This window comes from Rhipicephalus microplus, chromosome 8 (genome assembly GCF_043290135.1).
Source record: "Rhipicephalus microplus isolate Deutch F79 chromosome 8, USDA_Rmic, whole genome shotgun sequence".
Classification (NCBI taxonomy): domain Eukaryota; kingdom Metazoa; phylum Arthropoda; class Arachnida; order Ixodida; family Ixodidae; genus Rhipicephalus; species Rhipicephalus microplus.
Genome location: NC_134707.1, coordinates 69,379,222 through 69,523,400, shown reverse-complemented (window position 1 = coordinate 69,523,400; position 144,179 = coordinate 69,379,222). Strand labels below are relative to the sequence as shown.

Sequence of the window (144,179 nt, the reverse complement as noted above, 5' to 3'; positions counted from 1 at the left end):
AGCAGAAATGTAATGTGCCTGGATTGCGATTTTAATACAGTGCTTAAGTGAGAATTTCGTAGTTATAAGTGATTGTTGTTTATAAGTGTGTTCTTCATAGGGAATGGGGAACCACAGTGCCAAGGAAGACGGCGAGTTGTTTGACGCGACACAAGCAGCAGTTTCAGCGAAAAGACATCACATCTGCTGCGCAGTATTGCAAGTGTTGTGTAGTATTTGATACTAAAAATAATTAGAATTGACGTTGCCGGGGCCCTGTAACACTTTTTGAGCATAATCAGGAAGCGCTGCTGATCAGTATAAGGGGCTCTCGAGACACGCAAGCTAAATAAAATGTCAGCACGTGCATTGCAATTCAAAATAAATTACCAAAGTCGTCTAGAAATTGCCTTGTCGCCTCTTGATAAATGACGGGAGGCGCTCCAAAATCACTCGTAGAAGGCCATCTAACAGCCATTGGCTGATTTGAACATGACGTGCCCGGTCGTTACAGGGATCGCCGCGGGAGGCCGCGAGTTGTCGACGCGCGCGATCATACTGAAAAAGCCATGCATTCTCAGAAAAAAAAAGGAAAGAATGCTGGAATTCACAAAGCGCCCATGACGGTTTTTTTTTTACTCCTGCCATTTATCTTAGTTTAGCTTCCAGTGTTTTTGTCGGGACAAAAAAAAGAGAGAAAGCGTTTGTAGCGTGCGACGAATCTTCGTAACTCCGCTCGTACTAGATGGATTCTCGAAATTTTTGCGGCGTTGATTTTATGAGGCGATAAGTTTTCGTAGTGAATCCATTCCGTGGTTACTTGAAAAAAGTGTTTCAGGACCCCTAAATAAATCATGTTGAAAATAGCCTGGTGTATTTCTACACCCCAATCTGAATTACGTTTTTTGCGTCATATCATAGAAATTTAGGAACTCTCGTTTCAGTGATTAAGAATGACTGTTCGGATGCACTGTTACATAGTATGCAATCTGCAGATATCTCACTATATTTCAGCCTCTAGAAATGCCACCATTGCTGCTCTACGTTTCCGCACAAGTGGTGTGGCGTTCGTTTTACATGATTATACTATAGGGATGACCTCGTGTGCTTCATCACTGCATCCATTTAACTTACCCATGAGTTTGGTACTGACATCACATCATTAGTTTCCTTCACGTAGCAGTATTTTCGAAAGCTTTATGTTGATATCAGTTGCAGTATGCACTGTTTCGAACATTCGAACACTTTGGCATATCTACTTATATCTGAGTTGCAGTAGAATCCGACTTGGATTTCCATGCAGACGTTCATGTTGGAAAGTCGTGTACCCTTTTATTAATGATGATATATTTGTTACATCTATTGGTACCCGCACTGCTGAGAGCTTTTTGTGTCATTGCCCCTAAAAAAAGCCGGAAAGTTGATGCTTTAAAGTGAACAATATTTATTATATTTATCCTGCTGTATCGGCGAAAACGACACTGCTTGTCTCGTATTTCCCTTCCCAATACTGGTCGTATGATCGTAGTCTTCATTGAAGAATTACTGTGAATCTTCTCCGACGGATAAAAAGTTTGTAATGGTTATGGCTGCCACCTCAATTTTATGAGCAGTTTAGTGCATGGCCAGAAGTAGTTGCAAAATGTAGTTCAGGATTGTGAAACATATATTTCATAACAGGCTGAAACAGCGATCTTGATAATTTGGCCTATGAACAGAAATGCACAAATCACATGTTCAACAATAAAAAGAGCAAAACTGAGGATTCAGAGCGCCAAAACAACGTTTAAAGAGAAAGAATCTCGCTAAGTTATTTTGCTCCAACGTTATAGCGTTCTGGTTAGCAGTTTGCAGTCACTTTTTTTTCTCTACCAGGTGTGGGCATCTTAGCAGTGGTAATATTTTAGTGTCGGGTACACGTGTCATCCAGGTGCGATACGGGTACGTTGCGCACGTGCGAGTGACTCAAAGTAAGCCACCATAGCGACATTGCGCGAATTCGGCAGGTGAGACCTTTGTGTGCTCTGTGTGTTTATAAGTGCTTTGAAGTGCGCACACTTTCTTGTTTCAGTGCAGACCTAACTTTCTGTTTCTTATCGCCTGATGCACCTCTAAGTATAGTGCTTTTTTTTAATGTGTTTAGGTTATGTTGGCAGTGGACTCTTATTGGAAAAATATTGCGTACACTACACATTTGCAGAGTCCACACCCTGCTTTGCGGTTAGTGTTATTGAACTAATGGTTCACTACTTAAATATATCACAATCATAACGCACATGCACATATTGTAAAATTTTATTTTGATTATCAAAAAGCGCGTTTGGAACTGCCATCATTTCACTTTAAAACGCTGCTTCCGCTGATATCGCATTTGACGAATACGTACTGAGCACCTGCTGTAAAATACTTAGTGGCAATGATACTCCGTTTTATACGTGATTGTGAAGAACGGCTAATTACTTTTCAGCCGGGCTTGTTACCTCTGGAAACAACAGCCAAACGCTAGGGTCCCAGCGAAAGCGTGGTCGATTTATACCCATCGTCTCGTGTAGTTCTATTGCATTCGCACCACCTTGTGTAATTTTTCACAAGCCTTGTTGGGCTGCTATTCAAATCAGAAAGCAGGCATACCCGTGTCCGATTACGTCACTTTGTACAAGGAATCGCGAGTGGGATAGACTAGTGTTGGAGAGGTTACAGCACTGCGGCGTCCTGAATCAATGTGTTCTTGTACGTGAGATAACGTTATTGTAGCGCATATCGAATTCCTTTCGAAGGTCGACAGGAAAGCCGACGGCTTGCCGGAAGAAGACGTTTCCGGGGCTTTTCTTTGTCACTTGCCCTCTTTATGCAACGGATGTGAAAAAAAAATGTTGGGTGTCTTTTGAAAGATAATAAAACATACACGACTTATCCTGACAAATGTCTCTGTTTTGAGTTTTGTAAAACCTCGCAGTCGCTTCACTCAAGACTTCACGGTGTCGCATGTTACGCATACTGTTTGCGGTTATTAGAGAGAAGGAGAGAAGAAATGGTGCAAAAACTGGTACAGAAAAAAAGGTAAGTAGATTAAACAATCCAGAATAACGGGTGTCCTACCCTACACGTGGGTCGGCTGCTAACGTTGTTGTAAGGAACTAATGTGCATAATTTATAGATAACACTTCTATTGTGAGAAGCTTGCTTTGCATGTTGTGCAATATTGAAACAACATAATATTCACATAATGCACTTAAGGTACGCAAAGCTTCTTACTGAACATTTGTCGTATTTCTTTTCTTCTTAAGTGTTCGCGAAATGTTCCCAACGTGCACTACGTACAGTGTTTTTCGATGCTAAAAAAGCGCATGAAAAACGAAATCGCGCTGGCTTCCAGGAAAGTTACTGACAATAAAAAAGAGAGCAAGATAGAATTCTTCGATAAAGTAGCTAATCCCCCGACGAGCTTTCGAAGTTGTCCGAGAATAGATAAGGCATGGGCAAACAAGGAGTGACTGATAATTCAGAATGAAGAAACATCCCGACGCAATCGCGCTGGCGACGGGTCGGCAAGCCGTTAACCGCCATATTTTAAAGGTCGAGTGGAACTGATAAGAGCTTTATTGACGGTGGCCCGAAAGTGGGTCACGTCTGCATTGTGAGATACTTGTTGCTAAGAATTGGGTGTGTGCGCTGCTGTATAGTGATGCTTGTCGACGTGGAGAGTGGATTACGTAACCTAGGTAAGTTCAAGGCCATATAAGGAAAATGTCCGTTCTGAAGAATCGGGACACTTTTTGCGAATTGGTTTAGAAGAGCTACGGAAGAAATCAAGGAAATGTGGCTGTACTATGGTGCGTCGTAGCTGAGAAAAGTTTGGAAATGACTCGGCGAATTCATCTGTCTCCAGTCACCGTATGCACGCCAAATAGTGTGACAGCCTTTCCCGCCTTGTTTTGAAACGGGTGATCCAGTGCGCGGAACGCAGTACGCAGCGACTACAAATGAACGCAAAGAAATAGCGGATGTCGGAAAGCCTGCAGTGATTCGGAGAGTTCGTGGGCGTGCATTCTTTTCCCAGGAAATAGCAACGACGATAGTCTATCTAAAACTGTTAAAGAGAAGTGCTAGCTGTGGGTATCCTTCGTAATCATTGTAAATGGTATGTATAATTGCGTATGCTACCACGCCTAAAAACAAAGACAAAAAAGACAAAAAAATCACGAAAATACACATCACCATCATGTTCATAGATATAGATGAACATAGAAGTTACTTCTGCGTCCATATTTCTGTAGGCCTTGTTTTTGTGTCCGCTGTCACAAACTATCATGTATCGAGTAGCCCGTTCACGAGTGGGTCTGAAAGGGGCACCAAAAAGGAAGAATGACTTGGTTTAGATTGACAAACTGCACTCTGTGAACTGTGTTGCCATATATTTATATTCATGTCTTCATTTTATGTATCCATGTCTTCAGTGTTCATTCATTTTTCGATTTTCCCCCTTCTGCATATTTTTTCTGTAGAACTGTATTTTACTTTGGTTACCACTTTCATTATATCATAACAATGTTTTGATTTGCAAATTTATTGTACAACTAAAAGCCCCCTATGTAATGCCAGAATGGGTTTTTAGGGTGTATATGAATAGGTTCGTTATCAGCAGAGAAATTCAAAATATAAAATTGATTTCAGATTTCGCGCCAAAATCTCCACGCGTGAAATCAGAAGCTTCAAAAGTATTTATGTTGTTTTCGTGACATTTACTTCACGAAATTTATTGCCAACTTTGTATGCTGCGTCTCTGACACCTACAGAAAACAATGCAGTTCATTTTTATCGAATAAAAACTACGTATACGACCCAGTAAAAGCCTTCACAAGTCTTTGCGTAACGGCCGAGTAGTGCGGGAATCTCAAGCTGGCGTGTGCGCCCGCCTTTTCTTTAAGTGTTTTATCTCACTTACAAAGCCTCGTTACGCGGTAAAGGTGGTACTCATTGTTTGCTCCTTAGTGTCCCTTTGAGTTTGCTATGCTCGCCTCGATTTTAGATACAACAAGCTACAATATGATCTCAAATCAAGCTGTAGTAAAGACCAGGTTGCATTCCCGTGGTTCCTTAACGCCAACCAAAATCTACGCATGTGAGCGTTATTTGTATTTTGCCCCCATCTAAATGCTGCTGCCGTGTATATCCTAAGGCTTTCTGCATTTAAAGTATCTTTATATTGCGCGTAATACTTATTTCCCATTTGAACCAACTTCGCAGCTCTACTCTGCATAGGGAGTAGGATCTCTTAAAACTGAGCATTATTGGGCGCTCTTATCAGTAAATGGCTTTCACGACCATAATAGTAAAGTAAAATCACATGTTTTGAATAAATGATGCACGTCCCGATCATTTAGCGTGGTAGGCTTTAACATGCATTTGTGAGTTTGCCCTACCTTTTGCATCTCTGAACTTTTCCGTCAACTCTGGTTTCGATGCCTTTTCTCGGAATGCGTACAGCGTACACAAAGCAAAGTAATAAAAGCTTTGGCTTGGTGGTGAGGTACTGAAAACTGCTAGCGGACACTCATAGTGAGTAAGATTGTGTGCTCTATCTTTTTTGACCTCGATACGATTGTGTGCTGGTAGCTTGTAGTACATAAAGCAAAGTACCATTTTCCACATTCCCGGTTAAACCGAGTGCCTGGAGTTCATCCAAGCCGGCAGCTCCCAACGCGTACGCTTTCTTTTCTCGATGCGTGGTGTCTCTGGACTCGTCGCGTGGTCGGCCATTTCGTTGTTATGCTTTGCATGGCTTACCGTGCTGCCGCCTCATTCTCCCCAATCCCATCCTCTTTTCTCCCAGTCTCCCGAGCTGTCCTCTGACATGCCGCAGGGCGCTATGCCGACGCGGCCGCGTTCGCTCCGCATAGTTTCCGTTCTCTAAAGCGTGAGCGTTGCGTTAGAAGGCTGTGGTTTACTTATGTATATTTCATTTTTTTCTCTGCCCAGTCCGATCTCTTCTCGGTGGAAGCGTTATTGAATTTCATGTCACGTTCTCGCTCCACGCCGTATTATCACACGCGCGAGGACCCTCGGACGCCTCCGGCATTCACCCTGGCCTCTGCTGTTGTGCGTCGCCTGCTACAACGAAATTCGACCCCCTGTGCGCGTTTGTGTGTTTGTTCAAAACTCGAAATTCTAAAAGTGGTATTTTCTTTTGCCCTAATGCTAGAAACGCTGGGTCGTCTTGCCGGCCTCTTGCGAAACATAGTTCCTCTATTGAGTCACTTTAGTTGTTTTGTTTGTTGTACTGTTCTTTCACTCCCCTGATGCTACGCGGTTTAAGGTGCATTAAAAGCGGTAGTCTTGTCGTAAACTATTTAACGAAGCGAGACTAGCCGGGTTGAAAGGGTCAGTATTCAGAAAACTTTCGTTGTTTCGTAATGTAACACGCCAACTTTTTGGTCGCAATCGTGAGACACACCAGCAAGCTGTGCCGTGCACTTTAATAACCCTGTGTATTTGCGTAATATTGCAGCGAAAGCTGTCGTGAGATCAGAACGAGGTCACATGTGGTGCCGTCATTGTCCACTGCCGCCACCGCTGTTGTCCGTAACCAATATTGCAAGAAATAGGGGTGAAAAAAAAACTCGGTGTATTAAAAACAACAAGAATACATTGCTCTTCAATCCGGGACCGCTGCGTGCTAGCCCAATATTCTACCGCTGAGCCACACCACCGCATAAAATTCATTCCAAAACCAGCTTCAGGCAGGCTTGATGCCGGGAAAGGAATCGTGCTAATGTGAGTAATAAAGCGTTTTAGGACATCAAAGGAACAGCCAAGCCTCACGCAATGGGAATGGCGTAAATAGCGAGTAGTCAAAAGATCGTACCCATTACAAAAGCTTGTTCTTGTTCATCTATTAACTGTGGTGCATGGTGATGATTATCCTTACATTACTGGCGCACACCCACAAAGGGGGATCGACCAAGAACTGGGTGGCAGCATCGACAGAAAGGTAAAGGCTTATAGTTTTACAAAAAGAAAGTAACTTCAGACTGAAATAAGTTATATATTTATATTATATATATAAGCCAATTATTAAAAACAGGAGTTTATCTAAAAAAAGATGCAGGCTATCAGATGTGTTTTGATACAGAGGTAGTGATGGGTCCAAAACGAAAGATATAAGTAACAAAAATGTACACTACATGGCAATCGCTTTGTTTCAATTATGTAGTCAAATGCCGCAAAGCAGACGTCCCTGTGTCTATAACCTAATTTAATGCTCCCAAACGATAAAATTACTGCCGCATTTTATTCTAATCCCAATTTTTCAAGCGGAGCTACCTGGTATCTTTTCCGCTGATAAGAATATCCGCAAAAAAATAAAAAAAAAGATTTATTGTTCTCATTTCTTCGAAAACCTGACATAACGGTGACGCCTTTAGGCCAGCTTTATGTAAATAATAGATTATTTGTGGATTTCTACAACGCAATCCTGGTTAAGGTAACTTCCATTTATAGTGTTACCCACCACTGTCTATTCCAGCAGCATCTTAGCCGTGTGACATATCGAAATTAATCCAATAAGAATGTGTTGATTTAATTATGCAAACAAAGGTTTCTAAACTTTATCGCTGTTCCGTAAGCCGTATCAGGCAAAATCGGGATAAGGGGACCGATAAGAGATACTGTGACTCGTGCATCTGCCATCTAAATAAGGTATCTGCCACGAATGTTTGGTACCCATAACAACTGAAGTTTTAGCAAGTTTGTCGGTATGAGTAGTCGAAACATATGCATAAGTGTTAAGTTGGCTCCCGAAGACAGAGCAGCACATACTGAAAAAGAGTCTGTAATTACGACTTCTTCTGATTCGTCCGAAGGAAGTTTTCACAGGGCCAGTACAACAGCAAATAATTCTACTATGAATGTTGGTGCGTATTCTGGAAGCCTAACCGAAAAGGACTAGTCAAGGGAACGCGAGAAGATACTGCCCCAATCTTTTTATTTGACACGGATGCATCAGTGGCAATCCTGTAGCCGATCATTTAAATATTGGAATAGCATTTGCTACGCGTTAGGGGAGTAAATATTCTCAAATCTTATTTGATTGTCCAATATAAAGTTACTTGTAGAGGAGAAATAAGTTTAGTTCTGACGTCCAGTGGTTCCAGCAGCGCTCGAATGACTGTGATTTATGGGGAGTGGAATCACGACCACTGAGCTTCGAAAAAATAAGCTGGGCTTTTTAATAAAAGCATAAAATGAATCTCTCTGGGGCGAAGTGTATAGTTTTAAAAATGTTTTAATAGTAAGTATTTTGAATCTATTTAACAATGAAGGTAGATGCGCTCCCATGTAGAGCACATTGTTAGCAACAAACTTGGGCAGTCAAGGAAACATCGTAAAGCTTTTCTTTCTAACAGCATTAGCGGTTTGAATTCATCAGTCGCACTCCCAGAAAATAACGCACAGCCAAATTTCATGATAGGACGCATGTATATCTTATAAATCATTACCAATGTATCTATTCGCAACCCCATTTTTCTATTGCTGAGCTTGTGTAACCACCCCACGGCTTGTGTTGCCTTGGACCCAATTGGTCAATGTGACTTTTCCAATTTAATGGGCTGTTATATATGATGCCTAAGTGTTTGAGTGAATCCACCTGGGGAATCGGCTCTCTGCCATTCATCAAAGAGTTGTTGACACGATCCTGGAACGAAAACGCTAGAAGCGTGCTTTTGCTTTCGTTTAGAGACATTTGAATCTTTTCAAACCATTCCTCTATCATGTTTAGATAATTCTGTAATGTCTGATAAAGTAATTGCAGATCACCGTTTGTCGCAAAGAAGGCAATGTAATCTGCATACATATATAAATGAATATTCCTATGTGTTGCAATCGAGCTGAGGAAGATGTTAAACAACACCAGTGAGAGCACTGCCCCCTGTGGTACGCCACGGTATTGCTGATATCTGTTGAAAAAACAACCCCTTTGAGCGCAATAGTACTCTCTCTCCCTTAAAAACTCTGCTACCCATGCTGTCATGCACTTTGGTAGGCAATACATTTCCATCGGCTGTATTCGTAATTTATGCTCTACTTTGTCGTACGCCTTTGCCAGATCTAGATTAAATAATGCACAATACTCTATTCTACGCCGAGCCAACTGAATACGACTCTCTAACTCTACGGGCGCACACCAGATGGAACATCCCTATCTAAAGCCAATTTGCCTATGGTTCAGTTCAGTGTTGACTTCTCTTCAATGTATTTCATTATACGTGCGTTCAACACTTCTTCGATGAGTTCAACCAAATAGATGTAATAGAAAGTAGCCTTACAATGTCAAGGGTAAGCACAAGTTCCTGTTTTTTAAGTATAAGAATAATTTTGAAACTTTTCCAATTCACAGATATCCCATTATTTTTCAAAGAATAATTAACCATGTTACAGAGTTCATGAGGGGAAATGTCGTATAGTACTTTTATCATTGCTGAGGTTATCCCATCTGGTGCAGGTGCAGCCTGAGGTAAGTGCCTCACTACATCCGTTAATTCCGCTAAAGTCACTTCACTGAACTCCTCCCTTGCAATTGGCTTTACTATGTGTTTTGCATTACTGATATGAATATATCTTCTTATCATTTAGCAACATTTTCTAATAATTCAGTGAGTTCTCGAGGTAATAAAATTGAAGAATCAATATTGTCTGATGGCGGTGTCTTTTTTTCTGGAGCGCGAAAATCTAAAATGCGCTTTTCTATTGTATGATTTATAAAAATAGCTGAATTTTCTAGTGTCATAGTAATCGTTTCTTTGCGTACTTTATGTTTAAAATCCGCTGCCATGTATTTATAGTCGCACCAGTTTTTTGGGCATTGGTTGTGAATAAGTTGCTTCCAAGCCACTTTTCGTTTTCTATACATCTTTATACATTCAGCGTTCCACCATGGGCTAAAATATCCTCCTGTTCCTGAGGTTATTGTAAATGTTGACTTTTTTATTGCTCTTTTCATTACCACACACAGACTCATAGGCCGAATGTTTTCCTGCATGTCATTGCGAAGAATAAAAATAGACTAAGTTTTTTTTTGTATTCAGTCATAATTTACAAATGAGCTAGCTTTGTCAGTTAAAGATATCCTGGGAAAGTTAACATCAAAACTAATAGGAAGGTCATCACTGTTTCTTGCTCAACCTAAAGTTTTCCACGAAATATTTTTAGTAAGAAGCTGGAGAAAGTGAGATCTATAGCCGACTTAGACTTTCCCCTGACAAACGTAACAGTGGGAAAATTAACTCAAGATAATTGATTATCAACAGTCCAATCGCACAAGCACCTTTCACTTACATCATTCGTGAGGGGGGGAGGGATAAACAACAAGAAGGAAAGCAGGGAGGTTAACCAGGCATATGCCCGGTTTGCTACCCTACGCTGGGGAAATGGGAAGGGGGCATAAAGATGAGAGAGAGAGAGGAAAGAGAAGAGAAAGAGAGGGAGAAAATACAAAAAAGGAGGATTGTCAGTCACTCGGCTGGTGCGTATGCAGTGGTGGCACTACACAAAAGTTAAAGGTGGTCACGTAGGCCTGTAGTCCTCAAAAAGCACAAGACAGCTTTGACTGCTTTTTTAGCCGACGAAAGGCGATGACGGTGTTCCAGTAGCATCTGCACAGAGAGTGGCCGTTCGTCCAATTCTCGCAATGCGTCCGAAAGCTTCTATCTTTCAGAGGCAAATCGAGGGCAATGGCATATCAGATGGTTCTTCATTCTTGCAACCCTAAGACATGTAGTGTGAATCGAAGTCCCCAGTTAATATTACATTTGTCCTGCAGGAAGCTAAAATCGCATCTAACCATCTTGTGCCCTGTACTCCTGCCGGAAAGTATGCATTAACAAAAGAAAAAGGGGAACAGCCTGGCAGAGTCATGTCTAATAACATATTTTTTGGCTTGTGCGAATGGTCGAACGCTTCGGATATTCGAACGAATAGTTGAGTATTCGAATTAGATTCGATTATATATTATAGAATATTTTGGAAGTATTCGTAATGAACGAATAGGTGTATATTAACCCGCATGATACCGCTTGTAGGTATGGTTTCACCGCATTGCAACCTTGCTGAACAGTAAAAACATTTACTCAAAAATTCGCTTTGCCGTGAGGCTCCCCCTTCAAATTTGCAGAGGCCCTGCCAAACTTACTGAACATGGTCAGAACAATCGGTCGATCGGTAGTCAAGGCTACCGAAAATATGCAAGGCAAATGTTGTAGCGCAGCGCGAGGCCTGTAATTCAAAATAAATTTATAAAGCTACAAATTGCTTTCTTTCCTTTTCAGATGACAATACAAGATCAAAAATAACTTGTCACAGCCGAGAATAAATATACGGCTGTGGTCACAGGCATTGGCAGATTTCAGCATGGTGCGCTTGTCGTTACCGGGGCCGCCACTTGTCAAGGAGTACGTGCACGATCGCACTGAAAAGCGGCGTACTCAACAACAACAAAAAAAAAAGAGAGGTGCTCAAGGTCACGAGGTTTGTGTGGAGTATTTTTTTTTTGCTGCGTCATTCCTCCCTACTTAGCTTCCAGCTATTTCGTCGGGACGTGAAGAGAGAATGCAATTGCAGCGTGCGACATATTTTTGGAACTGCGCTCGTATTGCACTGATTCTAGAAACTTTGCGGCAGTAAATTTTTGAGGCAACAAGCATATTTACTGGCTCAATGGCTACTTGATAAAGCGTTGAAGGGCCTCTTTAAAGGAACATGTTACCCTCAAATCAATTCATTTTATTAAGCTTGTTATGACGGCTTCTATGATCCAAGTATTATAAATTTTAAAGCATTAGGTATCTTACAGGTTATTACTCGCTTCCTATCGAAACTACTACTCAAGGTTGTTTCGACTTCTTTTGAACGAAAAAATAAATGTTCTTTGCATATAGTCCAGGCCTATTTCAATTCAAAAGAAATATTGTGCAGGTTAGTTGGGCCATGATAAATATTCCCTTTTTTTGTATGTCATATATACATACCATTCGAATTCAATACGAAATTATTCGATCAAAATCACTACTCGCTTCAAACCAAAAATTCACTATTCGCACAAGCGTAGATAAGTTCGTAGTTAGTTTCCATACACAGGCAGTTAATCTTCGTTCTATGACTGAATTTCGTTGATATAAAAACGGCAAGTCCACCCTCTCTGCGAAGTTTATCTAAACAAAATAAGCGATAAGTTTTAGGTAAAACTTTTGTTCATTTGTAAGCCAGCTTTCTTGTAAAGTAATGATATCTGGGAAAATTGGCGAAAAAATATATGATAACTCTATTGTTGCTGACCCTATTGATCGACAATTCCACTGTAATACATTTAGGGAGCCTCTTTTAACTCTATAAACGGGTCGCAGGGACTGCTTGATCCAAGATATCTTTCATAAAAAAGTCTTTTTGGAGAAGTTTTCAAAGAGGTCTTTCTTTGACAAGTACTTTCAGATTTTGATTTCTTTGAAGACTTTTTCGAGAGGGGAGATCTGGCAGGCTTCAAGGAATTTTGAGATTCGGCGTCCATATCTTTGAGCTCGGCAGAATCATCCGGTATAGGTTCTGGATCTGCCCGCATTATCTGTTTGGAGAGTCCTGCTTGAGGAGATGCACATCGTGTAGGAAGCTATCGGGCTTTCTGCCGTTGCACTTCTTCAAACCACTAAATCCTGGGAAGTCTGATTTTTCATAGACAATGAAGCAAGGATTTGGGTCAACTGAGATATTAACATTTCTGCCACGGCTACGATAATATTGTTGGCAAGACGCTCCATTGCCTGTTCCGTAGCCTTCTCTACGGTGTCTGCTATAGATTTTGCTAATGATGCCTCCGTAGCACCGGTATGCCGCGCTGTTACGCGTGCGCAGGCTTTCAAACGTTCTCGTAATTCCGTCACAGCTTCCCTCCGGGCGCAACGCCTGCGTTCTGCAATTTCCAATAGCCTAAGTTCTCGTTTCTTTGCCTCACAATCTATAGAGCCTGCAGGATGCGCTTCATGTCATAAACAGCACTTTGCTTCCGCAGAGTTGAACTTATTGCAGTCACGAGTTTTTCCGCATATGCGACATCTAGCAATTGAACTGCACCCTTTTGCGCTGTGGCCATATCTCCAACAATTCAAGCACTGCAGTTGCTTAGGGAATAGAGGCTCTACCTTACAGATAAGTGACCAAGCCTTAATTTCAGATGGTCTTACCGTTGCCGCAAAGGTATATATCACCAACTCGGGAGGTGATAACTTGTTGGCAAACAGACCCGTGCAACTGTATACTGACCCTGCACCTTCTACCGAAAATAATTCCAGAACTTCTGCAGGGGTCAGGCTTGTATATACACCGCGAATTATTCCTTTCGAACATGCAAGATGCGCTTGAATAAACGGTCTCACCGGGTGCGTTGTAAACTCGGAGCAATTGAGAAGTTCTCGGACGCACTCCTGATCGGCACAGCAGCGAAAAATACCAAGACGACCGAAATGCCGGACCTCGGTGATCTTTTGAAAGTGTGATGTGACTTTTCTAAGCTTCATTTGAATCACCATCGGATCCTTCATCGGTACGGTACCTGCATTAATCAGTACCAGAGCCACAGGGACGTTGATAACCCCACTGCATAGAAATGAATCAATCGACCAATCCTTGGACGGTATAGAAGCTAGCCAAGGAGAAGACCCTTGGCAAGGTGAACCAACCGACATCGAGATAGCCTGAGTCGCTTGAACTCAGAAAATCAATTAGCACAAACAACTTCCAAAATATAACTCAAAACCACAAACAAGCAAACGTTAAACTCAAATGCAATCCTGCCGCTTGTCGACCAGGTCTCACGGAGATCGTTCTTCTTCAGAAAGGAGCTCGACAAGCACCTGACGCTTTGTCGTCGTCTTTTTATTCTGCACACCAACTTCAGGCACGAATATTCATTGTCGTCAGCCAATGCTTAAAATATTGCACAATATTCCTAGCAACTGTGTAGTGGATACCACGCTTCTCCGAAGAATGATGAAGGATAGCGTAGGCCAAGCCCGCCTACAACACAAGTATTATGATTGTTTATGGCATAGTAGGTACTCCGCTAGTGTACTTGTAGCAGTTACTCGATGAGTATTCAGAAAAAGACTCTGAAAGGCCACTCTTCGAAATTTCGTTGTGACATGCTGCGCGTTCCGCGCAGGCCTGGCGTTTCTTTTTGTGTAGTGATTTTCATTATGTGACTTGTGTTTGGTAAACTTCCTTCCACTCCAAGTGACAGCAAGGGGGGGGGGGGCAGTATCGGTGAACAGAAAAACACTGAGCAGGCTTGTTTTCTGTAACGAGTGATCCCATACATGCCAGTACATCATTGCACGAGCGTTGACATCAACCTGACGCATGTTGCGTTTTTTGCGTCAACGCGTAGTTATCAATCCTCTAGCAACGATTCGGTACGAATAATGCACCAGAGCGACAAATTAGTAGGTGAAATATAGAGTAGTACGACCAGTATCGAGCCTAATTCAAAACGGGTTCAAATGCCGCCAATATTCAGCACTGCCAAGTGGTCACATTCCATGGTCCCACACCATCTGATCCCATGGCCATACAAAATGGTGAAGCAATTTTTGTTTAACTATTCGTATACTCGGCGCGCACGTGTGCAGGCATATATTCGTCACCCCCATCGTCATCGCCACCGTCATCAGCGTCCACGAGCGACGAGGAAGACACTAAGGAATATGGAACCATAATGGAACTGTGGTAATTCGCAGTGTGGCGAATCATTTTCGGTTCGTTCCTCTTTTGAGCAGCGATTCTGAAATCGATGCCGGACCGAGAAGCGACGAGGCAGCTGAAGACGCACGCTTGGGCCCCGCTGGCTGGTAAAATATATATTAACGCTGCGTGCGTGTAGCCTGCTTGTGAGGACAGTATATAGCTTCAACTATTTACATCCGTACTCGCAACTCCACCACAAATAACGCGAAGGAACGCAGCGAAAACGCAGGATTCACAGGAAAGCGCGGCACGAAGCAAAAGAAGCCACCGCTTGGCTACCACGCGTTGCCGCTAGACGGTACTACATGTAGACACCGCAACGACAACACTAAAATTGTCGGCGTCAGCACTGATTGCTCAACATCTCTTGGTGCCGGAGACGTGGCCTAGGAGCTTGCAGAACACGTCGAAATACTGCCGACGTCTCATGACCCGGAAGAGCCGATGAGCCTTGGACGCTCTTCGCGCTCGAAATAGAACAGCTTCCACCTCCCACCCAAGGTGAACGCAGAACCTACACCGCTACACTGTTTCTGAAATAAACGTTTATTCCTTCCTCCCTTCTACGTAACGTACGTGATTCGTACTTCGCTCTAAAAGCTCATCCATACCGAGCAATTCATGAACGCCACAACTCGAGTTTCAAATTTGATGTCACTGCTACTTTAATGGAACGCTCGAATTTTCTAATACCATATCTAATTTCTTAATACTTTATCCAAGACCCTTCAAAGAACGACGATGAGGTGAGATTGAGCTTCTATGGCTCTTTTCACAGCCACTACGAAGGCCTGCCTGTGATCATTGGATGGCATGTTCTGTATGCCCTGTAGGTATCAATTGGACGTTGTGACCAGAAACAAAGTCAAACGCATTCTTCGGGTTCATACCTGCAATTACTTTACTAATAATTGCATACTGTTTCAGGCCACTCATTTCACTTGTGCTGGTTCACGCACATTGCAAAAAAAAAGCGCAGTATCATCCCTTCGGAGTTAGCCAAGTGCTTCTATCGAGAACACAGTGTACCATGCCTATAGCACTCTAAAAACACAGGGGGGGGGGGGCGAGAATGGGGAAGCGGGCTCCTTTTCTCCTTCAACGCAGCGACTTGCTCTCTTTCGAATGCTTCACTCGTCGCGCCCTCTAGCGGCAAAGGCCAAAGGAACAAGGTTCCTCTTTAAGTGTTCAAGTTGCTCCTCAATCACGGCGGTCTTGCTCGCGCGCATACGCACGCTGAGCCTATCCGGCCGCGGCCAGTCGCGAACAATTACTTATACCTAAGATTGATGCAAGAAATACTGGAGTGACGTTTTTTTGTTTTATTGGTGTAGAGTAAAAGCCTCTCTTTTTTATCGCTAGGCACTCGCAAGATGCTCCACACTCTTCTATGTGTGTTTCGTGTTGTTTCATACTACCAATTTATCACGAACACAACAAGCTCTGCTTCCCAAACTGTCTTGCTTTATCGAATACCTTAGACTACACACAAATAGTAGATTTTTTCGGCGTCGACATACTTGGTAAACATACGCATTTTTTATTTCGCATGGCGCCAGCAGCACTCATGAATTCAATGAGGGGCGTAAAAAAGCATCACACTTAATTTTTTCAACATTCTAGGAAACCTGATACCACTAAAGTCTATGCGTGAAAGCACGATCATATACAATTGATGGAGTTGCACGTGCCACTACCGCCATATGGGTGTTCTTTGCAGTTTCCCCCTATTCTAATACGTCCGCCCTGGCCAGAAGTCGAACCTGCGTCCTCCAGCATAGTCACACAATGAGGCTATGCTACCACGGCAGGTGAAAGCACAAAAGAAAACAGTCTGCGAAGTTCCACCGAGCGTTTAATTTCTTGACTGGGTTACAACCATCAGAAACATTTAAAACATCATCATAACTACACTTTTGGGAGATGTAAACCAATGACTTCTGTCAGTTAAACAAAACTCCCAATCGCTTGCGTTTTGAATTGCCCATGCCAGCACTGAGAGGTAAGACGGAATTATGCAGTCGTGCAGTATGCCTTTCTCGTCCATGACTCTCCTTTGTCGTTAGAAACTCAAAACAAAATGCACTTCTAACAACGGCTGCGCACAGCAGGTAAGCACTAACACTCACTCACCTTTGTGAAAAGAGCATTCCAAAGCCAGAGTAATAGTAACCACCACAGCCACAGCGCTAACAACAGAATTGTGGCACGCACTATGACTGCAAGTTGACACGCGATGCGAACAGCGAGAGGCATCTGAAGCAGAAAAATATGTAGGCACAGCACGCTATAAAGTTATAGTAAATACTCGCACTACAGCGCTAGCTCTTCCACTCAAGTAATTGAGCTGTGGCGATGCCAACAGCCTCTGTCATCGCTCACGGAAGAATACCGTTGGGTGCGAGGTCATCTCTTATTTTTCTCGCAACACCCGCGTTGTAACGTAAGTGTGCACTGATAAGACAGTCGTTACCACATCAAACACATTGAAGGGCTAGCGGCGTACTGTATCTATGGCTAACGGTCACACTTGTGTTAAGCATGTAAAAAGAATTAAGCAAACGTTAACAGGAAACTAAACGAGGTTGATGCGACCACAGAACACCTACCACGATGGAGACAAAGTTTGGCCTGCATGCTGCGCCCTTTCCGAGTAACAAGTGCAGGAATATAAAAAGGCATGACCTCTGAAATTGCAAACGTGCGGCAAGCGTTTGCGTTCTCGGAGGCTTCAAAAAAAAAAAAAAACAAAAAAAACTGTGGCAGTGGCTGAGAGATGACGCAGCGTTCGGAATGCCGTTTGCATTCCATGCATGACTTGGGTTAATCGTTTTCGCGCAAACCTGATAAGCTCTAGTAATTATTCCGTTCATTATTGTGCAGCCGTTGATAAACTTCCGTTTGTCTATCATATACAACATATTTACGTGTGCGCATGTTGTGGTATGGCCACAAACGTAAAAAAAATTGACGATACCTTACTTGTAACTTGTGCGTCTATGATCAGTCGAAATTCATAGCTATATAAGCTTGTGTGCTTTCGTAGTAGTGGGTAAACACGTCAAAATCAATAAAGAAAAACAAGTAAACACGCCTGAGTGTGTGCCGCTGTGGATAATTGTTGATTGTACTTTTGTACCAGTATCAAATGAAGAATGAAGACCTTTCTACCTAGTTATGTTATTGGGCCTGCATGGTATATGGTAATCAAGAATGGCGGTGCACCATGCTGATGGTAATGCTCGTCTAGTTCGATAATACTTCTTTAAATCTGTCTGTTCATTCGAGGAATAACAAGAGGTGCCCGAATGGTTTCATCAAGTAGAAAGCCTTCTCTACAGATGAAGAAATTTTAAAAAGACTGTTTGACTTTTTTGACCTCTTTGCTTTCGTTCATGTTTGTGGTTTGTTTGATGTACATTTGTATTTGAATGTTGTATCTACGCAGGCAATAAAGCAAAAAAAATAGTACTCTTGTTCATTGAGTTCAATCTATACGCGTACTATTTGTAGTAGGTGTCCTTGTTTGTTTATGCATTGCATCAGCATATATTAGGCGTCCGATGTCAGCGAGTAATCCAAGAATGGGCTGAGTCCGCAACTATCCGCAAGGGAGCCGTGATGGTGGGTATGACGACGTACGTCGCCAAAGGCAACCTTTTTTTTTTTAGTATTGTTCAGTCCTTCCAGATGGCGCCAGCTGCCGCCTACTTCACGGCTGTGACGCTCTCGCACTTCCAGGTATTTATATAACGTTGAAAATCTATTTATCAAAACTGCACTACTGAGTCGGAATGGTTTCGCTGCGATCTAGTCGATGGTTTGGAGGCACATCTCGTGGCCTGCGGCCCCGTAAACAAGCGAATAACGTCGCTATACTATGTGAATCTGTGAGAAATAAATACAGCAAGCCTAGCTTATGCACTCTTCGGGTGAAAACTGCAGTATCCGTGTCTTCCGAAGTGAATGTCGCCTCGCTGGCCGAACGAAACCTACTTGTTCCGTCGTTCTCTTTCGCGATGTTTTCATCACCACAGGTTCGTTTGCTTCTTTCTATAATCACTTCGTTCGATATCAAGCTCAGCGAGACTGTACTTTGTAACTGTCAGTGCCGTGTACTCCTTATCAGTTGAGAACCGATGCATTTGCTAAGCCTACTTGCTTCGCTAACTTGTTGTCAGCCATCTTTATTTTCATAGGGAGGAACATGTTTGTCCGTGGTGAAAGGAGCAACGTTTCTCCATTTAAAGGCAAACATTGGGGACACCACCATTTCTCCCTACATGGGGAGAACGTCGCTCCATTTATTTAAGAGTGTATGAACGACCTCTCTGTGCCATAATCAGAAAAAAGCTCAGACCGTTAGGCTAAGGATCTTTTAAAAAAGTACATATCCAAATCCACTGTTAATCAACAAGATTTATGCGGAGTTATCTACTCCTACAACGTGCGATAAATGTCAGGCCAATATACATCCCACTTGTATGGTCTGGCGTTGCTGAGCTCCAATAAACATGTTACGGATCAGTGGGGCGCACCTGTACGGTGTCTCAAATTAGAGAGACAATTATGGCAGTCTAATAGGCCCGGAAACTGGACTAAAGGCTATGGTTTTTGGTCCCAACGTCGGAGCAGCCGCTTGGGGCTAAAAAACTAGCATTATCCAAGTTCCACCAACCGTCCATCCATCCACTGTAGATCGTGCGCACTGGAGCAAGAAACCGCGTTAGGAAAACGTGTTGCCCCGCGGCTTTAAAATGAAATCTCGGTAGCTGTCATTCTTGGTTACATCCCAGTAATCTTGAGCGGAAAGTCTAAACCATTACGCTGGCACACACGAGGTCACCCGGGCATAGTTGAGAGAGCAAATAGAGAAGACGCGGGCAACCAGCCATTGTTTTCAAACGCAACATCGTCTCTTGTCCCCACACCACAAAACCATGCAACCACCCGCTATTTACTGCAGGGCATGTCGCAGAGAATGTTGCTTCTCGATTTTCCGTCACGTGTGTTCACAATGTCACTGAAGCTGGAACTTCTAGTACCGGGACTTCTTACTTTTTTGTACGTGTTTGTACGTTCAAGAGGCAAACACATGGCACCATACACTTTAGGTGTGTGTGTCAACTATGGCATCGGCGTGGGTGGCCGTATTCTTCATAAGTTGACACCGCACTGCATATTATTTGAGGGCTTACGTGCCGAGACCACGATATGGTTGTGAGCTACGGCTAGTGAAGTTTTCGGTAAATCTTCACTAACTGATGCTAACATGCCCTAACATCGGACAATACTCGGGGGCGTCTAGCGGTGTGCTTCTATCACAATGTGAACACCGCGACCTGGATTGAAGCCACTATTTTCATATCAGTAGCGAAGCAACGGAACCCTTGTAACACCGAGGCGAACGTACAAACAGGACGTATCAGAGTTAGCGTCTATGCGCCATCATTTACATCTCTACCCTCAGCGCTTCATCAAGCCTCATGCACTTAAAGTTCCACATAAATAATGACTATTTTGCGCGATAAACACATGGACTAGACAAACACACCACGGACGCAAACTCCAACAGCAAGCCCTCTTATCATCGAGAAATGTGTACGCCTCCGGCGGTGGACGCGTATATACCTCTAAGATAAAACTAAGCACGCGTGTTGAACAGCCTACGTCATCAAAACAACAAGAAAAGATTCAAAAGAACACGTGTGCTTGTGTACTTAGTTTTATAACGTAGGTATTTAGGTCCAACGTCAGTAGACGTACTCATTTCTCGAAGAGAAAGGTGCTTTTCGTTGCTTCAAATAAAACAATTATGATTTTGTACTCATCATGTCTATATTTCTGTAGTCCATGTATGTGTTGCGCAAAAAGTAATGGACCAGTACTAACTCGCCAGTACTAACTCGCCTCATAACTTGAAAATAAAGACGTGTATGTATTGAATGTCACGATTTACATTTCAAAGTCCTGCAGCTCTTGTGGTGGTTTCGTTCACATACCATGTTGCAAAACAGGTAGGGTATGACATGATTGCATGGCGAACACAACCGACAGAGCCTATTACGAAAATCATGGCATGCGTGTCAATCAACAACATGACTACATGCCACAACCATGATGCGCTCGCAGCCGTGAGGCTAGCGTTACATATACGAAATTTGGTATTACGGTACGTGAATGAATGACGAAAGTATGTGACTGGTGCAAACATGATAAACATTAGATGCGTGTCATGTAACAACATGACTACGTGCTACACTCATGATGCGCTCGCAGCCATTTCACTAGCTTCACATGTACCAAACTCAGTGGTACGCGACGCGAATGAACGACATACGTAAAAGGCACATCCAAACATGATAATCACGACATGCATGTGATGTAACAACATGACTACATGACACACTCATGATGTGCTCACGGCCATTTCGCTAGCTTCACGTATGCCAAATTTAGTATTATTTGACGTCAATTAGGTGACGGAGGTATGTGACTGGTGCAAACATGATAATCATGAGATGCGTGTCATGTGAGAACAAGACTACATGCCACAGTCAAGGCGCCAATACATTTCGACGTGACAAAGTGCACATGCTTGCCGCTGTTCATTTCGCTGCGTCACGCCGGCGTTGCCACGCCAAGCACCGGTCTTCTGATATACTCGCAAGCGCGCGCCGCACTGCATTGCTTTGACGCATGCGCGTTTCAGCGCGTCCGGCGTCCCTCAGTCACAAAAAGAGGGAGACGCAGTGTTTTTTGGGTAGCACATTGGCACAAAATGCAGCATGTCGCATTTCGTGCTGGTTACCGTTGGGCCACGCCAACGGACGCTGGTCGCGCTGGTCGCACCTGGCGTCAGACTATAGAGTGCGCGCGTTTTGTAATGTAGCGTCGCTGTTCCTAAGGTGCGTGTGCGCCAAAGCTACATTGGAGTATATTGGGCCCTTCATGATGCACTCGTGGCCATTTCGCTAGCTCCACATAAACCAAATTTGGTGTAACGTGACTTCAATGGATGACGAAATATATGACTGGTGCAAACATGATAATCCTCACACGCGTTTTATGTAGGAACATGACAACATACGCCGCTCATAGCGTGCTCGCGGCCGCATTGCTAGCTCCACATTTACTAAATTTGGTGTCACGTGGCGTGAATAGATAACGAAGGTAAACGGCACATTCAAACATGATAACCATGACGCGGAAGTCTTGTATGGCATCATTTACCTACACCTCGTAACAATGGGTTGATTTTAAAGTGACATATCAACCTTTCTCATTCGTGCTTCGCATATCGTCGATTCCCACTGTACGTGGGATCTGCCCATTTTCTATCTTTCGGTGCTGATCCCACTTGAAAGTAAACACCTACTTTACGCAATCGCTGAAAATACATCGCAAGTCTTCTTTTTTTTTGCTCAAACGGGGTTTCTCAAAAGAAATGTCCAATGCGGCTGGAATAAAAAAAAGAGGAGTGAAAGAAATAAAGTAATAAAAAAACAACGCGAAGAAGCATAAGAATAGATGTGCAAGAGCAGCTGGTTAAGAGGGTTCATTTTGTGAAGAAATACATCTCGTGTTTGTTGTTTATTCACTTCCCGCGCTCCTAAATGAAAAACGGAATCTTTGCTTCGTTACATCTTGTGAAAAAAATTTGCCAAGTTTTCATTCTGTAGCTGTGCGCACGTCACCAAAGTAAAATAGCTGAACAAAAACTTGAATCCCTTGAGAAAGCAGCGCTTGTCGCGAATTTGTTTCCACGGGTCTCCGACAAAACTCCTCCCGTTTCTCTGGCGCGTTAAACGAACCGTACACGTTCCCAGTTCACATTATGCGTCAAGCGAAATGGTAGCTTAAAAATTTAAGAGAAAAAAAAAAGGGGGTGGGGAAGGCTTAAAAAGTACGTCGGAAATTTAGCCGTTCCGCGTTGTGAGCGCGAGCGTTCCCTCGACGCACGGCATGTTGGGAGTAGTTATAAGGCCTCAGAGAAGGGAGGCGCACCAAGCCAATCCAATCCAATCCAGTCAGCAGAAGCGGCTCCACCACACGTCGGGCGCAGAGCTTTTAGCGAAGCGGCAGCGTTTCGCAAGCACGTTTTCATTCCCTCCCCCCCCCCCCCGCAAGGAAGGTACAAGCCCGGCTCCGTTTATTTATTGCACAGTCTCTTCAGCGTGCGGGGCTCTGGTACGCAGAGCCTTTTATATACCTAGGAGCCCATTTTCGGCGGAACACTTTGCGCGCCGAGACGTGAGCTTGGCTTAGCGGTTCACTCCGCAAGGGGATGTTGGAGTCGGTCTTAGTTTGGTCGAAAATTGATGCCAAGATACACGTCCTGGCTGCACGCACGCGCCCACTCCGATATTGCGCTCAATTATCGCTCCTTTTCTCGTTTCTTTAGTTTACGCGTCCTCGGATCCAATTAGCGAGCTGCGTCCACTCGAGCGTAACTTAGCAGGACTCAGCGTGTGGGTTATGCGAGGTGAATCTAAACCCTCTGGGGAAAACTCGATCCTAGAAACTTCGCGACGTTTCCTCACAGAGATGTTTTCTTACGCAAAGTTTTATCGCGGATGTTTCTTTCGTGTGCCATATTGTACGCAGTACAGACTCCACTATCGCTGAGCGTAATCTTACATAGAGTTATTTTGTGGCACGTTCGCAGACACACGTAGAAAAAAAATGAAAACTCAAAGTTATTACAGAGAGTGCTTGCCGAGTCTTGAGGGAATACAGCATGGTAGCCTGCAATGGCTTGAAAACCGATAGTGGTTTTGGTTGATCGATGCTAGGTTGCTCAAGGAAAAGTGACATTGTTGCAGATGAAGCGTGTAGCAGGTTAGCATTTTCTTTGCGTATCTCGAAACTCTTCATCAGTATTTTTTTCTCCGTTTTCTCAATGTCTTCACATGACTCACCAGACGCTGGTACAGTGGGCTTACCGCGAAACGTTCATACCACATTTGCCGCACACCAATCGATCTTTACGTTCTCTTTAGCGGCATACAATGTAGTACCTCATAACTTACTACATAGACCTATGTTACGAGAATCCATTGAAGCAGGAACAATTGGTGGTGCACGGTTTAGCCTGAGCCCTATCTCAAATGAAATTGCGTATACTAAAATTTATAACTGGCGGCTATATTTTTTAATATATAGATCACTATATAACGACTATGCTGAGACCTCATAACGACATGTTAGGTGCATTGAGTGTTAGAACTGTTTGAAGACTGACAAAAATAAAGACTAGTGATACGTTCTTACTAAAGCAACATCACAAAGCGATCACGGAAATTCAACAATTGTTTATTGTTCTTCGAGTGTAACTGTGCGAGCACAAAACCTGATATGGTGGTAATAATAGAACATAGGTTATAGGTTGGTAGTCCATTAGCACAAAGAAAGTGCCTGAGTTTCGGGTAAAGGTTTATTAGCTTACGAGGTTTGACGCCCCAAGCCAGGTAGGACCTTGAGAGAAGATGTAGTGAACGGGGCCCTCCTGGTAGTTTCGACAAGTTCGGTTTATTTAATGAGCAATAGCACGGTAGAGTCAAGGAGCCTCGTGTTTTTGCCTTCAAAATGCGGCCATTACTGCAAGGATAAAAGCACCCTAACCAACGAGCCACCAATCCACCGCTGTGGCTTCGCGCTTGGCAGGTCCATAGCCAGGAATGTTTTCCGGGAGGGAGGGGGACGGGGATGGGTGCACTTGCTTAATTTCTTGAAGACGACATAATTTTTTAAGGGAAAATACCTTATAGTCGCTGGTCGTGCGTCCCCGATGTATGTAGTAGTAGTAATTGGTAGCCACCTCTGGTTTAGTCCTAGGAATAACCGCTAGATGGCGGTACTCTTTTGCGATGAATATATGATGAAAAGATGCTAGATGCTGGGGTGCTCATTAGATGGACAGACGGACAGGAAGACGTACAGACAGACAGACAAATAAATGAACAGGCAGAAAAACAGACAGATGATGAACAGACAGGGATGGACGGACGGATGATGAGAGCGATATATGGACGGACGGATGAACGAACGCAAGGACGGACGCATGGATAATTGCAAAGACGGCCGCACGGACGGCCGGACGGACGGACGGAAGCATCAACGAATGGATGGACGGATGGATGGAAGAACGGGTGAACAAACGGACGCTTCTCCTTACTCATTATAATTCACTCCGTGGATATGATGTGAATTATTTTCGCTCTGTCAAGCACCACCTTTCATCTGAATTTCGAGAGAAGGGCAAACCCCAGCCCGATCAATGCGTCACAGATTGTAAACTTCTGTTGCATCACTATCACGCCATCGCAACGTTACATAACGCGAGGTAAAAGGATGAAGTCAAGAAATAACATTGTTGCTCCTTGAATGGCGGCTACTATAGAGGCACCAAAAAAAATAATCACGCATATCTATGATGTGAAATCTGATGACTGGGCGAAGCAACAAGCAGCATACCGTGATTTACCCGTGAAGTTGCTGTGTTTAATAAATGTTTCCGCGCTATTGGCTCCCTCAGGCTTCTATGCGTGCCGTATTGCTGCAGATTCTCGAAGCTCGTGGTCTGACTTGCGGCGTTGCTGCTAAGTCGCTGCCTTACGTTAGTTTTTTTAAATGACGACGGCATGACTGCAGAGAGCGTCCGCCTATATCAGCGATCCCTGGCAGCATTGTGCTGCCAGGGATCGCTGATATAGGCGGACGCCATTTTTCAAACGTTACGCTGAATGGAATGCGAGGTATTTAACAGTCATTTTTCAGAGATCCCTTGAAACAGGAATTGTACCGCAGATTTGGAAAAATGCAAAAGTTGTTCCGGTGTTTAAATCTGGCGACAAACAAGTAATTCCAAACTATCGACCTATTTCATTAATCTGCACCTGCTGTAAAATTCTTGAACACATTATTCACAAACATGTAGTCACATATATAACTGAAAACAACCTCCTCTCCCAAAATCAACATGGCTTTCGTGCAGGATTTTCAACAGTCACGCAGTTGCTGGGGTTTACGCATGACATCGCTTCGACTTTAAACGATCGCGGTCAAGTGGACGCCATTTTTATTGACTTCTCGAAAGCGTTTGACACCGTTTGCCACAATAAACTCCTCCTCAAATTAAAAGCCTTTCTGCGCGGCACTCACGGCATTCGCTTGTTATCTTGGCTTTCAGATTACCTAAATTTAAGGCAGCAGTTTGTCGCGTTTAACAATTCGCATTCGTCATCCCTCCCTGTCACATCAGGTGTGCCGCAGGGCTCGGTCCTTGGGCCTCTTCTTTTCCTAATTTATCTCAACGATGTTGTCGAAATAACAAAAAATACAAAGGTCAAACTCCGTCTATACGCCGACGACTGTGTCCTCTATTCTTGTATTAATACCTCCCGTGACCAAATACAGTTAAATAATGTTTTTTCTTCTTTCCGTACCTGGAGCTCAACATGGCAAATGGCACTAAACCTTAACAAAACGGTAAGCATGACATTCACAAACAAGAAGGAACCCCTACGTTTTTCCTATGGCCAGAACATGAAGCATGTCAACGAATACAAGTATCTTGGCGTAACATTCTCACCGAACTTAAAATGGCATAAACATATAAACATAATCTGCTCGAAAGCGCTCCGAAAATTGGGCTTCTTGAAGCGAACGTTAAAAGATGCAACTCACGAATGCAAACTAACAGCATACAAATCCCTGATACGGCCTGTTCTTGAATACGCCTCCGTTGTCTGGTCACCTCACTGCGCATGCGACATAGAACACTTGGAAGGTGTTCAAAAAAAAGCAATAAGATTCATATATCACCGTTATGATCACAATTTTTCGCCTTCGTCACACGCTGTACGTCTATCACTCAAATCACTTGAACACAGACGTACTTGCGAGCGTATCGGCACTTTACATAAAATCGTGAACAAGATAATCACCATTGACATCCCCTTTTCCTTTGCCAACTCCGTTGCAAACACTCGCAGGTCAAACCCCATTAACATCACACCCTTCATGCCATTTCTAGATTGTTTTAAGTTTTCATTTTTTCCTTTCACAGTGGAATTGTGGAATAATCTGGATGTTTCTCTCCGAAAGTTGCCTAACAATAGTTTTTTGAATGAACTACCAAACCATGTGTTTTGTTAGTTTAGTGTGTATTCACTGTTATGGACCCACTCCTGCAATGTCTCGAACTGTGAGACAGCAGTATTTGTAAATAAATAAAATAAATAAAACGGAGTTAATCGAAGTGGTTTTTTTTTTTCGCGTGGTGCCACTCAGATTGCGCATTTACGCATCGACAGTGCACTACGGTGCTGGTGGATTGCAGGTAGACGGACATTGTGAGATTTTTAGGTGCATCGTCCCTAAAACAACTAGGGGCGCAGAAGGCTAGCAATGCAGCCAATCCTTGAAGAAGTGCGAACGCCCGTTAGTCAGCTTTCAATGTGAGTCAGGCATAAAATTTATTCTGAAGATAAAGAAATGGTGACGTTGGCTTTCGAGTCGTATTAGGCGAATGTGTAAAAAACCGTGAGACTTTTGTGCTGGTCATATTGTTACGGAGTCGGTGACTTCTGTACGAAATGTTTTCACACAGGAAAAGCCACAGGCTCTTACAGAGGAAAAGCCACAGCCACCATGGCAGATTGGCAAGCTCGCACATCTCTCAGCTTATTGTGTCCTTCTTCCTTTACTTCATTTCCGTAACAATATTCTGCGCTTAAAACATATTTCAGGTGTTCACCAACTAGCCAAGCAGCAGACATTCTCAAACTACCGAATAGTAGTTCGCCTGATACCCGCCTGCCTGTGCCGAGGTAATCGCTTGTCATTCCGTGGATTTAGGCTTATAGTTTTAGGTTATACACCAGGAAGTGAACACCGCAATAATTCAAATGGTCCCTATTCCACATGAGTAGTACGTACCATCGCTGTTTCACCGTGGTGTATTTGGCGCTACCTTTTCAAATGATCTTGTACCTTGTTTTGGTTAAGCGGAAGATCTGCATTGATTTACTTGCGTGACACTGTTCTTTTACGCGCGCTGTATGTTATAGGCTGTAAACGGCATGAAGTGTCCAAAAACTTTTTCTCTATCGGAAAGCGCATTGGATACGAAGAACGACTTTGACAATGTGGAAATGTTCCCGATCAGTATTACACGTTCACCAGTCACTTGAACCAGAAGGGGTTTCGTAGTAGTGTTTGTGTGGTTGTATTACTTAGATGCGAAGCAGCTTATAATAGAGTTCGACTACCTCTACTGCGCATGCGCAAGAGCTAGCCCAAGCACTGCCAGAACGTGCTCATGCGCTAGCTCGTTCCGGCTTATGTAAGGGGCTAGCTGGGTAAGAGACTGTAACGTCTCCTCCTTGCACTCTCTCAGGAAATCACGTGATGGCGTCGGGAACTATAGCCTCTGCGGACGCGCGATGAACCGACGTTCTCCCCAGTGACGTGGCAATGAAACCCCGTGGCGTGCTTCAACAAGAGCTCGGGTCAGAATAGCAACAACAAAAACTTCAGTGAATTTGTTGTGCCCTGCACTTGCAAAGACGCATTAACATGGGGCAAGGTGAGCCGCATGAAATCTAAATTGGTGTAGGCGGTGCTTCGCTTGCTACACGTGGTTCGTTTTAGTGGGTGATAGCGTAATTTGTTAGTGAGATCAGCGGAATTCTTTACCTGATATTAGTCATGTCAGTGCAATTTGTAAGTCATATTAGTGCGATTCATTTCCGGACATCAAACCTACCTAAGGCCAATTCGCAAGGAAGTTTAAAGCACCAGTGTGGCTCTGTGGTAGAATACTGGGCGGACACGCAGGGAGTCGGGTTCAAATACCATTGTGTCCTTAGTTTTTCTTATTTCACGAGATAGTGGTTACGGACACCAGCGGCGGCGGACAGCTACGGCACGCACCACCCTTGTTTTGATCTCACAACTGTTTCCGGTGTAAAAATATTATAAAATGTTCGAAACGAGGGGCCGCTAAAAGGTGAATCCTGTGACAGCATGCAAGCAAGTTCAAATTTGCGCATCGAAAAAACCCTGAAAAAGCTTGGGAGGCTTCAAGGGCGTCATTTGTACAACAGGTCTTTACCAGACGCCGTACATCATCGCTGCGAAAACACATTTCATCAAATAGGGGAAAGGGGTGATAAGGTTCACTACAAGCCATGCAACAAACTCTACGTGCTCATATTTCCTTCACATTAGGTCTCGAAGCTTTGAGGTAGAAATAAAAGTTCCCGGTCGCAACGCATAATGTATGTCCCCGGGGCAAAATTAGAAATCTATAGAAATATGAAAAAGTGTTTGTGCGGGGATGCGGAGCTGTTCTGAGCCACCAGTTCGGTGCGAACGCTCTGACAACGAGGCGTTCACTTTGTGAAAGCAGCTGTCGTTGACAGCACGTTTCAACACTAGCCTTTCTCCCTCCCCCCCCCCCCCCATTCAGAGACACGTTGGGCTGGGAGCACAGGACTTGCGAAGTGTTGCAACAGCTTGCGCTGATCAGAAGGCGAGTGGGTAGTGCCTAAAGTACACGTTAATAAGTAGGTTTTTCCCATGTTGTATTGAATTAGTTTTAACACCCTTGAACCGTGAAAGAGGCGTAGCTGAATCGACGCAGGCTCACGGCCGTTAAATGAACAAGCTCCACGAACAACTTGCGCAGTATTTGCTGTGCTTTCTCTTTTGCTATTGTTGCTTCAGCCGGCTGAATTGGAGCTGCTGTATTTGTGTGCGCATTAAGTACTGTCGACGAAGGCAGAACATTTCGACCTATTTCAACACGTTGACCTCGTGGCTTTCGTGCCACATTTCTTCTTCAATACATTTTCCCAGCCAAGGCACGAAAAATTATTTCACAGAATTGTTTATAGACTATACTGACTGGTATAACATCCTTGAGAGTCAAGTTCTACCCAAGGTTTCAGTTTATTCTACGCGATTCTCAATAATTAAACCAACATTTTGTCTGATTAGTCACCTATTCATGCCAACCAAATAGGCAATTGTTTTTTGCCGAGGTGTTCCAGCAATGCATCACGTATCTACTTTCAATTTTTTACTGTCTGTTGCCTATCCTTTTTCGTAAAAATAAGAACACATATGAAATGTATAAGCCAACACATTATTTTCCTAGAGTTTGGCAAATTTATGTAATTCTATTCATGAATGCAGCGAGGTGTTTCCAATTTATTTTTGAGAAATCATGGTGAGCTGGTTGTTCTGATTCTCATAACCGCGAATATATCCTGTACTGGCTTACGTTCTCTCACAATGTGTAATTTTCTAGCAGGACCAACTAAACCATTTACGGAACGCCGTCCCTGGTCCCCATGTGGGTGCAGCCCGCGACACAGTGATATGTTTCTTGGAGGAACCAATAAAAGTTTAACCGATTCAATGGAACTCAACCATCTTTCAGTGGACGTTTGGCACTCTGGTTATGTTGTGCAAGGTAAGACAATAATACCGAGGCTAAAAATAAACCCCAAGTAATTATTGACGTGCTAACACTTCCGGTTGCTACGCTTTGTCGTAAGGGAGCATGCATAGTGTCACGACAAGCGTTCTTTGGTAATGATGAGACCGTCCATTGAAGAGGTTGTTTCTTGAGCTACTCTACAGTTTTACAGGATCATCTGCAGCTTCTACCGAGAAGGCTCCACCTGAATTAAAGTTTGAGAAGGGTTGCCGTTCGGAAAATCATACCTGCGCAAGTGAACAAAACAGCCTCGTTCTCTTACCGTATGACGTCCAGCGCTTGCTAGCTCTTGGCAGCGGTTTCCAAGTGCTGTTCATTTTCTGGATGTGGATGAATTTCCAATGGAGCAATTCAGTGCGTGACAAGCGCTAACAAGCGCCGACATTGAGCGCTGCTGCTTATAACAAATGAAGCCTGTATAAATTTGGTCCCCGACCTTCTGTGTGGTGGCAGATTGCAGAGAAACCCAATCGAGTTGGGCGAGACACAAATAAGGAAAAAAGTGCACTTTCTACGCAGATCCCAACAGCGCGTACTGAATCTGCTGCGTTTTTTTTATAGTGGTTTAGATTGCATCGTTCACTTTACACTGATAGCTCAGCCGATTGTCTCGATAGCAAACAGACGAGTGACCAGCAGGTTTCTGTGACTTCGCATTCACAACGGATGGTCCTCGCTTTTCCCTATAGAAAAAGATCAGTTGATTCCCCTCAAAAGAGCCTATGCGTGTGTTTTGTGTATGTGTATGTGCACAAGGCGAGAAAAGTGCGTTTCCGTGCCAGAAAGCCCCTATAGAAGGCGTTCCCGTTCTTTTTAGCTAAACATAGCTCCTTCGATTCCTTTCAGACTCGAGGGTGCAGCCGTGGCGCGGGCAATTGGGGAAGTCATAGTGGGATAGAGAAGGAAGGGGCTCGGTGGCCGGAGATAAAAAGCCGCTAAGGAATCCTTTGAAGCGAGCTGCGCCCGAGTTTGCCCGGCGAATATGTTGCGCAAATCGTTTCTCTAATACGGGGCTCTTGTTCATAGTGGTCGTTTGGGTCGCATAGTCGAAGGCTGCGCTAGGCTCGCTTTAGCTGCACACTTAGCTTCCCCTGAACTTTGGAGAAAAACTTTACTTTTTTGTGTGTTATCGATACTTTCCGCGTACGTGCACTCTAATGATATTCGAAAGGAAATACAATCTTTTTTTTATTTAGGTTGGTCGATCCGCACTTTGCCCTGTCCTTTGAGGTTTGCTACGTTGAGCTAAACAGCTTTGTAGGAGGATCGTAACTATAAAGGGCCGATGAATGGAGGCCGAAATGGAAAAAAATCACGCTAATCTTGGGAAGGCACACGTCATATATTTTTACATACGACGAGTTGCTGCGTAATATATTACAGAACGCATCCTATTATATAACTTAGCTTACGTTCTCGAAACACTGTGCATTGTTATGCTTTCATTTATATTTCGAATTGTAAGTGCTGGGGCACGGGAAAAAAGGTGTATGCGAATTCTGTGTTGCATGGTGAGTTACGTGGCACAGTATATTGAAATGAAGAAAAACTTGAAACATTACGTTTCACGTTTGAGGGTAGAAAAATAAGAACCACGATCATGAAATTAACATAAAAAGATTTCCAGCTTATGCTACAATAGTAGTGATAGCATGTAATATACAAGAATACATATGTATTAGTACGGTATGTATGTATTTTGACGAATCGCATGAGTTTGTCCAGTGTTGTCGTGCACCGGCCGTTGTAGTAATGGTAATGGTTCGATGAATAATTCCTCTTAGACAAATTTCGAATGTGCCGGTCAGGTCATACTCATTGAAAACAAAACGGGCGGTAACAAGGAGAGTGGATTACCTGCTGCCACATTTGTCGCGTGAGAATAGCGCAGTTAGTTTCCAAGGCGTTCTAAACACCGTAAAGAATTTTTTCTAAAAGCCGAAGACTTGCGCATAAAGATCGAACACACCTTATGACTGAACATGATGCGCAGTAAGTGAATGCGTGTGCTTATTTCGGGTAGTCTTAGTGTACTAAGAAGATTAGACTAGCTGGTAACCCTGGTAAATCGGCGGCTCAAACAAGCTGTCCTTATACGCCGAATTAAAGAACGCTCTAACAGAGCAGTCCTCGAATCATCAAGGAAGTGTGGAGCTTGAACGCAGGATTTATCGAATAAGAATATTCTGAATGAAACAAAATATTTTAACGCAAAACCTATTGGGGAAGAGGGGGAACCTTCAGAGCCAGACACAGCAAGACACATTTCCCTTACATTAACTTGCGATGCATCAAGCCGCTGCGCTATGGAGTCTTTGTCAACCTGACGTGCGCATATAAGTTCCTGGAATCTTTAAGAAGGCACGCATGTCAACGCTAGCCCTGAAGCAATTGACTTTGAGTCTATTGGACGAAAGGTACTTCGACTGCATACATGTTTACACCGATGGCTCCACTAACTCCAACAGCTCTACAGGAGCCGTGGTTGTTCCATCTGAAAATGTGTTGCTTCAGTACAAGTTAAAGTTTTCTCACGCCATGACGTCAACAGCAGCAGAGCTCGCAGCACTTCAAGGTGCAGTAAAATACATTCTTCGGCAACAACCTAACCAATGGGCCATCTTTTGCGACTCCGGGTCAGCCTTACAGTCACTACGGTTTGTTATGCAGCACGGGTTACACGAACAATCAGTATATCAGATAAGGCACGACTACCACGAAGCGCTCAAGGAAGGTCACGATATTGTAATTCAGTGGTTGTCGAGTCATTGCGGAATCGTCGGCAATGACAGCGCGGATGAAGCTGCTCGATTGGCTCATGACGAAGACCAGCGCACGCCCATACCACTCTCGAGAACGGACGCTGCACGGCTACTACAATCACTTGCTCGCCGTATATCTCTCCTACAATGAAATACGCATGGTTTCTTCAACACGCACCTGTATTCGATCGACCCAAACTTGCAACTTCGTTTGCCATCCGGGCTCCCACAATGCGCTGAAACTTGACTGTGTCGCATGAGGTTGGGCGTGGCATTTACGAATTCGTACTCTCGTCTTTTTGGAATGGCGAGCACTTCGGCATGCAACATCTCGGCCTGCGAGGAAACGCTTGAGCACATTCTATGTCATTGCCCAGCATGCCAGACCGAACGACGTATTATGGAAACAAAGCTCTGTCAGCTGGATTCACGACCGCTTACAGAAGAGAAGATCCTGGGACCTTGGCCGACGTCTTCCCATACGCGCAAAGCCACGAAAGCCCTCTTGTGCTTTTTAAGGACCACCAGACTTCACGACCGCTTGTAAAAGAACTGTGCGAGACCATGCTGTGTAGTCTCGAGCTGACTATTCATGCTTCTCTTTCTTACTTGTTTTCTTTTCTATCTCTTTCCTTTCTATTATTCTCCTTTTCCCCCACCCCAAGTGTAGGGTAGCCAACCGAGCCAAGCTTGGTTAACCTCCTTGCCTTTCCTCTATATTTATCTCTCTCTCTCTCTCTTACATTGACTCCCGTTGCCTTTATGTCCAACAATCTGCACGTTTGTTCTGAAGATTTACGCTCTTTGAAGTTGCCGAATTTTTTTATGCGTCATTCAGTTGTCGCCAGATTCACAGGCACCTTTGTAACTATCATACTCCGGCATGAGCTCTGCTTCATCACCTCAACGACTTAAAGTGCGGGACATCTTCACCAATGAAAATCGTTGGCGAGGCCACGACGCGCAAGTTCTACCACAACTGCATGGCAGAGCTGATGTCAGGTACGAAGCCAGGGGTCAAGTACGCACCATCATGTTTAGGAAGACACAAAAATTGTGGTCATCGTCCAGTGTGACAAAATTGAAGGCGCGAACGATGCAGTGGAGTTAGTGGGAACAGATGTAAAGTAAGGAAGATCCCTCGGAGAAATGAAAATGATTGGACCGAAACGTGGAATCAGTTGTGTCACGGTATTGCTCGTGTTTATGTCGACAAAAGACAGGCAACGCATTTTACGCTTCTTCACATTAGCAAATATCAAAGACCTCCTTTTCCTGAATCCCAAATGTATCCGGTAGATGCTGACGAGGGACAATTCAAGTAGTTGAACCACGGCGTTGGCGATGTCTGGCAGTGTCCGACAGCAAGACATGGGCTGTCGAATTCGATTGTGTATGCTGTTCAGCTCTTTTCGTTTTTGTTATAGGTAGGTAAATTTTCTAACCTAGGTTTCTGTGGTTTATGAGCACTGATATCAAAACGTGGCTGAGTAAATTCAAATAACTGTTCTGGGTTTTACAACCACAGGCTCTTGTTTTGCGGTCGACCGATTGCCGCCTCTGTAAGTGACAGATAATTCTTGTTTTTGGGTGTCCACTCGTAAAATGGGTTGAAAACGCACGTTTGGATTGACGGTCGGTAGCACGATGTGTTTAGGATTATTCGAGAGGACACCCTTTCTGTAGGAAAATGATCACATGAGAGTGCCAGTCATCAAAGTTTGGTCATAAGTTTTCGGCTTTGCCCTCGATAGATTTTGGCTCTGGCTAGGTTTATTTAGAGTTGAATAGTTACCGCAGTTATGTTGCGTATATACGGGTAAACTGCATTTAGGAGTGTTTCACTGCAATCTGACTTGCGAAACGTTTTCAAGCTAGTTAATATGTATTTAATCCTCCCATATATTCTCCATAAAACATGTAAGTGACTTCAAAATTATAAAGCACCAGCGTTTGCTCTGCCTCGTTCGCGACAGCACCGGGATGTATAAAAATATCGTGGTGCATACATGACAGATCTTATCAACAATCACCGCTCGCGTATAACACGATGTTACCCAATGTCCTAAAATAATTTTCCTACTATATTGACGAATTTTCCTACTATATTGGCGAATTCCCTACTTTTCCTCCACATTTTTCATTCTCTTTATCAACTGTGAGAAGTTCGGGTTTCTAAGCGACCATTCATGCCCGCTATCTCCATATATTTTTTCTACATTTTACTGGCGGAAAGCTTTTCCTTCAGTGCTTTTTACATACTTTTTGCGAGGGGCGATCAGATTTAAAACGTTATCCTTCCAGCCATTTTATTGTAGCCACTTTATTGTATATATGAAAAAAAAACCTAAATGAAATAAAAAAACGCACTTATGCGGATATTTTTTATATCGCACTTTTTAAAACGTTATTGCCGTTATCACCTCTGCGCGAACGTCAGGGTAAGGGCCGGTTTATAACACGAGAAGTAACAATAACGTCGCTGGTAAAAAAGTACAATGAACGAAAAGTGCACACAATCTAGAACCGCAAAACGATGAAGCATACCGTCAGCCAGAGGCAAAACCGACCGGCGAACGCCATTGGGTTACACGGCCGGCTGATGCGAGAAATTGCTCCCTGGTGGAACTCTACCATATCCCGTGCAAAGAGATACGGCGTGTGCCCGCCGGCTTTAGTTTACCGTTATGACAGTTGGGCCACTTTTTTTTTTTTTTTACCGTTTCCCAGAAAAGCGAGTCTACCCGTTTCATTTTTTTTTCTCTTCATTTATATCAGCAACAGCACGTTTTTTTTTTATTCCAGCGTGTTGTAAAAACGAACCTGCAGATAGGGAACATTGATGCACGGGCACAGACGAGCCATCTTCACGTCCCCCATGGTAGATTTCTTATGTGTTTCTATGTTCGTGCAGAAAGGTAGCGACGTACCTGTAATAAATCATTTGTTTCTTATATACGCGGAGCTGCATTGGTGCTCGCACCTTGTACCCCCTCGGGCTACGTACGGGCTTTCCTCGCCGTTCGCCGATTTATGGCGCCGATTCCGAATGACTCTTCTTTCGGTCTTCCCAGCTGAGGAAAACGGGCTGAACGTGATCGCATGAATCTGCTCGGAGGTCGTGGGTGGACTTGAACAGATCGCGAAGGAGGAAGAAATCAAAAGACAGACACGTCCTGGTATATCGAGACATGCAAATTTCCTTTTCCTGAGATTCATACAGCGGTTACGCTTTGCTGCTTCATTGCCCATACAGCATCATGCTCTTTACTATTTTTTTTCAAGAGTGCAATCCCGGTCCGTGGCGGAAACTTAGGTGGTTAGATGTGTGCACGATCAGCCGGACGCCATGCGCAAGCAAGAAATATCTTTACTAGACGTGCACTTCCGGAAGTGTAAACACACGGAAAGAGTCGGTCCACGCATTTTAGCAAAGATGCAGTTTGTCAGAGGCCGTTATATCTATAGACAGAGCTGTGTGGGCAGGTGTATGTTGGATTTACCTTAATAATATTGCAAATTAGAAACACCCGACTTTTGTAGTTTGTATTACTCGCCCAATAAAATGAACAAGTTATGGACGTCTTTCAGCAGCAGCAAATATAGAAAGCTCAAGAATTGTTTGTTGATAAATAAAATAGTTAGAAACTTAATCCATCGTGATTTTCAGAATGCCATGAAGTCATGCATCAAACATAACCGCAAAGTTTTTGTGTACATAAAAGGACTCCTAAGTACCGAGCAATTCTATGCGAGGAAACAACAGTGGGCACCGTCATCGTATTAGTCGTTCGTAATCACGTTGCAGCCCTTAGGCTCCACAGGACATTCGTAACGGCCCTCTATAATTACGAGAGAAAAGTTGCGTCTGATTGATTGATTTATTGATTGATATGTGGGGTATAACGTTCAAAAACCACCATATAATTATGAGAGACGCCGTAGTGGAGGGCTCCGGGAATTTCGACCACCTGGGGTTCTTTAACGTGCACCGAAATCTGAGCACATGGGCCTACGACATTTCCGCCTTCATCAGAAATGCAGCCGCCGCAGCCCGGATTCAATCTCGCGACCTGCGGGTCAGCAGCCGAGTACCTTAGCCACTAGACCACCGCGGCGGGGCAAAAGTTGAGTCCGACCACCGCACGTTACAGTGCTGTAGCCTTGTGCCAGTTATACTTGATGCTTTTCGTTATATCATTTTCCCCACTCCCTCTGTCAGACACTGCAATCAATCAGCACGCTGCAAGGTATCGACATCTTGAAGCCAGTCCCTCAAAGCTTTCCTTAACATCATCTGTTGCAACCGTATGCTACCTAAGACACTCGAAGATGATCATGCTCAGTGACAGTTCACAGTTATATAGTTGATGATGGTGTGCGTGGTAGGGTATTACCTTTATTTCCTTCTCTATTCTTTCCCTCTTCCCCATGTAATGTAGCAAACTGCGTTCAACATCGTTGACCTCCCTGCATTTCCTTTGCTTTTCTCTCTCCCCATAATGTGCGACACAAACTTGAAGTTTGTTTGCATTGTTAGGCAAATATTGTTGATCCTGCTTATGCAGCACATTTGGCCGATGGTGCGGAAGCGTAATACAGCTGCAGAAAGACAACACGGTGCGCAAGACGCACCACAAGACGAAACAAAATGTTGTACACGATATTTCTCTTGTCACGGGCCGAGCCACCCCGCCAGTACAATATGTCATTCTCCCCTAGAACCATACTCAGACAGAGTCTGCATAAAAAAAATCCGAGGCCTCAAGGGCTCAGCTGCGCCAACGCCCAGCCGCGTTCTTATCTATATGCGCATAAGAAATTCTCAATGACGGATCCACCTGGCTATGATAAATCCTTTAGGATCCATCAGTTGCACCACTTTTACTTACAAAATGGCTCTTCGGGCGTGCCCAGTGCAAACAGTGTTCGTATATATGTATTCCAGCGCCTATTGCAGGCAAAGAAAGAAGACACATAGTATGAGGCAACAGTTATGTACAAGCAGATCGTCGGGAGACAGGGCGGTGGTAAATGACCCGTGAATGAACCACGTGACTGTCGCGATCATCTCTCGAGCCCGGCCTCGATACGTGCTCGACGGTACTGGTGCGTACTCGTCGTGTGTCTAAATCGAATCGTCTGTCACCCGGCCGATCCAGTTGGCAGTCGCTCGTTTGCATCGATTTAGTAAGTATGACGATTTCAAAACGAGGTGGACCGGGCATATTTTTTTTTACTTTCCCAACAACGACACAGGGAGTGCGCATAACCTTTCCTGCATATCCACCCTCACCCCCCTTCCTAATTTTTTTGTTCAGTTCTAGATGTACAAAAATTGGTGCGACTTGATTGCGGCAATTTATTGACAGACAGGAGACACGATGGTTTTTCATTGCTTTAGATGAGCGTGAGGTGAATCAGTTATTAATAAGTTATTGCGCACTTTCGGAATAAGTATTGCGCACTTTCGGCCGAACACGTGTACCGAATAAATATTAATGGGCACTAGTGAACGATATGTCCCTGTCTATGTTGTCGTGTTACTACATGATTCTCTCAGCTAATGAATTCAGAAGTTAAATGCATGATTGATCGACTGCTTTCCAGGCTTGCTGGTAAATTATGGTGATCACAACTCATAAAACAATTTCGGAGGCACATCGGCAAATGCAAGCAAATGATTTTATGTGTTGTTACAAGAAAATGCTTTCCAACCCGCTTCCCAGGAACAAAACAAGGTCACTTTATAAGGCTCCTTGCGTGTTCATGAACACGTAAAAACAAAAGCCAAGAACTCAAAGATACGTAATATTTATCCTCGTCCTCGCAATAGCATCCAGGTAAATAGGTGTTCGCGACTGCTGGCGACAACTTCTGGTAGTTGATTCATTTTGATTGATTGATATTTGCTGTTTAACGCTCGAAAACCACCATATGAAAACTACCAGACGTGGTAGCGGAAATCTCCGGATATTTTGACCAACTAGGGTTCTTTAACGCGAAGCCAATGCTGAGCACACGGGTCAACAGCATTTTCATCTCCATGAAAAATGCCGCCGCCGCAGCCGGGATTCAATTCCTGGACCTCCAGGTGAGCAGCCGAGAACCTTAGCCACTAGACCACTGCGGCGGGGCTTGTGGTGGTTCATCAACAACATAACAAGGAGGGATTTCTGAAGAAAAGAAGTCAGGGTGTTTAAAAAAAAATCTGCAAAATAGTATTTAAAACTACACAAAGGATGCATCTGCGTGCTACCTCGGGCGTTTCTCTCACTGTGGTAGAATGCACCTTCGGAAGCTCACAAACGGTAATTGCGGATGAACGGTAACTGCGGATGAACGGTAATTGTGGGTGTAAATATATGAACTTAAACAGCTAACTTTATAACGAGTGAAAGTATCTTATCGTGTCCCACTGCCGAAATGAAGTTCTTTCTCCCAATAGTCCACATGCACTCTGAAATGTTTGAAAGGTTGCTGAATTTGACCTGGTTACAGGTGGTATGTTATTGTTTAGAATTTTGAAGTACGTCACGCACTCCCACATACATATTCCACAGAAAATGAGCCGGCGTAAAGTTTTTAAAGTGAAGCTTCCTGCGAAATATATGTCCTGGTGGTAGCATTGCCGAACGAGAAAAAAGCCCGACGCATTTTCGGTATATTATTGCGGCCGTCGAAGATGCGCAGGTTAAACACGAGTTTGTACGCACCGTCTTTTGATAACTGACGCCACGCTCTCGATAATCTGCCTTTCACCGATGAACCTTTTCTTGTAGAGTAAATGAATCGTTTAGCGAGGACGGTTATCTCGTAATATAACATGTTATCGTCCACTGAATACAAGAACATGCCTTCATGCATGACTCGTGTTTCGGCGGTGGCATCAGAACAATGACAGCACATCACGCACGTTGCAAACTGTTTAGGCGTTACCTGTTGGTACGACCATAACCAGTTAGACGCAGTTCAACTCTGGAGAAAATCGAAAGGAAGATGAGTAGCAGATTACCCTTATGAAAATGTCCTATGTGGCACCTATATAGGTTATATATGGCCACATATAAGCATATACGTCCGCATATGTGGCCACATATAAGCATATATGTCAGCATATGTGGCTTCCTATTACCATATATCGATGTATATCTGGCGGAGTGGGTTCATGTATGGTGCTATATACAGCCAAATATGACGCGGTTGGCCCATATGAAGAGTCAAATTCGGCCTTATAAGGCACGGCCACACCGTATATAATATATCAAGTGGACGCTTATATGTGGAAGTGCTCCCTTATATGGGATGAACCACTTATATATTTAGCACCATGATCACACACTTTTATGCGGATTATATTATATAACAAGTCCTACACAAAGGTGACCTGCTTATTTTCTACATCATGAGTATTAATATATATGTTGTTTCTGCCATGCAAAAAACGAAAATTTTATGTCAGCTTTGTGTACGTGATAGTTGCAACTATGCATGTATTCGTGTAATTTCACTTGTATATTTTTCATGGCATTTAGGTTTCAAACAATAAGTCGCAATTAATACGACGTAAATAATGTATACGAGAGCAGACATGTTTTACAAGGAAGGAATCCTGTCAGGTCATAAAACAAATTGAAGCTCTCGAACTTCGCTATCATTATAGAGCAATCCTATCTAGTATTATGTAAAAACAAAATGCATGCAACCTATATTGTTCACATTAGCGCATCGTTTGGAGTGGCAGCAAGAAATAGTAATTTCAATGCATGCTTAGCTTTCACATCGGCGGACAAAATTGCTGATTATATGAAGGTTTTGATGGCTATATGCTCCCTTCGTATAACAAGATTTCAGGTAATCCTGTTGACCACTTATATGCGACTGATTTCAGCGGCCATTTATCATAGTTTCATGCGCAGTGCAATGTTTATGGGAGTATCTTCAAAAATAAAAAAAGAACTTACGTGAATGCAGCTTTCAGGCGCTATTATGATTAAATTCAAGATGAAAGTAAAAGAAATTTATTGCAAAAACTACATCTTGCGTTTCTTTTGGCTGCGTATAATGTTGTTGTCTCTGCACATAGCGAGTTTATCGAAAATTTTTTGTTGCACTAGCAAACAATGGATTTGGTGTAATGTTTGCAAGCGTTAAATAAATCTCACGTCATACACAAATACGTTAAGAAAGGTGCAACTGACGCACACGTTTCACACACTTATTGTACCATGCATCGAAATACTGAAGCTTTATAGCAACATTTAACCTTGGCTGCCAAATTAACAAAACTTCTATTTTGTGTGGGTGTGTCATTACTTAGTCGAGGTCACTAATGCGTACGTGCCATCATCAGTATTAGCTTAAACATTGCCTTGCGTATACAATTAGTGTGACATTATTGCGGGCTGGCGTGATGCCAAAGCCCAACTCTACATTATGTAAACAGCCCCTTTCTGTGCAGGCGCGTAATAATTAAAACTGCTTGCGAACACATCGTTTCAACAACAACACTGTGGTGCATTTACTTATAAATATTGTATGCCGGTACATACCCACCAAACCGCGCAATTACACACTCGCGCCATTACACATTCATGGGCACCCAGACACTAGCATATCCTTCAACGTGGTCATACATTTCCGGCCATGTAAGAATGATATGAGTGTAATAATATTTTATATTATTATTTTATTATTATTATTATTATTCTTCTTCTTCTTATTATTATTATATCTCGCAAAACATCCAACGTTTCAATTCCATGCGTTGTCAATAATGTGTCGTTCTTTAATGTTTATGAGATCAGTGATCTTCGTGTTCTTTTTGATAGCATGCCGAATTTTTCCTACTTGCATTAAATGTGCTGCCATAGGAGGGAGGCCTTCATTCTCTCCCTGTTGGTGAAATATCTCTCGAGAATCTGGTTCTCCTACCGCCTTCTACAAGTTGTGCACCGCGATATGTCGTGCTCAACTATAGTACATATGCATATCTGATCTGGAATGGCCTTGCTAAATCCAGCAATAACGCCACTGAGTGAGTCCAGAAAAAATTCATGAGCATTCACCCTCATTGTTTCACTGGAATCTTTTCAACACTGATAGAATATTATTCTTGCCATCACTTAACGGCCGACAAAATCGCGCTGAGCTGTTATTTTTTTAGAAGCTAGTTCAGGGTGAGATATTCTGTCCTTCACGGTTGTAATAATTTTCAAACTCCGCGTAAGTTATCCAGAGAGAATTGACCGTTGCATATACCAGACAGCTTCTTGCAACACTCTACCCTTTACAGAATACCGAGTCTCTTTAACGTCAATTTTCTAGGTTCTTTATCTTTTTCACAGCCTACAGTCATTTTTCGTCAGTGAGGGCTACCTCGTCCTAACGTAGATTTGCACATGCACAGATTCTTCTCTTTTCCGTCTTTCAGGAAGCCTTCCGCACGGTTGTGTATATTCCACATTATTTTTCAGTCCCATTCCTTGAATATCCACTCCTTGATTTGCTGTTCCCATTGTGCGTTGATTTCTTTTCGACTGCTCGTTTTTGCTCATTTATTGATTTGCTTTTCTGGGGACATTCTGTAGTGTATTGTTTTTTAGTTTTGTTTTATTTTTGCGCACGCCAGCACGAAATATCCTATCGTTGTTCCTGGATACGTTAAAAAAGGATTGTTTAATTATAGGTTGAATTAGTATTAATAGTTATATTATTATTGCTTGGGAAATAAGATGAAAATCTGGCTGGAACGCATCTTGGTAGCCAGCGTACACGAAGCAGTGATTTCAGCTCCACGGAATGCCTGTCTCAAAGGTCCGGCAGCTGCAGTTTTCAGGCTCGCGGGAGGAAGTTGACGTAAAACTCGCCTGGTAAAACTCGCCTGAGTTGAGGAAAGAACTCGCCTGACTGCACTGCAGCTGTTGGCAAGGTTTCAAGGGGTGCGCACAGTAAAAAATACAAAAAAAGGCCGCCAGTCGGAGAGTGGAAAATTCGGCAAACGTTTTTCGAAGAAGCGTGCGTAGGTGCCATGCAGCCCTGCCGTTGTCTACAGCACTCTGTCGACATAGCAGAAAAGAGTGCCGCGACCCATTTCAAGTACTGACGAAGAAAATAGTTTGGGCAGACATTGAGTTGTATGGCAATAATATTGCGTGAGTAATGGTTGAAAAATTAAAAGTCGTTCGCCAATAAGCTCAGGAAAACTTAGTTCCAGTGAAAAGCGCGTAAATCATTGACTCAAAAAATAATATATGTTTCATTGTCAAGGCTGCACTGTATCCATCCGCGCCATTATTGCTTTTTTGCTGGCCGGAGTCATGGGTGCAGTGTTTGTCAAGTTTGTCAATTTTCATTTCTCTTGCTCTTATTTTGTGTTGAACTACTGCTCCAATTTCCACAAGATAATTATGGAGCTCTCAGGAATCTACTTCGCTGTACGTGGCGAAATTGTGGACGGACGTGGAAGTGTTTTTTGTGTGCGTGTGCATGTGTACTGCGCTGAATTTGCGATCGTCAAATTTTTGTGCGAAAAAAAATGAACACCCATGCTTGCGGGCAAGCGTTCCTTCGAAAATTCTCCCTGAAGCAGTACGAAGGGACGTGGTGGCTTCAAGCTGTGATTAGTTTATCAGAATTAACAGGCTCCTTGAAAGACAAGTCTCGGTTAAATGTTAAGGTAACGCACGTTGTTCATAAATGTTATGATAACTCGGAAAACATAGCGCAGTGCATGCTTGCTGAGTAAATAACTTTATACTAACCGTGGTTGCGTCATTAGGCTGTTTTGTTTAAGTGATACGACAACATTTTCTTTTTTTTCACTTCTTTCAGACAGTGCTCAATTTAATCGAACACTCTTCTCCACAAAAGTTTGGACTTTTCATAAATATAATAATGTAAAGGTACTTGTTTTGTATTTTTCTCACTTTAACAATTGAGAAATTACCAAAGATAAATTACAACTTGCGCAACTACAAATAAAAAACAGTTGCATATCTCCAACTCCAAGGGTGTCATGAGATTTATGAGCCCACATTTGAATTTGTCTTGCTTTGGAGTTTGTCTTTCTTCGTCTACGTTGCCCTTGTTTTTATATTTACGTGTGTTTTTATAAGGACACGCAGAGAAAATTTTTTTGCTAGTTTGATTCTTTAAAGCAGAGTTTGAAGCTCACGGGTCGAAACGGAAAAAACTTAAGAATAACTTATAGTTTTATTTCCACCATCTACAATTCGGGTGATATAAGTTTAAACTTGACTGGAATGTGTACATCACAGGCACCATTATCGTTACTGATGTCGCAACATCGCTTGGTTATCTATACGAACTGCATATACACGCATACATAGTTACACAAAATAATGTGATGTCACGTTTTAATCCATGAGCACTGTAGATAGTTTTAGGCAAGCTGACAAATAATACGGTCTCATTCAATAGGGCTTGCTACTGTGTCAAAAAACTGGGGGACCATTAGGCTCCGTTTTTCAGAGTTGAACGCGACAGCAGTGTCTTGTTTTTTGTGCGTAAATCAATCACTGAGTGTGTACTTTTTATTGCATGATGCTACTTGAACAATCTTACTTGTGAAGTAGTACTGTATAATTGAGAAAGTTGAAAGTGTCTCAATTAAGGTTTCACACATGGCTGTATTTTGTGTAAAAACGGGGTAGCATAGTTCAAAGCACGAGCAATATTAAGTTATCACTGAGTTGCGCGAAAAATTTGAAAAACAAATGGAAGACACCTAGACACAGCGCAAACTGACAACTGAAACTTTGTTAGAAAAATCATATTATATATATATATATATATATATATATGTATGTATGTATGTATGTATGTATGTATGTATGTATGTATGTATGTATGTATGTATGTATGTATGTATGTATGTATGTATGTATGTATGTGTGTGTGTGTGTGTGTGTGTGTGTGTGTGTGTGTGTGTGTGTGTGTGTGTGTGTGTGTGTGTGTGTGTGTGTGTGTGTGTGTGTGTGTGTGTGTGTGTGTGTGTGTGTGTGTGTGTGTGTGTGTGTGTGTGTGTGTGTGTGTGTGTGTGTGTGTGTGTGTGTGTGTGTGTGTGTGTGTGTGTGTGTGTGTGTGTGTGTGTGTGTGTGTGTGTGTGTGTGTGTGTGTGTGTGTGTGTGTGTGTGTGTGTGTGTGTGTGTGTGTGTGTGTGTGTGTGTGTGTGTGTGTGTGTGTGTGTGTGTGTGTGTGTGTGTGTGTGTGTGTGTGTGTGTGTGTGTGTGTGTGTGTGTGTGTGTGTGTGTGTGTGTGTGTGTGTGTGTGTGTGTGTGTGTGTGTGTGTGTGTGTGTGTGTGTGTGTGTGTGTGTGTGTGTGTGTGTGTGTGTGTGTGTGTGTGTGTGTGTGTGTGTGTGTGTGTGTGTGTGTGTGTGTGTGGTTACGAGAACACGTGCGGTGAAAGAAAATGATTAGATGAGCAGACAGATTGTATTAAGTGATGCGCTTTCAGAAAAGCTACCTCAGTAGCAAGCAATATAACCGAGAGTTACGTGACACATGAATCACCAGCTTTGTTTATGATGAAATACGCCTCTTCGATTTCCCGCGCTACCGTGTCCCTGAATCTAGCTTTAACTACCATATCATCGAACAAGAGCACGCAGCCGAACTCTCTACAATGTGATGATTGGTTAAAATATCGTTGTTCAATTTAGGGAAGCTTTGTGATGAACAATTACACTATTGAATCCTAAATAATATTTGCCGCATGACAGCGCAGTGCCATACACCACACGATGTCCACACGGTGAAAGAAAATGATCAGATGTCTGCTCATCTAATCATTTTTTTCCACCTCAAGTGTTCTTGTAACCACATACATGTGTCTGTTTTCTTCAAAAAAGTTTCTGTTGTTAGTGTGCGCTGTGTTTAGGTGTCTTCCTTTTGCACTTCAAATTTTTTCGCGCAACTCAAATAAAATGAATTAACAACTCACCCAGCAGACCGTGCTTCACGTACAGTCACGTGGGTAATAACGTGTTGTGATGCTTGATTACAATGCACGCTTGTATCATGCAATATTGCTGCGATAATAAATGTTGTACTGGAAAAACTGTATACAGGATGCGTGTATTTGTTAATATGACAGTTATTTTCTTTGCGTTTCCAACCAGAGGAAGTTATTCAGACTTTATTTCCAAGCAGATGCATAGCTGTGTGGTAGAGCACTTGCTTGCCATGCAAATGGCCTGCATGATTTCAATCATCACTCAAACCCGAAAATTTAAAATATTTGTTTTATTTGCATTTTCTCAATTTTCGGTCATGGACAAGACGCTTTTTCAGTGAGAGCCACTGATGACAACGCCAGAATTTCTGCGGAACAAGCTCTTTACCGCTGTTACGTTAATGATGCATTATTGGCAGAACGGAAAGTGGGTTACGCTTGCAAAAGACATTTTTTAGTGTTCCGTTGGCAAGAAATATCGCCAAAAGCCTCTGCTCTCACGCGCAGAGAAACCTATAGACACCAGTTTTAGCAGTCACGCTATAGGCCATTCCTAGTCACAATACTTGTACATGACATGCTTGCATACCAATCTCTTTTGACCGAACTCCTTGAAGGTTGATTATCAACTCATTTAAGTTATTCAATGCACACGCAGTTCATACGGTCAACAGCAAGTACATATTTTGTTTTGACTCACTATGGACGCTCCATTGACACACCAGAAAAGTTTTAAATAAACAAACTGTGAAAAAATATCTTTACAAAACTCAAGTTAGGTTCTTTCATACTATTTATTATTGTCAAGTCTGAATCGATAAAGCAGAATTTACTTGTACCGTACTATTTCTCAGATCATGTTGACCATAGGTTCCAGATAAGCAAAATCGCATGCAAGACTGATGTATTTCAAAATGTCTTTTTACCAAAAGAGTCAAAGGATGGAACCGACTGCCTCCTAGCATTGCCTCTACTATCTCCAGTTATTTGTTTTATTCCATGTTAGAATAGGTGTGTTGCATTTTTGAAGTGTGTTACATTTTTTTATTTTTATATGTATTTGTGTTGCAGATTGTGAATGAAGTGACTTCGATTATTTGTTTGGCTGACTATGTATCTTTTTCGTATTCTACTTTTTGTAAATGCTTCACCACTGTAATGCCAATTGGTGCTGTGTGTAAATAAATAAATAGATAAATCAAGAAAGTGTCAATAAATAAGCAATAACTTTAAGCAAAAAGAATGTATCTCTTCAGGAAAAGTGGACGCCCACCACAAACCTCAAATATGTTGCCAAGTTACAATTTCAGCAATAAGGTCTTGAGAATAACTCGAGATATAAAGAGGGTAATTTTATTGAACAAGAATGTTGAGGGGATATGTACTGCGTTTGTTTTGGAGAGGGTGGTGACTGCATGCAGACCTTGCAACAAACAGCTATACTTCTAGCTGAAGAATGATTTGTGCGGCTCTAATTTTTCCCGGCAACACAAGCTGAACTCATAAAGATGAATCATCTGCATATATATATATATATATAAATGTATCCATATAAGACCTGATATGGATATCACCCATATATGGGTATGTAAGGCCCTTATATGGCAATATCCGGAATTCAGTTTATATATAGGATTTCGGTTTATATATAGCATTTCTGTGAGGGTATGCAAGCACAAGATTAGATTGGCATCCCCCCAGTCTCAATACACACAAGGATTTTTATTTTTGTTCAGAAGGTAATTATTCAATTATTGTGTATCTATGAAAACGTTAGCAAGAGAGAAAGGCATCGATACCCGACAGAGGCTCATACTCTGTAAATTCAGTAATAATAAAAGTTGGGCGAGGTGTAATGATTCATGGTTACACATGAAGCAGTGCACGTCGACAGGCACAAAAGGAACGATAGAGACACCACAGTGGGGTCCCTGAAGTTCTTTTTGTGCCTGTCGTCGTGCACTGCTTCATATGTAAACATGAACTCTGTAAATTTTGAACACAACACAAACTTCAAGATACCAGCAAAGAATCTTGGCAAAAATTCGTTCACCAATTGACCATTTGCGGAAAAGTGAGCGCCTCCTGTCGTGTAAACAGGAAAGCTTCGCTTTTGGTCGGAAAACAAAACGCTTGTTTTGTTGCTTTAGGACCAAAAACGCATGCCCGTTACTGAAAAAAGAAGGTAAAGGAGAAAAACATTCTGTTGACGTTTGTATACACGGTGTAAAACAAGAATTTCTCGCGTTTCAGCCTGAGAAATAACCAAGTGAGGTGATACCTGCACTCCGCTACCTCGACGGTTCGTCAGGCTCATTACGCCTGCTCTTTTAAGAAGAACATTATGTTGTACACTTGAAGTTGAACCTTGAAATGTCCGTCGATTAACTATAGGTTCAGTGAGGACGGCTTGTGCACCGTCTGTGAGGTACGGTGTTTGCGTGAAAACGGCAGTGTTCGCCGTTACTACGGGTCATATTGATGGAACGCCAGGCTGATGTTTTTCAACCAAAACCAAAACGCCTGTACAGGAACGCTACCTGTGCGGTTACTGCTCATGCGCAGTGGTTTTCCCGCAAATGGTCAATTTCACCAAATTAAGCATCTTTCTTCTTTCCTTATGAAAGAAGGTGCGAAATGCACCGCTGTTTAGGCACATTTTAAAAAAAATTTCCGCACTGCTTAACCCGCTATATGACCGGGAAAGATCTGTGTTACACGTCCTCAGAAAAACTTCATTCACATATACGAAGGTGTCTATAAAGCCCGATACAGAACTTTGTCTCCATATCCTTTTTTTTAAAGTGGTGCCACTGTAGCTGCTGTACATGTAAAAGAACGACAGTCTCAAAGTCCTGTTGATTTTTACGCAGAAATGAGCCACCCTGTAAGGTCAGATGGTCTAGAAATGTGTAATCAAAACTATTCATATAGTGTTAAATATATATATATATATATATATATATATATATATATATATATATATATATATATATATATATATATATAAAGAATTTGAGCACAGTGTAAAATAAATAAGTTGGTTTGCCTTATTTGATGTCTACATAATGCCATCGGTCCGTTTGTTGAGCCGTCGGTTAGAAATTGAGACATAGCTCCAAGAACCTCTCTGTCTCTCTCTCTCTCTCTCTCTCTCTCTGATAACACCCACCCGAGTTACAAATCACCGTTCACAACTCTACGTAACGCGTCAGATGAAAGATTCATGGGAGGATCAGGCAGCCCTCTGGCCTATACTCTACAAGCCACCGTTTCAAGGTATGAAGCTAAACTACAGTGTTAACTTTAATTAAAACTAGCAGACGAGGAAGCCTGCGAAAGTAGACGGATGTTGCTTCTGCTAATTGTGATAGTAATGTGAACAATGCAAAGTGCACTAACTGATAAAAATCATGGGACGTGTTAATCCAAGGTCACAGACACACAGAAAGCGATATGTCACAGAAAACGATATTTGCGTCCAATCTACACTCGTTTAAGCTAAATGCTTCAATGTCTAGAAACAATAGGTGGAAAAAAGGGGTTAATCTGCCGGAAAATTAGGTTGGTTTTTTTAATCTATCTGTATACTTTCTTCACAATTGCGTACAAATTACTAATAATAGCATTTACTACACTCTACTTCACTTTTTGTCTGATAGGTTTCATTATTGTTGTGTGTTACGGTTTATTTTTTTAGTTCATCGCACATGTCACCTCGTTATATTCACCACTTATTAGGGTGAAAAGTTAGCCTCATCAGATGATGACGCTTAAAAAACCGGTACGCCACATGGAAATGCAGGTGCGTCAATTTGCTAACTGAGCTTGTTCCAGTTAAAAACAACATTGTCCTATTGCTCAGTCAGATTCTTCCCAAGAGCCGAGCCAGTGCTTTAAAACGCTTAGGAATGTCTATTTCGTCGTTTATTCGCGTAGCCTAGAGCTGAATAATAACATGGAAACCAGACATACAGTATACTGAATGTTATTCACTGCGTGCTTGGAGGAACCAATTGAACAGCTAGACTGGAAAGAAGCAGAAATCATGGTTAAGGAAAAATTGTTCAACAACGCAACGTTTGCGATTGTCAATGTGCTTTTCAGTAAGGATATGAACTAATTATAGGATCTTAATAAAGCAATAAACTTGGCAAATAGTTAATTCCGTCTACAAATATAGAAGTGAACACAAATTTCATGCTCAATAGCTTCGCGAGAAAAATTTATTTCGAATGAAAATTATGTACTTGAAATCATTTCCGCACCACTGCCATGTGTATGTGCAAGTGACCAGGGCCATTGTCAAGCCTTTTTACGGATCTTAGTCTTGGCGACCTTCAAGTTTTGTCTGGTAAATAAAAAAAAATGAATTGAAATTAAAAGAAGCTGTTTAATGAGAATAAATCGAAAAGTTTGATATGAAAATGAGGTTTGTAGCATGCACTTTTTTACGGGGCTAAAGAAAAAAAGGAAGAAAAGAAAAGAGAGGCATGATGAGATGTGACTCTGACATAGTATAGTGAGTCACTGCACACAAGGTGCTGTGCGGGGTAGGACACGTACAAATATCTCTATACATAAGCTTTATCATAAATGCTATCAAGGCGAGCATCCGAACCTGATCAAACACTATAACCATGATCATGATCAAGCAGAATAAAACTGTACACTGGATTTTACAGTACAATACGTGTGACGTCTTTCTGTAAGAGAGTCAAATGCAGTATCTGAAACTATTGGATAGAGTTCTCGCATGCGTAAAGCACGCGGAAATACATGTCGGTAAGACAACACTTGTACGCCGAATGAAGATATGCCAGACCGAAATGCGAGCTCAATGTAGTTTCATGCAAACGATAAGCAAAATCTTGCACCTCTTTCAGTTACAATAAGCCAGATCTATTAGACCAGCTCTGCATCAACTGTCACGACAAAAACTAATAACTTTGTTTCATGCGATCTGTTTCTCTTGGCCCTGCCGTGGTGGTCTAGTAGCTAAGGTACTCGGATGCTGACTCGCAGGTCACGGCATCAAATCCCCGCTGTGGCGGCTGCATTTCCGATGAAGGCGGGAATGTTGTAGGCCCATGTGCTTTGATTCGGGCGCACGTTAAAGAACCCCAGGTGGTCAAAATTTCCGGAGCCCTTCGCTACGGCGTCTCTCATAATCATATGGTGGTTTTGGGACGTTAAACCCCCCATATCAATCAATCGATCAGTTTCGCTTGTGTCCTAGGTGCTTCGCTGTTTTGTCTTCAATCCATAAATTATTTTTTTGGCGAGTTGTTTCTTGTACAAGGGCAATATCTTGCACCGGAAAACTCGACTGACAGTAAGAAGGTGACTTTACCCTTTTTTATACCTCGCAGAGTTTCCTTTTGAGGTTTGCGCTACGTTATCACGTTTTTATTTCACCAAGCGGGCATATTTTATGCGACCTTGCTCGACATTCATCTATTCCTTGGTGACAAAGAAGTGATACGAAATATAGCGCCATAATGTGAGCCGAAATAAAAAAGAAAGCGGTAAATCATTTTTAAAACCTGTGGTGGCTGACAAGACCAAGCAAATGCTGCTCTACACTCTAGAAAGTTGCGCCTTTTTCGTGAAAAGACCGTTCGCTGTGCGAATATACTAATCAACATTGCCAAGTTTTGATTGGAAGCACAATGATGACATTATTTTAGGCTCAGGATAATTGCTACAGCGTTATTTCGCTGTGATTTGAACGTACTTTAATAGGTAAATCAAGCCTTAATAAAACATTTCAGTATATATGAGCCAAATCCAAATTTTACTTCAGAGTATCAATGATAGTGAGCTGTTTAGACGGGAACTGCAATAGATATTTAAAGTTCTTTTGTGACTTGAGCATACTGGCAAAAATTACTGATGCGTGCCCGATGATTTTCTGAATAACAAAAAGTGCATTTTTCTCAATTTCCCCTAAAGTAAGGTTGTCTCTTTTAGAAAAAAAAACTCACATGTACGCCTTCAACAAGAACAAACAGGAGGGCCTAATGACAAAAGACAGACAAGGAATTCAACGAAGAATAAAAAATGGGTTGAAGTGCATTGGCCGGGAGCTTTGAAATGCCAGATATCTGTCACTGTCAATACAGCTAAATGTATAGAACCACTCCATACTTCCAGTTGTCGCATATAGAACTCAAATGCGGAAGATGACAAAACTAGACCCATTCTGAGGACCACGTAGCGTGGAATGGAACGTGGAACAATCGGAATATTGCTAAGAGATTGAAGGACGTCAAAATGTGTTGAAGAACAAACAAGGGTTGCAGGCATCCAAGTTGACATCAAGCGACAGAACGTGACCTGGTGTGGCCATGTGTTGCGTAGAACTAGCATTCGATGAACGGTGAGTAGAATAGTTACAAATGATTGAGAAATGCCAAAGAAAGCAAGGTAGTTAAATTGAGTTACGAAGTTAGAAAGTTCACAGGGTTAAAGTGGAATCAGCTGGCAATCGGTAGGGTGAACTGCAGAGATCATTGGCAAAGATTATCGTACTGTAGTATACTGAAAGAGGTTGAAAATGATGATGACACTCCACTCTGCACTTTTAACTTTCCCGTAACGTTGCTGTGTAGAAAGAGCGCTTTCGCAAGTGTCTGTACGGTCTGTCGACATCGGCTGTATTTATTGCTGGTCATCCTAACTGTTGTAGCAGCCGAGACACTTTGATTCGAGCATGCACCGTTTTCCAATTAGCTAATCGGGCTTGATCGTGTTTATAAAGCCAGGGAACCTCTCCCTACGTGCCACCAAGCGTTTGCAGAGGAAATAGGCTTGCATTGCAGAACTACGGGTGTTGCCAGAGCCATACATGTGGCAAAGCATCACACACGCGTGTAGTACGTAATCACTCCTTAGGTGTGTGTAATCTCGAGCCCGCGCATAGACGCATTTCATGAGTTTACAACGTTCTACAATTAACAGATAGTGTCCTGGTAATGATAGAATGACACATGCAGCGCGATAAAGCGCTGCGACTTTACGAACGCACGTGAGAGGGCCGCGAATTAAAACGATCTATGTTGACGGATTTTACAGGCTCTCGCAAATGCGCGAGGATTACATAGCAACAATGCAGAAAAGCCAGCAGTACACGGACAAATTTAGCCACCAACTGATTTCACAGTACTCTGGTGGCGATGACTGCCGAGTTTGGGAAAACGCTGCTCTACCACTAGTTAGTAATACATGAGCACAACTGTACGTAAGAAGAGTAATCGGTGAAACGCTTTATTCACGTTGTACTACCTAATGGAATGAACGTGACGAATTCAAGGAAAGTACAGTGGCACTATTTTTTGTGTTTGACAGTAATGTGGTAGTTACAAAGTAAAACTAAAGAAATTAAAGCAAATGGAAGGGCAACGAAATGCTGGTAGGGAGAGAATCCACAACCTTTGGATTCAAGAGTGCTATTTTTTGTTTATTATGGTTCGGTCGTATTAGGAGCGTTTTTTTCTCATGCGTCGATGCCCATGCTGCAGCCGAATATTGACAGAACCACCAGTATTCGAGCGGCCTCGCAAAGTAAATCATCAATTACAGCTAGAAGTGCTCACTGGGCTAAATGAAGAAGTGCAACCCTATATATAGATGAATTAATAAAATATCTCGCGGTATATGCAGTGCCATCTAGTTCATAGCTAGGCAGGCGAACAGTTTACCTCCAAAACTTGCGCGGCAGTATAGTCGCCCAAGTACACCGCCACGAATTTCGAAGGTCATGCAAGAGACGTAGAAGGTGAGCCGGAGCTCAGCGAGGTGGCAAATGAAGCAACAAGCATGCCCGGAAATAGCGGCTGCCGAAAGATTATTACTACTACTTCTACTAGTGTAATGCTATAATATTAATACAATAACATAAAAAGCATTATTATTATTATTATTATTATTATTATTATTATTATTATTATTATTATTATTATTATTATTATTATTATTATTATTATTATTATTATTATTATTATTATTATCCTACAAAGTTAAACGTCTGAAAACCACGATATGATCATGAAAACGCCATTGGAGATTTCCGGTAATTTAGAGCAAATGGGGCTCCTTGACGAGCACCTACATCCATGTACATAGGCCTCAAACACTTTTGCCTTCACTGAAAGTGTGGCCGCCCCGGCTGGGATTCAATTCCGCGAGCCGCTGGTCAGCAGGGAGGTCCATCACCACTAGATCATCTTAACGGGTCGGCAAGATTCATCGTCAGTCTAATGCGTGAGTGAACGAATGGTCCCCGTGGTGCCTGAGCAGGCCCGGGAAGGTAACGCCTACTCGCTAAACCTTGACGTGTTTGTCAGGTGACCCACAATCATCGCTCCGTCCCCCTCTTCATTTGAGAATTTATCCCCGTGTGAACACTCTTTCTCTACAGAAGAGATAACAATCATGCAGATACTGCAGAATTAGGGCCTCTACGAAGCAAATATACACATAGTGGAAGGTATCTACAGTGGATCGACTGCTACCATAATGCTCCATAATGAAAGCGACAGAATACTTATAAAGAAGGGAGCAAAACAAGAAGACACGGCTTCCTTAATACCATTTACCGCATGCTTACAGGAGGTTTTCAGATGCCTAGAATGAGAAGGTTAGAGATAAAGAGTAATGGAAAGTACCTTAGTAACCTGTCCTTCACCGATGACGTTGCATTTCTGAGTAACTCAGGGGACGAATTGCAATTCATGATTTCTGATTTAGGCAAGGATAACAGAAAGGTGGGCCTTGAAAATATTCTGCAAAAAAAGAAAGTAATGTACAACAAACTTTCAGTACAACATCGCTTTGAAATAGGTAGCAGTGCACAGTGAATGAGTACGTCTACTTAGAACGGGTAGTAACCGCGGAGCCAGACCATGAATTAAAGTAACTAGACTAAGAAGTCTAGAACATTCGGGAAGCATTCTGAAATCATGACTGGTAGATTACCACTATCCCTCAAGAGGAAGGTACATAACTGTTACATCCTACCCGTACTTAACTGCGGAGCAAAGGCTTGCATTATTTCAAAGAAGGTTCAACTTAACCTAAAGACGACGCAGCGAGCAGTGGAAAGAAAAAAAAGAACGATACTTGTAAGTCTAAGGGACACGAAGAGAGCAGAATGTGTCAGGAAACAAACGGGTGTTGAAGACATCATAGTCGAAGTCAACAAGAAGAAATGGTCATGGAAAGGGGATGTAACACAGAGGTAAGATCACCACTGGCCATTAAGAAACACAGGCTGGATTCCAAGAGAAGGCAAACGGGTGAATAGGTGACAAAATTTAGCTGGGCAGATAAGATTAAGAAATTTGCGGGTATAAAGTGGCAGCAGCAATCACAGGACCAAGTTGACTGGTGGAACATAAGAGAGGTCTTCGTCCTGAAGTGCGCGTTGTCAGGCTGATAATGATGATGGTGATCAACACTCCTTTAGGAACGCCACCAAAAGCAAAGTTCAGTGTTCCATGATAGGGCGAGGCATACAGTCTCGTAAAGCCGTGAGCGGGTTCCTGGACGCTCTAGTGTGATGATGTTAAGGCACACGCTTGAACGACCCGTCTGTACAACAGCTGAACAAAATCACAGCTATTTTCCTCAAAAAAATTCTGGAAAAATCTTTATTGAATCAAGTGTCGTGAGGTAAAATATCGACACGAGATCAATAAACAAGTGCCTCGTAACTTCACAACTTAACAAAGACTGAAATAGTTGTTACAAATAGAGAAAAGCATGGAAACAATGGGTTATATGGTGTTATACTTCGGCCAGGTACCAAGGGACGAGAGCTCGTTTCGACAGGGGCTGCTCGCGTGATAGTTTTGCTGTAAACGTTGAAGGCAGTTCTGGCAGCACGCGCTATAGGCGTAGGCTATGATCAACTTTCACAATTCTATGCGATTCTCATTCTTCCGAGCATTCAGTTCAAGATGCTTTTCATTGTGCCCCAATCTGATGAAAACAAATGGTTTCCTAATAAATGCCAACTTTCCAAGCTTTCAGACTTGTTTTTCTCATTTTCATTTTCTGTGGCGATTTCACATTTTCTGGAAGCCTTTTAAACACTTATACCTATTGTATAATAACGAAACTTGAGACGCATATTCTTCAACTCACGCAGAATGCAAATATTTACTTGAAATTGCAATGCCTACCAGAATACGTTGTGAAAATATTAGGCTATTGTTTCAAGGGAGATTGAAAATAATTGGTCATTCAATGCAAATTTTTTTCTTGGTTCCAATATTTTTGTGACATATCTAGATGGATATTTGCACCTTACAATCTACCAAGAGTCAAATAAGATAAGAGACAATGCTTTTACTGAAAGTTCAGTATTTGAAAGAGAACCCGCAAAACATGCAACTTTTTGCTATTGTGCATGTCGTAACTCAATAACTATAGCAGCTACACAAAAAACGATTGCATATTTGTATCTCCATAAAAAACTATATTAATAACAAAATTTTCAAGTGTCTATAACTAGAAATAAAAAAAAAGTTTTTTTGATGAGCGTCTCCTCTTAAGTGATCTACCTTGCAGCATCCCATTGTTGAGCACAGTGGGGGGTGGCCTCCAACTCTAGTCCGTATCATGGCAAACCCCTTTCTTTCACTCACTGGTCGCTGCCCGAACAGGTGGTGCACCAAAGAGAACTTCTTCCCTTCACTTAAGAGTCATTTCCTAAATACCAAGTAATACACAGCTAACATAAAAAAAACAGTCCAAACTCTCACCATTCCTCGTGTCAAAATCCCTCACGGAAGCAGTTGGTCCAGGTAACAAAGTAACAAATACGGGAAGTGGCGATTTTTTTTTGGAAGTTTGTGAAAAGAACCAGTATGAGAGACTGTCTAAACTTTAAGCTTTTGGGAAAATCACGGTCTCAGGGGGCACATGTATATCCGTGAATACTGTGCGTGACTTCTCTGACGATGACCTCCTTGAATTCAGTGAAAGAACTACTTTATGGATGGCTGGACAACAACCGGAAAAAAAATTCCCAACAGGAAAAAAAATCCGCGTGTTGATGGAACTGCATTAAGAGGCCTGGGGTGCGGCCCCACCGGCAGCCACCGCCGGGAACGCACTCCCTCACCAGCGAAGGATTGGCCACCCTGGTGCAGTATCTGGCCACTACCTCCCACATGCATACGTCAAATAACTCACGGCCTCAGTCCCCAGCCGCTGCGAAGCAACTGACCATGGCGGCGGTCAGATCTGCAACGCAGCAGAGGGTGCTAAGAATCTCTGGACTACAGGCCGCCATTGGAACCTGACCTTGGCAACGTTTAACGCTAGAACCTTATCTAGTGAGGGAAGTCTAGCTGTACTATTCGAGGAGCTAGAGGGTGTTAAATGGGATATAATAGGGCTCAGTGAGGTTAGGAGGACAGATGAGGCCTATACTGTGCTACAGAATGGTCACGTCCTTTGCTATCGGGGCTTGGCAGACAGAAGAGAACTTGGAGTGGGGTTCCTAATTCACAGAAACATTGCTGGCAGCATAGAGGAATACTATAGCAATAATGAAAGGGTGGTAGGTATTGTAATCAAACTGAATAAAAGATACAAGGTGAAGGTAGTACAGGCTTACGCGCCTACATCCAGCCATGATGACGCTTCGGTTGAAAGCTTCTATGAAGACGTGGAATCGGCAATGAGTAAGGTAAAAATACAGTATGCTATAGTGATGGGCGACTTTAATGCAAAGGTAGGGAAGAAGCAGGCTGGAGACCACGCAGCAGGAGATTATGGCATCGGCACTAGAAACGCCAGAGGAGAGCTACTAGTAGAATTCGCAGAACGCAATAATTTGCGGATTTTGAATACCTTCTACCGAAAACGAGAAAACCGCAAGTGGACATGGAGGAGCCCTAATGGCGAAAATAAGAACGAAATAGACTTTATGATGACTGCACACCCAGGAATCGTGCAGAATGTGGAAGTGGTTGGCAAGGTACGATGCAGTGACCATAGAATGGTACGGTCTCGAATTCGCCCAGACTTGAAGAAGGAACGATACAAACTGATACGCAAAAAGCCAATCAATGAGCTAGCACTGAGAGAAAAACTACAGGAATTCAGAGTGTCGCTGCAGAACAGGTACTCGGCTCTTAATGAGGAAACCAACCTTAGCGTAGATACAATGAATGATAATCTGACGAGTATCATTACGGAGTGTGCAGTGGAAGTTGGAGGCAGGGTAGTTAGACAGGACAGTGGCAAGCTTTCCCAGGAAACGAAGAACCTAATTAAGAAGCGTCAAATCATGAAAGTGTCAAGTACAACAGACAAAATAGAACTGGCAGAGCTTTCGAAGTTGAATAATAGACGTAAAGTATGTGATGTAAGAAGGTATAACATGGAGAGAATTGAACACGCTCTGAAAAACGGAGGAAACGTCAAAGCAGTGAAGAGGAAACTTGGGATAGGCAAAAGTCGGATGTATGCACTAAGGGACAAAGAAGGCAAAATAACTACCAATATGGATAGGATAGTTAAAATAGCGGAGAAGTTTTACAGAGATCTGTACAGTAGCCGAGACAACCACGACCTTAGTACTATAAGAACTAGCAGTAACCCTGATTCGGAGGAGTTTTACAGAGATCTGTACAGTAGCCGAGACAACCACGACCTTAATACTATAAGAACTAGTAGTAACCCAGATGACACCCCACCAGTAATGATAGAAGAAGTCAGAAAAGCTTTGGAGAGCATGCAAACAGGCAAATCTGCTGGTGAGGATTAGATAACATCAGATCTGCTGAAAGATGGGGGACAGATTTTGTTAAAAAAAACTAGCCACCCTGTTTACGAGGTGTCTCCTGACGGGAAGGGTACCAGAGTCTTGGAAGAACGGTAACATTATCTTAATACATAAGAAAGGAGATGACAAGGACTTGAAGAATTACAGGCTGATCAGCTTGCTCTCTGTAGTATACAAGCTATTTACAAAGGTAATTGCTAACGGAATAAAGAAAACATTAGAATTCAATCAGCCAAAGGAACAAGCAGGATTTCGAACAGGCTACTCAACAATTGACCACATTCATACTATCAATCAGGTAATAGAGAAATGCTCAGAGTATAACCAACCAATATACATAGCCTTCATAAATTACGAGAAGGCTTTTGATTCAGTAGAAACATCAGCCGTCATGCAGACACTGCGGAATCCGGGCGTAGATGAAGTATATATAAACATTCTGGAAGAAATCTACAGGGCATCAACTGCTACTATAGTGCTTAATAAAGAAAGCAACAGAATACCAATCAAGATGGGTGTAAGGCAGGGGGACGCAATCTCCCCAATGCTATTTACCGCGTGCTTACAGGTCAGAAGCCTAGAATGGGAACGGTTATGATTGATATGTGGGGTTTTAACGTCCCAAAACCACTATATGATTATGAGAGACGCCGTAGTGGAGGGCTCCGGAAATTTAGACCACCTGGGGTTCTTTAACGTGCACCCAAATCTGAGCACACGGGCCTACAACATTTCCGCCTCCATCGGAAATGCAGCCGCCGCAGCCGGGATTCGAACCCGCGCCCTGCGGGTCAGCAGCCGAGTAACTTAGCCACTAGACCACCGCGGCGGGGCAATGGGAACGGTTAGCGATAAGAGTTAATGGAGAATACCTTAGTAACCTGGGCTTCGCCGATGACATTGCATTGCTGAGTAACTCAGGGGACGAATTGCAACTAATGATTACGGAGTTAGACAAGGAGAGCAGAAAGGTGGGTCTTAAAATTAATCTGCAGAAAACGAAAGTAATGTACAACAACCTCGGAAAGGAGCAGCGCTTCGAGATAGGTAATAGTGCACTTGAAGTTGTAAAAGACTATGTCTACTTAGGGCAGGTAGTAACCGCAGAGCCTAACTACGAGATTGAAGTAACTAGAAGAATAAGAATGGGGTGGAGCACTCAAATTATGACAGGTAGATTGCCACTATCCCTCAAGAGGAAGGTATATAACAGCTGTATCTTGCCGGTACTTAGCTACGGAGCAGAAACCTGGAGACTTACAAAGAGGGTTCAGCTTAAATTGAGGACGATGCAGTGAGCAATGGAAAGAAAACTGGTAGGTGTAACCTTAAGAGACAAGAAGAGAGCAGAGTGGATTAGGGGACAAACGGGGGTTAATGATATCATAGTCGAAATAAAAAAGAGGAAATGGACATGGGCCGGGCATGTAGCGCGTAGACAGGATAACCGCAGGTCATTAAGGGTAACTAACTGGATTCCCAGAGAAGGGAAGCGGGTTAGGCGGAGACAGAAGGTTAGGTGGGCAGATGAGATTAAGAAGTTTGCGGGTATAAATTGGCAGCAGCAAGCACAGGACCGGATTAACTGGCGGAACATGGGAGAGGCCTTTGCCCTGCAGTGGACCTAGTCAGGCTGATGATGATGATGATGATGATGATGGTGTTTCTTAAGACAAAATAACAATAAATTTTTCAGATGCTTCGCTGTTGCAACAGCTGTATTAAATAAAACGATTTATTAAATGTTGACCAGTCACAATCCAAGCTTTTCCAGAAATATTTATTGACGTCCTTGATACCTCTATTTATGTATGTTCACGCGCGTGTTTCAAGCGTACGATCGTACATATACACAGACAAAACTTGCAATTTTCGTTAGAACCCTCAAACCACACTTCTGGCTACGACACGCAAGGAAAATAAATGCCATTGATCTTGCACATCAGCTCTGAGCCACTTGCAGAGAAACATTTGAATTTTGGGTTTCTTTTTTGATGATTCTTCCGAAACCTCAAGTAACACCAGACAAGCTATGAATACCTCACGATCCTATGCTACTCCACCATTACATTTGCGTCAGCAACCTTATCCAGCACATTGTCAAATCATTTCGGCAGCCCTTTTATTATTTCTGTGGTTACAATCAGACAAAAGTTTTCGTTATTTTGGTAATTTCGCCACCACGCATACAGAACCCTTTGCCACAGTGCAAGCTTGACAGTGCGAGCCCTCTCGCTATTTGTTTCAGGAATCGCCGAGAACTTCTCTCAAGGGGGCAGGCACATCGTAAAGCAAAGCGATGGCGGCTTTTTTTTTTACCTGACGTTCCGAGATTACTCTGAGGACACTCGTCTATGCACTCCAAGAATAAAAATTATCATACATTTAGAATATTTCACATCTACAAAACGAGTTTTAAAACCGAAAGCCCCACACTTCATTTATCTACACTGTGACACGTATTCTTCCCATAGTTACTCTTTTCGCTGTGTTAGTTTTACCGCTTCTCTTCTCATTGTAGCGCTGGAGCTTCAAGGTTTGGCTCAAATATTGCCTGTGATTTACTTTCAACCACTGCCTCTATTTAGCAACCACGTCATACCCGATAAACATATATTCACCGTATAATATGAATGCAGCGCGTGTTTTTTATAACCATCCAGTTGCGTGCAAATACAGCTCGTTCGTCTTCTCTCTGGAAATGTGTAACGGTTTGCACGTTCGTGGCAAATAGTTGTCACGTGATTATTTCCTACTGCATAATGGTAATGACTCCTTGACGCCCACAGTATATTGTTGTGTTTGGAAATTATGTTTATTTGGCATGTCACCTGTTTTCGATAGTCCGTCCTAAATAAGTCATGTGGCAATAAAAAAAGCATGTAACTAAATAAAAGAAATTTATTTGCACTGCAGATCCTACTATGTCATAAATTACATTCGCTATTTCGAGTTGTTGAAATTAGACGCCTTTCTCAAATACAGTCAAAAGACCCGCGCTTCGCCTTCAGAACCATCTGTTGGTGGGAGCTGAATACACTAAAAGAAATCCCCGCGCGCTCCTCACAAGGTGGCAGGTATGCCATAAAGTAAAACAGTGGTGTTCCCCAGTTTCGTTTTAAGAGGGCACAAACAACAGTAACCCAAAAATTTCGCAAATATGAAGCGACATATAGAAAGAACACGGCTGCAGAAGTATTACAAACTGTGCTTAGGTTACTGCTATTGAGTGAACGTCAATTTGTGTAGTGTGCGGTAGCAAGAGCACATATGCATGAATTATATTCAAGAGCACCAGTCGTATTGCAGGAGGTAAGTTCTGTGACACACTAAGGCTAGATTTTAGCCATAGTGGCCGCAATTATTGGGATGGCAAATTCAGAAAGTCTCGTGTGCTTATATCTGCGTGCTCGTACTATATGTACTTCGCAACATCGGTGTGGTGGGAAGTACATATAGTACGAGCACGCAGATATAAGCACACGAGAGTTCCTGGATTTCCCATCCCAATAATGGCGGCCACTATGGCTGAAATCTAGATAGTGGCCGCAATTATTGGTATGGGAAATTCAGGAACTCTCGTGTGCTTATATCTGCGTGCTCGTACTATATGTACTTCCCACCACACCGGTGTTGGGAAGTACATGTAGTACGAGCACGCAGATATAAGCACACGAGAGTGTACGACGGCACGCCTCATAATCGTATCATAATTTTGAACGTAAAATGCGATATTTTATACTGGTACTTCGTGAAGCAAAACTACCATATAAATATGAGAGTCGCCATAGTGAAAGCTTCCGGAAATTTAGACCATCTGTGGTTCTTTAACGTACTCTGACATTGCAAGGACATATGAAATCTTGGGTGCGATTTACCAATACATGACATTCATTGCGGATATGTGTTTTGAACTATTTGCAAGCCAGAACTTGCTACACCATCGCATATGGTAGATAAGTTCCATGTACGCAATAGAAAATTTGTAATCGAGGAATAATCAAAGGTACACTGCTAGAACACTTTCTCGTGTATTCTGCTTAGCTTATATTCGCTCGAAAATTTCAGTAATATTTTCTTTGGAGATTTACCTCCAACCACTGTTTGCGGCAATGCCTTTAAAAACGGCGATACCTCTAATATGCTACCTTTCTCACTAACTATTTAACATACTTGTTAATTTGGAACTGTAATGATTACCGTGTAGTTGTGTTGCCATTTTCCAGTAATGTGAGGTGTCCTGATACTTTTTGCTTTTCATTGCAATAATATCAGCGGTCTTACAGGATATTCATCTTGTACGAGGAACATTCCTAAACCTCTCCCTGATGTTATTTGACCACTGCGATGGACTGCCGTCGGCCAGCTTATCGTTGACAAAGCGACACAACATAGATTCGTTGTTTGGACAGGGGGAATTCGAATGGGCAGAGACTGCCAAAATTCGTTATAGTTTCGAATATCTTTCTGTCGAAGCTCACGTCGTCGTTATGTGTTATTGAAGCTAAAAGTGAACCTTGTCCTTAAAACAATCATAAGTGAGCTGCTGAAATGTGCCCAGCTTGCCGACATGCAGACTCATTGTGAGCTCCTGCACAACTGAGGATGACTTCTTTGCAAGTGTCTTCTGAACATAATCACCAACTGAAAGAGGACAAGTGTCTCGGTACCTATGATGCCATTCGCATCACTATGACTGGGTGAAAACAAGCTTTCCACTACTTCACCAACTCCTTGAAATTAAATATGCGGGTACCATAATTTGTGTCTTTCGAGCTATGGTTTATCGTGTGGAGGAGTCAAGCTGTCCGAATAAACCTTTGAAACGAAGCTGTGTCCGATATTAAGCGGTTTGTAGTTATAATAAGGAAACGGTTCCTGCATCACTCTAAAAGTGTTTATGAACTTTGTGTTCAAAATTATTTTACTTCTTTCTATTGGCAAATGAGCGTAAGTTTCTAGTTATCCCACTCTGGAGCAAGCGATGGTGACCATGCGCTTTCACAATTGCAGTACCTGTATTTGCGGTAAATATACAGTTAAAATAAAAATGGCAGTGCGCTGCCATCTATCAACGAACCTAAAAATCAAGCGGTGCAGCTTTGGCAATCATAAGCGGAAATCGTGAGCCTGCGCTACTTTTCACGTACAATGAATGGTATGAGCTTCATGCACTACAAAAGCACTTACGAATGCTATACGTGCGTAAAAGAAGGTGAGTTTCAACCGAAGAGGTCACACAATAGCATTCAACTGTACAACGTGGCTGCAGAAAACCTGGCGAAACTGATATGCGCACTCTGCATGCGGCCTATAATCAAACGCGCGCGTTACCACGTATTTTCACGAAAACTTCGCGTCTTGCAAGAACGAATCAGATTTATCGCGTCAGAGAGGGTCCGGTCCATTCACTGATGCACGAAACATAAAAAGTCCTTTGTGCTACATTCTTGTTATCGAGTTATCACTGAGGCTAGCACAGCCGAACAATGGAGCGTCTGCCTACTGATCATCTTTGAGAGGGCGCTCCTGAATGCCGCTAGGCAGCACGACAATCTGTGAACTATATGAACTGCCTGCTTTATGGTATAGCGTGTCCTCGCTGTCATCGAAGGTAGCAAGTCATTATTTTCTTACAATACTAAGAGCCTCTGATATCTTCTCACACCTACGCATCGCAAGCAAGCTGCACAAGTGCATTTAGATTATAGGATTTCCCAAATAGCATGTTTTTTATGCCTTTCTTGAAAAGGGTCCGCTACATGTACGGGATTCAGCGATCTTCCACATGGTAATTTTTGTTCATCGATCGTGAGACGCTCAAAGGAGAGGTCTTTGGCTATGTCTGATGCTCAAAGTTCTTATTAATCGAACAGCATGAGATGCCCCATTATACTCAACTATTTAATATAGCCCCACAATAACAGGTCTCCAATTTATTATAGTATTTGTTCCGTAGCTTTGCCAAAGCACCATCATACCCGGCTTATTACTCTAAACAATACTGATATGACTGGGTGCAGCAAGAAAAAGTAAAGCTACCTCAGGGGTTCTGAATTGTAGACCCACAATGTATTCATGAATGCAAAGCTTGACACACAAACGACGGAACTATCTTGGGGCTCTATAAGAGCATCCGCCCACTCCCAGGGGCCCGCAGACAAGCACGTTACATTCGTCCGTAGCTCATCCATTCACAAGACGTCAGATACCACATGCTTTCCTAATTCAAATAAAAAAAAAGGTGCCCTCACCTACTGGTCCCCGGCCTCATCAAACGCAGTTAACAGTAAGCTTCTTGTATGGAACACACACACCTATCAATAACATTTATTACTCCTCTTGTAATGTCTTGTAGCTCCTCTTGGTGATTCACTTGAGCGTGTCCTGTAGTTTCATTGAATGGCCTCCCACATGCTCGGCTTCTGAGTGAAGTCATCGTGTTTCCACATATGGACGTACGAATAAATTTTTTTCTCAAATAGGATGCACCGAATTGAATAATTCACTTTCCGATTTGAATAAGTAATATTCAAAAATTTGAAAAATTCAACATGACAAATATCTTAAATCTACGTAGACCAATAGTAAAACTTGTTAGAGAAAAGTGGCTAAAATTAATAAATGTCGTTAGATTTGGCCTTTCACAAAGACTTTCGCTGATAAGCTGGTTTATAAGCGACCGCATGTTTATTTTACAGGAGATTTACACGTCTGTAGAATATTTTACACCAGAGAGATGTTAGTGGCAGGCCAAATTAAGATTTGCACCCGACGCACTTATCAGTGAACCTACGACGAATTTCACAATGACGGAGAGAAACTTCTTTCAAAGCAGTTATATGCCTCAGATGAATAAATGTGTCCTGCTTTCTGAAGTGATAGTTATCGGGTTCCCCAGCGATTTCAAAAAGAAAGATGCGGGGCAGCGTCTATAATCAATGCGCTTGCGCATAAGCTTTTTTGCCCTGAACCATTTTGAAATAAAGTTATTTGCAAGTGAGTGTCTTTTCTGTCGTGTGTTCTTTTTTCCTTAACAGATCCGCACTCACCGAGTGTAGCGAGTGTCGTGTCCCTATTATCCATCTTGTTTATGTTAAAAACTGCACTACTCAACCTTAGGGTAAAATGATCAACTACCAACTATCCGAGTTATCAACCCTATAGAAGCTCGCACCCCCTCGTGCAAAATAATTTTCAAATGAAATAAACAGATAAAAACGCCGAAGATGAAAGCAAAAACAAGGAAGAATGAAGAAAGAAATGATATATTGGTTGCTATGGCGCAAACGCTCGGTATAATTATCAGATACGATAGCGGAGTGCTACGCAAATCTCTACCCTCTGGTGTTCTGACGTACTCTGACAATGCACAGGCTTCGCCTTGGCAGTCTAGTGGCTAAGGTACTGGGCTGCTGACCCGCAGATTGTTGGAATGAATTTCGGATGTGGCAGCTGCATTTTTTTATGGAGGAGAAAATGCTGTAGGCCCGTGTGCTCCAATTTGGGTGCAGGGTAAAGAACCCCAATCGGTTGAAATTTCTGGAGCCCTCTATTACGGCGTTTCTTATACTGATGCGATGGTTTGAGGACGTTGAATTGCGCAAATCAATCAATGAATTTTACATCGCACAGTACTCGGGCCCCTAGCATTTTGATAGCATAAAATGAGGTTGCCATGAACGGGATTTCAATCATCACCTTCGCGTCAGCTACCGAGCCCCCGTCGCCGCTACACCACCGTGACAGACGGCAGAGAAACCAGAGGAAGAAACGGACTGCCCAGTTTCGCACTTGTGTAGTTCTCTAGATGTTCTTGTTATTTTATGACTACTGGCTTGTACTTTGCTTTGAATTGTTTATTCTTCACATCAATGTACGCCAGAGTAATTAGGATGAACTTAACTGAAGTTCTCCATTATAAATGACGTAAACAATATGTTCATATACATTCTAGAAGACATTACGATTGCTTTCAGTAGTTCGTGTACGAGTCCTTAATTGGTCTACAAATAATGTGAAAGAAGATTTCCACTTATGCTCACGCAATACTTAAGCCAGTTGCTGTTTGTGGCCACATAAGAATGACATTTATGCTTAAGAAGCTGGAACAATGAACACTGCAAACGGTGATGGATGAATCAACTTGCCTACACGCCCACATCACATCAAATGAAGCGCGTGTTTACGCCTTTGTTTGTAACCCGATACATTTTAATTTTTCCTTACTTACCAGAAACTGAGGCGTCATGGAAGATGCGAGGACGCAGTTTGCACAATGGTCGGCAGATTGTTCATGGCATAATCGCACTCCGGGAAGTTCACTGATTGTAGCTGATATGATGCGACAGGCCATTTACGCACACACGCAAAAGAGCCATTCACATAAATGAAATGCGCACGCTTAGCAGAAAACTATGCTGAGACACAGCAACACAACACAAGCTCACTTTCGACTGCTTCTCTATAAGAGTGGGCGTCGTTCCTGAAATATTCGAACACAGTGTTGCTTACAGAAAAAGAAAGACGCTGGTCAAATTTGGAGCATCCTTTGTATGAATATCACTGAAGCTGAGTATTGATAGCCTGAAGATCTCGCTGTTGACGTCAGATGAAAGACAATGATTCTGCACCACTTACTTGCTGTGCATGGGCATGCAAGGGTTTTCAGGTGGGCTAGTTGGTTTGTGAATACTGTTATAAAACTGCGCTAAAAACGACGTCCGTTTGCACTGTGCCGTAGTTTTCTTCATTTTTTAAGTGACACTGTTGTGCCACACTGTGCATGGGAATAGACTCACGCACAAGAAATGCTGCCATTCGTACAGTATAGGCGCGCGCGTGCACAGTGAAGTTGTAGCTCATGAACTTTTCAACATATTTTCGCTTGCCGGATAAAACGACAAGCAGTTGTGGTGCCTTCTGTGGAGAACGTTGCCTCTAAGACATCCTATTTTGGTTTTAGAGCTAGCGTAAGGTTTACTTAAGTTGGCACTAGTGTGACGCGAGTAATTGGATAAAGTCTGGCGTTTTACTTCCCCAAAAATTGGGATAAAATTATGAGACACAACGTGGTTGAGTGCTCATAAAAAATGACCAGGTGGTGATATTTAAAGGAACACTAACGCAAATATCTTCTTTTTTAAAATTTTGTAGACAGCGGGCGAATGAGAACTGTTTCTTGTGTTGTCTATGAACATTTTTGCAAAAACGTAGTTCATCTGGGAGTGACGGCTATCTCGAACCCCCACATTATTAAACTAAAATCATATATTGAATGAATTAGGGTGGATAAATTACAATCTGAAATTTTCATTAGCGTGAATATTATTGAATTGTCATTAAAAGAATAAATAAGGGTCACTGTTTTATGCGTGAATTTCACCGCCATTTATGTGCACGTGACGTCACGGATATCAAGATGTGTTCTTCGTATTTTGACCACAATAAAACAACCACCATTTTCTGAAAATTTGACTATGAACTGTATACTGATCCCTCAAAGAAAAACTTGCTTCATTTTTATCAATTATTACATCCACTATAGGCTGTACAAGAAGCCGTGAAAATCTATAAAGTTATGGTGATATTGTCGGCAACTTGTAGGAGGCGTCACCCGCCACATTTTTATTTCTCGCGTTTTCTCGCTTACAAAGTGCCTGTACATGGCAAGTGCACCTATTTCAGTACTGTGAAATAGCAATTTAACAATAATGAAAAAAAAAGCACGCTTTTTTTTGGTGTCTCTTTACCATGCGCTGACATCGCCCTGTGTACAAGCCTCTACATACATTTCGCCGCTACCGAAACTTAACTACTATGGCCGCGATCGAATCAGCGACTTTTGGGTCGGCAGCCCATAGCACCAAAACTACGGATCCACCCTGGCGGAATCGCATTTATGGAAGTTCACCGGATCTTTGTGTAAACCTCTACTATATACACGAAAACAGAATGCTAAAATTTCGGAAGGCGCGGGTTTAAAACCCACGCCCATGAACCGTGTCTTTGACTCAGATACTACATGAAAGAGAACGCGAGCGAACTTGCACAGCAGCTGTGAGCTCTTGACAATTCCATTTGTAGGTTTTTTTTAAGAATAACACTCTCACGAAAACGCTTGTCACACCACACAAACTAACGTCACTGCACGTACCTGTGCTCTTCTATCATTACCTCTGCTTGAACATCATCATTGACTGAACCCTAACATATAAACGAGAGCTACTTGTTCAGCACTTTACTTGTAGTTACCTATTATGAACAGCAGCTTTTTTATTTTTGTAATTGTTCCATTGCACGATGTCTTGAGTGAATGAATATCAGTACGTATCTCAAATATCTGAAATCGGCACAAATGAACCGGTCCAGAAGTTGTACGCCCCATTTGTCGTCACTACGGCACGTATTATTCACGCAGTTTTCATGTTCGTAGCCTTCAGCTTAACAGTTTCTTTCCTCATCGTTTCGCGGAACCTTCCAAGTTTGCTCTAGCGTTTAACTCTAAATTACACTCAACAATTATCTCTACTTAGGAACTGTAAGATGCAGGCTAGTGTATTGTGGCAAAGCAGCCATTTTAGTTAGTTTGTAATGGTTCATTCTGATTGAAAAAAATAATATTGGCACCCGCATTTACCCACAGTTAAAACGCAAATAAATGCACCAAAGAATGGTGAAGGTATTGCGTAAATGTTGCGTTATCGGATGCTTCATTGTTATTTCGTCTTTAGCTTTCTTACTCATTGAATGAAGGAGAAGCGAAGGCAAGGAGTGTGAAGTTAAAGCGTGTCTTTGTTGCTTAGTGCCGTCGTTCTATTGGACGGAGAAGAGACGCCCTTGAAAGAATTCCAAACGCGCGCATCACCGCTTATACAAGGTGTCCCACGTAAATTTAGCCAGAGTTTAAAAATATGCCAGACCACGCATTTACGAGGCCACCAAATGCAACAACATGGAAAGTTGGGCCAGTTGGATTACGTTCAAAATTGAAAATTTTGTTGAAGCGCACTGAAGACCGTGTCAACCTTTTCTGTTCGTCCGTTGTTTAGTGCGCTTCAACAAAATTTTCAACTATGAAGTAAACGCACGTTGCTCACCGTTGCCTCGAGTTATTCAGAGTACGTTTCTGTTCTCAAATATTGTTTACTGGATATGTTTATTTACCTAACTTTTGAAGTAACGAAGAAGGATAACAAGTTTTTATGAGAAAGTATTCGTGTTTTTTTTGTTAAATACAAATGCCCGCGAATTAAAAAAAAATCCACGTGACAAACCCGCACGCACGTCAGTGCGCACGGTGATTCTAGTGCTCCCTAACGTTCGGCCTACAAACAACACGCTTCCCTCCCAACAGTTCATGACAGCGATAAGCAGTCACAGCGGTTATCGCCAGAGCGGGTTTGTCACGTGGTATCTCTTGTGTTTCTCGGAAATTTGTAATTAGCTAACAAACACTAATACTTAACAGATATAAAGTTCAAAACTATCTATTTGGACGTTTTGCAAACCAATCTACAACTTTCTAATTGAAACATTTTATCCATCTTCATTCCTTGAAAAGTTAGGTAATGAAACGGGCCTAAATAAAGAATATTTGAGAACACAAAACATAGCCTGACTAACTCCAGGCTACGGTGAGCAACATGCATTTACTCGCGTCGTAATTACGTGTTCTGGCATTTTTTTTACTCTGGCTCAAGTTACGTGGGACACCCTAAATATACGCGACCCGCGTTTGAGAGAGACGAGATGAGGCAGGAGGCGAGCCGAGCATGCGCAGTGGGGGAATCGTGTGGCTAAGAAATGCTCTCATTTAAAACACGTGGAGGAGTACAGTACGTAACAGGGTCTAGAGATAAAAAAAAATACTGGCGCGTTGTCATTCTGCCTACTGTTCTGTAATGCGCCCCTATTTTTGCATCCATATTACGCACTAAACCTACAATGAGCAGTCATTGAGTTGAGCATGTCTCTTTTTCTTCACAGAACGAAAACGTGCAAATACAGTTCTGCCCGCTCCTTTCCAATGTGGAATGCTTTACATGTGCACGTTAAACTTGGTCATTTTTGGGCTTGCTGGTGTCATCTAATACCGTTAATTATCTATGTTGCCTAACGTGCCGAAAGCACGCGGGCAGCACGATGAAAAGCGCTGTAGTGGACAGCTCCACAAACTTGAACCACCTCAGGTTTAGAAACGTGAACCTAAGACAAAGTATGCGTGCCTCAAGCGCATTGATCGGCAATGGAAATCTGGCCACCATGACCTAGACATGAACTGGTCACCTTGGCGTCATCATTCGAGCCCCATAACTACAACATTACCGTGGCTAGTAGCTATTGCGTATTCTTAACCAAAAATATTAGCGTTCATTTTATTCTGCTCTGTTTTAGAATTTCTTTAAATACCTGATTCCTTTTTCACCAACTCTTCTAAACTGAATAAATATATAAATAAGTGATTAGGTGAATAAGTATGAATATGGCAGAATAATTTGCGTTTCGAGTCTTTTGCTTTAATGTCTTAGATTCATCATTAGGAGCTCTTCAAGTTAGGTACCTTCGTAGAAAACTCTCAAAGGCCCCGCGTATAGACTTCATAGCGCGGGCAGTTTCGCCATCTGTTGGTGGAAGGTGAACACATTCAAAAAAATTCCCGTGCGCTCCTCGCAAGGGGGCAGGCGTGGAATTACGGTAAAACCACGGTGTTTTGAACTGGCGCTCCTTAGGTAACTATGAGAACAGTAGTCAAAGCGATCCGTAAGCAACAAGTCAAAAACAGAAAAAGAAAGAATTGTGTCCGCCAACACTTGATAATCATGCCCCACTGACTGTTATTCGATGAAAACAGCGTGACAACTGAAAAAAGCCCGCATGCATAAATTGAATTCATGAACACCAGTTGTGGTATAGCATGTGGTAACTGCCACATAATATTAAGTTATTGATTGGATTTATGGCCATAGCGGCCGTAAGTATAGGAGTGATCAAAGTGTAGGAAACCCACGTGTTAAGATTGATGTACAGAATAGTTTGTTGTAATTGTGTTTCTTAACTTTACTATGTCGTTTTAATTTACAACCTAGGCGCGCTCAACTATACCGCAACAACACACACGAAACACGTTTGCTTAGCAACCTGTGTACGTCAAAGGAACACCGGTGGTTTAAAATATTTGGTCCTTCTTCACGAATTTGTGTCGTATAATCATAGCGTTATTCTAGCCAGTGAAATCCCGGCATGGACTTTACACTACACAACATTTTGTTCGAACTTGTGCGTCGAACTGTGCGCCAAGCCGAGCATGATAGACTACTGCAAATTTACAACCTAGGCGGGCTCAACTATACCGCAACAACACGCAGGAAACACGTTTGCTTAGCAACCCGTGTACGTCAAAGAACACCGGTGGTTTAAACTATTTGGTCCTTTACCACGAATTTGTGTCATATACTCATAGCGTTATTCTAGCCAGTGAAATCCCGGCATGGACTTTACACTACACGACATTTTGTTCGAACTTGTGCTTCGAACTGTGCGCCAAGCAGTGCATGATAGACTACTGCAAATTTACAACCTAGGCGTGCTCAACTATACCGCAACAACACGCAGGAAACACGTTTGCTTAGCTACCTGGGTACGTCAAAGAAACACCGGTGGTTTAAATTATTTGGTCCTTCCCCACGAATTTGTGTCGTATAATCATAGCGTTATTCTAGCCAGTGAAATGCCGGCATGGACTTTACACTACACAACATTTTGTTCGAACATGTGCTTTGAACTGTGCGCCAAGCAGTGCATGATAGACTACTGCGAATAGCACATAATTTATATGCACACACGAGAAAAAAGTACAAGAAATAACACGAGAAAGACATAATTGACAGCTCTGGCCTTCAAGCTATACCTGTCAAAACCACATATTGTTTCACCATCTGTCATATTCACAATATTTATGTTCGTACCCAGCGAGCATGAGCCTAGGACACATATGAAACGATCGTGCTGTGGTATCAGAAACCGAAAGCCCGAATCCCGTTTTTTTATTCATCTTCATTTGTATTCTGATTCTGTAAACTTTAACAGCATTGAACGGTCGTGCGTGCATGTGTGTGACGTCGCTATCGACTACGCACTCTATCGTTTTGCTATTTGGTTCCAGGGTCTGGTGCGAAGCTGAACAAATTCCTCACGCAACGGATACCTCCAATGTCAAATACTCGTATAGCAGATACCCTTGAACTGTTCATCAATATCGCACATGAGTTGACGTTAGTAGTACTTCTAGCCTACTATCAGCCAATAATAACGAGATCGGATACAGAAATGCAAGCGCGCAATACACAGTCATCTGTTAATGCTGTTTGCTAATGACTGCCGGTCACTAACGACATTTCTTTACAGACATGTGAGCCAGGATCTTTTCAGAAAGATGAAGCAAAAGTAATCTTCTTATTAATTGTTGCGCGAAATTTTTAAAGTTTTTAAGGATGTACAACTATCGGGCATGTAAACAATATCGCAATGTGAGCCAGGCAAGTTCTGAAGATATGCACTTAGCGTAGCAATTTAGGCACAATTATAAATGTGTTTGAGTCATTTATACGTGCGTTTTCAACCAGATAGGCAATTCAGACGAAGGAGAGCTGCCATACCCATATCCTTCAGAATATCTTGTGCTAATAGAATCAGGTGATCATTCCTTCAACTTGCTGAGATGGCTGAGATAGCTGAATTCTTTAGGACGTAAATTGTGGAACCATGACATACGAGAAAGCGTCTCGCCCTGCAGCTGAGCCACATACACGTGCGAGCCAACTGCCGCGCCGTCTAGCGACCCCAACGCAAAATGCAGCAAACCTAATTTGGCCACTGTCTCGAAGCCAGTTTGAGAACACCCAATTCTCAGAAAGATGGAATCCAACCGAAAGCAGTGTGGCTGCATGCTGTGTCCCGAGTGCGAGAATATTATTCGCGCTAAGGTGAGACTGTGGCTGCAGGAGCAGCCTTTCTCGACTGAGGTCGAGGATCAGAATTGCAAGCCCGAAGCAGCCAGAGAAGCCGGCTTTTCGGGGGTCCCTCTTCTTGCGGCTAAATACTCGGAAGCTGCCGATGCAGTTCATGCGTACGCTTATCGCCTTCTGGAATGTAAATTGGACAGCGTCGAGTCGACGGACAGCGGCTCAAAAACTGACACGTCCGTTGTTGGCTGCTGTTCCGGAAAATCCATTTCTGAAGATGGGGACACTTCTGTCTCCCAGGTGGATGACGGAGACTTTCCAATAGATCCCCTATCAAGCCCTTCTCAAGCTGTTGATTCTGGAAGTATTGATAAGGTAAGTGATTTTAGGTGACAAATACAAATGATTGGGCGGCTAGTGCATTATAATATTATACTGCTTCAGTTCATCTCATTTTGAGCAAGAAAACATGCTACAGTGAAGAAGAAAAATACAGACCACGCGATGAGCCCTGAACAGCACTCACCCTGTGTCACTGATCCCGTTGTCTGTGTTTCCCTGCTTCTCTGTTGCCGACTGAAGTCTCTGTTGCGTATTTTTTTCACGTTCATATTCAGCTGCCCTATTGCAATACGATACGTTTCATAGCTTTTCACAAGCGAAAAAATTGTGACGCTGCTAAGTTTTACACAGATTTCCTTCGCGCTTATTGCGTTTAGGAAGGCTTTGATAGGGTTATGGATAGGGCTTGATAAATTTGGGACGTTAGACACCACATATCTGTCCATCTTGATAGGGTTACCTCCAGTGGCAGTTTTGGCCTCAGGCATACCCTTCGTAAGGCACCAAATGGCATAACGTGAGTTGAAACATAACTAAGGTACAAAATATATCCATTTCACAATCGGTGTGTCGATATTATGATCCTAGAGGGTCGGTATCAATATGTTGCTCTAATTGAGATGCCGAACATCGTTCAAAAGTGTTTCAAATTTGACATATAGGAAAAGTGTTTCGTTGAACGGCAACTGCGTCTTAAACGCCCTTCAATGACTCTCTCCTCTCTTTCAACATTTACTTCACTGCTCCGCCCTTTCCGGACACAATGTTAGTCCTTAGGCTCACTTGCTGAGGTCGGTTTGCGATCACAACGTTAGAATATCACGCTATAGTACAACCAACCACTTGTGTGGTGCCATAATTGCGATAAAGTTCACATAGGTCATGGTAGTGCATAACAGCACTTTGGTACTTTCTGAAGAATTCTCGTGAAGTACAAGCCGCGCAGTAAGCACGGGTACCTTTTTGTTTTATGTTTTTATGTTTTAAGCACGGGTACCTTTCGAATAGTGATCGCAGCAGAAACCCCAAAAAAGCGCAAGATGCCGATTGGGCAGTCACTGAGAAAACAACTAGCGATGGCGTCTGGATAAAAATGCCTAGCTTGCAGTGTCAGTGGGCGGTGCACTAGACGTCTTCTTGGCAGATGGTCCTAAGCAAAGCACGTCAAACGCGCTTTGGGTCAGTTTTTGCAGACACAATTCTGATAAGATTGCCCAGCAGCTTTCAATCACTGAAATTATGCGCGTTGAAGTTCTTTTGCGTACTCGGTACGCATATTCTGCGCTCTTGCATATTATCTTGAAGGAAGTTGGCGTGAGCTAGTTTGTAGAAAAATGCTACAATGCAATGCATACCGAAGAAAAATAGGCCTGCAACCTGCCAAACAATTCGTCCTCGACCTCGGACCAGAAACTATTTGTCCTCGACGCTGGACCAAACCGAAAACTCCGACAAATTGAGGGGCAATCAGTAGGCACCGTACCCCAACCTCCAAAGTTAGTCTCGTGGCTCCCATCCCCCTCCCTCCAGTGTCTGTCTTCCACGTCCTGTCACTGATTAGCAGAAATGAGTGCGACCGTTGTGAGCACAAATCAGCTGCATTTAAGCTGTGATGAATCACATTCGCAACGCTCTGAACTGCACACGAAACAAGACACATAGAGGCACAGGTAGGACACACATGAGTGCGAACACACAAGTGCCTTCTTGTGTCTTCTTTTCTGTGCATCGCGAGTGTCAAGTATATAAAGCCAACTATATATAGTTACTTTCATCACAGCAAGGAGGGCTAGCTTGAGGCCACAGCCTCTACTCTGGCCCTTGTAGCTGTGATGAAATTATTGTGAGTGTTAACTACCTAAAACAAGATATAGTATCCCCCCTCTATTGTTTTCGCCTTAAGTAATCGTTCCCCGTAAACTGAGAGGCTGGACTCACCATCACAAATAGGCTATACACTTGAACAAATCTCTCGGCGCTTCTGCTGTGAATTTGGCAGTGGCACCGTGGCTTTCCTTGGCGTTGTGGTGTGCGCACACTTTAAACCATGAACAAGCATGCTGCAGGCTGGCTGGTAGAGGGATCCGAATAGTGTACTTACGTGCCCTCCGGCTTCGCAAACAGCCATAAGCTCCGTGGTGTCATAAGCCACGTGCTCCCATGGTCCCGAGGATTGCGCCGCGACTATTCGTTATGGGACTGCCAGTATGTAAAAAAGAAGTCTATAAACGCTACGGAGGGCTTGTGCAGTCACCTCTTGGTTGTTTGTTTTGCACACCTATCCAAGACAAAAACATGAGAACGAAAGTAATGCTGAGATTCCCAGCATAATTTTGTTCACAAGTTTTGTGTTACAGTCAGCTACAGTGTAAAACTTTATGTGCAGATGTGTGACGTAAACTTTCCAATGCCTGTAAGCATCGGTCTGTGCGCCTCGAACATTCAGCGCGTCACAGGAAAAGCATGACCGTCATCTGAAAGTGCTGCCTATCTCAACGCTCATTCTTCATTGGACGCTAACACATTAAGAAGCGCATACATACTTCTACTGTGGCTTCAAGCACATCATGGCGACGAGTTTAAGTCGGTGTGCACATATGAACACTTCGGTGTGTGCGAATACTTCTACTTGCTTTCTCTTTTTCCTTTTTTGTCACGTAGCATAAGTTACAGACCTCATTGAAAATATTGCTCCCTCAATCGCTGATTTGTTCTTTCTTTGGGCTCGGCAACTAACTTGGCTTTGTGAAACTCTGTTGACGTTTTGATAATTACTGTTTAGATTTGTGAGCATACATGTATTTTGATATTCCATTAATGTACTTTTTGTTTTAACTTTCACTTTTATGCGTGTGTGCGCTGCCTTACAACCCAATCTGTAAAGGCCGTATGGTGAACAGTATTCTGAATAAATATCCCGCTAGTAAAATATAATCTGAGCTAGCACCCCAGCTACAATGCACTGTAGCTTCGCCACGGCATCTGCGGATGCATTATTGCGTCAAGACGAGTTTCCTAGCTCATACAGTCGCAAGCAAACGAGCAATCAGTCGTGTTATCTATTCACATATTTTCGACTTCAAAGAACAACGCGTGGTTGAAGACCCATTTCTCACTGTTAACACAACGGTGCCATTAGTATTACAGCTTGTAGGCTCGGGCATGTTTTTACCACATTAAAGGGAACAAGAACTAATTAAGAATGGCATGAACACTGGAGCTGTCTCTGTGTCTTTGCAGTCCTTCTTTTTGTTTCGTCCTTGTTGGATGATTGGTGTAAACTTATCGTATTCTTAATGGGACGAACGTAGGCTCCTTAGTCAATCGTCTTCTGGTCTTGATGCATAACAAGACTAAAGCCTAACACAATTACTAATGCCTGGTGGTTTACATGTTTTGCTTTATGTCAATGCTGTGCCGTTATTGAAGTGTTCTATTTCCCATGCCATTTCAGCCCCTTGATGGTCTTTGAAGAACTTGACGTACATCGACTACTACGATGCTTCGACGACCACCCACTGCGCCACTGCCTTACCCCTAAGCCAGGAGGCACTAAATTGTGGAGTCGTATATGTATATATGGTGCCCAATAAATTAAGTTCATTGATTAAAGAAGCTTCCTGAAAGATACAAAAATTAATTTTCGGTGTTATTCAATGGAGTGTCGTCACAAATATGAAAGTGCTGCTAATGTAAGTTATAATTTTTAGAAAGATTTACGAAAAAAAGGCTAAATGTTTTTCTTGGTGTACAAGCCGGAAAGTATTCTCCATTGTAAGAATAGTAAAAAAAACGCGTCACACAAGTGGTAAGCTACTAAAGTATACCTGAACCTTACAACTGTAAGAGACATGGTGGGTACATAATGGAGTCCTGCAAAGCATTACGTATGAAGCGAATGTTTGTGAGTAGCAGAACAGCACTAGGCGTGAAATTTTAATGAAAGTGAAGAACAAGAAAAAAAATTTCAAATGAATTAACGTACGCAAGACTGGCAGTTGAGTTAAAGGAAAACACCAGATAAACAGCTGTATTGATTGAGGTCTAAGGCCATTAGCGGCCTTTAAGAGTTGGTGTTGCACAGTGCATTTGCATGACTCACGGAGTCTTACCGTTTCATGAAGCAGCAATATCAGACTAGTGCAGGAACATTTAGATGTATGACTAAGAAGCCTAAAATGTGTTTTTCTTACAGGAACCCAGTCCGACTGAAGAGGTCATTATAAATGGACGCATTTATACTTGTAAAATTTAACCGTACGTACGAGACCAATACTACCACTTACAGCAAATTGAAATTGCCTTAAGATCAGTTGGCTTGAGAGGTTATTCCTATATAAATAGTCACCGGCAAGCAAGCGCCTAGTAGAAAATTCTGCAGCAGGAAGGTGGTGAGCTTTAACAAAATTATAGCCCCATTCCATATTTGTAAACACAAGTAGGCCGACGTCGACATGGATAAAATTATAGCAACGTTCGCACGTAACTTCCGTCATAAGCACTGCGGGCTCTGATGTGCGCTAACAAAACGACGTTGTGAGACGCCATAAGCGTTGTGAAAGCCCTAAGCACTGAAGGCTGCGATGTGGGCCAACAAACAAAACTAAGTTGTGAGACGCGACTCGCATCCAATCGCAATGCAGCTCGAAAGCATACCGTTTTTTTTTCGTTGCTTGACTGAGAACACCACATGCACCATTGAGAACCTAGCAGAAACTGCGGTAGGCAAAGCGCCTTTTGCCTACCAAGACAGCGCCACCGCATTTTCGTGACGCAAGTCTGGTGGAATTGGTCTATAGGATTCCCGAACGACCATTGGACATCATGCAATATGCAAGGCCGACTGTATCAAATATGAACGCATCGTTAATATTCAAGCCAGTAGAACTGAAATGTTTGTTCCCTAAATAATTCCTATATTATACGATGGATGACCATCTTGTCGATGAACACAATACATTTCCGTATTTTATCTCAAACATCAGCTGCTATGACATCTTGAATAATATATAGGTGTTGGCCGTGGATACGGTAGACCCTGCACATTGCTCACAGGAAGGAGCAAAGATGTAATTGTTACAACGCGATAACAGTATAAAGCCAGGCTGCTTGCACTTCCACTTCAGCGCACTCCCGCAGCAGGTCACCGCCTACAAAAGGCACACACGTTACTGCGCCCATTGTTTAGGCCACTTAGTAGGTACATTGCACGTTGAAAAAAAAATTCGCGCGTGTAACTGCTTGGTTTAAAACATGCTACAACTTACACAGAATGGAGCCATACGTGGAAGCTTTACTGTAACAAGCCATTTTCTACGCTCTAGGAACAGGATGTTGCTATCAATTACAAGTCTTAAAAGCGAAGATTAAGAATCTGGCAATTTTCTGAAGAACAATTTTATGAAAAAAAAGCAGCGACGAAAATTTGAGGCACAGCGAGAGGATCCGTATATATACTGTGGATATATTTTGGACCGGTGGTAGTGTATTTGCGAAAAAGTGAGATGACCAAAACAAGCAGAACTGTTTTTAATATCCGAGGAAGGAAGGGTAGCGTTACTTAAATTGGAGCGTGTATTTTATATTCTGTACCTTCGAATAGTTCTCAGAAAAGTTATATGTGCACAGGTAGGTGCACACGATTTGGTTATTGGGAGTGAGTAAAACAACCTTATTTTGGCCACTATCAGAGCGAGTTAACTCGCCGTCACCTGACTAGGCTAATTCGGAGATGGTAATGTTAAACCTGGCTGCATCGCGCGCGCCATCTGGACGTCAAGTACTAGAGTGGTCACGTCCTGAAATAGCCTTGATTGGGCGAACTTGTGCCCAGAAGCCCCGCCGCGGTGGTCTAAAAGCTCAAGTACTCGGCTGCTGAACTGCAGTTCGCGGGATCAAATCCCGGCGGCGGAGGCTTCATCTTCGGTACAGGCGAAACTTTTGTAGGCCCGTGTGCTCAGATTTGGGTGCATGTAAAGAACCACCGGTAGTCGAAATTTACGGAGCCCTCCTGTACGGCGTCTCTCACAATCATATGGTGGTTTTAGGACTTTAAACCCCACATGTCCACATATCAACTTCTGCTCAGACGTTTAGTGCTAAAAGTGCTTACATGTATTGCAGCCGGCACACTTAGCGACAATCGGCTGCTCAGTGTACCGGGTGGATCGTGATTGTCAAAGCAGCTCGTCGTCTTCTACACATGAATGCTCGAAAGTATTCTGCGATGTCACTGGTTATTTATGCGTTATTCGAAACATTCGTGAAGCTCCCAAATACTGTGGCACGGCCGGCACCAAGTGCTGCTGACCGTTTTGGCTGAAGCCCGACTTTGCATAATTATGAAGTTAGGCGCGTCTGGAAATACAAGCACTTTTTATTGCAGAGGTCGGAATCACCAAACTACCTCATTTGAGACACACAAAAATTTGAGCGCGTATTCCTTTTCGGCCCCGTAGTGGTCACACAGCAAGTTTGAAATATTTCACACGCATGATTGTCCACGGTCTAAAGCATGATAGTCATTACACATATGGCAGCCATAAACGAAAGCGTCAGTGGCACAAGCCACTTTCAAAGCAATAGGGACAGGATATCGCTGTCGCATTTAACTATGAAGGGTTCGCGTTCATCTATTACAGACTTAAGGGTCTGCAACAGGGTGGGTATAGTGACGTGTGCCCTTGCAGGTTTTCGCCTCGTGGTTGAAATCCGACATGGTGGCACATGTGTTCATTAATGATTACGTGGCAGATAGGTATAATGGCGGACAAAAAAAGTCTGAACCCCGAAGTTCCATCTTTTAGGGCTGAGCACGGTGCCGTAATCCTACAGCTAACGCGAATTCAGCATCATAGTTAATAGTTTATTCGTTTGAAATTACTCAAGAACTTCAATATTGTATAGGGTTTTATACGTGCTAACCGCGATATGATAATGAGAGACGCTGTAATGAAGAATTCCAAAAATTGAGACCATCTTGTGCTCTTTATTGTGAACTGACATCGGACAGTACATGGTCCTCTACTATTTCGTCTTTACTGAAATGCGTATTCCGTTGCTGGGATTTAACCAGCGACCTTCGGGTTAGCAGCCCAAACCCTTAGCAACTAACCCACCGCGGTGGACTGTTACTTGAGAAGTTTCACTTGTGAATTAATACAATGTCATCTATAAAGTTGAAGGTGGCTTGTGTGAGTAAAAATTTCGCACATATATGCATTATGTGTAATGGGTAGCATGATATGAATGACGACATGAAATGTTTTTCAACTTGCTATGCATGATGAAATCGTAAGGGTATAGAACAACTATTTTTGAGCATGAACAAAAAAAAAAGCCAGTGAAGAAGGGTAATACAGACGACAGGTTGAGCGCTTATTGCCCTGATGAAGTCAGGCCATCCCGCTATGACTACTAGTTCTATAGGACAAGGCAAGCGCTTATTCATGGCAGGATATGCGGTTTTATTCGGAGTTTGGGGCTGACTGTTTGTTCAAAGGTTCACGTAGGCGGGTACAACTGCAGGACAATGGTGAGCACGATGCTAAAAAAGCCAGTGTCATACTTATGTGCACAACATTTCACTTCATTGAGAAAAAGATAGCCCTGAAAGAAAACGTTCGCGTAGTGTTCTCGGCTCCAGAAATACTAAAGAGACTATGCATGCAAGCTTACAAATCCAAAGAAGTCACAACCAACCTGTGGAAAAAATATTATGACTAAGCTTGTTGAACGTTCTGTAGCTGTCATGTACTTGCTCTCTCTGTCGTGCGAGGCGGTTTTCATGAAACCGACTGGTAGGTGTGTCAATGGCCGCCTGCGCTAGCACTGCGACGATCTTAAAAAAACATGCTTCGTTCTGGTAGTTTTTTTCCTATGCGTTGCAAGACGTGTGCATGCACTCTATTGTTTGACTAATAAGTCATTTTAGGCCGCAGACGTAGCCAGTTTACACTAGAAATTATTGAGTGAACGTCTATCTCAAAATGTGCGAAGCTGTGTGTGAATACGGCATCCGAAGCCTTATCTGAAAGAAGCTCGATTTTCGTGGGTGTGGACAGTGACGTACTAAAATGGAATTCTTAATGTGACGATCTGCCTAAAGCTACAATTTCTGTCACGCGCGCGGCGCCACAGGCTTAAAGTTTTTTGTAATGTGCGCGGTACACGTGTTCAACCAGGTGAGCTATATAATGTGCTGCGGGTCCATGCAATAAACAAACGTTGGAAGTTTAGCGCTCATCCTTTCGTCTGTATTTCCCTTCTTCACGGGCTTTTTTTCTTTACGCTCAAACAGATCGGCGTTATACCGTTACAATTTCATAATGCACCAACTCGACTAATCTGCTCTTCTTGCTATATGCACCCACTACATCCTCTTAAAGGAATACGGGCAGTCACATGTTTGCCTTTGGTAAATGGTGGCCGGCTTGCAATCACGAAGTCAATACGATATTCACAAGTTGTGATGCCGGATCACTTGTACCAAACATTAATACCACGATATTAGATGTTTTAGTTTGAAGTCTGTATACAGCATTCTTGTGGTGGTAAGGCATGACTCATTCTTACTAGATTTCGAAGCACAGAATTTTTTTCACTCTATTTCTAAGCAAACTTTTCGCTGCGTAGAGAAAAACCTGCTTTCCACGCTAAACAATTGGATTCAATCTCCAATTGGACATAAAAGCTTTTATAATTTCATTCATATGCATTTTCACAATTTTACAATCAGGAACAACTTGATTTCTCGCTCACAATCTCCCGAAAAAAACTTCCGGCCTACACCCAAAGCCAGAACTAGCACCCAAACTCATTCATGCTGATTTTTCTAAAGCTTCATTTGACCTCTTATTTCATGTGAAAGGTACTATACCAACGCACTGTGAAGAAATTCAGGTGCCTTTCCACAATCTAAAAAATGGGTACAAGCCTAACTTCTTATGACCATGACTTACGTGCTGCTCTTCTTTCTTTCTCTATATTGCACAGCAAAATTGTTTCTCCAAGGGCAAGCGATCAATTTCATTAGTTGTAGGGACTTTTTCAAAACTGTCTTTTCGGGCGGAATCAGCGGAGCCACTTGTCAAGTTCTCTAGCGTTGCCAAGGACGATGAAGCGATCATGTATACATGGTTAGGAACTACCCGCTTGATACCAGGATGGAAAAAATGCTAAAGAACGAACTAAAAGGTGTGAGGCCAAACAGTTCATCCCACAGTATTGGCACACATTCACCAGTTGCTCTCGTGTGAATAATGCTGCTACCATAATTTATGCAATCTTCGGCTGCAAGGCTGCACACAGATTCGTGAAGAGTTTGACTGACGCGGTGAGTACTAGCGATGCATACTTTGTAAGAGAGTGTATTGTTTTGCTTCTGTATTTTTTCCGTGACGGCATGCAGATAATTAAGGTGACCTTTAAGATAAATGTTGAGATTAATTTTGTTAAGAGCAGTAAGTGAATACTAGCCAAAAATATTTATATTTACCGACGACGTCGACGGAATATAAGTAAAACAGGTTCTCAAGAAGCACTTGTGAAATATTGGACACGTTTATTTAAATAACTCATGCCTTTAGGGCAATGAGGGTAGAAAAATACGTTGTCACCATTAAAATAATAACTTAGAAAGCACACGCCCACTTCCTACAGCTCCTTTTCGCTCTAAAAGCATATCTAGATTTTCTTACATGACTGAAAAACATGATTACAGCCACCAATCTGCGGCTCCCGCTTTGAGGCGTTGAATACATCATTACGTCATTAGTGAGGCAGTGAGTATTTCAACTGCACCGTTTTCAGCACTCGTCGTCAGTTCACGCGCATTGAGCCGCAAGTTTGCTGGAGTGACCGATTGCACCACCTAGCGAAACCCGCAAAGGTTAACGTGACTAGCTGCAATATCAAGGTATTCTGATTCTGCAATCAATTCGTTGAAGGACTCATCCTGGAAGCATGAACCCAGGTTGCAAGCAGTGCAACTGTCAAATCTGCCCGGAATGCCAGAAGAGGATCCGGGCAAACCTACCGGCATGGTTGAAAGAGCAGCCGGGTGTGAAGGAGCTCGAGGAACAGAGGCGGAAGTCTGAAGAAGCTGGCGAAGCCGGCTTCGCCGGCGCTGCTTTACTGGCCACTAAAGCCTCGGCCTCTGCAGAGCGGATGGTTGCATCCGCCATCGGGTTTCGCCCCGGCGGTAGCGACAGCAGCAGTTCGACAGACAGCAGCCCGAAGACGGACACGTCCGACATCGGCTTCGGTGTCGACATCGGACAGACACGTCCGACATCAGCTTTGGAGACTCCGAAGGTCATTCCCTCAAAGAAAGGACATGCCTCGAGCGCCAAGTCTGCCACAGGAGGGGACCCAAAGTCGGTAAAGTGACTGCATTTCATTTGCTACTGTAATTACGTTGGTGCTTGTCGGGCTGGACCGTCTTCAAAGCTTTAGTGCGTGTGGCTGATAAACTCTTTCTACTGCTTGAGCTTACTTCGCTTATCTAAAGGTTTGACAGCCTGTCACCCCGATCTGGTTACTGTCATACTCCCGTACGCAAATACTGGCGGAGATTAGCTTTCACACGCTAATTAGTCGTGCAATGCTATGCCGAGTCAAATTTATGTACCTTATCCTACACAACAAAAATAAAATAGATTCAAACACATACATTTTGTTCAACAGTAGCAGATAAACTGGTCAAAAGCATCACCTTACACTCGAAAAGTAGTTATGTACAGAATATGTTCACATTATATGTATTCATTCGCAGTATATGTGACAGTCACATCAAATCCAGCGAATGAACATTCTTGCACGGGCTCGCCTCCGATCATTACTATTGTTTGCTCGTTGCATCTTGGCCCCGTACTTGGTGAAATCGCAGACGTCCTAATAGCTGTTTGCTGTGCCAAATACCAAATTTTCATTTTGCTTCTGGTTGAGCTTCTGTCCAACGCTAGAGGTACACTAAACAACACCACGTTCCAGCCCCTCAAATTAAGTGTTTTAAACGCTCACATTACACCCGTGGCATTGTTGCGCGGTATCTGCGCACTACAAAAACTCGTCTTTTTCAACTGACAAGTGCGTTGCAAGGCTACACCCACTCTTGACAATACTTCAGATATTTCTTGGCTGCTGTTCCTTATTTCATCTGCATAGTTTTATGCTCTCTTGTCACTGCTACTTCTTCACCATTCAGTGTCATCTACCGCCACACGCATTGCGCACAAACCATGCGTGTGCGTAACGTAGCTCACTGCATGGCTGCACCGTTGATAATATGAAGGCAGCCTTCTGTTGCTTCTGCTAGCGCGCATCGCTTCAATTTGCTTCCACCCTCGTTGTTATACAACCTTAAATAATTTCAACTATCCTGTGCCATGCCAATTTTTCTTCACTTTGTTTTATTATTTCAGCCTCCTGCCGGTCCGTGAACAACTTCCGCGCCATGGGGTGCCGCGCTACAACCAGCGTTTTCAGCATCATTGATGAAGCGATGTGCACTGCATTTCTCAAGAGCTTTCATCTTTAGACAATAAACGTGCATTCGTTTCAGTAATACGGCTCTTTTGTTACGACGTCTGCTGTCCTGATGTTCATAGAAATAACGCATCTTTGTATGGCTTGACAGTGTGGCCTGTTTTGGCTACCTTGCCCAAATTTGGCTACTTTTAACGCGATAGCATTAAAAAGCTCGTTTAGCAGAAATTCTGGCATTAGAGACGGCGTCGTTCTTGTGAGCGAAAAACAATTTTGTTATGCGTGACTGGTAAATTGAGAACTATGCAAATAAACTAAATGCATGATAAAAAAGTCTGGAGCTGACCGGGGACCAAATCAGGGTTATCTGGGTTCTAGTGGCGATCAAAAGTGGCTTGCTACGCTACACCCATCTCGCCTCGCGACGCAGACAACGTCTGCTAGTCAGTTTCTTGATTGAAAATATGAACCGCTCGACTTGCAAAACTGTTCACTGGCCACCTCCTACATATAGGCACTCGATATTGACCTACAATGTAGTGCCGGAGAGAGATTTCTGCTGTGCGTTGGGGGAAAATGAAAATTCGCAGCGTGCGTGTTAACTAAAAGCGGACTTCTGGTGTTGGTGCGCAGTCGCAGTCTTCTGTCTCTCTTTGCCTACCAGCAACGATTGGTATGTTCTAGTAGGAAATATCGGTCCATCGTTGCGTGCCTCGCTTCTTCCTTGCAGGTTTCTCTCCTTCTCAATGCCACGATGAGTGCCAGCGTCAACGTGACCACCAGTGTAATACTCAGCGCCCGCTGTTTCGCATCTACACATGGTTTCCTTTAGCGGCAGATGGTGTGCAATTTTATGTGAACGTTACCTCAAATTTCAAAAGCACATATTCATAATAGCTACCGTGGTACGTGTTTTCTGCTAATCAAGTACACACTGATGAACAAGAACACATGATCATTAGGTCTTAATTTGGGAATATAAATAACACCGTAACTTTTCGTGATACTTCTGGCTCTTCCCTGTAATTTTTCTGTTGACCTGTGATGATATGCAGCAAAATTGCAGCTCTGCTGTATAATTTATGCTACGACAAACCATCACCTCTTGTAATGATTTGTATTCGTTAGGCCAACATAACCAACTCACAAGAATAAATTGGTTTACTAAGAACGTTGGTGTTGCTGGAGGGGCTTGTTAATATATTTTATTTGGTCAATACAGTTATAAAGCAGACCAGCAGCAGTCATACTATATCGCAGTTTGTTGTTGTGTACTGGAGGTACCCTAGATCTCATTCAGATTTGTTGTATTAAAAATGTGCTAGATTTCACGAAAGAACAGAGTCTGCATTCACCACAGCACTGTCCAGTATGCTGAACAGATTCACTTATTTTCCATTGATTTCCCCAAACCTGTTCTTGCATGATGCATGGCAACTTGATGATCCCGTCTAACCTAGTTTGATGAGTCAAGAGGAGCAAGCACTGTGGCGGCCACTTAACCGTAGGCCAAGTAATTTTAATCATCTTCGCTGTAAAGTGATGCGTAAGCTAGTCACCTCGCCCCTTGGCATTCCAAATTGTGGTCATCTCCGCATTGGTGAATGTGAATAATCTGAAGAGCACAATTAACCTGTCGAAAAAAAAGAACATTTGAGTACGCAGCAATATGAACAATCTCTCACACACCTATTTCCATTGAATTCATTTGCCGTGTGTTAACTGGAATGTATTGAAGCTTAAAATAGTTTGCTATAGTTTAGCACCGGCTGGTGCAGAGTATCACACTTCCGAAGCAACAAAAGAAAAAAAAAACGTCTATTTGAATAATTTCGCACTTGTCAACCTCGTTCATTGCTACTTTCCAGCCGACGTTCTCATGACTAAAGATACCCACTTATTGTAAGAACACTGTTCCGAAATTACAAAGATACAACCAAACAAGACACTGAGTCATTACAACTTGCGCAGACACTGTCGTTGATATAGAACATGAGCCTACAGTAAAAATTGTATTGCCGAGTATTTACTAGGATGAACCAAGACTACGTATTCTTGGAAGTAACCTACATGGTTTTGTCTTCCTGAATATTAAATATAGCCAGTCTTATTCAGTGCACCCAAACTAACTGCTGAAGAAGCTTTGAATAATGGTCCTCAAAAGACAAGCATACAATGCGTAGGAAATTCGGATGTCAAGATATTTATGGTATCATTTCCTCTCACTGACTCATCTAGGTTAGTGTAGTGGTGTATAAAAGTACTCTTTATTATTTCCGTATTGGCAGCAGGAATTTTGATCTATAACATACGCATACATGCAAGCATATTATGATTCATTAACAGCTGAAAGTGAAAGCAAAGTATTTCGGCTGTACGGTTGAATAAAGTAGCGTGTATACCAAGGGAAGTTGCCCTAATTTGACGTATACACTTATGAACACAGTCTTATTTAAAATAGCTTTAGTGATGCTGCCGGATGGGCATATTGGAACTAAGCGCATCATTTATAATGGTTTCCTTGACTTCAAAAAACTGACGCGAAACAGTTAATTTTGTGGTTACGTACGAAACACTTGTGACATTAAAAATACATAATATAGCTAAAGAGGAAACCCGCAACGTTTCCACCCTTCCCAAAGGCCGTTCTGCACAGAAGTTGTTCTTCGCAGAAGCTGATTGTAGTGGGTTCAGTTGCTGGCGTGAAAGGAACCTTAGACGCAGCGAGACGACAACCGGCGCTGGACTTTGAGAAGTGTTTCTTTGAAGAGAAGCATTCAAGCTTTGTTCCACAAAATTTGGTGTGAATACGCTTGACGAACTTTCTGGTCCATGAGTGCGAATGGTTAGTTAATGCATGAGATTGCATTGTAGCGCGTGTTGTTGTTTGTACCAGTTCTTTCGACTGTATTCGGGTATTGTGTGATCGGTGTTTTAAGTCATTTGATAAGTGCCGGGTGTGCTTAATTATGCGTTGTGTGATCTGCCCTATCTGAGAACATATTTATGGTTTTGGTATCAATTGTTCGCTGTGCCTTGTTTTCTGGACCGCCACTGGCATTCACTGCACACCAAAGGGACCACCACTAAACTGTCTGTGCTCTAGTGGTGTAGTTTGGGGGGCCGATATGTCAGTCCTTGGAATTAGTCCGTTGATTTCTTCCCTATTAACGTGAGTAGTAATATAGATGTACCGTGATATATCACTGCACGGCCTGTAGCTCTCTTCTAAAGCACTTTCGAGGTGCCAGCAGTGATAAGTTGACTTTTCTTTCAAGAATGCTACGCAAACATTGAAATCTGTTGACACTAACGTTGAGGTTCCTTCCATCGTAAATATAAACTCACGGAATACTTATGCATACGTTGGCGATTTGAAATAAAAAGAAGCACATGAGATTTTTTTAGAATTACTGATTTCAATAAAACTGAACATGTGTGCTCGTCGGCACACAAGTGATATGTGCAAAATTATGGAAGCATAAATCAATTAGTTTATTTAGAAAACCAATTCGACAAAAAATGGTGACCAATGTTGAAGTCGCCTTTGTGAACGCGGACCACCCTCTGCATGTGACTCAAGTGCTTGCTCTTTTTCTGCCCCGCGCCTTGCCCAGCGGAGCGATGCAGCGCGAGCTTTGTTGTGCTAGGCAATGACGACGCCAGCACAGTTGATTATTGTCAGCTGCATATAGCGTGCTTGTCGTCTTTGACATCGTATCTTACGTGCATGCACAGTATTTAGTAACTAGAAGATTGATTGGGGGCCCGTCAGATGCTTTATGTGCCAGCTGGTCGAAATTAAAAGGCGTTGCTTCCGCGCTTAGATAGCAGCTGCAATGATCGCTGAATCTTGTCACTGGTAAGTTAAGGCGAGCTGGCACAACTTCATTACGCATCAGGTCACAATAGCCAACTTGCTTTTTGCACGTCGGAAGATGAACGCGACCTATTCTTTACACTCTGGTGTGTAGTCGATTTCGTGACGTCATCAGATACGAACTTTGCAATGTCATCGGATACCCGCCATTGAGGACGGAGCAGCTCCCTGTTTTGATTTCCGCTCTCATTCGTCGTTCATTGCTTAATAAAATTATTGACGAGCGTATGTGCAATATTGTTCACCCCAGCTTTTGCCGGACTGTAAATGCTATTTGAAAGCGCTATTATTTCATAATAGTCAAAAATGCACTGAAGCTCTTCTTTCAGTACTACATAATGATGTTGGAGCCCTGACAAGTACCTTTCATTCTAAGGGGAAGGGATGCGGTATCGTGTTTTTTGGTTCCGGTTCGGGAACGAAGTAATTTTTTGGCCCCTAAGTGCTGCACAGCCCGTGAGTATAATGCCTGTACACAATAAAAGAGTTCCATAAGCGTGCGTCCGGGTGTCCGTTTCTCCTGCTACAGCAGGAGCTCCGGGTGTTTTTTCCACCGTCGGCGTCACATCGGACGCTCAATATAGCAGAAGTCTCTTATATCAACATACAGTAAACATTCCACTTCTTCTGTAAGGACACATTTCACTTTTGTGTTATATTGATTCCTACATTAGATTATAAACCAATCTTGTTTTTTGTTTTGATGGAGTTCACTCTCCTTTCACCCGAGGGATGTACATAGTTTAGCGTTCTCCAAAAGCTCAAAAATGGTCATCTCATCACTGTAATATTGCTAGGCGGTTCCAATCAAAGCACGTGACAAGATCCACTGTCACAGAGCTTGTTGCTATCCAAGAGGCGATCAGGGTCAATTTTTTAGAGCAAGTTTGTGAGTCGATTTTCCGTGATGCCGAAGCCGCTTCGCAAAAAAAAATGCGTAAAGAGACATCGCCTGTATTACAATGAACTATAGAAATTGCAGAGCTGCTTCACTTTGCGCCTCCAAACGTCCACCTCATACATTTTAGTGAATTATAGCCACTATGGCGCAATGGGCAATGAAGTGGTGGGTGCTGAAAATAAAAGCGCCTTCAGCAGTGCCCCTGAAGTGCCCATTGCGTTTTCTCGACCAGACATGAACGCCCTGCTTCGTTGTGTAGTTTACAAGTTAACACTTGACTACTGGTTCATGCTTGAGTGGCTAGATCAGCCATTGCACGAATTGGACTCTGAAATGAGGTTGCGCATGCCTTCTTATTTTAAGTGACACATCACCTCTCTCATAATCATATAGTGGTTTTGGGATGTTAAACCCCACATATCAATCAATCAAGTGACACATCGCATGTACAATTTTTCGTGTTTTTCTAGGTTTGGCCTACAGAAGACACTGCGCACATCTCATCGGCAGTAGTGGCACTGGTCTCGATTGTGATTACTGGCAAGGGTCGGGAACACTTGACCAAATACTTTAAAGCTGCTCAACGTATGCATGTGAACGACCGGGACTTATTCCATCAACCCAACCACATTGTAGCACCTCTTTAACTGATGAGGTTGTGCTGACCTGAAGTTTACGGCCTAAGTATGGTCGTAAAAGCCGTCTCAGCCGGCCTACTTGCGACTTGATTGGATGAGCGGCTATAGCACTGCGTAAACTTCACGAGACTGTATACGATCATTTTCTTAGCTCTCTGCCATTATCTATTAGCCTGTCCCCTTTCCTTTCGTCTCCCTCAGTGTAGAGTAGCAGGCTAGAGCAAACTATCGCTCAGGTATTTCTGTAAATAATAACCTTTCTCTAAAACCAGAATAAGAGTACCATAATAGCCTCTTTATCCACTAAATAATGATCACATACGCTTATCATGATGTGTGGGAGGGCCAACAAGAGACAAAATAGACAGTATCCTAAAATATGGGGCCTATTTATAAGGCTACAAATATACAGAACACTAAAAATCACAGTATGTACCTGGTCGAAACTTACCTTATGCTTTCTACATTGCACTCTTAGCACTCAAGAATGCGAACTGCAAATTTTCAAGAGTTAGAAATAATGATGTCATGTTTTAGGCTTGTCTCAATGCACAATACGTACCTGGTCTTTGGATATTAAGTCGTCGTAATTGACGATTTAAGGCACCGAGCAAATTTCCTGGAAGGACATGATTCAGACATGAAATATCCAAATGAGAAAAAAAAAACGATTAGCATATGTGAACCACAGTACAATTTAAACACGAAGGTTTCTTTATCCGCGTTTAACGAAGCCTTCAGGGACATTATTCCTTTCACGGGAGTGGCATCGGTGCATTTCAAAGAGATGAGAAAATAAAAGCAGCAAGAATTTTTTTCTATTTGTCGTCCTCGTATTCGAACGCAGGACCTCTGATTGTACGAGAAAAGTGTCGGTTGCTTTAGTTCTGCTGTAAAGCACCCGGTACATTTGACCACTTGGTACCGGGCACTGCCTCGGCACCGACTCGACTGCAATTCTCTGTATTGCTCAATGTTCTACCGACACATACGCAAGAAGACACACATGTGTCATATATCTCTAGATCTACCTCGGCTCGTCGCTCTTAGACCGACTCAAGCAAGCAGGATTGAAAATGCGCCCTGAGAAAATTAAAATGAATTGCTGCATCGTGATGAAAAAAGCTGGCCCGGCAAGCGTTTCAGTAGTTTCAGCTCATGGAGGCTCTAAGTTCATTGTTGAAGTGAGCTATAGAGTCAGGGTGATGCAGCTAGCGTCCTTATTTGGCTCACTGACGCACGGGCGCTAAACAAGTTAGCCGCCTTGGCTGTTTACTCAAAGCGCGCTTTACCTTTCACGTCGTCTTTACGTGTGATGCCTCGACAAAGAAGTGAAGCTTGCACATACGCCAATGGTGTTTTGTTTAGACCTACTGCTTCGAGTGAGACTAGGACAACTAGTGCTAACGCTGCAATTCATGGCACACTAAGACGATGACCCCCGCCCCCCCCCCCCCCTAACAATGTGAGTGATTTGAGCTCTCCGGTATGAACGAGAAATCTCAGCGGCCAATTGAACACAAACCCGCTTTCGCGCATAAAGCTGCAAAGTTGGTCTTTCGCGTTCTTGATTGTTTGAGCACAGGCTTAGATAAAAAACAAACATCGTTCAAGAAATGCGCACTTAAAGAACAAGCTGTAAAACTGACGAGCACAAAAAAGAGAGGACAGAAGTCATGTGCTACTGACTGTGCCTTATTGTCGTCAAACCGACCGAATTTAAATAGATATATTATTGTGCATGCACGACATCACATTGGGAACAGAGTGAAAAGCAAACATAATCAACATAATGAATATGCGAGAACACCTGCGTATTAACAGGTTCCAAGTTACAACTGCACATGTCGATAATAGCCCTGCAGAAAAACTAATGCGGAGAGCCACAAATTAATGGAAGCATTCTTTTTGATGATGAATGCCTATTATACTTTCTTCACCAAAAGTAATATCGGTCTTAATCACCGTCATGTGCATTGTGGCGCATCCCCGTTAATTGATACCGCTTTAAATAACGACATATAAGTACCAGTGCCAATTTTCTACTTGTTGACGCCATATTAGCACGTCACTGTTACCATGGTGTCTCTAGGTTTCTGTTCACTATATCAATTACCACAATGTTTGAGTGACAATTATGAACCTCTAACACGAGGGAGGAAATTGTCCTTCAGGCGTTAACGTGGATGCTCACACGTCAAGCTGTACTGTAGCTCCCAAACATCAATAGGCGTTCTGCAAGTCCTGTACAGCAAACATTTACCTACTGCTGCGGAGACATAGTTCACTTTTTCGTTACGAGGGTGACAATATTGCAAGGCAAAAGGATGTTTTTCATGACGGCTCACACGAGGAACTGTAAACGCACGTGTAGAGATGGACTGTATCATGGCTACTTGCGCGAAACTATGTGTATTAGTACTTTACTGTCATAGCGAGTGATTGCAAACTTAACAGATTTGATATATATTGAATAAACTTTTAGAATTCTTCGGCAGGGAGAACTATAGTATTTAGTTATGAGGAATCGCCGCTTATAACTAGAACAGTATGAATATTACCGTGTGTTTCTGTTTGCAAACAAGTCTCCAAGAAACGCTTGTCAATCAGTCTCTGATAACATTTTTTGAACGCGGTAACCACGCATATTATTTGCAATGGCCCGCCAAAACAAAAATATTCGAGAAAAGTATTGGTGCCTGAAGATGTGCTGGGGCTGACACTGAAGTAAAACGTGGCGTTGAATCTCCAAAGGTGGTGTAACTATGTTTAGTACGAGTGAGCATGCGTAACTCTGGCAGCTGCCTGGTGCATCAATCTGTAATATACGCAAATATGTGGGAGTCATCACTTCGCGCGAGTCATACAGCTGGGTGGCTAAGCTTATACTTCTATTTATATCTAGTGGTGTATTTCCCAACTGCAACGTTTTTTATTGTTTCGGTAATTGCATTTCAATTCGAACACGACTGAATGTTCCACTGATTGACGAGGCGGCTTTTCTACGGGATGCTAAAAAGAGGACTACGTCATTCTAGATGGCTTAACCACAAGGCTTGGAAATTAATTTTTTTTCTGACTTCTGTAGTTCTGTTATACTTACGGCCTCTGGGGGGATTCGGGGGTGGGGCCGGGGGTGGGGCCGGGGGTGCATTGGCAATTCGAAGATACAAACGTGGTGCTGCAAGATTGGTAGCAATATATAAAAACTCTAAATAAAATAGAAGGTACGTCTATATCGCTATGTCATATATACTTAAACGCTGTCGTAAGATCACAGAAGACAGGGTATGCCCCCTGCTCCTCCTAAGTTTTTCTTCCACACTTCTTGTTCGCAAAACATATCTGAAGTAAAATGTTACTCCCACCGTCCGCACAGAAATGTACTGAAGACGACATTGCTGCTAAAGAGCTTGACAAATCACAATGTTATAACAACAGTGCGTATACCAACAATAAAAAGAAAAATCTGCTCGCAATATTAGCCTTGTTGATTTATTACCGATTACAAGATTACTTTGACAGACAAACTAACTCATGTACACGTATAGGTATTATAAACCACTTTAAAGATGTGCTCACAATGTGAAAGCAAGAACAATGCAAACTGTTATATAAACGGATCGACAATTTCAAAAGAAATCATTGAAAGCAACATCAAATATTTTGCAGGTGATTGCACTTGATCAGTCTGAGTATGAAAGTATTGAATTAAACTACAAAACATACTCAGACAAGTCAACGGAATGAAAATAGGTTGCAATCAGACGAAAAAAAAGTTCAGAGGAATAGGATGCTTGTTTCGCACCTTGATTTCAGAAATCTATGCATGAGTATTGTTCCTGAAAGGGTTCTATGCAGAAGGTTTCTTCGGGGGGGTGGGGCAAATGAATGGTCCTTTTACGTTATGTATGCATGGCTAAAAATTACACCATATCCCGCTAAAGGGAACCATGTGTATGTGTGAAACATTGATTGATTGATTGATTTGTGGGGTTTAACGTCCCAAAACCACTATATGATTATGAGAGACGCCGTAGTGGAGGGCTCCGGAAATTTAGACCACCTGGGGTTCTTTAACGTGCACCCAAATCTGAGTACACGGGCCTACAACATTTCCGCCTCCATCGGAAATGCAGCCGCCGCAGCCGGGATTCGAACCCGCGCCCTGCGGGTCAGCAGCCGAGTACCTTAGCCACTAGACCACCGCGGCGGGGCGCAATGTGTGAAACAGTGGACGCTAACGCTTACACTGGCAGAAGCGTTGACGCTGGCGCTCACCGCGGCGTTGCACTCGAGTGAAACGTGCGCAGGCGCAAAACGTGTAGTGATGTGCCGATATTTCCTACTGAAACATGTCAATCGCTCCTAATGGGCAACGAGAGATAGAAGACAGCTATTGTAGATAGAGACCCGCATCTCTTTATGTTAATACACAAGATGCGAATTTCTAATGTTCAATCACGCACAGGCAAAATCTGCCACCGGCACAACCTTGGAGGTTATGATATTATAGTGCGTATGGCAGACTTTTCAGGTCTCGTGATACCGAATTTGTAATATACGGGGTGGCCAGTAAACGTTTGTGTTTGTGCAGCGCGATAAGTCGTTTTTTTTTTCAATCAAGAAACTAGTTAGGTTAAAGAAGGGGAGGCATAGCAGAGGAGAGTGAGGGAGGAGCCCGCATGCCCGTAAGAGTGGTCATGCCACACACCTCATTGATCTCGACCATAAGCAGCAAGGCGTTTCGCATCCAAAGAAAAGTTGTGGGGGACGGGGGGCACGGCTTTGGGGTGCTACCCACAAACGACGCTCTTTCAGTTACAGAGCAAGGCCTACTGTCGGCTGTCTACTGCATGCTAGTGTGGGACATTCGCCACCTCTGCAAGGCATAGCGCTGGCTAACGCTCTCATGAACGTACGACCCGACTAAGTGTACGAGGCAATGCCTCCCGGTGTAGGTCGCTTAAGAGAACACCGTGGACATAATACTGAGGTTGTATTTCTGTATTCCTCCTATGCAGAGGCTCATTTACTGTCTACTTTAGTTATTTCGAATGGAACATTGTGTCTGTAACGCTGTGTTAAGGCGCCTAAATGCCGGCAAATATTTATTCGAATGTGTTAAGTTGTATTGTATTGCAACATACTACTGCTGCACTTTTTTTTTTGACTAAGTATTTTATAGTAAGAAATGATACTATTGACTAATATACATGCTTTTGCCCCCTATTGTAATGCGTGGGGTGCTGAGGGTACCAGTAGAAATAAACGAAATAACAAATTTAATTGTACTTTTGATAATCGATTCATCAAATAAATATACAAACACAATACATTTTATACTTTGGAAAACGATCGCATTGCGACGATTCCACAATGTCATTGCGTAATATGGAGAGCTTTGAGCAACTGTGTGACACATGACATTTCCGTCCCGCATGATTGAGAAAAGAACTTAGTCGGTTGTGCCACTATTGAAAATAAAGTGATTTGCCCACGCACTGATATTCAGCTGCTATCACTGCAGTGATTTCGGACCAACTATGTACACACGGTCCTTTTTCAAGGTTACAATGTCAGACACAATAAAAACAGTACACATACGTTGAAAGCGGAAGCGAGTCATAGGTCGACCTCCACTTCCACGAAGACTTGGGTCTCTTTCTAGAGCAGCCCTTCCATCTTCTCGTTGCGAATGTCCTTCTGGTGGTGACAGAAGCAATATAGAGAACAGTGAGGAATTTTTAGTTAAAAATATTGGTAGCATTGATTGTTACCTCAAACTGTATCAATTTAGGACGCATTCAAGTAACTTTCCAGTTTTGCCTGAAATATTGGAGATGTTGCGTTACGTTTGTTCAATATTATTGGTGCTGCGCTTGTGCTGCTGTCACATACATTGATAATGATGTACCATAAGCTTTCAAATGCGCCCGTCTCCTTCTATGGTAAATATGGCAATAAGTAAGCGTCTGTGTGTGTGATACCGAGAAGAATACCGTCTTTTAGTTTAATAATTCTTACAGCATAAGCTGAGCTTTCAAGCTCTGGTGGCACTCACGACAAAGTAGACCCCGTCTGAATATTCCTCAAGTAGTCAAGGTGCTCACTACCTGCCACTCTCTCTCCTTTCAGACAAACACATACACACACCATCTGCCTTTCGCGCAATTACAACAGCTGGTATGCCTTAGCTCCTTTAAGGCACCGACCATGTAATGCAACGGTTCACTTTCGGTGGAACATCTAGCATGCCATTGTGGCAGCAACTTTCGGTGGAACATACAGCGTACTATCGCAGGCCAATGTTATCCATATCCCCTTTATTCAGAAGCTGATGCGCATAGAGTACCCTTACAATGGCTATCGACACACTCTGATGAACGGCGTCCCACTTAATATGGTTTTCAGTTTAGTTATTTAAAAACCTGCTTAAACGCCCCGCGTAGGAGCTGGTATGTTCGTAAATGCTAAAGAGAAGGTCATCATTCCGCACCACGTGAGTGCTCTGGTACCTGTGCCTGTGCATCAGCTAGGTAAAAAAGAAATCCTACCGCTATAATAAAGCTGTTCGCACAAAACATTTGTGCTTTCACGCTGTCAAAAGCAAAAGAAGGTGTTCTTTGAACACACGTACATTCTCAATGTATGCCTGTCGACTTCTTCATCGATTTCAAAAAAAAAAAGACTATGTACATATATACCCTAAGGTGGTTCTTGTCAAGCACTTGCGAAATCATGTAAGCATTGTCCTATACTAAGTAAAGTTTACACACTAACAGATAGCGTCTATTACACAAAATCGAATCTGACTTACTATCACTTTCAAAAGTTCAGTCTCAAATTGATATCATTGAAAGTGTTGCCACTAACAGCGCTGCTCAGGTAACTAGGCTGTCTAACCGGATCAGCCACACGGAAAGCACATCCCGAAGGTGCAACCTGATCTTTTACGGGTTCAGTGATGAGCGAAACGAGGCGTGGCGTGTTAGTGAAGAACTGGTTATTGATCTCTGTCACAAAAGCCTGCGCATAACTATTCAAAGGCGCGACATAGAACGTGCCCATGGACACGGAGCTTATCGCGAGGGGAAACGGCGACCGATAATAGTAAAATTTGGAAGAAAAAGCACTCCTTTCGTCTAGAAGTAAACTTAAAGGCACAGATCACGGCATCAGTGAAGGCTTTGCCCGGAAATTCGAGTAGCCAGAAGACGCCTTATCAAATTCAGAAAAGCGCAGCACTCCCTGTTTAAGCTCCGTTATGACAAGCTCATCTGTGGCTGTAAAACATACGTTTTTGATCAGGCTAAGCAGTTGGTTGTTGAACATCAGGCCTAGCAACGAGCGCAAAGACCACGAAGGCCGAATCAGAGTGTTAAGCATGATCGCTCGGTGCTTTACACTAACATTTGCAGCCTGATGCCAAAACGTGATCAGTTGTGCACCTTGATCTCTTCTTCTCCTAGCAACGACATTCTGTTGACGGAAACGTGGCTAACCTCTAACGTACTTGATTCCGAGATTCTTCCTGATCTGCCAGATTTTGACGTCTTTCGCCAGGACCGCTTTGATGATAACCGTGGGGGCGGTGTGGTGATTGCCACACATAGTTCGCTTAAGTGCTCTGCTGTAACTGTAAAAACTTCTCTGGATTTTGTTTGGACGTGCTGCCACGCCACTTCACTGCGCATGTCAATCGGCTGTTGCTACCGTCCACCAAGCGCCGATAGCTCCTTTCTTTCGTCTTTTCACGAAGCTTTGTTAGAACTAACAACGACGTATCCCAACACTCCCGTCTTATCATTTGGTGATTTCGATTTTCCTTCAATAGATTGGAGTAATTTTGCGTCATGTCTTACACAAAATAACATGGCTACAGAATTTGTAAACATATTTTCTTATCGCCATGTTTTCTTATCGCCATGTTGCACTTGTTGAGTGCAAACCACGCCTACATTGTTAGAAAAGCTTCTAGGCTGATCATTATAAGATTACGCCCACTTCGTGGATCTTTCAATTATTCTATAAACAACGTCGCCGCAAGCGATAACACTAGAATGTTTTATGGCGAGTGTGTAAATGCTGACATGCATCGCCACTTGTGAGTGATCGACGGCCGATGCTCTGTTCAATGCTATCTGTGCAAGACTGCGACTGTAATAAGAGTTTCCGTTTACCGGGCACAGGTTCGCCCAAATAAACAGTTTAATCCCAACATAAAGTCTCCTGTCATCGCCCACGTCCCAACCCCTTGACATTTGGTGGAGGTGCTGCTTCGTTCATGTACCGGACGTCCCCGTCAAGTCGTGAACCCAGCCCACGTCGCGGAGAAGACACTGACGCCAACCAAAAGCAGTGAACAAGCCACCGACAGCAGAGGGCTACCACTGGAGTTCGGGCTTCTACAAGACAAGGCGAGGAAGACCAAAGCCATGTCCTTGACTGCAGCGACAATGACAACTGGAGCGTCCCAGCCCGCGATCGTCATGCATCAACCCAGGCAACCACCAACTTTCCGTGGGTCATTGTTTGAAGACTCAGAGACCTGGCTAGAAACATACAATTGTGTGGCCGCCCTCAACCACTGGTACAATGAAGAAAAGCTCCGCTGTGTGTACTTCTATGTGGAAGACACCCCAAGGACCTGGCTCGAAAATCGCGAGTCCGCTCTTCAAACGTGGGGGGGTCTTCGGCAGCGCGTTCCTGCAAACGTTCGCAAGCGTCGCTCGCAAAAAAAGGGCCGCTGGTTTACTAGAGAACCTGGTTTAGCTACCAAACGAAAATGCCGTTTTCACATAAGAAATGACCCGTCTATTTCGTTGTGCTGACCCAGACATGCCTGAGGATAAGAAAGTTCATTTCCTCGTGTGAGGGGTCAAACAGGAGCTCTTCGCGGGACTGATGAGAAATCCACTGAACATCGTTCAAGAATTTGTAGCCGAAGCGACCACTATCAAAAGGACCTTGAACATGAGCACTAGACAGTTTGCAGACTGCGCTGCTGCTCAAGCCATTGACTCCGAAGACCTGCGTGAAACGATCCGAGCGATCGTGCAGGAAGAGCTGCGCAAGCTGTTGCCTTCAGCACAGCCTCAAGTGGATCTGATCGCCGACATTGTGCGAGAATTTCGGCAATCGCTTCGAACTTCTAAAGCACAATACTTCTTTGCAGACTAGTTGGTTCATACTTGAAAAATTGAATTGCTGCACAAACTTGAAGGAAAACAAGAGAGACAGGAAAGAGCGCCGACTACCAACTGTTTATTGTCGTTTCTTGAAGCCAATATATACGCATGCTACGCTGCGCTTTCACGATGCGCACAAAAACCAAAGATGCCACAAACAGAGCCGACCCAAAAGAAATCAAATCGAAATTGACTGCTACCACAATGACAAAAGTGATAAAATGGCAAGATACAAAAGTGATACCCACCACAATCTAAAGTTCGCATTCCTGAGGTGTGCGCTCATATTTTTTTAAAATTTATCTTTTATTATTTATTGCTTCAAGCATCAACAAAGACATGAAAAAATGGAAACGTACTCCAGAAACTTTTGTTTAAAAACGCCAAAAATAGCGCTCAGTAGCGAATACAACAATAAAATACCAATTTTATATTCATTCCAAACAGTCCCAATTGAGCAACCCGAAGAAGCAGTGAGCCGAGAGAGTCAAAAACTATATTACCATAAAAATTTACAAAACATTACGTAGCGTCACATGGGAAATAAAACAAGAACAATAATGAACAAAAGAAAAGAAGAGAAATGAAAGAGAAACAGCGCAAGGCGTTAGCCACAACATTACACATGACCATGTAGGAAGACCATTTCCCTGTCCGAAAGTGAAATTGAAGGCATGCTTATGCACTTGTCATTATATTGCCTAATAAAGTACGCTTTGATAAGCTGAGCTCTTTCCTGTCTCCCTTGTTTTCCTTGAAGCTTGTACAGCAATTCCAATTTTCCTCAAGCACCGCTGCGCGAGCCGGAAGCTGTAAGCTACGCCACTGCCGTGCCCTACAACGCTCCTCCCCATCCACGCCACAACGCCACCTCATCGCAATTCCTTCGTCAGAGATCACCGCCGCCACCGACGTCCTACCGTTTGCCAGCGGGCCAGCGCAAAGCGCCGAGGAAAACCGACGATTGGCATGCACCTGACAACCGCCCGCTCTGCTACCATTGCTGCGAGGTCGGGCACACATACCGCCGTTGTCAGTAGTGACAGATGGGACTGCGTAGCTTCGCCGTCAAGGCACGACGTCCGCAGCCAGGGTAACGGCCACGTGATATCACTGACTACCTGACAGAAACTCAACGGACACCACGACGTCCTTCACTTTCGCCATCGCCCAGCCCCCGCATGTCACCGAACCACTGGCAGTACTCTGGCCCAATGCGAGGCCGGTCTCCTAGCCCGTATCTGGGAAACTAAGGGCAGCAACCGATGGAGGTGCGGTTGCTGTGCAACGAACTATCGAAGATCCCCGCTGACGCGACGCCGCGACGGAGCTTTACGAACAACATGCCAACCAGGCAAAGTCCTGACGACAAAACTTCACTTACCAAAAGTGACCTGACGACGCAACACAGAAACAGAGGAACAAGCCGACGAAGCCGTGACCCGATGCCGTGGCCTAAGTGCAACGCGAGATGGCGAACTAGCGACCTCGGCGTTCTTATCAACGGCCACAGTGTCACCGCTCTCGTCGATACTGAAGCCGACTATTCCGTCATCGGTGGGTCACTCGTCGCGAAGTTGAACAAAGTTAGAACCGATTGGGAAGGCCCCGAAATCCGCACAGCCGGAGGTCATGTTGTAACGCCAGCAGGAATCTCCACAGCGAGAGTCACCATTAACGGCCGTATTTATTCTGCAGACTTCCTAGTCCTACAGCATTGCTCGAGAGATGTCATCCTGGCTTGGACTTCTTATGCCTCCATGGTGCAGTCATCAACCTAAGAACCAAGTCGATAACGTTATCTACTGAAAAGCACTACCGCCGCCGTCAGAGAAACACGCCTTGAATGTGCTGGAGGAACAAGTCACAATTCCGCTTCGCTCCAGCGTCAATATTTCAGTCGGCGCTCTGAGATCACCCGACTTGGGAGGCGTCCCTGAAGGCAATAAGCATCTGTTGGTCACCCGCAATATTTGCGTCACAAGAGTAATTGCAGAGCTGCGGGGAGGCAAAGCCACGGTTATGCTCACGAATTTCTTCAATGAATACAAACACGTGAGCAAAGAAACGATGGTCGCATGCATCAAAGAAATCGTGAAAGCCACCAGTGCTTTCGCTCTCGGCGATTCTGCGGAACCTACTCGGAGAAACCAAGCCCCTCCCTCAGCTTTCGACGTTCTCCCAGCCTTTCGAACCATAAGAAAGAACAGCTAAAGACCCTGCTCCTGAAATATGAAGATTGCTTTTCGTCATCGTCGAAAATTCGGCAGACGCCAATCACGAAACATCGCATCACAACCGAGGAAAATGTCAGACCACTCCATCAAGGTCCGTACACAGGTTCGACGGGAGAACGCGAGGCCGTAAAGACACAAAAGGTAATGAAATGTTATGGGACGACATCATTCAGCCGTCCAAGAGTCCATGGGCGTCCCCCGTACTGTTAGTGAAGAAAAAGGATGGAACCCTACGCTTCTGCGTCGATTATCGCCACCTGAACAAAATCACAAGAAAGGACGTGTATCCTCTCCCACGAATGGACGACGCGCTTGATCGGCTCCATAACGCCAAGTACTCTTCGTCAATGGACCTCAAGACTGGCTATTGGCAAATCTATGTCGACGAAAAAGACCGGGAGATGACGGCGTTTAAAACACCAGATGGCCTCTTCGAGTTTAAAGTGATGCCCTTCGGTCTTTGCTCAGCGCCTGCCACTTTTCGACACGTCATGAATAAAGTACTGGCTGGATTGAAGTAGCAGACTTGCCTTGTGTACTTTGACGATGTTTTAGTGTTTTCCTCGAGTTTTGAGAAGCATCTCCTACGTTTTTAAGTTGTACTTCAAGCCATCAAGACGTCCGGACTCATCCTGAAGCCAGAAAAGTGCAGATTTGAGTACGAGGAGCTCTTGTTTCTGGGGCACGTGATTAGCAAGTTTAGAGTCCATCCCTACCCGCGAAAACAGCCGCCATCGCCGACTTCCCGCCGCCCACTGAAAAAAGGCAGTGCGCCGATATCTGGGCCTGTGCGCCTATTATAGGCGGTTCGTCAGACACTTCGCCCGCATCGCCAATCGACTTACAAAACTTACCAGGTCCGACGTGGAGTTCAAGTGGGGAACGCTGCAGGAACACGCTTTCCAGGAGCTAAAACATCACCTCCAGACGCCTCCGTTACTTGCCCATTTCGACGAATTCACTGAGACAGAAATACGCACTGACGCAAGCAGCGTAGGTCTCGGCGCCGTTCTTGTACAAAGGGCTTACGGACTGGAAATAGTTATTAGTTACGCCAGCTGATCGCTATCTGAAACAGAAGCCAATTATTCCACAACAGAAAAGGAGTGCCTGGATGTCATCTAGGCTACGTCAAAATTTCGCCCCTGTCTCTATGACAGGCCCTTCAAAGTTGTGAGCGACCTCCATGCATTGTGTTGGCTAGCTACCTCGAAGGATCTTTCAGGTTGCCTCGCACGATGAAGCCTGAGATTGCAAGAATACGGCATTACCGTCGTTTACAAGTTCGGCAAGAAACACACTGACGCCGACTGTCTCTCTCGTGCGCCTGTCGACCAAACACCGCCTGATTACCCGGATTACGACTACTTTACTTCTTCGAAACGCTAACTGCTGACGACTTTGCTGAACGACAGCGGGCCGACCCGGAACCTAGGACCCTAATAGAATACCTCGAAGGCAGGAGTGTCAAAGTTCCGAAGGTATTCAAGCGCTAACTTGCGTCGTTCTTCCTGCGAAACCTTCTTCTCCAAAAGAAAAACTTCTCACCGCTTTGAGCCAAGTACTTTCTTGTGGTCCCTTAAGCTCTGCGACCAGAACTTCATCAGTCCCTGCACAACAATCCGACGGCAGGGCACCTCGGTATTTTGCGCACGCTCGCGAGGATACAAGAAAGATACTACTGGCCACGTCTTACCACCGACGTTAATCGTTATGAAAGGACATGCCGCGACTGCAAGCGACGCAAGACACTGCCGACAAGGCCAGCGGGATTTCTACAGCCCATTGAACCACCTCGCCGACCATTCGAACACATTGGCATAGACCTACTGGGGCCGTTTCCGACGTCGGCTGTCGAAAACAAGTGGATCGTGGTAGCTACCGACTACCTCACCTGCTAGCCGAGACAAAAGCCCTGCCCAGAGGCAGTGCATCCGAGGTAGCTAAGTTCTTCGTCGAAAATATTGTCCTACATCACGGTGCTCCGGAGGTCCTTATTACCGACGGAGGTTCGGCATTTACAGCTGTGCTAACCCAGGCGATTTTGGCATACAGCCAGACAAGGCACCGCCGTATGACAGCTTACCACCCACAGACGAATGGCCTCAATGAGCTCCTAAACAAGACCATCGCCGACATGCTGGCCATGTACGTCGATGTCGAACACATGACATGGGATGCCATATTTCCATTCGTTACCTTCGCATACAACGCTGCCATTCAAAAAAACGATGCAGATGACGCCGTACAAACTGGTCTACGGAAGGACCCCGGGAAAGACGCTCAACGCCGTGTTACCCAGCATCATTGACGAAGAAAACCTCGATGTGAGCGAGTACCTTCAACGCGCCGAAGAAGCCCGAAAACTCACCCGCTTCCGCATCAAGAGCCAACAGATGACAGATATCCACCGTTACAATCATCGACGGCGCTTCGTGGAATACAAGCCCGGCGAATATGTTTGGGTACGGACGCCCATACGCCGACGTGGACTCAGTGAAAAACTTCTGCGCCGGTATTTCGGACTGGACAGGGTAATTCAACGGCTCTGCCTACTCATTACGAGGTTGTTCCCGACGGCATCTCGAACTCTCAACAACGCCGATCGCGACCTTGGGTCGCCCATGTCACGCGTCTCAAGCCATTTCATGCGCGTTAATGAACTCAAACAATGTATTTTTTGTGTGTTTGTTGTTGTTGCTGTTGTTCTTATTGATGTATCGTAAGTCATTGCTTGTACTTTGTTACAATATTTTGGTACTTTCATTTTCTTCTGAAAATGAAAGTACCAAAATCTTCTGAAAAAAGCATCGGGACGACGCTTTTTTCAGAAGGGGCAATGCCGCGTACCTTTATTGAAGTTTTCTTATCGCCGTGTTGCACTTGTTCAGTGCAAACCACGCCTACATTGTTAGAAAAGCTTCGAGGCTGATCATTAAAGGATTACGCCCACTTCGTGAATCTTTCAATTATTCTAGAAACAACGTCGCCGCAAGCGATAACACTAGAATGTTTTATGGCAAGTGTATAAATGCCGACACACTTCGCCACTTGTCACTTAGTTAATCGACGGCCGACGCTCCGTTCACTGCTATCTGTGAAAAACTACGACTGTTATCAGAATTTCCGTTTACCCGGCACGAGTTCGCCGAAATAAATAGTTGAATCCCAACATAAAGTCTGCTGTCGTCGGCTACGTCATGACCCCATGACAAAATAGTGGGTTTGGGACGTTAAACCCCACATATCAATAATTCGAAATTATCGATTAGCAGCCGCCTTGAATTCTCGCTGGCGGATCACTCAGATGCTCCTGTGACAAGCAAGGATGTCTATACCACAACACCTGAGAAAGGACATTTCTAACGCTCAAAACGAGCAACTATAGTCAGCGTTGCGTGAATCCTTCGCTTCTTTTGTGTTCTCGTCTGTCTCACTTAAGATCGCTGTCACACCATGTCTACAAACTGCTCGGTCTTACCCGACGTCTGTAAGCAAGTACGTACCTTCTTCGTATATCGTCGAGAGAGAAGGAGCCCGCCGCGGTGGCCTTGCGCCATTAGAGTTTCCCCGATAGAAGAAAAGGGGATCAATGTCTGAGTCGGAGAGAACAGCAAAGTCAGCATTAGTGTGAATACCATGCGGAAAAACGTATGATCTCATGTTGCCAGAGAAGTATCATCATAGCGTTTTTTGCAATCAGTGCCAATTTGTCACATGTTTGTGTTAGAGAAGTACGTTCGTAGGTCCTCCACGAGAACAGTATCAACGGAAGTACTTAATGCGATAGTTGCGGCCTCAGTCTGGCCTCCATCATGTGCAACGTGGCAGCCACAATCGCCACCATGCCTGCATATAGAAGTATAGGCGAACATGGTGAGAAAATGGCCATATATATATATATATATATATATATATATATATATATATATATATATATATATATATATATATATATATATATGTGTGTGTGTGTGTGTGTGTGTTTATAGTCAGGCTGAGCGATATTTGTGAGCCTATGCTTATGAAGTACACGGGTTTTTTTAAAGGCATGTTTCATTTTGACTCTTAGATATGAATGAACATAGCTGCCTTCGATTTTTTCTTTATGTGACAGCAATATTTTATTTTAAAGATAGGTGATATCAGCCTAATTTGCTGAAAGTAGTTTGTTTTGTGTCAGTGCATTGTTTCAACTTATATTATCAGAGCAATTGTGTAAACAAGAAAGTACGTACCACGTTCACCTATGCCTGCAATCACGTACGTTGGCCCTTGGCCTAACGTGCACAGAAGAGACAATGTTCCCAGAACGCATACAACATTTGCACCAGCCGCCTTCATGAGAAACAGTTACCTGAAAAATGTGTAAGCGTAATATTAGATTTACAAACTCATGTATTATCGTCAGTAAAATACGTACTAAACTATACAATTCAGTTGTTTGTTATGATAGCCTGCTTCCAGTTGTAGTGCTCTTAAGCCTTTCGTTCTTGTTCTTAGGAAAACGTCTTCGGTTTCCTCATGCAAAAAGAATTTCACTTGCCTTGCTAAGTTGGTCTCTAATTTGGAGCCTTACGTTTTTGTGACAAGTTTGAACATGAAATACATGCCCCATTCGGTAAATGGTAAGCGTTGGGAGTGTAATGTCATTTGACGTGCATAAAGCTTCACGCAGTGGATGTCATCATTACATTCAAGTGAACCGAAGGAGAACATGATCGCGACAATAATAATGAGACAACCATACGTTTTACCCCTTTGTTGTTTGAGCTGAATACTCAAGATAGGGACTGTGCTATGTTTTAAGAAGAAAGTGGTTTATTCTGGGACTACCCATATTACCGCGGCCGTTCAAGGCGTGGAAAAAGCATTGGTCAAATGCAGAAAGCTAGATGACTGTGAAAATATTTAGTTTATTTTGGTAATGTTAGAGTTGAATCCACAGTGGCCGATTGCAGGTGCCGGGCGCCCTTTTCTCTGCGCTTTCGATAGACACCCTCCTGGCTCCGGAAACGCGTTTTATATCTCTCAAAAACTACTGCATCTAAAAATGGTCATAGTGTGCAGATGGGATATTGTTCTGTGGAAGCGGCGAAGTTAAATACGTTATAATAAGACTAAAGAGCGTCTACAAAAAGGGCTTCGTTGGTTTGAGTGCAACTGGCATTTTCGGCACCATGCGATAGCAAACGAGTTGGCGCGCCGCGCCTTGAGCCAGAGCAGTGGAGCTTTTAGATAGATTTATGGTGTTTGGACGTCGCCTACCTCTTGAAGACCGATAGCCTCTAGAAATAAAACTGCTGTATGAAGCGGTACAGAAAGGCGACGATAGTGAACGTCACGGAATCATTGCTTTCATACAGCGGGGTACCGTTCCAGCTTCCCCGCTCAAGCTTCTGTATGTGCTATAACGAGGAAACGTCCGCCTTAATGTTTCTTCCCTCCGATGACGATGTTTTGATTGAATGTATATCGAATACCACTGTTTATTATGTTGTTTTCGTGTAATTTCATGCATCACAATTGCTGTGTCCAAATGTATGTTAAGTACTTTAGCTTCACAAATGTTTCATCAGGATTTTGGACATTGGCCGTCGGGATGAAAACGCACCAACAGGCGTTACTGTAGAGCAATTTGCACAAATGAGGCCACCACTGCCAAACATCGGAGGTGCTGTTAAAGCTCTCCGTAATCACTATTCAAGTTAAAATAAACTCATGCGAATAAATAAACTCTCCAGGCACTGTAAGCTCAAGGTGTCTAAAGGTAAAATAAAACACTATAATCTGACCCAATGTTTCGAGACCGATTCAAACCCCTTTTCAGGGGCGACTGTTCAGCCGTGTTCCAAGATAGCGAATTCTCTATGTTGTGCCGCCCAATCTATACCCTTTCTTTCCGCTGTTCTTGTTGCTGCGGTGTTTTTTTTTCACTCTTTCCGTACACCGTGCAGTATACATTCTGCAATACCCAGCTGAGCAGTTATTGGTTCCAGCTGTTGTTTATATGTGCCAAGAATTTTAGAAATACCTTTTTATGCGGATAACTTCCACATCAAAATTTGTGCGATGGTTCATCTTTTAGCTGTGTTTTGAGAGAGCGCTTCGGGCAGTGTTGCAGCTGCACACGCAATTTCGAAGTTGCCGTATCCTTTCAGGAATTTTTAATGCAATAGCGGTAAAGAGCTCGTTTTGCCGAAACTCCGTTGTCGGCATCGTTGGTTGTGAACGAAATATTTCCTTCTTATCCGAGACCGAAAAGCTGAGAGCAATGCAAATAAAAAAATAAATGATAACATCGAACCAAGGTTTTGGAGGCCGAGTGGAGATCGAACCCGGATCATTTGCGTTGAAAGCAGATGTTACACTACACGGTCACGCCTCTCTTTGCTGTGCTTTATTACCTCCTCATATGCGCACACAATAAACCACAGGCATAACACGAACAAGCAGGAAGAGTCCTACGAGAAGGCCACAAAATTAATGTTCCTAAGTGATGTCAAGGGTTCTATCCTCGGCAAGCACTCAGGCACAATCTGCTATGGTTTGTGCAGTTCAACAAATTTGGCCAAACATTCACTGAAATACATTCGTGGAGGCCACGCCTCTTGATCGATATAAAACCCTGCCATACGGTCCCGCCATAAATAGTAAAAGGCATAATCATATTCAAAGACCCTTTTTTCAACTATTGGCAGAAACTTAGTAGCATAAAAATTTAAAGATAATCCCATCTTCATTTTCCTTTGAAGTATGTCCTAAATGTAGTAGGAAGTCCCAGCTTTGCCGAAAAGGCGAAGCAATGAACGCGATGGCAACAAAGTGGAAGGCCGCACTCTGAATGGCAAGTAGATCGGAACCAGCCCCGCGTTTCTTACGCACAAATGACGCACGAAACGTACTCAAAGGTGCGATTAACGCGACGAAGCGTCTCAAGTGTTACTTCGCTGTGTCTGAAAAGCGCGCCCTTCTCGCAAACAGAGGCTGTGCAATAATTGGAGTGACCTTTGTGCGCCCTATAACTACAAAAGAATCATTCCAGTGCAAGCCGAATGCCAGCCAAGACGTATGATCCTCCCCACCGGGAGATAAGGGCACACGAGAGATTGTCCACTCCCCTCATTTCAGCTGGCCATAGCGTGCCTAATATATGAGAGCTGCCACACGCTCATAGCGTGATTTTGCTTATAAAGCTGGAAACACGATATTTCTTCCGCTCCCCCCAAGATACCCGCCAACAGTGGTAAGTGGTAGATATAAATAGGGTACAGTTTGAGTGCTCAAGGTAGTATCTCTCTGTGACTCAGTGGTTAACGCTTCACATTCACGACGTGGAGGTCCACGTCCGATTGCGCAAGCTGCGGTATTTTTTTTTATTTTTTTTCTTTCTTGCATTTTCATATATATAGATACGTATACATATACGGTGCACGACGCCGCCGCCAGCGGCGACATCCAGACGAGAGTTTTTATATAATATCTATCGCAATAATACACTTCTTCTTAACAATGTGAGAAAATGTGATGTACAGTTTCTGGTTTTTTACAGATAATGCAATTTGTCCCCTGAGGCGAGTATATTCGTGGTCTGCTTCAAGTGTTCTGAGAAATAATGTACCCGTGTGAAGCTCAGAAAAGAAGGACTTCACAGCGGGAGGTACTTGCACTCTCCCCAATCGCTTAAGTACATTTTGCCCTTGGGCTCCAGTGTACAGGGGCTCAGGTAGAACAGCATCACACACATCTGTGTACAACTTTTTGTCAGTCACTGAAAACAAAACAAAAAAATTGGTAGATCCCACATACAGAGGGAATCGGTGATATGCGAAGCGCGAATGAGGAAAGTTGATATGTCGCTCTAAAATCAGCACAATGTTACGAGGTGTAAGCAAATGATGCCGTATACGACTTACGTGTCATGACTATGTTCATTGAATGTGTCGTTTACCTTCGCCATCTATTTGCATCACGTGATACCCAGTTTATTATAAGTGGACCTAGCGAAACGACCTCGAGCACGCTATAAGCGTGGTTGGTTGTCATTTTCTTACACGACACGCGTGTCAGGATTATCATGTTTGCACAAGTCACATACTTTCGTCATCTTTTGACGTCACGTAACAGCAAATTTGGTATATGTGGAGCTTGCAAAACGGCCGCGAGCACATCATGAAGAGCCCAATATACTCCATTGTAGCGTTGACGCGCGTGCACGCTGGGCACAGCGACGCTACGTTAGCAAAACGCGAGCACTCTATAGTGTGACGCCAGGCGTGACCGGCACGATCAGCGTCCGTCAGCGCGGTCCGACGGCAACCAGCGGGAAATGCGACATGCTGCGTTTCGCACCGATACGTTACCCCGACAGCACTTCGTCTCCCTTTTTTCGTGACGGAGGGATGCCGGACACGCTGAAACGCGCATGCGTCATAGCAACGCAGTGCGGCGTGCTCCTGCGAGTATATGGCAAGACCGGCGCCTGGCGTGGCAACACTGGCGTGACGCGACGAAATGAACGCCAGTGAGCACGCGCACCCCGTAATGTCAAAATGTATTCGCACCTTGACTGTGGTATGTAGTCATGTTCTCACATGACACGCATTTCGTGATTATCACGTTTACACCAGTCACATACCTATGTTATCCATTGACGTAACAGAATGCAAAATTTAGCTTATGTGAAGCGCATCACGAGTGTGGCATGTAGTCATGTTGTTACATGACAACATGTCATGATTATCATGTTTGGATGTGTCATTTACTTATGTCGTCCGTTCGCGTCGCGTAATACCGAGTTTAGTACATTTGAAGCTAGCGAAACCGCAGCGAGTGCATAATGAGCGTAGCATGTAGTCATGTTGTTACATGTCACACATCTCATGTTTTTAATGTTTGCACCAGTCACATAGCGTAATACCAAATTCGGTATATGTTACGCTAGCGAAATGGCCGCGAGTGTACCATGAGCGTGGCATGTAGTCATGTCGTTACATGACACGCATGTCATTTTTTCAAAAGTCCTTAAGCACTTCAAATGTTCCTTCAGCTTGGAAATGAGTGAAAATTCTTCCTGTGCATAAATCTGGCAGCAAGCAGTCACCTATAAATTATCGCCCGATTTCATTAACGTCTCAATCAAGTAAACTTTTAGAACACATAATCTTTAGGCATATCTAGGGTTTCTTGAAAATAATAACATCATAAGTAATGCCCAGCACGGTTTTCGCCAAGGTTTTAGTACAACAACCCAGCTTGTAGAATTTTCTCACGACATTTTGAACGCTCTAGACTCTGGTTACGAAATCGATGCTATTTTCATCAACTTTGCAAAAGCATTCGACACTGTTAAACATTCTAAACTTCTGCACAAAGTTTACGCTGTTCTTAACAATTATTCCTTAGTTGACTGGATTGCTAGTTTTTTGAACAACTGTTCTCAGTTTGTTTCTTTCAATTCCTCAAACTCGTCCGTTGTGAATGTTTCATCCGGAGTCCCTCAGGATTCAGTCCTGGGACCACTTTTGGTCTTATTGTACATAAATGATTTGCCCAATTACGTGTCTTCGAAAATACACCTTTACGCTGATTACTGTGTCCTATATAATGTAAATAATACCAATAATGACCACAATTTATTTAATGATTGTTTTGCGCAATTTTGCAGATGGTGTGACACATGGCAAATGAACATAAACTTTACTAAAACAGTTGCTCTTTCCCTTTGTAAACGCAGCTCCGTTTCGTTGTTCGATTACTCCTTCAATGGCTCGTCTCTGTCACGTGTGTCCGAATATAAATACGTGGCCTCATCTTCACACCCAGTATGTCTTGTTCTAAACATATCGAATACTCTTGCAATAAAGCTTTAAAGAAACTGGGCTACATAAAAAAAAAACTGGACTACATGAAAAGATGCTCCACCCGAAACAATGTTGCTAACGTATGAATCGCTCATCCGTCCTATCCTCAAATATGCCTGCCTCGTATGAAACCCTCATAAAAAATCGGACATCAGCACACTAGAATCCGTTCGGAAGAAAGCCATTCGTTTCATTTTCCGCCATTAAGACTGGAATTTCTCACCCTCCTCTTAACTTGCTACGCTAGGTCTGCAAACCCTTTCCGAGCGACGCGAGCTCGAATGCCTACATTTGATGCATATTCTTGTTAATACCCAACGCTACGCATTGACTAACGACTATCTGTCTCCTGATAAACTGAAACCCACAAGGAATAGCCACAAACTCGGCCTGACACCATTCCATCCACGTACTAACCTATTTAAATTGAGCTTTTTTCCGCACACTATAGAAAAATGGAATTTATTGCCTGGGTGAACAAGATCATTGCCTTTAGAAGATTTCTTGCATGAATGTATTGATTCGTGATGTGTTTATTAAGAGCTGTAACTTTTTTCATGAATGTATTGATTCGGAATTTGTTTATTAAGAGTTCTATTCCTGTTTGTTAAGAGTTGTTTTCTTGCGTGTGCTGATGTATAGCAAACCCACTCCTGCGATAGCCCAATCCGGGCTGCAGTATGTAAAAATAAATAAATAAAAACAAATAAATTTTCATGTTAGGGTTGGTCGCTTGTGTTTGGCATGCAATCACATCATACCATAGTAGCTTTGCAGCATGCCATGTGAGAGAAAACACCGCAACAGCTGAAGGACCATGAAATGTAAATCATAATATTTATGACATCTATGTCATGATTTTCATGTTATGCGTAGAGAAATAGGTTCTTCATACAGTCATGTTATGGTATACCAAGTCTGGTATCGATACCATTGTCGAAAAAGTCGTAGGCGGCTAGACAGATAGATAGATAGATAGATATATAGATAGATAGATAGATGGATGGATAGATAGATAGATAGATAGATGATAGATAGATACCCTCAGTGTCGCCGAAGTTCGCTAAAAATGCTTCGCATTAATTATTCATTAGAAAATCAAACAGATTAAAACAATACATTCAGAATGACCTATTTAGGATTCCCGAGGACCGCCCGCTCATGTGTTTCGTACTAAGCACATATTCAGGTAAAGCCCGCATCATTCTCAGTTAGCATATCGTGCGTAAGAAAAGATCCTTAGCGTACCAAAAAAAAAAGAACATATTTACAACATGGCGCATGAAAAGATTGGGTAAACCCAGCCCTCCGTGTTTCATTCTTCGAAACAGATTAGTTCGACTACATCTCTCACAGCACTTCGAGTGTGAAAATAGTGAAAAGAACTTCCTCTGCTGGAAATGCAGTCAAAGTAGCTTCCATGCATCACAAACACACACGTCCTACATATATGCCTCACAATGCAACGTGAAATATTGCAATAAGAATGCGTAGTCAAGCGTACATTGTCAACGGGCGTCAGAATAAGCGATTATCATAATGACTCCGTGGTGTAAAGCAGGTACCCCACTAAAGAAGGCACACACGCTACTGCACCTATTCTCTTAAAGCCATGTAGTGGGTGCATAGCAAATTTGAAAAAGGTTTCATGCACAAAGTGTTTGAAATACGCACAACAAACAGAATGTCGCTGTCGTGTTCAACTCCTGAAGGCAAAGCTTTAGGGTCCCTTAATATTTCGGTCTCATCTATGAATGAAGCTGCGTCTTGCTTTCCTCTATGTAAGTGGCGTCACATTCAGAGCGTGGAACCTCGTAGACTTGCCCGGGAATATATATTTTGGCAGCAAGTGTTTTGGTAGTGGGTGAAGGGGGTTTGCAAGTCATTTGGGTGTCCCCTTCTGGCTACCTTCCTTAAGACGGGTTAGTTTTTTTGTTATGGCTATTTTCTTGATGAAGGAATCAAGTAAGCTTAAAGGGCGAAGCTCGATAAAGTGAAGGCTTGTTCATTGGCGCTGACGTTGTGCGCCGTAGCCGTCTCTGTCGATGATACTGATGGCGACGAAGAAAAAGCTCATTTCAAACCACACATTATCTTTCTGCTGTCACAATGTGGCAGAGGAAAGGTATTTACTATAGGATTATGATGATGATAATTACAATTATGATTACGCATTACAACTAGCGTGTGCAGTAGACGACGCCTCAATATGCTCTACGATGTATTTTGTATGACTAGAAAAAACAAACAAAAACACCTAGAAAACTTGCTCAGGCCTCGTAACTGCCAACTTCAGGCTATGTTAGATAGCGTCAAGCCTAATAATGAAGGAAAAACGAAATTTATAGTGCAACACAACACACCAGGTATGACACAGCTACATTGTATGAAGTGTACCTTGTATAAAACGTCATACATTGTATACCAGTAACATTGTATGAAGTGTACACTCTTCGCACTTATTCACGCACTTGGGTCGCCAATATCATGGGCCATTTTTTGGTAACACCAAACAATCCCACTGCTTCACCGACTCATCATCATTCACTTCGCGCCTATGTAGTGACTTGTTTACAAGATTGACACGAATGACTGTGAGATTTTGTAATGCGTTACAATGCGCTGCAGTGATTTTTCGATAACGTGTTACAGTAACCTTAACGAACATGTACAGATGATGCGTTATGTCATCACACTCTTTCGATAACATCACCATGCAATCTCATTATATCAAGCCTGTGAACTTAGTTTTCACGTTTGGAAATCCCCCTTTATTAAAAATGTTGCGAGTTTAAACACCTAAACACTTATGAAAGGCAATTATTTCAGTCTAAAAGACATATTACCTATATTTCACACCATGTTGAGCCAACTGACAGAATATACGGATCTAGAACTTTTTATCACAAGGTGCTTGTTGTTTCGTAATAAGGGAAAGCAGAAGGTCATGGTGGCAGCTAGTAGGTGGGTGGGATACTATTTACTAAGACATTGCACTCGCGGGTAGGTACTTCAAGCATTACTTCTTTAAAATGTTCCTGTTGAAATTATCAACAGCAGAAAAAAAGCACCCGCAATAGTCTTGTTCATTTGAACTGTAATCAACAAATAGAATGGGAAAATTACCATAAACTTACTCTTTGCTGCAGCGTTATCAGAAAATCAGCCAATATTTCAAAGCCAATAAAACCAGCATACTACTTATGTTATGAGTAACAATAGATTGGTCTACGCAAATCACATCGCAATTTGCACAGATGGCATATTGCAATAATAGAGAAGTAGCAACTGCGGCACTACTAAATGTGTCACAATAACCGGCTTTTACAGAAACCTATTTCCTATATATGCTACAGTACAGTTATAAATCTCATACACGAACGACGCTTTACAGCTGCTTCAGCATAGTTATCTTGGTTAGTAAGTAGTATATTAATAACCTACAAATGCAATAGGAACGATTGTTAACCAGTATATTGCTTAAATTACACTGAATATCAGTGCGATGAATCGTCTTTACTCCTTCTGAGAACGGACTGAAAGCACGAAATGACGCAAAACTCATCCGTGGCCCTCTATTTGGAGCTAAATTGTTTGACGCCCATTTTATACGCATAGACATACATGAGCTGAGATATGATTACATTAAATGCATTCGATTATGTCACGCATGTTGTATGGTAGAATTGTGGGGCGAATAGAAAGAGACACTGTGTTTTCCAGACATTGGTAGGAGCTTTACTCTCGGAAACTTCCAGAAAGCTTGGAAGCGCCACTTTGCATTGGATCACAAAACAAATAAATAGCAGCAATAACTAGGATCAGCGAAGACCACTTGATTTAACGTGTAATTTAGCGGCCATCACACGAACACTCCCCAGAGCACTTTCTTCCAATATGTGGATTCGTCATGTGATCCCTTTTTGTACGAAAACAATGTTCTAGCAAATATATAGCATCAGTCTAGTAGATGGTGCTTTGAATACCGTAATAACTAATTCTACGAAAATAAAAACAGGAACGTCAGCTTATACCAATTTAAAGCCAAAGAATACAGATTGAATTGCCTCAACTACACGTCCCAACATGACACATATTCACCTCAGCATCACACCTATGTGTGACAACGCAAACATGGTTAGCACATCAGAACTAGTGAAAACCATGCTCATGTAGAATGATCTGCCTCATGATATCACCTCTGATACGCTCTCTTTGATATAACGTCGTATGATTTTTCAAATGTTTACCGTTCAATAAATTTTTATTTTGTTGATTTAATTGTTGATTGACTGTTGAATACGATGAATTACGACATTCTGTCGACACGATTGTGTTTTGGTTTAATTTGTAATTTGCATACTAACATATTTTGTTTGAATTTACTTGTGAGTTCACTGTAGGTCACACAGTTCAATTACTTCGAGCCTATAAGGTATTCTCAGTGAAAAAATGTGCTTCGCACCAAGAACTTTGCAGCTTTTTTTTGCAGATTAGTAAATCATATTGGGCTGTATTTATTGAGACATGTGATTGTCACTGGCCAAATGACTTCTGAAAAATGAAAAGCTAAACGTAGGAGTTAATAAGTTGAACAAAATCTTATTAGATAAATGGGTTGCAGAGACAGTTTATTGACACAATACAGCTGGAGAGCAGGTCAGTTGCAATGTTTTGTACGGACAACCTTGTCCAATGGAGGCGCAGAAAAACTCATCGAGACTGGTCGTAATTGCATGTGCACAAAAACCTGTTCAATAATAGAGCCAACATTTTGGCGCAGCATTATTGAGTCTGGTTGAGGCGAATCGCTTACTATTCATATAATTTCATCAAGCCTCTTCCTTTTTGCAGGGTTGATGACGACTTTACAAGTAGGTCAAGAATTGTTTGACCAGACAAGATCGACAAGCTCTTTGAACAGCCTTAGCCTTCTAGTGGAGGCGGTGTAGTCCAAAAGAATAACCTGTCAAAAGAAAAAGCACGTGAATGCTAAGGTAATATTGTAATAAAAAATCAATTATATTTGCAATTATTCTCAGCTGTGAAAATAAGCAAACGTAGGGTCCATAATTATGTCTGAAAACTAACTAATACAACAAAATTAGGGGTAAATATTCTTGCTTTTTACCAGTTCTAAACCTTTGGAGCATATCATTAACAAATACAACGTAAAATTCCTAAATCAACAAGATATACTTTCACGATCCCCCATCGGTGATTGGGCTATTGTGCGGGCTATTCCCCCGTTACACCGTTCCTTTACACTACGCGTGACATTGCTTCTTTCTTTAATGAAATAAAACAAGTTGATGTCACATTGAAAGACCCTTTTCTCATATTTTATATCGAAATACTGACACTTTCTCATTATTTCTCAATATTAGCAAACACACATAAACTATATTTGACAATCTAAATTTACACACAGTGAGCAGTTCCATCAAGCAGACCAAGGCATCAGCAAAGGAATAAGAAAGTAACAATAAACAGAGCAGACCACTCCCTCACCTCATTTTTAATGGGCCTCAGGCCCTCACTCTTTGAATAATATCGACAGGGACGTACACTATCTTGAGCTCACTACAAGCAATCTATTCCAAAGTATTCCACAATAACGAATGTTCTGCATGCGACGAAGTATCGACACTTGCACAAATTCCCTGGAAGTGCAAGAAAATGCAGACTAACCCCCATAATACTTCTGCCAAGAGGGATGTGGCCCTCCATAGCTCCCTTCTGTCCGAATGACTCTGGGCTGCCCAGCAGGCCCACGTTGCAGCTGACAGGCTTGGCGTGACGGTCACAAAGTGCTCGTCACCCACTGCGTTCTGACGTACGTCTTGCCGGACAAAATTAGAGTTTAGCACCCTTTCACCGCCCTTCTATTTCACGTCACTACGAACCGCCAAAGAATGTGCTTGTTGTCGTTATTGAAGAAGCCTCCCGGCCGCCACATTCACTAGGCATTTCACGTGCCAGATTGTAATATCTATGGGCCATACAGAAATGGATATCAGCATGCTGACGCCGACACCCGGTAGCCGTCACTCTCGCCTAACAAAAATGCCCTCTGGCCCCTATCTGCCAATGCAATTTTTTCTCGCCATTGACATATTGCTACTGCACAGTGCAAGAGTATACAGATCGCCTGGCTGATAGACATACCCACTGATCCCTTGGCAATAACAACTACTCACACATTGCGTCTTCAATACCACCACTACGCTAATGGCGATGACCTCCTGGGCATATGCAATTGCAACGCTGTTGACAGCCAGTGACTACCCGTGGTAACGCGTTCTCTGAATTTTAAAATATACGATTCATTTCACTACGATCGACAATGAGTGCAGTCTTGGACATCTAGAACTTATCACCTCATTCTACAATGCTACTTCGGGTGAAGGATGTACGTACCGCTTCTTGCAGAAGTTTGTTCGTCTTTGGATCGATTACCAGAGCCCAAACCCTCCAAGGTACTTGTAGTGAGCAGGTCCACAACCACAACCTGGCTGTAATCGGCCATATTTTTGTATGGGTAGTGATTTGTAAAGATAACGTTTGCGTCGGTACTCCGCGTTATTACTATTTCCAGCCCGCATATCTCTGAAGTGTTTCGGAGTGGTGGATGGTTTTCCATCATCAACAGTGTGATGGCGAAAATGAAGCGCTTTCAGGGTCATCAACAGTGCGCGTCTTTCACCGAAGTCAGGATATATGTCTCCACCTTTCGCTTTGATCTAGAGGGCATGGCTGCCAGTACTCGCACATTTTTCGATTGAGCATCGCGGAGTGTAAATGTTGTGCTTTGAGGACGATGCGAACTATCCCACGAAGATATCAACGCTTGCCACAGCACTCATTTTTACGAAGGGAGTTCACTGCTACTTATGGAATAGCTGGACTAAGGGCTAGTTCTTGGTTCACAGTAGATATTTGCAGTGTGCTTCTCGAACACAATGGAGGACGCAAGAAAATAATACCCACGCAGGTATAAGCAGCACCAGCACGAACAAACAACTCTTAGTTCTCAATTTTTCTTTGGGAATCTGTGTCTTATTTCATTGCGTTCCTATAGGTTCATGATCAGCAGCCCGCAAGCGCCAAGCTGATGGCGTTGGAGATTTTAGTTTGTTGTAATGCCATTTTTTTTGCTCTGCACTTGGGGTGAAACTGTTACATTTTATGAGTCTTTCGAAAGAAATATAATATAAACGATGCCTCTGTGGCAATAAATAGCACGTAGTGAAGCGGTTAAAATTACTTCACTATTATTGTTATCTGCAAAAAATACACTCAATGCAGTGTGAAGATAGACAACCGAGCAAATGAAACTTCATTTCAACTTGAAAAAGTGCAGCCCTATTGCTGAGTTGGTGAGTAGTTGGTTGAGCAGGATAGCGAAGGTGGCATTGCACGGCTATCGTATAATGTTCTGTCTCGCCAACTCGTTGTGCAGCAACTATGCAACCCCGTTGTGTAGGTATATGCGCCATGAAGGTTGAACCTACGAATGCTGTGATATTTGCTGTTTATTAGGTGTAGTGATATCGTAGAATAGACTGCCGGGACACCAAAACTGAACCCGATGCTATCGGCGTCATATACGTGCCGAATTCTACATATACTACAACAAAAATGAATAAGTTTCAAACACGTATCCCTACAAACCATTTTTTCACATAATCGTGCCAACAGATTTCCTTACATTTTTCTGATTGTTGTAGTGTTACAATTAGGTGGGTTCAAGTCAGTGCACAATACGTACCCTCTCCAGAGTTAGTAGGCCCTAAATTAGGGTTGTGTTACAGTCCTGCGCCCTGTAATAAAATGAATGATACGGACACGATCTCCAAACACAAAAAAAATCCAGGTTTGCGCAGAATGTGCAGCACAATCACAGAGAAAGCTAGAAGAGGCGCCTTGCAGAGTCTTTTCTGAACAGTTATTTGGTAACTGCTGCAAACACAATTCCTGGGTACCCACTACGGCTATATATTCACAATTTCAGGGTTGTTGGCCGGAATTCACCATGCTATTCTTTGTCATTCTTCTGAAGAGCATTGTATCCGGTAAACATTTGGTAGGAATTTTGTGGCAATGTTTCATGCAGTGGCTTACAATGATGAGGATTTATGATAGAAGTGCGTATGTGCCACAATAATTGGGTGATGAAGAACCAGCTTTTGTTTTCGTTGCAGCTTCGGACGACCTACTCGTTACGCTATTGGCAATATGTAACGCATGTTTGTTCATTCGCTGCTCTAAAACGATTTGTTACTAACAATAACGGGATTCTTTCTCGACATCAAGCCTGAATAAGATATTTTTGTGAACAATTCACCATCACCGATGTAGCTCAGTTGTAGAATACTGGGTTGGCACGCAGCGCACTCGGGTTCGCCACCCTTGTATTTACGGGCAAGCGGGCTCTTGTGTTCCGTACGTGAAGCCCCCTCGGCGTCTACGCGGCGGAAGGAACTTACAATCATGTTTCACTGCACCTCCTCTTAACTATTCGTCTCAACGTTATTTGCTATTCCCATTTCTTTGCTAAGCTGAAGTGTACACTGTTGGTCAAATACGTGCTCTCAAACCTTTCTTTCTTTTTCACAACTCGTTCAAACCTCTTATTGAAAAGAGAATCCTCTAATTTTTAGGCTCTTTCATGGGAGCACTAAAGCCGATGTCGCAGCCTCTACAATGAATTTTTTTCGGGATTACGCACGTTAGAAACAATCCACAGAGCACTATAATGGTGTCCAAGGAGCGCTCAGTAAAAAGGCTTACATCACGCTATGATGTTACTCGTCCCCTGATTCACTTGATTGTTGTAATTTTCGCATCAATTCTTCACACCTTCACTCACCTTTTCTGTCCCGTCATTACACTATACTACACAATATTTTAGAATTGAACACACAGCTATGCTATGCATACTGTTTGCATGCGGGTCACCAAGCGATAGAATATGATCACTGGAAGCATGGTGCAATAGCACAGGCCAGTTGAGCGTTCCACAAAAATTATCAGTTATTGGTGGTTTTGGCGACGCCAAAACTACGCTAAAGAACTTGCACCGCCAATTTTAAAAGACGTGGAAACGTCCACTAATACATTTCGTCGACAATTTCACGTGTACGCACATTTGGTAGCAGTCTTTATGAGATCTTTCAGGAAATTAGGCTGGTTTTATTATGTTGCAATATTTTTCATGGATGAGCGTAAGCATGTAGATTTAGATAAAAATTTCCCCATACTGCAACCATTATTTCGTTTTCACCTTGTTTCTTCTTCTTTAATTGATAGTTAGAGATTGAAAAGTTATGCTACTATACTTCTTTGAATTTGCACATGTAACACTCCCTGAATTCGCATGATTTGCTAAGGCTCTTTACATGATAATATATAAAGTGAAGCAAAACTAACAACTACTTCAAGATATTGTCTTGATGCAGGCAAGGTGTTAGTAAAGTAAGCAATGTTAGTACATTGATAGGCAAATCTGGTTATAGGTGGTCCTCCGAGGCCAGCCAGTAGTTGAAATCTCGATCTCTCAAGCCATAGATGTGGCCTTCCTGTTGTGCCTCCTAACGGGAAGAGAACAAAAATAGGATCACAATTAATTGCATTTTAGGCCAGCTCATCGCATGACTACAGTGGGTGCAAGCAAACAGGGGCACCTTTTTGTTGCACTGGCAAGTTGTTGCAGTTTTGCCTTAACTATACACTTGGAGCATTCCAAATGTTCGTTCAATGCCGATGGTACTGTTTTGAAAATTAAGCTCCTGCTATTCGCAGCTAGTAGTCATAAGCGACATTATATCTGGTTCAATACGCGCGTCCGACACGATGGTTGGGACATACCTGATTCTGCTTTAACCCATATCCGTAACAGAATGAAGTAAATTGTTCGCGTGTTGCACTTTTGGGAATTTTTGTCGCTGCCATTGCTTAAAATACAGTGTCTAGAAATATACTGCCTAGTGTGCTGAGCGCGGGCTAGGGAATGGCCCCAAAGCTGATGACTGCCGGCAGCACCCGCATGGTGCGCTGCTGTGCGAGTGGGTGCATTTGCGTTCATTCCTTGCACTCCGCAAGCGCTGCGAAGCCTGCAGGAGGCCGAGCCGGCGAGGCCAACTATTATTTGCTGCATTTTCTGAGTGTTTTTTTTACATAATGCTTTATTGTATAAGAACTACTCGATTGCTTTCACAGTACTGGCGCTTTCCAATACCAAATAAATATCATATCGTGGCATAGATTTTGCCATCCACTACTGCCCTCAACAAAAAGGCGGACGCAGATCCCACGTAACTTGGGCATCAATGCTATGCAAGGTGACTCGTTTGTAATTTTTTATTAGGTGAAACATTATGAAGTGGCGCTAAATATATACAAGAAATTAGATAGTCAACGCTGGAACCAGCATTGGCGTATCTGTGCTCGAACCAGCATAGATAAATAGATAGATTGATAGATAGATAGATAGATAGATAGATAGGCAGACAAACAAACAGACAGCCAGACGGATGGACAGACAGACAGACAGACAGACGGACGGACGGATAGACAGACGGACGGACAGGCGAACGGATAGATGGACAGACAAACAGACGGACGGACAGACGGAGAGACAGACGGATGGACGGATGGACAGATAGACGGACAGACAGACAGACGGACTGACGGACAGACAGACGGAAGGATAGATGGACGGACAGACACAGATTGACAGACGGATGAATGAATGCACAGACGGACAGACAGACAGACAGACAGACAGACGGACAGATGGATGGACAGACAGACAGATGGGCGGACGGACGGACGGACAGAAAGACGAAAGGATGAATAGACGGACAGACAGACAGACGAACGGACGGACAGACAGACAGACGGACTAAGAGATGGATGGATGGACAGGCGAATGGACAGACAGATACACAGACAGATAGATGGACAGAATATAGCATATACTTGTGTAGAATAATATAGAAGTTGGGGTGATAAAAGAAGGGTGCTTAGGAGAAATGGGAGTTGAGGAACAGGGAAACAATAGTGAGAGAGAACACATCGCAGCATAGAGCGAATGAAAATTGAAAAATTGAAGCGACACAAAGAGCAAGTATCAAATTCAGATAAAGAAATATATAGAAAGCTTGAAAGAAAGAGGAGGCCAGCGAGAAACAAAGACAAAGAGAAAAGGAAGAAAATGGAAAGAAAGATAGAAACAGAAGGAGCGATAATCAATAAAGATTACTAATAATTATCATACTGTCTCATGGGAAGGCTGCACTCTGCTTCATATTAGAGCTTGGCCAGCTGTGTTTTGGCATTTCGTGAGATATTGAATACGTCATTGTTCATCTTTATACCGAAACGTGAGCTATGCGTGATGCTCGATATGATGCTTCTGTAGGGTCTTTCTTGCGTACTGTTTTGAACTATCAGGACGTCTTTGTATAGCGAAATATTGTGCGGGCACACATAAGGTTCAAGTTTTTGGGCTTCATTCGATCTTCAATGATTGGTGGGGTTTAATGCCCCAAAACAACCTTATGAATATAAGAGATGCCATATTGGAGTGCTCCGGAAATTTTGTCCACCTGGGGTTCCTTAACGTGCACACAAATCAGAGCACACGGACCTACAGCATTTTCCCCTCCATCGAAAATGCAGCCGGCGCAGCCGGAATTCGTTCCCGCGACCTGCGAGTCAGCAGCCGACTACCTTAGCCACTAGACCACGGCGGCGGGTATCATTCGATCTTCGGTCATTTGCATCCTGATTCATTCAAAATCCATTCGGTTCATTTCATATATATCGGTTACACAACCATTGGTGCTATCTTCAGCAATTATGAAGGTGATGCCATCAATGCACGAACGGGCAGAAAGAAGCTCCGCTAAAAAAGAAGAAAGACAAAGGAGAGCAAATAGGAAACTAAACCCATACAAAGAATGCCACTCAGATCGGCAGTTTCTTCAGACTTGGGACACTAGTCTACACATTACTTGATTAAAAAACATATTTTAGATTAGGCCTAAAGTGTTTGGCTGGAAATAATTGCATCAAAAGCGAAAGTTCCATTGGTTGCTTGTGTCACTGTATTAGAAGAGACCTGAATAAGTGCTGAAGTAGTACGGGAGCTTGCAGCGATGTGTAGTGCTGCGCCTTAGGTTATAACGTTGGTTAAAAACCAGGCAATACAAACCTTCTTCAGGTATTGTAGAAAAACGTGGACGTTTCAACACCATTGCTTTTTTTTGCAGACCTCCCGGATGTTTGGCAAGCGGGTCATATACTAACAATGAAAAAAGCGAAACTCAGAATGAATGAAATTATTTGGCGAAGAGCTATACAACAATTTCATACTGAAACAGTGTTACGTAGTTCATTTAAGTGAAAAAGTTAACTTCATCAGTTTTCGTTGAGCAGTTCATAGAGTTCGACACGTCCTGTGTTCCTAAATGAAGTCGTTGTGTTTTAAAACCCGCGAAAATAGCCCCTTCAGACGCGAATTAAATCTGGCAACGTGAAAAATTTTTTGTTCATAATTTCAATATTTAGGCCTTTTAAAGCAAGAAACTCGAAACAAATGCAAAATATGTGTATTGCTTCAATTTTTGCTCAGCGTCCACATTTGTGGACATTGCGCCTCAAAGCAGTAATATTAGTGAAAAGCGACAAAGAAGAAAACACGCTTTCCATATAAATTCAAAAATAACTTCTTTCAAAGTAATGTTGAGAGAAGTTACTAGAAAAAGTCTATTTAGTGTGAAAGAGGTAGAAGCAGTCATTCTGCGATGTCAGGCAAAGAAAATGTCACACTTCCTGCAGCGGACGCGGCTCTTGGATGAGCATCCATCCCTCCTGCAGCGTTGTGCGTTGGGTATGTTCATTTGCCGTGGCCAGTGCTGTATGCCGTCATAGCGAAGAGTGCTCACTGGCAGGGGTGACGCATTGGGTGCCTTTCTTTTCATCACCTGGGGGTTCTCACTGCTTGGTCGCCCACGCTTTTTCTGGGGCTTGTTGACGCTCAGCTGATGATGATGATGATGATGATGATGATGATGATGATCCTTGATAGTCTGGCGCACACCCACAAAGGGGGATCGGCCAAGAACCGGGCGGCAGGATCTTAACTAAAAGGCTAATGGTTTTTCAAACCAAACCTAATTTTGTGTTCTCTTCATTCTCTTCCTCCTTTTCGTCGTCCGAAATGTCTCCATCGGAAACATCTCCATTAGCTATTTTTTAAGGACGTCTTCTGCTGTTTCACCGTCGACATTTTGTCGTCTCGATGCATGATCCTGAACTCCTGGTGACAAAAATTATTAACGTAAACATCAATTGATGCTGCCGGAAGTGAAACACAGAGAAATAGCAGCCTTTCAACAAAGGAGGCACTGAAGCGCAGTGTCTACGTTCGTGGACGCGAAATTTAGCTGAACCTTTCTGTCATTACAAATGATTTCCTATTGCCAAAATATTGTTAAAAGGCATGCTGGATGACTTAGTTATTACTGACAAATGCAAAATTTCACGCCAGCTAAAAAGGTACGAAGTAAACGATAAAAACATCAGAGCCACTTACGCGTCCCGCCATAGAAAGTAGAGGCGTCCATTCTGACTTTTGTTTACGATGTTATTTTGAACCAGGTGCAAGAGATGGCGCAACACGTCCTTGCAGCAAGATGCAGAGGTTGCGGGAGCATTGTTTGCGCACGAGATTCAAGACCTATTTTCGAAATACCTAGGTGTGAACTTGGCGTCCACAAATGTGGACGTTGCGCCTGAAGGGGATAGAGACATGACTCTAGGAATGCGTTTTTTCTTCGTCGCAAAGGAATGTATTTTCACTATAGTTAAGTATTGTGGCACTTACAAAAGAGACATGATGATGGTGCGTCTCAACCACCAATTATTCATGCACTTCGAGCTGCAACAATACCAATAAAGCTAATGGAAGCAGATCAACCTAAACAAAATTTAATCCCAACGAATAAGTCTTTCGTATTGTCGTTGATATTTGTTCTATTAGGGTGGCACAAGCAAGAATAGTCGATTCTTGCAACAGTAGTGGCAATTGGGAGACTTGAAACTAATTTATTATTGCTTGCACACATTACATTGCCTATTGCAGTTTGTGCTGCCGTGATCAATTTTTCGCAGGTGAACAGATTGTTACTACAGACAGGCAAAAAGTCCTGGTCTGCGCGTAACACAGAGCACTATCACGATCAAAGCAGAAGTAGAGGTACATACCCTTTGGTAAACATTTCTAGGGACAATTCTCTAAGGTAAAGTTGTATAGCAGCCTCTACATATATAACTATAGATTTTGTGGAGCGTAAGAAAACCAGCCACAACTCCTTTACTATCATTTAAGTTTTATTTAATTGTGTTCATGTGACACTTACAAAAGCTGCTAGGTATGATCAACCCAGACCACTCTGCATTGCTGAAGAAGCGTCCTGAATGTTTAAAATCATTCCGTCAGAAATAGCCAGAAATAACGCTCAAATATGCAATGCTACATGCATAAACTTCAATGCACCTTACCGCACATTAGTTTCATCAACGGTAAGCATGCTGTTCACCGCTGTCAGTGGAAATCTTCAATTTTCAGACCTCTGGCAGCTCTTTGGCCGCCAGAGCTAGCTTAATGGTCCGCCAGGTAGTTCTGGTCAGGACAGCAAACAGCACTGTGGCGGCGTGTGCGTGAGGAAACAGACACTAACTGAAGCTGCCTGAAGATTGCAAAATCGAATGTTGTACGGCCAGCATAAAGGTAAACAAATGCTACCGTCCTGGTAGCAACGAAAACAATGCGCTGCGTTCACTTTTTTTCTTTCTGCATTTTCCACTTGAAAGTACGTAGCTAAGTTTGCCTAATTTTTGAAAATATATACTCGAGCGTACACACTCATGTACGGCTTTGTTTGTTTGCAAGATCACTCGCAACTCACCGTGTCCACAAAGGAAATATCCAGCTGGCGCGTGGCACCTTGAGAACAGTTCGAGGTGAGGCGCCTTGCCGCTGACGGCTTAAGTAGGAGGTGTTGGCTTAAAAAGCTCACATCGTCGTAGCACATGTAACACGCGCTGCACACCACGACGCGAAATCTCGTAAAAGTGACCCTGTCCCGAAAAGAGCTTGAGAATATACACCAGCTCAGCTATTGGGCAGTAAACGGGACGAGCACACATTGACCAACCTGCATTTTTTGTTTCAACCTGGGGCATGCTGCGGATTTCTTTCAGTAGCGGGCGAAAGTAGCGACATGAGACGACGTCGTGGAGGCGGTTGACGGGGCTGTGCCGATCTCGCCACATTATTTAGGCACGAAGTGGTGCCCTGGCGGCTGCCACCGTCCGACATGCCTGGCGCGTGAGCTTATTCTGACTTCGCTGCTCAAAAGACGCCACACGGTGGTCAAGAAAATGCTGATGATAATGATGATGGCGCTACCGGGCTCCTCTCCTAGCGTTTTGCGCAATTGGAAGGTTTGTGAAAAAGAAAGAGAACAACAGGTACTATCTACATAAAAGACAATCCATAAGATGTGTGTTTGGAAAGTCCAGGGAGTCAACGTGAAGGGACGATCGGGAGCTAGTGGGTCTCTTGTGGGCGACACTGGAGAAACGCAGCGGACGGAGATGAAGTCGGTGGGTTGCTGCGGTCACAGACACGCGCGTCCTACCACGACTTGGCGGAGACTTCGAGGGCAAATTGGTGGTTGGAGTGGACACGGCTGGCAACGGTACCCCTATTTAGTGCCATGGGAAGGCACTGAAGAACCTGCGTTGGCAATGTAGGCGAAGTGGTCTGATGGATCAAAGCGTAGCCATGATGACCGAGGACAGGAATGTAACGGTCGCGGTGGAGTCTCCGACAGCGCATATGGCGCCGACAAGGCTGTCGACAAAGAGCATACTGCTAGCTGTGCCTATGCGGACGCAGCCGTCGACGAAACATCGAACTCAGTGTTATAACGCTGCTGCTGTGCTGGCGTAGGTGGCTGATGTAAGAGATGGGAAGGAAGAAGTCGCTGATGGCATCCCACCGTTGCCACCAGTTGTTAGATGTGGAAGGAAGGTCGTCGGAGGATACGAACGGTGACAAGAGGATACGGAAACAAAAACATGGTTTATGTCACTATATACACATATTTACAGAAAAGAAGGGACAGTAGTTTCACGAACCACGAGCGTGGTGGTTGAACGTTACATAGTTCAGAGCGCCGTCCAGCACTCTCCGGGGTCGTTTTAAGCCCTGTCGGGCTCCTCCTCTCTGAGTGGAGCACCAATCACACACACACAACAGGTGAGGGGGACAAGCATGCACGGTCCACATGAACACTGCACTGTGGTGGCGCCAGCAGGGCTCTTCCTCGTCGTGTGTGTGCGTTTAGTCGAGAGTGCCCACGATACTGGCCGCATACTTCAAAGGGTCCGCCGATTTTGTTCGCTCAATTAGCGGGGCGATCCGTGGCAGCCACCGCGGTCTCCCCCAGGAAGACGCCGTCCCTGTTGTCCTCTCTGTGGCGTCACGGCGTACTGGCGACACTACGTCTCGTCCTCCGACCAGCAGGGACAATGCCTGGCGGGCATAAGCAGTCGGCCGGTCGGCTACCTGACGGAGGATTAAAGAAGCGCCGCTCCGCCGTCAGCTCTGTCGCCGGTCACGCCAGCTTCTCCGTTGCCCGATGAGTCGCCGAGTTCATTAGTCACCGCTTCTGCTTGAAGGGACGACAAAAGGGTCCGCACTTGAAGGACGGGCACTCGCCTTTGCTTGCTGCTTGGTCTGGATAATTGCTCAAATCTTCGGCAGCGACGGTCAGACTGGGCGCTGAAGGGATTAGGAGCCTCTCCAGTGGACCGGCTTACGCCCCATGGTGTCTGCCCAGATGAGTTTCCAGGCCAAACTTAACAGCTCCTTTGCCGCCCGGAAAATCTCGGCTGGCCAGCACTCCCAAACGCTGGGCACGAAGAGAATGGTTGGTGACGAGGACGATGGCCTGGCTTTCTTCCTCCAGCTTCGCACTCGAACCCAACTCCCAAACCAGCTCACAATGGTCGACAACAGCAAGGCGAACCACACAACACAGTACCATGCCGAAGTCAAGCACATTGGACCCGCTTAAAACCCTCCAGGCTTCTCAAAAAACACAAACAAAAGAGAAACCTGTACGCTAAAATTTTGAGACAATTTTGTGCCGCCAAAGTTACAACAATCATGGACGTGGAGAAGCTTACCAAAAAATGGAACAAATTGTCGTGTGAGAAAAGCACACAAAGGCAAACACAATTTGACCCCATATAATCGTAGTTCCAATTTTACAAACCTAGCTTTCTCCTACCACCCGCACTACTAAGTTGTAACTGACATTTAATTTCATGACTAATTTCATGAAACACAACCAAATACAAAGGTTTCACACCAATGCTGCCGTACCCTATACACAAGTTATCTGGGCGCTTTCTTCATTCTCTCAATACATACTTGCAAGGCATGGTCGAGAGTACCTACTTTTATGACACCCTGACGCAAACAAAACTCTCTCACATCAAATCAAACTGCGTCTTATAAATCCTAGAAATGTATCTAGTCTCAAAATTTCGGTGAACGCAGTGCTTTCAGCTCAAGTGATCATATAAGATCCCTAAGGGATCACAAAAACAACAAAACGAAGTAAACTTGGTGTGCTAACACGCTCATTTGCTGGATGTAGTTTCATGTCAGCCCATGTTTTTAAAGAACGCACATAACTTTGCTGTGCGCTCTAGCACGACATCATACTATCATCCAAAGAACGCTAGCACACCAACACGCACCTGACCATAGGCGATATCTCTCTCACCTAGGTATCCTTAAACCCTCATCTGAACGTAAATTTTCTCAAGATATCGAACTGTGTAAATCCTTAAAACGCATCTCTAATCTCAACGTTCGATATAACATAACGCTCAGCGAAAGAATTCACCTGATCCCTGAGCACATACTAAAATAACAAAGGGAAATGCAACTCGTGTACCAACACGCTCATTTGCTGGATGTAGTTTCATGTCAGCCCACGTTTTTAAAGAACGCACATTGCTGTGCTTCCTAGCACGACATCATACTCTCATCCAAAGAGCGTTAGCACACCAATCGCACACCTAACCTAGGCCATTTCCCTGTAACTCAACTAAAACACTTGCAATGCTTTTTAACAAAGATCTAGAAGGGAAAAAACTGTATCTAACACTATCCGGGGAGGGGACACAGGAATGCCACTTTAAAACCGAAATTGAGCAAACATGCTTTCAAGAAAATTCCTGTGTCTGACACTCCAGCTTACTACAGCTGTCCCGCACTTCAATCTCACACGCGGCGGTCGTGGTCATGCCGGATTGCGAGGACGCCCGAGGCAACAACGTGCACGTGCTACCAGCTGAACGGCAGCGTTACGCCTCATTTGCGATTTCGGCCGTCCTCTGTCAATCCGGTGGAGGGAACCCGAGCAATGCAAGGGAAAGAGTGACGGTGTCCGATTTGGTCTAGCCGAGCGGTGTTTAGCTATTGTGGTCTTTCTTCTAGGACCACGTCGACACTCTTTTCCGTGAAAAGCTCTAAATCTCCACCGCGCATACCGACGCGTGGACTTGCGCCATTGCCTACCGCTTCGCCGCTGGCGTTTTGCAGCACGACACAAAGGCCTCCCCAGCGAAGTGGCCAGTAACCTACCCCTTTCTCGTTCGCCCCGCTGATGGCCACCTTTAACATTCTTTCGTCGCTTCGCTTTCCTAAGGCAACGTTTGCTACCGACCCTTTTCTCACAACTGGAAAATTGATCTCTGGTTGCGTTATTGCTGGCTTCACACCTCAAGAGTACTTCTGCACCACCTGTCACCTTAGCTCGGCCCTTCGGTCTCTTAGCACTGTTGTCACGTCGGGCCGATTCACCTGTACTGAACCTGCATTCGCGCGCGCCCTGAAACGTGCAGTCGATAGAACCGAAGTACCGACGACTTACGCGGGAATGTATTCGCGAAGAACCCGCTTTTCTTTTTCTTGTCTGGTGGCTCGGACGCATACAAACCGACTTAGACATCGATGCAAAGTGCCTAGTACTACTTGCTACGCTCGAAGCTTATGCGCCCTCGTTTACACGCGTAGTACTGTTCGTCTCCCTCGTGGCTTTGCGACGTCTTTTTCGTCTGCGCCGCTTCTTACGGCTCGTTGCCGAGCCTTCCGATTTGATCCCAAGCTCGTCAACTCTCTCACAGTATTCTTCAGCAGTCAAACTCGCGCCGTCTAAATGATTTTCGAGAAATTCACCTATTCCACACTCTAGATCGGCGGACAGCTCGACGCTCTCAGAAACAGTGCAGCTGCTTTCCCGCAAAAAATCTCGCTCGTCTTGCTTGGAGCTGCCTACAACCACATTGTTCTCATCCTCTACCTTCGCTGCTTCTCCTGAGCTTTCTCCGGTGTACTTGCCTACTTCGACCTCATTTGCAAGATCCACCGTTGCGACAAACACAGTTGAGGTCTGTACCAGCTGTTCTACAGCTATCCTAGCTGTTTCGCTAACAGTTGACTGGCACAGCGCCTCGTCGCACTTGCTCTGGCCTTCGTCGGCCTGTCTACTCCTCGCAGCATCTTTAGAAGCACTCAGATTTGGTTCATCGTCGAACCTGCTGCTGTCTTTAAACGTGCTAGCCTTTTCTAAAGCTCTGGGCTGCACCTCACTAATTTGATCATCGCGCTTCTCGTGCGCTACAGTTGCGGATGGCTGAATCTTCCACCTCATTGCCTCAATTTTCTGTTTCAATTGTTCGAGCAACAAGGCGCGTGCTGGATCACGCTCTTTTGTATCCCTTTCCCATGCCTCTCTTTCGCGTTCCTCCCTTTCGTTTCTATCCCTCCTTTCCTTTTCTTGCCTTTCTTTTCTATCCCGTAATTCCTTTTCTTCTCTTTCTTTTTTCTGCTTTCGTTCCTCCAATTTTTTCAAAGCTTTTAACGCGTATCCAATATCCACCTCACTGGCGCTTTCCAAAATTAGCTCTAAAATTTCTGACCTGCCCATTCCTTCCTTAATCTTTATACCCAGGTCTTCACAAATGTACAAAAGACCATCTTTTAGCAGTGTCTTCACCTCCATGATTGCCGTTGTACTTTGGTCCTGCATCTCACACAAATGTAGGGGATCCCTCTAACACACAAATAGGTGTCTCCCTAACTCACACACAATCCAGCTTCTAATCAACGCACACTCAAGAAATGAAGCCTGGAAAGTTATAGCAAAGACAAAGCACTCACCACAGCACAGCACCATGTCGTGAAGTCCATCCCACCACTGCCACCAGTTGTAGCGGTCGAAGGAGGAAGTTCGCTGATGGCATCCCACCGCTGCCAACCAGTTGTTACGGTTGGCGAAGGAAGGAGGAACGCAGGAGGATACGGAAAACAGAACATGGTTTTATGGGACTATTTACACATATTTACAGAAAAGAAGGGACAGTGGTTTCACGAACCACGAGCGTGGTAGTTGAACGTTACATAGTTCAGAGCACCGTCCAGCACTCTCCGGCGTCGTTTTAAGCCTTGTCGGGCTCCTCCTCTCCGAGTGGAGCACCAATCACACACACACAACAGGTGAGGGGGACAAGCATGCACGGTCCACATGAACACTGCACTGTGGTGGCGCCAGCAGGGCTCTTCATCGTCGTGTGTGTGCCATTAGTCGAGAGTGCCCACGATCCTGGCCGCATACTTCAAAGGGTCCACCGATTTTGTTCGCTAAATTAGCGGGGCGATCCGCGGCAGCCACCGCGGTCTCCCCCAGGAAGACGCCGTCCCTGTTGTCCTCTCTGCGGCGTCGCGGCGTATTGGCGACCCTACGTCTCGTCCTCCGGCCAGCAGGGACAATGCCTGGCGGGCATAGACAGTCGGCTGGTCGGCTACTTGACGGAGGATTAAAGAAGCGCCGTTCCGCTGTTAGCTCTGTCGCCGGTCACGCCAGCTTCTCCGTTGCCCGATGAGTCGCCGAGTCCATTAGTCACCGCTTATGCTTGAAGGGACGACAAAAGGGTCCGCATTTGAAGGACGAGCACTCGCCTTTGCTTGCTGCTTGGTCTGGATAATTGCTCAAATCTTCGGCAGCGACGGTCAGACTGGGCGCCGAAGGGATTAGGAACCTCTCCAGTGGACCGGCTTACGCCCCATGGCGTCTGCCCAGATGTGTTTCCAGGCCAAACTTAACACCGAGTCGATGGAAGTGCGAACGCCATGCTGGAAGAAGCGCATGAAGGTCATGGCAGGCAAGCAGGTCCACAGCGACTGGTCGGCTGATACGTCGTGGAGATGCAGTGGACGCTCTGGCCGTGGCGAGGGACAGGTTTGAATTTAAGATGCATTGTTGCGAGGCCGCGTTGACCTTCAAAAACTCCGGAGGATGCTCATGAAACCCAGAAGGCACGGGTTCTACCAGAAGGTCTGCTAGCGTACCCTTGCTTGTCGGGGCAGCCTGGTGGTTGTCCACCAGCGTGGGTGGTACAAAAGGTGCGGTCTGTTCAGCAATTGACGAAGTTGCCTCGTAGTCCTCAGCCATTGACAGCCTCGTAGTTCTCGATCAGCTTTGACGCAAGCTGACGATTTCGGAAACTGTGCTCGGATTCCTAGCCAAGAGCATTTAGAATGCGCCATAGTCCACGTCATTCAGCATGTGTTTGATCTTGTCGGCTTCGGGGATGGTGTCAATCGCACGTCGAGAAAGGTCTACGACGTCCGCAATATAACTGGTGAAGTTTTCCCCAGTCTGTTGAGAGCGGACACGCAAGCACTCTTCTGCGCGCTGCTTCCGGACAGCCGGCCGACCGAACACTTCAGAACAAGACGTCTTGAAGACGCTTCATGTGGAGATGTTGCGTATGTGAATATTGTTCCGCAATTCGGCGACACCTGTCAAATAAAAATTCGGCAGATCCCACATACTTGGGTATCGACGTTATGCGAAGCATGCGGAGGGAAGGTCACCATGTTGCATTTTTGTAGCGTTAACTACACTGGCTTCGCTGAGCCAATTTCGCGTGGCACTGGTCTGCGCATGTGCAATGATACTCCGCCACCGCCGGTGTGCGCGCAATTCGATGCGCTGCGCAGACGATCGGTGGTGTCACGCACCGGAGCCGGAACCTTCATCGCACTCGGCCACGGCCAGCGCGACCCGCCGCCGCCGGTGTGCGCGTTCCAGAGGAGTGCCGTCATAGCGTAGACATATGGACGCCGACACACGCACCTACCCTGTGCATTCGCCATCTGACACTGCGCTGGAGCCGCTTGATAGCGCCTCTGACTGGCGTTTGCCACTGCGGTATAGCCATGGAGAAGGAAAAATAACCAACTGAACCTTTGCTAACACTACGTATATCCTGGCATAGCTGAGCTAAGCCACTGCCATTTTTTTATTGAGCGACACATTGTGGAATGACGCTAAATATATGTACAAATGTTACACGCACAGACATTTGTTGAAGAAGTGCAGATGCTTATATAACCAGTTGTGTGCACTTGCGCGATGATGCGAACTGGAACATGTGTATTTGCAACACCAGAAGCTGATGATAAGCGCTCATGCGCACAAGAGTGGTGGCCCTGGACACTGCTGCATAGACAAACTCCAGCGCATGGCAACTAACCACAATTGACGTTAACCCGACATGGCGGCTGTATCGAAGGAATACATATGTAGTGTTTGTAAAATTGGGTAGGCAGCACTGCAACCGCTATTGACGTTTAATGAAGACTAGCGTCTATTTGAAAAGTAGTTCCGAGACCTGGCGTAGCTCTGTGGTAAAACGCTTCATTGCCACGCAGAATGCTTGGGTTCGATTCCAGCTGGGACCTTGACATTTATTCTTTGCATTCGTGGGGTCGACGCAGCCGATGTCGGGTACTTATTAACGCTCGCGCGTTAAAATTGCCCATGAGTGTTCTTGTCGTTCCTGGGTAGATGCTGTGTGTCGAAAACCTGCGGCACATACCCTCATACGATCGTCACATACCCGCCCATGGGTATGTACCACTCTCTGACGGGAAGTGTTTGATGACGTACGTGACGGGGTTGTGAGTTTATTCATGTCTTGACCAGCACGTCATATTCGTGAAACAATCTTTCCCTCCCATGCTAATTTTGGTTCACGCCAAATTAAGGGGGTGACCACAAGAGTATCCAAACGTAAGCGGCTAGATAGATAGATAGATAGATAGGTAGATAGATACGCTCAAAGTAGCCGAAGTTTGCTAAGAAATGCTTCGCATTTAAAATATGACGTGGCCAAGCTTGTCGGCTTCATCCCACCTATCATTAGCACTCAACAGTTCGTAGTGCTCAAGCCAGTCTTCCACGTCTGTACTATTCACCCCGCTGAAGGCCTTCGGTTCCCGAAGCCAAGGATGGCCAGGGCAGTTGACGAAATGGGGCGAAGGCACCGATAGGTTGGTGTTGTCAGTCATGACGGGCGATAGCATGCGGCTTTGCAGCTCCAGAATGTAGTTACGGGGATAAACAGCCCCCTACACCATCGAGACGAGGTTTATTAGTCGTTCAGGACAGCGGCGAAGCAGTGTGAAGAACCGTCCAGCGACCAGTGTAGCAGCGAACCGAAGCACCAGCTGAGAGAGCAGGGCGTTGGCAATGCTACTCTGTGTGGCGCATCTCCTTTCTCACAGTAGCAGTATCCCGGAAGTTCGCCCGTGGTATGTCGTGGGCAGGAACTTCAGCTGCGGAAGACGTCAAGGTAGAAAGTAGTGACTGCTTTCAAGACGTACAGCGTGTTGAATCGGTTGATAGTCACCTTCGGACATCGTCAACGGCGATGCCTTCGCGATCGGGGGGCGAATAGCAGGTGTGACGATGTCCGTAGTCACGGCAGGCTACAAGCCATGCGGTGAGGTTGCCGTCATGGAGGCCGACTTACCTGAGTTGTCTCAGACGGAGGAGGTAGAGGAATACGTGCAGGTGGCAGGCACGTACGACGCAGCTGCGTTTGCGGGCTTCAAGTGGCTGACGCAACTCTCGGTGACGAGGTCAGTCGAAGTAAATGCGTCTTCTACCTCGTCGTCAAGTCAGCTGCAGGATTAGGTGTTCCTGCGACCGAATCTGAGGTACGAGTCGTAGCAGGGGCAGGTACGTCGTGGTCAAGGCAGGGATGATGGCTGTTTCATACCACTTTCTGGGACTGACAAGAAACTGGGAAGACGTGGGACCACGGCAACGGGTTGTAAATGAGGCCGTAGGAGACAAAAACCACAGAGCAGAGGTCATCGTACGACTGCGGGCTGGAGCTTGAAGTGGCAGCGAGATGAAGCACCTCTACTGGAAGGGCTTCAAGAAGAATGGTGTGCGTCAGTGGTTGGTCCGTGACGCCATTCACTGCAAGAACGGCGTCGAGCTGCATAAACCATACCTTGGGGTAGGTAATTTGAATGGCCGCACTGGTGGGCAAAGTCACGGGAGCATGGCAGCTGTTGGCTCATCGAAGGGCGCCTTCTCCGGGTCACCATTGTAGCGGGCGAGAGTAGAGACGTGAGACGACGTTGGAGGCGGCTGATGGGGCCATGCCAATCTCGCCGCTTTATTGCAGGCCTGACGCGGAGCCCCGGCGGCTGCCAAAGTCCGATTCGCCGGGCGCGCAAGCTCGTTCTGTTCTCGCGCAGATCTAGCTAGCCTCAACTGTGTGAGAGGCTTGGCGCGGTGATCAAGAAAATAGTGAGGATGATGATGGCCCTATCGAACCACGAGTGTGCGTCGTATCTAAAATGAACTTCTGCGTGACGCGTTTTCGGCTCGTTTCGGAACTTGCGTACATTGACTTTTTTCCAGTCGTAAGGGGCACTTACAAAATATCATATACCTCAGTTTGATTTGAGCTACTCGGTAATAACCATACATACTGCACAGCACTACTACTAAGGGGTGAAAACAGAAAAAGCCGGCTATAAAACAGGCAACAAAAGAGTGCCTACATTTCTAAATGCATTTAGGATGCTTACATTTGTAAATGTATGCACTAATGTGTCGCCTGGCACGCATATTAAGATTATCATGTTCGGACCTTCGTCATTCATTTTCGTCACGTAATACTAAATTTGGTATATGAGGAGTTAGCAAAACAACTGCGAGTGTGATATGAGCGTGGCATGTAGTCATGTTTACATGAAACGCATGTCATCATTATCACGTTTGGACGTGCCATTTACCTTCGTAGTTCATTCACGTCACGTCTTACTAAATTTGGTGTTTGTGAACCTAGCGATAAGGCCACGAGCGCATCTTAAGCGTGGTTTGTTGTCACGTTCTTACTTGATACCCATAACATGATCATCATGTTTGTGCCAATCAAATACATTCGGCATTCACTGACGTCACGTGACTCCGAATTTGGTATATTCAAAATTATGTAAACGACTGTGAACGCTCCATGAGCGTGGTATGTTTTCATGACTAGTCAACATGAAGACCATGACATGCATTTCATGATTTTGACGTCAGAGTATCTCACTTATTTTCGCTATTTAGCCATGTCATACCGTACCAATTTTGCAAAATGTCATGTGAACTAAATCATCGCAAGAGTAGCAAGACCATAAAATGTAAATCATCACATTCATCACATACATCTTATTATTTTCATGTTATGACTTGTCAACCTTGCTCTTCATTCAGTCAGGTTATGCCATAACAACTTTGGTAGGGATACCATTATAGAGACGGCCAGGAGAGCTAAATGTCCTAGGCGCTATATTAACATAGATATATAGATAGATAGGTAGATAGATAGATATATATATAGATAGATAGATAGATAGATAGATAGATAGACAGATAGATAGCTAGATAGATAGATAGATAGATAGATAGATAGATAGATAGATAGATAGATAGATAGATAGATAGATAGATAGATAGAGAGATATATAGATAGATAGATACGCTGAAAGTTGCCCAAGTTCGCTAAGAAATGCATCGAATTTAAAATCCTGTCAGAGGCAAGGATGTTCGAGAAGATGCTGGATACTACGCACTGGGCTGCACAATCACTTCTTACTTCAAGATCGCATGGCTGCCATGCGAGTACCTAAAGAAACACCACAGCCTGAAACGGCGTGGGCTGCAGACGTTATACGAGAGGAAAGCCAGTAGTCATAGAGAGCTCTGATCTGGTACCACCAAAGCCAAAACAAAAGGCTGCGCTGCTGCTGCTTGCCTTCACCTCGCCCCTCTTCGGCCACTCAGTGACACCGCCGCTCCACGGCTCCGTTGCCGAACACCACCGCCGCCAACCGCCTCGTACAACAGACATGTCGGCTAACGCTTCGCTGCGAGTAAGACCAACTTCTGGCGCAACGTTGGCTGCCCCCCCCCCCCTCTGTTGCCGTGGCAGCGATGCCGAACACACCTACCACTGCTACCAGTACCATCATAATGGACTACGTAAGTTTGGCGCCAATTGCCCGTGTTGAGAGCAATTCGATAGATCCGCGACAATGCCGATAACCTGGCGTGCGTGCGGTGGAAACCCCGACTATCTATCTCCTGGCTTACCATCACTCGGCGGCTACATCTTAGCACAGCGCCACCAGTACATGGTCCGTTTGCTTGGCCCATCTTCAAGCTATTTTTATAAAAGTCAGGACTAGAACTGATGGAAGACTGACTCCTATACGACAAACAATTAGTGATTTTCCGCGACGTGCGATGCCTCGAAAGTATTCAAAAAAGGCCGGAAGTCGTGCAGAGCTCGTCGCATTACCACCAAATACTCGCATCTTAACATTCGTATGACGGTCGTCTCCATAAATGATTTCATGAACGCCAGCAGCACTTTCGAGCTTTCATATGCTACGGAACCTGCTTCAACCAATGGAGGTCACCAATCGGATTTAAGCGCTAACCCGAGCCTTGGGATATTCATGCAAGACCACCTCAAAGCCCTCCTCTTGCAATCTGAGAAGCTGCTTTTCGTCGCCAACAAGCATAAGACAGAACCCAGTCGCGAAACATCGCATCACAAGAGAAGCAGCTCAACCGGCGTGTCAGAGCCCGTATTATTTTTCAGCTACCCAACGCGCGACCTTAAAAAAAAACAGTTCAACGAAATAATACGTGATGACATCAATGAGTCATCCTACAGTGCATGAGTGCCTCCCGTGTTGTTGAAGAAAAAAAGGTTGAACTTTGAAAAACGTTTGAACCTTTAATTTCTTAATCACGAATGATTGCGGGAATAAATCACGAAGAAAAGGCGTGTAGGCTCTCCCACGGATACACAAAGCCCTGGATATGCTCCACACGGCGAAGTAATCTTTAGGCAGACCTAAAAGCTGGCTACTCGCAAATCAAAGTCGGCGAGAAAAACTGAGACTGTAGATGGCATGTTCGAGATCAAGGTCATGCTCTTTAGTCTGAGTTTGCCTCCTGTGGCATTCCAATGCGTTGAGGACAGTGCTGGCTGTCTTGAAGTGGGAGACGTGCCCCTGTACTTAGATGAAGTCGTTGTATTTTCCTATAGCTTCGACGGGCACTTTTGGCGCATCGGAGCTGTAGCTTAATCAACAAATGCCCTCTAACTGGCTAATAAACTGGCTAGGCATCCCCATTATCGCTTACTCGTCTAAGCGAAGGATCAGTGTTCTATTCTAGAGGCACATTTCTGCTTAATTTTTACCGTGCAATTCACGCAATGTTTCGAAATATTCTATACGTTTTTGTCCGTAGCACGTAGAGAAAAGAAAAATAGCTAACCGAATTGAATTTTTCTTAACAGCGGAATCAGCGCGTGCACTCACTGTGGTGGAAAGTGCTTACAATTACAAGAATTTTCAACTGTCTAATAAATACGTTATTTGCAGTGAAAGATGCATATCTTGAAACAACAAAATACGTACCTTCTTCTCGTATTGGAGGAATAAGTGGGTACCAACGTAGCCGACTTGTTCTTTGGAGATTTTGCGGGAACTTGTCTTCTGGAGGTTTTCCTAACACAGACAGAACAAAAATAGCCCGATATGTGTAAATCTTGTTTGCAAAAGAACTGCAATCAATTATTTTCCTGAATAGAATGATACCTTTTGTGTTATTCCTACAAATTATATATTGCTTTCGGAAGAACGTATATGTGGACATTCGTTGTGCTTTTCTTGCTTTTATTCGTGGTGTGATTATGATTTAAATCTGGGTGTGGTTGGGCTAGTGGTTTGCAACGTTTGATAAAGCCATTGTAATGACAAAATATGTGCAGCGTTTTTAATGCTTTTTATCTGGATGTTATATGTGGTATTATTTCAATGATTAGGCGAGCGCTGTCAAAGCGATTATTTGGTCTATTTTTAATAAAAGGCTCAGCGCTAGAAAAAACTAGTCGCCTCGCACACCTCACCTATTTGGTCTTTGACAGATATAGGTTTAAAGCGACACTCATGAACATCCGACCACATACTTGTCCAATGTATTGAGTAATTATTTAGCGTCAGAAAACAGACAAAAAAAAACCGCGATACGTTTTCTGCGTTGCTGCCCAACGTGGCATGTCACAATTGATGCGTACTGTTTCAGACGACTTCATGAAATTTTACAGAGAGGTGCTTTCATCATAGTGTTTTTACTGTATAACTTGTGTATTTATTATTTTAGATCTGTTGAATAGGTTTTGTAATATTATTCACCCATTTCACAGCCGGCCCATGTTCTAAAATGACGAATCGGCTACATCGTCAAGCTACTCAATGTAGTAGCTTTTTTGTGAGAGCTCACATCTTTCCTTTTTTTCAAACGAATAATAAACATAACTTGATTTGACTTCAAACCAACTATTAAGCTCACGCTGTGGTTAGATCTACCTCAAACAATTATCTACTTCATTGACAGAATGCGTTTCCACAATTTTTGTATCTAGCAAATAAAAAAGAACCACGTAACTTGATTTTAATTAGAACGTGGCTTCACAGTAATGTCTTGACGAATTATGTGGGTCATCCTTAGGATACTGTATATTTCTGTTAGGTCTGTGGGTAACATTACTCCGTGTTCTAGTGTTCTGTAGAGTAACACTGTAGGGTTAATTAGACGAGCACTAAAGGTAAATTTACAGGTAAGATAATTGAGTAATTGTGCAATGTACCACACGAGGATGTTATTGTGCTATAACCGTAAATCCTATGAAAGAATTATGCAGATTGCTGCTAATGATTGCATTATTGCACATCCACATATCATAGTTGGTGGACAGGACAAAGTAGTTATTGCTGCAGCCGCCCATGAATACGTTTCATTCGTCTTAATTTTGTCGAATACGTCTAAATTTGGGGAAAAAAAGCCGACTTGGATATTTTGATCGTATTGTTGCATCACCCCTCAGACGTATGGAAAGCATGGGATAGTTGTATGTTTCACCTGCAGCATGGTAATCGCAATATAAAAGAAAAAACTCAAGTTGAGCAAAAGTCAACTTGTGCTACCTAGGGACCAAACCTCGCACATTATTCTAATTATGCGTGTATTGTGTAATATATATGTAGTCTCCCTAACAAAAACTACCAACATGACGAAAGTTGAAAGTGTAAGTCTCAGATTAGGGCTTTGACCCGGTAGTGTAGTCAAGGACATAAATTTGAATTGATTTCAGTCTGCGGTGAAACGTCTATGCAAGCATAGGAAGAAGAATGTACCAACCCTGTTTATGGATTTGAGCAAGCACGCAAGTTCGTAGTTGGTCTGACGTCGACTGATAAAAAAATAGGCCTAGCAAAAGGACGACCTTTGCATTGTGAAGCCGGATAGTCATTTGTTATCTGAAAAAAGGGGTTTCACGACTAAATTTGCAATTCCTTACATTATCGCCATAGAGTGTTTACTAAACTAAACAAAAACCTGAGTTGAGCAGCAGTGTTGGCATGGGTGATGGAGGATTAAGTCTTGAATACAGCAGCGGTGCACTTTAAGGGTGAGCAAAGAACGCACTATGCCTGTGTACAGCAGGTCGATAACTAAGCACCTCAAATGACTTGCTGGTGCTAAAATGTGATGAACGTTTTCCAACATAGTCATTTAACCTTTATGTAGGACGTGTTAAATAACTTGTCAATCTTCATTTCCTAGAATTCAGATTGTACAGCAGCTCAGGAATATTAGACAGATGATCCTGTCAGCTAACATAATAATGGGAATACTTTTGTTCATTACAGTTCCGTGCTGTGCGTGTGACTGTCCGTATTTTAATGCTAGTTAAATGATAGGCGGAAGAAATTATATGTCACAACATACTTCGCATCATTGTTTTACGTATCAAACGTATACTGCCCTATATTGCATGGAAGTGTTATCAACTTACTGCTTAGTTTATAAGTTCTCGTAGAAAATATTCTGAACTCATTGATGCTGTCAATTATTCGTGACAATTGGAAGAGTCAACTAACCACTATCCTAAAGGAATGTACAAGGGTACGTAATTCCAATCAGATTACTTGGGTAAACGATGAGCCAGGCTTCGCGAATAATTACGCGTCTTTATTTTACAGCAAATATATTTTTCCATTGCCGCGTCTACTGTGAGGTCAGCTTTTAGATTCTATTTGGCAGTGGCTAAAGGTTAAGGTTTCTTGGTAACTCTTTCATTCTAAGTGGCTAAAGGTTAAGGTTTCTTGGTAACTCTTCCATTCTAAGGGACGACGCCGAAGTTATTCTCTCACAGAACGCTTGTGCCCGTGTCTCAGTATTTTTAATTTGTTTTCCTGGAAATCCTTGGAGCTGCCGCTCCCTCCTTTGCGTCGATGCTTCAGGAGACACCTGAGAATGTTCCAGGCGTGCAACCGTCGCGCCGGGCTTCGTCGTCCAGGAAGCATAGCAACGCGTCGAGTGACACGGACAGCGAGGCAATCGATTTCTACTCGGGCGGCTTTGAGTCATCGGATGATCACTTCACGGTCGTCATGAATCGAACTACAAAACGAAGACTGCTGCGAATGGCATCGTCCGCAAGTGTTTCCACCGTTAAGACTGCACCACGGCGGTGGCCACACACCATGCTGTTCATGCCTGAAGACCCTGCATCTAACTTGCGACTCTTCAACAGGCAAGTTCTTTCTGTGCTTCTCGAGGAAACCGCGCTGAATGAGATCAAAGACGTGAGGATAAATGCACGGAAGAATGTCCTCGCTGTAGACGTTATTCACCGTAGCGCACTGCAGAGCCTTCGGCACATAACAGAAATCGTCAACGGGAAAGTTCGGCCAATGGTCGCTACAAGTTGTAATTGCACTGTAGGCGTCACTTATGATGTGGATCTTTCCATCCCAGCTAATGACCTGCCATTACTAATAAAGCCAGCGACAGAAGGCACCCGTATCCCGCACAACACCAGACTCGGCAACTCACGCTGCTTGAGGCTTGTGTTCGAGGGAGACAGCCTTCCCTCGTATGTCAAAGTTGGCCATGTTCGCCTCTCAGTGCGTCCATACGTACCGAAGCCACTGGAATGCTACAAGTGCTTCAAGATGGAACACGTAAAAGGAGTCTGTGAGAACAATGTTGTGTGTCCGTGGTGCGCTGAATCTCACTCAAAAGACGCCTGCGGTGCCACCGTGTTACGATGTCCAAACTGCCACGGCGCTCATGAGGCCTCATCCAAAGATTGCCCGCAGGTTTAAACGAGCACGCGGTACTCAGGCGTATGGTGCGGGACAATTCGACGCACAGGGAAGCTGCCACTACACTACGCCGACGATGGCGTCGTGGGCGAAGACCATCACGGAAAAACTGCTCTACCGATAGAGAGATGTCATTCTCTATCAAAGAGGCTGACCC

The 144,179-nt window shown here is 43.6% G+C and overlaps 5 protein-coding genes across 9 annotated transcripts in view; 3 read left to right on the top strand and 2 right to left on the bottom strand.

Moving 5' to 3' along the window:
• The window catches only part of LOC119164547 (uncharacterized), an 8,647-nt gene extending 8,593 nt beyond the window's left edge, over nt 1–54 (top strand). Inside the window, exon 3 of the mRNA XM_037416757.2 lies at nt 1–54. This exon is cut by the window's left edge and continues 270 nt beyond it. The gene's annotated coding sequence lies outside the window, so the exon portion shown is untranslated.
• Nucleotides 55–73,589: 73,535 nt separating this feature from the next.
• On the top strand, nt 73,590–77,738 carry LOC119165869 (uncharacterized). Its single transcript, XM_037417891.2, has 2 exons — nt 73,590–74,156; nt 77,578–77,738. Exons 1-2 carry the CDS (start codon nt 73,734–73,736, stop codon nt 77,593–77,595), a joined length of 441 nt encoding a protein of 146 aa, XP_037273788.1. The 5' UTR covers nt 73,590–73,733; the 3' UTR covers nt 77,596–77,738.
• Nucleotides 77,739–83,865: 6,127 nt separating this feature from the next.
• LOC119165867 (uncharacterized) lies at nt 83,866–85,689 on the top strand. The gene is made up of 2 exons (XM_037417890.2): nt 83,866–84,503; nt 85,547–85,689. Exons 1-2 carry the CDS (start codon nt 84,087–84,089, stop codon nt 85,562–85,564), a joined length of 435 nt encoding a protein of 144 aa, XP_037273787.1. The 5' UTR covers nt 83,866–84,086; the 3' UTR covers nt 85,565–85,689.
• A 1,404-nt stretch (nt 85,690–87,093) lies between these two features.
• LOC119165866 (uncharacterized) lies at nt 87,094–115,624 on the bottom strand. 5 transcript variants are annotated; one of them, XM_075872085.1, is made up of 7 exons: nt 115,447–115,624; nt 106,696–106,814; nt 105,964–106,053; nt 96,637–96,735; nt 94,133–94,210; nt 91,592–91,648; nt 87,094–87,243 (listed from the first exon to the last, which is right to left on the bottom strand). In XM_075872085.1, exons 2-7 carry the CDS (start codon nt 106,799–106,801, stop codon nt 87,239–87,241), a joined length of 435 nt encoding a protein of 144 aa, XP_075728200.1. In that variant the 5' UTR covers nt 106,802–106,814; nt 115,447–115,624; the 3' UTR covers nt 87,094–87,238. The 5 variants fall into 5 exon arrangements, with proteins under 5 accessions (XP_075728200.1, XP_075728199.1, XP_075728201.1 ...); XM_075872084.1 differs by having other exon boundaries at nt 115,458–115,624; XM_075872086.1 differs by having other exon boundaries at nt 96,637–96,732; nt 115,458–115,624.
• A 1,310-nt stretch (nt 115,625–116,934) lies between these two features.
• On the bottom strand, nt 116,935–142,362 carry LOC142769139 (uncharacterized). Its single transcript, XM_075872090.1, has 7 exons — nt 142,248–142,362; nt 142,050–142,168; nt 140,267–140,356; nt 124,541–124,630; nt 121,815–121,913; nt 120,092–120,143; nt 116,935–117,286 (listed from the first exon to the last, which is right to left on the bottom strand). The coding sequence occupies exons 2-6, from the start codon at nt 142,159–142,161 to the stop codon at nt 120,118–120,120; spliced, it is 417 nt and encodes a 138-aa protein (XP_075728205.1). The 5' UTR covers nt 142,162–142,168; nt 142,248–142,362; the 3' UTR covers nt 116,935–117,286; nt 120,092–120,117.
• Nucleotides 142,363–144,179: the final 1,817 nt, after the last annotated feature.

Bases quoted from the DNA above. Each gene is read 5' to 3' on its own strand.
- LOC119165869 (XM_037417891.2), top strand. From the start codon at position 73,734: ATGGAATCCAACCGAAAGCAGTGTGGCTGCATGCTGTGTCCCGAGTGC.
- LOC119165867 (XM_037417890.2), top strand. From the start codon at position 84,087: ATGAACCCAGGTTGCAAGCAGTGCAACTGTCAAATCTGCCCGGAATGC.
- LOC119165866 (XM_075872085.1), bottom strand. From the start codon at position 106,801: ATGAAGGCGGCTGGTGCAAATGTTGTATGCGTTCTGGGAACATTGTCT. The intron at 106,054-106,695 runs GTACGTACTTTC...TCTCCGACTCAG, and splicing joins TGCAGGCATAGGTGAACGTG to ACATTGATCCCCTTTTCTTC. The intron at 91,649-94,132 runs GTAAGTATAACA...ATGTCCTTCCAG, and splicing joins CCCGAATCCCCCCAGAGGCC to GAAATTTGCTCGGTGCCTTA.
- LOC142769139 (XM_075872090.1), bottom strand. From the start codon at position 142,161: ATGACTATCCGGCTTCACAATGCAAAGGTCGTCCTTTTGCTAGGCCTA. The intron at 124,631-140,266 runs GTACGTATTTTG...TTTCATTGTTAG, and splicing joins TCCTCCAATACGAGAAGAAG to TATATGACCCGCTTGCCAAA. The intron at 120,144-121,814 runs GTACTAACATTG...ATTTTATTACAG, and splicing joins AACCAGATTTGCCTATCAAT to GGCGCAGGACTGTAACACAA.